The sequence below is a fragment of the Oncorhynchus kisutch genome, linkage group LG5 (assembly GCF_002021735.2).
Source record: "Oncorhynchus kisutch isolate 150728-3 linkage group LG5, Okis_V2, whole genome shotgun sequence".
Lineage (NCBI taxonomy): Eukaryota > Metazoa > Chordata > Actinopteri > Salmoniformes > Salmonidae > Oncorhynchus > Oncorhynchus kisutch.
The window spans coordinates 28907118-29012636 of record NC_034178.2 but is presented as its reverse complement, the minus strand read 5'-3'; the positions used below and the strand labels follow the sequence as shown (position 1 = coordinate 29012636).

The 105519-nt window shown below is 43.3% G+C and overlaps 2 protein-coding genes across 3 annotated transcripts; both read left to right on the top strand.

Annotated features, from left to right (window-relative positions):
- The first annotated feature begins 47497 nt into the window (after window positions 1–47497).
- On the top strand, window positions 47498–71319 carry LOC109890154 (CTTNBP2 N-terminal-like protein). The gene is made up of 5 exons (XM_020482118.2): window positions 47498–47736; window positions 63034–63141; window positions 69434–69667; window positions 69859–69966; window positions 70053–71319. The coding sequence occupies exons 1-5, from the start codon at window positions 47698–47700 to the stop codon at window positions 71304–71306; spliced, it is 1743 nt and encodes a 580-aa protein (XP_020337707.1). The 5' UTR covers window positions 47498–47697; the 3' UTR covers window positions 71307–71319.
- An 8220-nt stretch (window positions 71320–79539) lies between these two features.
- wnt2ba (wingless-type MMTV integration site family, member 2Ba) lies at window positions 79540–95433 on the top strand. Of its 2 annotated transcripts, none has more exons than XM_020482924.2 (5): window positions 79540–80662; window positions 84115–84335; window positions 91127–91404; window positions 91666–91930; window positions 92746–95433. In XM_020482924.2, the coding sequence occupies exons 1-5, from the start codon at window positions 80505–80507 to the stop codon at window positions 92973–92975; spliced, it is 1152 nt and encodes a 383-aa protein (XP_020338513.1). In that variant the 5' UTR covers window positions 79540–80504; the 3' UTR covers window positions 92976–95433. The 2 variants fall into 2 exon arrangements, with proteins under 2 accessions (XP_020338513.1, XP_020338514.1); XM_020482925.2 differs by having other exon boundaries at window positions 79622–80662; window positions 84115–84317.
- Window positions 95434–105519: the final 10086 nt, after the last annotated feature.

The following is a 105519-nucleotide window of genomic DNA, read 5'->3' as shown; positions in this document are numbered from 1 at the left end:
GATGGTTTGAGATGAGTTGGACCGCAGAGTGAAGGAAAAGCAGCCAACAAGTGCTCAGCATATGTGGGAACTCCTTCAAGACTGTTGGAAAAGCATTCCAGGTGAAGCTGGTTGAGAGAATGCCAAGAGTGTGCAAAGCTGTCATCGAGGAAAAGGTGCTACTTTGAAGAATCTAAAATCTAAAATATATTTTTTGGGTTACAAAAAAACATGACTCCATATGTGTTATTTCATAGTTTTGATGTCTTCACTATTATTCTACAATGTAGAAAACAGTAAAAATAAAGAAAAACCCTTGAATGAGTGGGTGTGTCCAAACATTTGACTGTTACTGTATATTGGGACTAGATGTGAAGCTTTGCACTGTCAATCTTGATCTTTGTCTCACAATCATTATAACAACCACTCACGTTCAGTGATTAGTCATATGCTCAGAATGTTATTACACATTAGGTGCAATTATTCATGATGACCATATCGTAATGGGAAGAAATGTTTCTTCAAGGTAGAGAAGATGTTTTGGAGCGAAATTGGAATCTGAAAGAAACAGAATGTCTAAACTGTCGGGTCTTTGACACATTCCCCTTTTCTCCCGCTGAAAGATCAGCCACAAGATTGTCATGGGAACAGAAGAGGACTACCTGGTGCGGTGGTCTCAGGTACTGTTTGGACTACCACAAATCATCTCGGCTCCTTCACACACACACACACGCATGCTTTGCAGTTCCATCAACCCATCTATATACTGCAGGTAGCCTAGTGGTTAGAGCGTTGGGCTAGTAACCAAAAGGTTGTAAATAAGAATTTGTTCTTAACTGACCTGCCTTGTTAAATAAAGGTAACATTTTTTAAATATACCTCTCACACCCTACAGTAACCTGTGGATCATGAGAGAACCTTCATAAATTGGCAGAACGTTTACAACCTATTTGTTGACACTTTATGTCGTGTCCCGTAATACTTTATTTGAAATGAGACACCTTTGTTTATTCATAAGACATCCGTAAAGACTTTATATCATTTGATGCTGTACTTACTAAAAAGTCAGACACCCTTGACCATTCACAACACAGAGAGATTCACTTTCTATGATCTCTCTCCCTCTCTCTGCTCTGATAGACATGGGCCTGCAACTCTCATCTCTCCAGCGTTGCACTACATCATTTATTTCCTTACAGAATCATAGTTGCGCGAAGAGTTCTGGAGGAGCTGCAGCACCCCTGATAAATTGAATTATATTTGCCAAAGTTATAGAATTACTGCTGGTTTTTCAGAAAGAAATTAAATAATTCAGAATAGCCTACTACACCATGAGAATGCCTATAATGTAGCCACAGAGGATAAATAGCTTATTTAAAAAATTGCCGAGTTGTAGATTGTGTGTAATCCAATAACAACGCAGAGCCTACTACAATTGCCATCGATAAAATGCAATTGTCTTCATTGTCCGTAGCTTATGCCTGCCCATACCACAACCCCACCGCCACCAACAGGGACTCTGTCACAACGTTGACATTAGAAAACCGCTCACCCACACAATGCAATACACGTGGTCTGCGGCTTTGAGGCCAGTTGAACTTACTGCCAAATTCTTGAAAACAACTTTGGAGGCGGCTTACGGTAGATAAATTAACATTCAATTCTCTGGTAACAGCAGGTGGACATTCCTGCAGTTAACATGCCAATTGCACGCTCCATCAAACTTGAGACATCTGTGGCATTGTGGCAGTTTTACAAAACTGCACATTTTAGAGTGGCCTTATTGTCCCCAGCGCAAGGTGCGCCTGTGTAATTATCATGCTCTTTTGATATGCCACACCTGTTAGGTGGATAGATTATCTTGGCAAAGGAGAAATGCTCACTAACAGGGATGTAAACAAATTTATAAAGAACAGGTTTATGTCACATTTGACATTGGTGGTTGTGTCACACAGTTATACCACATTTATGAACTCTTTATAGAGCATGGCATATGGTCATAGATGTTTTGTAACACATTTATGTAGCGCTCATGGAGGCTTTATGAAGCCTTTATAAGCTGAAAGTCATTGAAAGCGGGACTGTATAGGTCATATTATACACATTTTCTAATCATATACTGTCCATATTGTCTGTACACACCATCATATACATATATATTTACATTCCAGACTCTGACATTGCTCGTTCTGATATTTCTTTTTTTCTTTTGGGGATTTATGTGTATTGTTTGGTATTATTGCACTACTGGAGCTAGAAACATTTGCATTTTTGCTACACCTGCAAAACATCTGCAAAATATGTGTATGCGACCAACTAAATAAAGTTTTATTTTATTTGGATTTGGTCTCGCCCTTCGATCATTGCCAGATTTCCTTTGACTGAGCATTGTCAGGTCAACTACAAGATGAATAGCTAGATCGCCTGGGGCTATTAATGTGGCTATCAATCTTCAGTGGTTTGAAATTCCTCACACAAGCCAAAATACATGATTTCAGTCTAAGTAACAGTGACAACATTGTGGTGATAGAGCTGTAATGTGTCATCATCCAAGCACCCTTGGTTGAATGAAATTAAAGATGCATTCACTGGGATCAAACTGAATTTTTCATGAATCAAAGCCCGCTTACCTGTTCTGGGCATTTGCAGCTGCTCCTGAGGTTATGAAAGCATGTTGGCTGGCACACAGCGAATGAAATGTTGACATCTGAATCTGGTCCTGTCACTGTTGAACGGACAAGGGTAGAAGATAAGGACATTATTAAAGTGTCAGGCTTTGTGTTGCATTTGTGCAGCTTGTATGAAATCATTTGTAGGCCTATTCAAACGTTACAATTTTCTCTAGATACAACCTTTTCTCCTCAGCCACTCTCAAAATCCTGCATAGAAATGTTTGCCATTCATCACCCTCAAAATAGTCTCACTGTAAAAGGAGGCTTATAGACAGTGAAACAGAATACTTATTCAGTAGGTTTGGAGTCTAGTTCCATGATTTGATTTGCATTCCTTGGAAGAATAATGGACTCTTTGAATTCTGAACAGTCGCTTTGATTTCTTAAGTGTACTTTTTGTCAGCTTTTTTAAATTTTTATGAGCACTGTATCTAACTATAATCCTCAAAACCGTTTGACTTTGAAAAGGAGATGCATACAGGCCAAGGGAAAAGTTACTTGTTTGTATCGGTTTAAGCTCAATATGGTGACGTCCATTAGAAGCGAAGCCCTTCTGTCAAAACTCTCAAATTGGTTTTCTATGAGAGGATAAAAGACTTCCAGAACAGAAAAAACAGTGGCACATATTGACACTTTATGCCGAGCCCCTGTACAAGGGTAAACAAAATAATTGAGATCACATCATGCAGTTCATGCACTTATAGTAGGCTTGGATTTTCACCGGGTAATGATAATAGCTATTACCATTTCAAAGTGAAGGACTCTTCTCTGGCATAGTCAGTGGGCACTGTCTATCATTGTGATTGTATAGGAGAGAAACTGAGTGATGTATGTAGAGTGTCAATCAAGGACCGAGAGCATGGCTGTGACAGAAAAAAAAGGGGTAACATTTTTCCCTCCTAACTGCAGCAACATGTGTGGATCTCGGAAAGAAAATGCGTTTTTACATTTTGCTAAAAGCAATTAGCACACGGTCAATGGGTTCAATAAACAAAGGCTTTTGGGGGGGAAGAACAGAGTAACATAATAAAGTGTGAATGTAAATCAACAATTCATACAATCCTTGGAAATATCTGTAATGTTGACGCATCTACAGTAGATGGATATACTCTGTGTATCCTAATAAATCTCAGGGATTTAAATCCAATAAGAAGAAGATTTGCAGAGGTTGGCACTTCCCACTGGGCACACCATGTCATTTCAACATGGATAATTGGCTAATATTTGGTTGAGACGTTGATCAATGAGATTACAACCTATACTCACCCACTCAAAAAGACAGCCAAAAGTTAGTTGAATTTCCAATGTCATCACTACGCTTTCAACCATCTTAAAAGCACAACCAAATTCCAATGGAAAAACAATGTCTGTTTTTTGGTATTGATGTCACCCAAATGTCTATCACTGTGCTTTCAACAGTGCCGTTCAATTTTTTTTATCTTCATCAGCATGGCCTTATTTCTGTTACACCATGCTGGATGACTGTCATTCATATTCTGTTCACCCAGTTCACCGTAACATCAATAGGTTTAGGCTACTACATGATACTAGAATGTTCCCTATACCCATCATGAGGTTGCTACAACCTAGCCTATGAATGAAAGTTTACAATGTGTCACGCCTGCTCCCGCTCTCCCTCTCTGGTGTTTGAGGGTGCCAGACTGCCTATCATTACGCACACCTGTCCCCTTCATTATGCGCACCTGCGCCTCATTGGACCCACCTGAACTCTATAATTATTTGATTGCCTCCCCTTTATCTGTCCGTTTCCTCTGTTCCATCCCTGTGTCCCTGTTGTCATTTTGTCCCCTGTCCAGACACTGTTCCTGTCCTGTTTCATGTCCGTTATTTATTAAATGTTCTCCCTGTACCTGCTTCCTCTCTCCAGCATCGATCCTCACACAATGTAGGTGCACACAAGTCAAGTGAAACATGTGAGGTGACATCCTGACTAGTCTCCTAGTCCCTGCAGCTGAAAAACATCCCCACAGCATGATGCTGGCACCAACATCCTTTAACGTAGGGATGGTGCCAGGTTTCCTTCAGACGTGACACTTAGCATTCAGGCCAAAGAGTTCAATCTTGGTTTCATCAGACCAGAGCATCTTGTTTCTCATGGTCCTTTAGATGCCTTTTGGCAAACTCCAAGCAAGCTGCCATGTGCCTTTTACTGAGGAGTGGCTTCGGTCTGGCCACTCTACCATAAAGGCCTGATTGGTGGAGTGCTGCAGAGATGGTTGTCCTTCTGAAAGGTTCTCCCATCTCCACAGAGGAACTCTGGAGCTCTGTCAGAGTGACCATCAGGTTCTTGGTCACCTCCCAGACCAAGGTCCTTCTCCCCCGATTGCTCAGTTTGGCCGGGTGACCAGCTCTAGGAAGAGTCTTTGTGGTTCCAAACTTCTTCCTTTTAAGAATGATGGAGGCCACTGTGTTCGTGGGGACCTTCAATGCTGCAGAAATGTTTTGGGTACCCTTCCCCAGATCAGTCCTGTCTCATGAGCTCTACGGACAATTCCTTCGACCTCATTGCTTGGTTTTTGCTCTGACATGCACAGGTCTGTGGGACCTTATATAGACAGGTGTGTGGATTTCCAAATCATGTCCAAATAATTGGATTTGCCACAGGTGGACTCCAATCAAGTTGTAGAAACATCTCAAGGGTGATCAGTGGAAAAAGGATGCACCTGAGCTCAATTTCGAATCTCATAGCAAAAGGTTTGAATACTTATGTAAATAAGTTATTTCTGTTTTTTTTTTTTTTTAATACATTTGCTACTTAAAAAAAAAACTGTTTTTGCTTTGTCGACATGGGGTATTGTGTGTAGATTGAGGAAAACAATTAATTGAATCAATTTTAGAATAAGGCTGTAACATAGCAAAACGTTGAAAAGGGGAAGGGGTCTGAATACTTTCCGAATGTACTGGAGATGTTTCATTATCTTGACTGGAAGTCAGCATCCATTTGTCTTGATGCCATAGATGTCATCTGGAGGACTTTGCTGTTTAAATGAGTCTATAGTCTGACGTCCATATCCATCTGGTGTGAATGTCGACATAGAATCCACCCTCACAGCCCTCAATCATGGCTAAGACCATGAGGTTTACCTGTGTCAGTGGCTCACGTGACTTCACCAACATAACTGAATGATAATCCAGGGTGGATTCTATGTCAACACGGCTCTCAAGTTCTAACTACAGGTGAGGAAGAGTAGGGATGTTTAGTGCCATTCACACCAGACGGATATGGACGTCAGACCCTAGACTTTATCAACTGTTTTTGTACAATTTTAGCAGTTTTGACTTTGCAGCTGGCCTATCTAAGGGGAAATTGTTCAGTTTGCCTCCAGAACAAGACTCAAGACAATAAACATACACCTGCACCAGGAAACCAACCTCTGGTGGACCAGAACAACAACATAAGGTTAGTGGTTTTATGGCTTACACATAAAAAAAACTTTGTTACAAATCTACCGTGTATACTGTATAGTGTTAAACGTAACCCTACCTTACATAAAACTTACAGAGCACTGTAATCAGATAAACAAATAGTAGGTTTTATGACATACAATTCAAATATTTTTCTACATTGAAACCTGTCCGTCTTTTTTATTAACAAGGTTTGTGGTGAATTGAAAGGGTTTGATCCACCTTAGACCAGGAGTGTTTCCAATTCACATGACCGGACAAGAAAACCCCCAGCCCTATAGTCATAGCACAGATGAAATGAGATGCTATCTATAACAAGGAAACAATAAACATGTCATCCCACACGAATTATGCCGCGTCCACCCTTAGGAACATTGAGATATTGCGTGTGACTAACACATTTCAGTCAATTACTATAGCTCCCGCCTTGGGCCAATCAGTGTAATTTTGTAAATGCCGGAACTCTGTGGCAAGGCGCATCATTCATCTTTCATTCATCTTTTGTCAAAGGCTACGATTCGGTCCCAGAGTTCTACCCGACCATGTCATGAGATCAGGAAAAACTCCAGGCCCCCCAAAAAGTTAAGAACGAATTTTGCCACTCTACTTTTGAACCTGTGGTGCCACCTCTGAGTAATTCACACAAGTATCTCTCCTAGACTCTCTCTCTCTCCCACTCTCAGAAGGTTCCCATATTAACATGACTTATGCATGTACATGTGTTGTTACTGCAGGAGAAATCGAAGGCAACTTCTTATTCTATTCAACTTCTTACTCTGCTCTTGATGCAATTCGCATCAAAGGAGAGCAGGCGACAGCAAGATAAAGAGGGATTCGAGTAACGTATGGTAAGCAGAGTGCAGGAGCAAAAGGATGAATAGACCCTTAAAGGAGAGAAAGGGAATTGTGGAGGACAGAGTTAAGTCCTCCAACAAAGTGAGTGCAAGAGCAAGAGGGACGAGTGGGATGGGAGTGAGGTCTTCAGTGAGACATTAACAAAGCATACAGAGAGAGGGGAAAGGTTGAGGCTGCTCAGGAGGAGGTTAGACATCTGAGAATCTAGGCTAACAAAACAAACAGCCATCATGGTTGCTTTTAACCAATCAGCATTCAGGATTAGACCCACTCCTTGTATAATTATATACAGTACCAGTCAAAAGTTTGGACACACCTACTCATTCAAGGGTTTTTCTTTATCTTTGACTATATTCTACATTGTAGTGAATACATCACAGGTATGAAATAACACATATGGAATTATGTAGTAACCAAAAAAAGTGTTAAACAAATCAAAATATATTTTATATTGTCACAGGGTTCTTCCTGGGAAGGAGAGGAGGACCAAAACGCTGCGTGGTTGAAATTCATGTTTGTTTTTAATAAGAAAACTATACATGAATAAACTACAAAACAACAAACGTGTAAACCCTGAAACAGTCCCGTGTGGTACAAATACTGACACAGGAGACAGTCACCCACAAAACCCAACACTAAACAGGCTACCTAAATATGGTTCCCAATCAGAGACAATGACTAACACCTGCCTCTGATTGAGAACCATATCAGGCCAAACACAGAAACAGACAAACTAGACACAGAATGCCCACTCAGATCACACCCTGACCAAACAAAACATAGAAACATACAAAGCAAACTATGGTCAGGGTGTGACATATATTTGAGATGCTTCAAAGTTGCAACCCTTTGCCTTGATGACAGCTTTGCACGCTATTGGCATGATCTCAATGTAGAAAATAGTAAAAATAAAGAAAAACCCTTGAATGAGTAGGCTGTCCAAACTTTTGACTGGTACTGTATATGTCCTCCCCTACCATATGCCATAGTCAAATATAGGTTAAGATGGCATATTGGCAACTGGAACTCCAACATTACTTTCTTGCTATTGCTCAAAGCTGTGTAAACGCTGCAGCTTGATTAGCTATCTGCCTGCCTCACATCACAGTTGAATGATTATGGCTTTAGGGCACCTCACACTGCGAGGGTGATTCAGAGTAGCTTGCAAACATCACAGTTGTACACTAGTTAATGACCGTGGAGAGGCAGCAGTGACGTTCTGTTAACTAAATACAGTATGTATTTTTTTCCATTATGGTGTGAATTTTATCTGAGGAAGTATACCATGTGGTAGGATTCATACCACATGACAAGAAGAGGTACAGTTTCTCCCTCCCTAGTATTGTCTTGTCACCTGAAAATGTGCTATATTATCTCAAAAAATGTTTTAATTCAAATTCAAATGAGCACACAAGGGTGGTCTACAGAATCAAGCTGATTTATGTTAGGGTAATGAATTTCATGCTATAAGGAATATCCTCAGGTATACAATTCTGCCCTGATCAATGCACCCAAAGCCTCAAAAGAGAAAAACGTTTCACTAATAGTGCTGATGAAAATCGAGCCGATATGTTTCTAGTTACACTTTGGTGTGTACCTTTCCCTCATACACTATTGGAGTCCAAATGTGTTTTATCAGTTTCTGCATGAACGTCCATGTCCGAGTTCGCACACACACACACACACACACACACACACACACACACACACACACACACACACACACACACACACACACACACACACACACACACACACACACGCACGCACAGAGCCGATGGGATTGTGACGAGCAGGCAACCAAACTCTGTCGCCTCTCGCGACCTAGTTTTACTGGTCCTCGTCATTATCCGCAACACTCCTCAGTTATGCAAAGCCATCAAAGTGTTCGAGGCACAAGACAGCCAGGAGAGTATCCTGAGGGGGGAATAAACTCAATGAAAATGGTCTAAATTCTCCTAAATGGATTTCCCACTTGTCTCGAGCTTGGCGACACATCAACAAAACAAGCAGCAAAATGACCAGATCTTGTCTATTTACAGAAAAGCTCACACGAGATTTTTTATAAAACAATTACTGCAGTGGGGTTTTACATTTTTACATTTTTCATCATTACCACAACATGCTCTGTCATCTCCTGATAAAAAAATGTACAGGTTCTAGAAAACATTCTTATCAATGAAGAAGAAATGTTGGGCAACTGAAATGTCCTTTACTTTGTTGTCTGGGCTGTAGAAGGCCTACGACCCTAAACAGTTTGCAAAAGCGAGACGAGTGCAAACTGTGTCCAATCAGTTGTAGGTCAATGGCTGTGCGTAGCCACGGGAAAGAAAAAGGTGTAAAATCATGATGACATTTAGATGGTATTTTCATGAACACTGAACGGGGAGGATCTTTCTTACATCTTTCTATCGCCCATGTTAGTTTTAGCTCCATAATAACATGGTCCTAAACTTATAGTTCACTATATATAGTACTCTACATCATTTTTTAAATTGGTCTGCCTGCTTGTATGTGTTACGTGCCTCCTAAGAGGAGGGAAGTGCAGTAGTCAGGAGCAGGAGAGCAAGGAAGTCCCAGTAGCACAATCGTTTATTAGCAGTTCCAACTCAACAAACAACAGTTGGGGGAACACGCCCAAACGAAGTCCCCCACACACAGGGATATAAACGCAACACACAGAGGAGAAACCTCCACTCCTAATTACAGTCCAAAACGGTACAACAACTGTGAGAAAAAAACTTGTGGGGCAAACTCGCACCCCTAACAGAGCAAACACGCACCCCTAACAGAGCAAACAGCAAACGATCCCGCACAAAGAATAACAGGCAGCGGAGGTTAATAAAAATGAACTAATAGGACACAGGTGTAAAGTAAAAACAGACAGACACAAACTAAAAGGAAAAATGGATCGGTGGCAGCTAGTAGGCCGGCAACGACGACTGTCGAGCACCGCCCGAACAGGGAGAGGAGCCACCTTCGGTTGAAGTCGTGACAGTATCAAATCAAATCAAATTTATTTACAGTGGGGCAAAAAAGTATTTAGTCAGCCACCAATTGTGCAAGTTCTCTCACTTAAAAAGATGAGAGAGGCCTGTAATTTTCATCATAGGTACACTTCAACTACGACAGACAAAATGAAAAATAAAATCCAGAAAATTACATTGTAGGATTTGTAATGAATTTATTTGCAAATTATGGTGGAAAATAAGTATTTGGTCACCTACAAACAAGCAAGATTTCTGGCTCTCACAGACCTGTAACTTCTTCTTTAAGAGGCTCCTCTGTCCTCCACTCGTTACCTGTATTAATGGCACCTGTTTGAACTTGTTATCAGTATAAAAGACACCTGTCCACAACCTCAAACAGTCACACTCCAAACTCCACTATGGCCAAGACCAAAGAGCTGTCAAAGGACCAGAAACAAAATTGTAGACCTGCACCAGGCTGGGAAGACTGAATCTGCAATAGGTAAGCAGCTTGGTTTGAAGAAATCAACTGTGGGAGCAATTATTAGGAAATGGAAGACATACAAGACCACTGATAATCTCCCTCGATCTGGGGCTCCACGCAAGATCTCACCCCGTGAGGTCAAAATGATCACAAGAACGGTGAGCAAAAATCCCAGAACCACACGGTGGGACCTAGTGAATGACCTGCAGAGAGCTTGAACCAAAGTAACAAAGCCTACCATCAGTAACACACTACGACGCCAGGGACTCAAATCCTGCAGTGCCAGACGTGTCCCCCTGCTTAAGCCAGTACATGTCCAGGCCCGTCTGAAGTTTGCTAGAGAGCAATATGTCATATGGTCAGATGAAACCAAAACAGAACTTTTTGTTTAAAAAATCAACTCGTCGTGTTTGGAGGACAAATAATGCTGAGTTGCATCCAAAGAACACCATACCTACTGTGAAGCATGGGGGTGGAAACATCATGCTTTGGGGCTGTTTTTCTGCAAAGGGACCAGGACGACTGATCCGTGTAAAGGAAAGAATGAATGGGGCCATGTATCGTGAGATTTTGAGTGAAAACCTCCTTCCATCAACAAGAGCATTGAAGATGAAACGTGGCTGGGTCTTTCAGCATGACAATGATCCCAAACACACCGCCCGGGCAACGAAGGAGTGGCTTCGTAAGAAGCATTTCAAGGTCCTGGAGTGGCCTAGCCAGTCTCCAGATCTCAACCCCATAGAAAATCTTGGGAGGGAGTTGAAAGTCCACGTTGCCCAGCAACAGCCCCAAAACATCACTGCTCCAGAGGAGATCTGCATGGAGGAATGGGCCAAAATATCAGCAACAGTGTGTGAAAACCTTGTGATGACTTACAGAAAACATTTGACCTCTGTCATTGCCAACAAAGGGTATATAACAAAGTATTGAGATAAACTTTTGTTATTGACTAAATACTTATTTTCCACCATAATTTGCCAACCCAGACAGGAAGATCACGTCAGTGACTCAACCCACTCAAGTGATGCACCCCTCCTAGGGACGGCATGAAAGAGCACCAGTAAGCCAGGCAGAGACAGCAAGGGTGGTTCGTTGCTCCAGAGCCTTTCCGTTCACCTTCTCACTCATGTGTCAGACTACACTCAGTCATATGACCTACTGAAGAGGCAGAAAAGACTTCAAGGTTGAGACCGAGTCTGCGTCTCTCACATGGGTAGGCAGACCATTCCATAACAATGGAGCTCTATAGGAGAAAGCCCTGCCTCCAGCTGTTTGCTTAGAAATTCTAGGGACAATTAGGAGGCCTGCGTCTTGTGACCGTAGCATACGTGTAGGTATGTACGGCAGGACCAAATCAGAGAGATAGGTAGGAGCAAGCCCATGTAATGCTTTGTAGGTTAGCAGTAAAACCTTGAAATCAGCCCTTGCCTTAACAGGAAGCCAGTGTAGGGAGGCTAGCACTGGAGTAATATGATAATTGTTTTTGGTTCTAGTCAGGATTCTAGCAGCCGTATTTAGCACTAACTGAAGTTTATTTAGTGCTTTATCCGGGTAGCCGGAAAGTAGAGCATTGCAGTAGTCTAACCTAGAAGTAACAAAATCATGGATGAATTTTTCGGCATGATTTTTGGACAGAAATGTTCAGATTTTTGCAATGTTTACGTAGATGGAAAAAAGCTGTCCTTGAAACAGTCTTGATATGTTCGTCAAAAGAGAGATCAGGGTCCAGAGTAACGCCGAGGTCCTTCACAGTTTTATTTGAGACGACTGTACAACCATCAAGATTAATTGTCAGATTCAACAGAAGATCTCTTTGTTTCTTGGGACCTAGAACAAGCATCTCTGTTTTGTCCGAGTTTAAAAGCAGAAAGTTTGCAGCCATCCACTTCCTTATGTCTGAAACACAGGCTTCTAGCGAGGGCAGTTTAGGGCTTCACTATGTTTCATTGAAATGTACAGCTGTGTGTCATCCGCATAGCAGTGAAAGTTAACATTATATTTTCGAATGACATCCCCAAGAGGTAAAATATACAGTATACATATACAACATGTACCCATCTCAGGATATGTGGTATTTCATGGAATAATAATGGACTTCGTAACTGTATAATTTGACGCAATATCATTACACCTGATTCTCCTGGGCTATTATTATACTAGATCATTTATAAACCTCTATCTGTTCCCTTGCCTTGTTCTGGATTGTAGAAATGTAATTTTGAATCTAATTAGACTAAATGAAACATGAGTACGTGCTTTCACATATTTGGATGAACGATACGAACTTCATCAAACCACTTTAAACAAGAACATCTTTATTTGAGAGTTGTGAACCACTCCACTTGGCATGTATATTTTCAAATGTTCATTTTTTTCTCGAAAACGGGGACTGAATGTGTCTACGCACTCTCTTGATTACGATGTATTCAACCCGATGTATTCAACATCCCTCTTCTCCAGTTAATACTGTTTGTCACCTGTCGAGCATGCTGTTCAGCCATCTTTTTTATTTGATTGTTTATTTTTACACACTTTCAACATTTTTCTCCCCAATTGGTAGCTACAGTCTTGTCCCAGCGCTGCAACTTCCATACGGACTCGGGAGAGGAAAAGGTCGAGAGCCATGCGTTCTCCGAAAAAACGACCCTGCCAAGCCACACTGCCTGCTTAACCCGGAAGCCAGTCGCACCAATGTGTCGGAGGAATGTGTCGGAGGAAACACCGTCCAACTGGCGACCGTGTTAGTGTGCATGCGCCTGGCCCGCCACAGGAGTCGCTAGATGGCAATGGGATAAGGAAATCCCGGGCAAACCCTCTTCCAACCAGGGCGATGCTGGGCCAATTGTGCGCCGCCTCATGGGTCTCCCAGTCGCGGCCGGCTGCGACACAGCCCGGGATTGATCCCGGACCTGTAGTGATGCCTCTAGCACAGCGATGCTGTGCCTTAGACCACTGTGTCACTCAGGAGGCTCACTGTTCAGCCGTTCTAACTATTGTGGGTAATTGTTGGTATCCATCCATTTGCAAGGAAAATGGCAATCCTCACAAAAGCTACAATCCGAGGCAGTAGTGAAACAAATAAATGAACAACAGGCAATCCACTTTAAATGGACCAAGTGGTTGTTTGGATCAACCTGTCTGGATGGGGATAATGAAAAAGTCAGCTGTAAATGCAGGTGGGCATTAATTGTCATGAATCTTGCCCCGGAGGCAGCTCTGCAGAGTCGTCACTAGCTGGCACAGCCACAATGTCATAAAATCGCATTTTAAACCTAACCCTAACCTTAACCACACTGCTAATCCAAATGCCAATTTTGACTTTGCAGCTGGCCCATCTAGTGGAAATTGCTCAGTTCTGCCTTCAGGGCAAGATTCACTACACTAAACTTCAACCTGCGCTGTAAACAGGGCATTTCATGAGCAGTCTTAGCCTGCTTCTCAGACAACACAGGAGGAATCACTGCCCTGGACATTGCTGATTGCTTAGTAAGTTAAATGCAGTTTACAAATCCCCTTTTTGTCGAGCCTTGACAGATCTTTTAGATCAATTGTATTGAATGTTTGTGTTCTTCAACACAAACAGCTCTTCAATGATTTTGTTTTGCATCTCAGGAATGAAATACTATGGGAATAATAGAATGTCTTGCCTCCCTCAATTCAATATCACTTACTTACTGTTAAAGTATCTCTCCTACTCATGCCGTGTGCATTGATCTGTCTGAATGGACTGTTTATGGAGCTTATAATAGTGGTTTTCTGACAAGAATACATCTGCTAATCCTTTCAAAGAAAGCCTTGATGTGTGGAAGGGGAGAGATGGTTTTAAAGGCCTCACCATTTGAGGCACTGGATCGATACTGCAGCCTTTTCAACTCAGAATATAGTGTGCAGGCTTTCACAAACACAGCAGCTGAGGAATATCCTGTCATGTATTGTCATGTATTCATCCTCAGAATATAGATTAGTTATGGCCTGAGATGGAGAATATCAGGGGAAAAGTCTGTACACCACTGACAGAACACTTAGCTATACACAGCATAAAATCCTGAAATGAGTTGAAACACAGTGTATTATGGCACTTATGACGACAAGTAACTAAGTGCTAGCCTGTTGTACTGTATTAGATTGCGGTATAACTCAAATGCAACATGTACTTTTGACGACACAAGCCTGCAGTATAGAATAATATTTTTTTCTGTGAAAACTCGGGTGAAGTGAAAACGCCCTTACTGATCTTATATGGTGGTGGTGGAATGGAAGTGGCCAACTCTATGTAAATTGACAACTCTTCACCTTGACAAGATGGAAACGATCAAAAGTTAAATTGGAAATTTTAAGGTGGGGGAGCCCTATTTGGAGAGGTTAGGCCAAGGGTTGAGCCTGGGATGAACATAAGGCTAAGGGTTAGGGTTGAAGCTAGGGTTAGGGCTACTGCTGTAAGTATGATGCATTACCATTCTACGTGTAGGGTTATAGGGTCAGGGTTAGTACTTTAATCCTACTTTCTATCCAACTCCTCTTTGGACCCGCTTGAATCCGCCTGGCTCTCTCTTTGAACCAAGGTGCAGTTGCCCGGTTCCGGATAGTTCCGGTTCAATTTAACCACTGGAAACAATCAAACACTTGGACATAGATATAAGCATAAGTAAGCATAGGTAACACCTAAGCAAAGATAACACAGATGACAGATTGTAGTTCTCTTTCAAATACCCGTTTCGGACTCTCAATATGGGGAACCCCCTTCAGGGGCGGACTCTACGGAAGCTCCAATCACACAATGTTTGTCAAAGACAGACAGGGAGCGTGGAGATTAGTGGGGAACCTCACTCTTTATAAGGCCCCATGGTCCCTCCCTCTAACTTCATTATAGTTTTGTTCCTTATGGAGAATCGCAAGCTCTACCTAAACTCTCCTTAGCACAACGTAAACCACTGATTTCCTGCTTAACTGTTCAAATTTGACCCGCTAGGACTCGCTGCTGAGTGTAGGATATCAGCCTCCTCGTCAAGAGATTTGAGTACTTTTACCTAGATGTCAGGGAGGGACACCCATTCCATTTGTGTTGAATGCTTGGGACTGGAGCATGCCCAGGCAGCACTTGCTAACTCCAAGTCCTGCAAGCACTGCAACGAGTTGCTGAATCCAAGTCTCAAGCGTAGGGTGCGCCAGGCAACCCACCCACAAGGCTCTTCTTCCTCTCAGCATTTGGGCGAAGAGGCAAGGTTATGTATGGTTTCTGCCCGAATTTGCTGTTTGTCGAACTAGCATTGGAGGGAGACATGGGGATGGACGAGGAAGAGGAGGACAGTATTCTGTGCATTTTCCACAATGAGGATGAGGAAGGGGAGGAAGAATATGGGCTACTCCATGTGTACAAACAGGCTGCAGCCAAGCTGAAGATTGAGTGGCCTGCCCCGCGGAGGACAAAAACACTAAAAGAAACTGCTTCAATAGGAAGAGACTTCCATCCTGTACCGACCATGGGAAACAGTGTGTCCCCTCGATACCAGCATGCTTGGCGGAGGCCAAACGCAACTGGGACAAGCCCTTGTCCGGCAAGGTCTCAGTCGAGGACTTTGCTGCCAAGGATATGCATGGTATGGAGGACCTGGAGTTCTGTGACCCAGCAGTGGAACCCTCTCTGGCTAACCACCTGCATCCCGAACGATGTGCCTCCTCCTACTCCGGTGCGTCTCTCTCTGGCAGGATGGAACTTTTCTCTTCCTTTATTTCCATAAGGTGTATGTGTCCGCAGCACGCTCTGCCAGAGCACTGAATGACACTGCTCTACTGCAGGCATATCAGGGAGAGCTGCTGGCTGAGATGGGAAGAGATCTGGGTCATCTTGGACCTCACCCTCTGCGCCTCCAGGGGCACTATCCAAGGCTATGGGTGTGCCATGAGCCTTGCAGTGGTAAGATAGAGGGCCCTGTGGCTGAACTTGTCCATAGGCAGAGGGTTGAATTCTGCAGGACAGAACGCAAGTCTTTCAATTTCTGCCTGACCCTGCAATGAGCCAGCATAGCTTCACTGCAGGAAGAGAGCAATACCCTAATGCCAGGGGCTCCAGGCCCCCGCCATCGCAGCAGACTGTGAACCCGCAGTTAAGGTCTCAATGCAGAGGCAGGGCCTGGGGCAAGCTGTCCTTCATCACAGGCATTTCAAAGCTCTGGTGATTCCCCTGGAGGGAAAAGGGGAGGCAGTCCTACGTGTCTGTACCCAGCGGCGGAGGGGAGCAGGGCACAGTTCCTACAGTGTCTACCCGCATCTGCTTTTCAAAAGCCCTATCCCCTTGCACCGACCCATCAGTTTGTGTCCGCGCACAGGGAAGATGGAGGGGGTCCACTCTCCTCCCTAGTGTCCTTCATACTGTAGCTCTCCCCTTGGCACCCTTTTTAGTTGTTTGTTGAGGCCGGAAGATAACGTACCAGCTGCCACAAAGCACTGCCCCGTTTTGTGTGCAATCAGTGCCTATTCAAATAAATATACCTCTGTTGCACCCAGGCATTTCACAAAGGTCACAGAACAAAGGCAGAGTATAACCAGAGTATAACCAAAGGCAGACGCCCTATAACACCACCAGAGGGCGCTACGGCATCACAGATAAGCGAGTCATCAGTCCTGTGGGTAACTTGCCACAAAAGCGGACAACTGGCATGCATACACAGTCCATCTCTGGATCCTGTCCACGGCTATAAGGGGTTACAGGCTTTAGTTCGTCATGAAACCACCTATATTCAACAGTTTCAGTAGTGAGCGGTCAAATACTAGAGCAGAAGATCTCCTCTGTGTTGAGCAAAGGGGCAATTAGAGCAGTACCAGCAGCAGAAAGCCAACTCGGCTTCTACTTTCTATACTTCCTGGTTCCCAAGAAGGGGTTGGGGGCAATGCCCCATCTTTGACCTACAGGTCCTTAACAGCTATCTGAAAAAAATTATATTTCCAGATGCTTACGCACAACGTGTTGTCTCGCTCCATTCGTCAACGCGATTGGTTCACTAACGTTGATCTGCAGGACGCTTATTTTCACATAAGCATTCTGCCAGCACACAAGAGATTTCAGGTTTGCCTATTAGGGCATGGCCTACAAGTGTCTAGCTGTCCCTTTCAGACCAGCACTAGCCCCTCTGACTTTTATCAAGTGTGTGGAGGCGGCATTAATGCAGGTGAGGTGCAGGGGACTCAGGATCTCTGACTACATAGACAAATATTTGCTCTGCTCCGACTTGCAGGAGCAGCCATTGAGAGACACAGCTATTACAAGAGTGAACTTGTTGTCCAGAGGGAAACCCCTATACAGGGATTGGAGACTCCATCCCCAAGTGGTGGCCCAAGTGTGGGAGAAATATGGACATCTCTTCGCATTGCGCAAAGACACACACTGTCCTCTGTTCTTTGCACTAGCAAGCAGGCGACGCGCCATTAGGGGTGGTACTGGCACACCCATGGCAAATGGTCCAGCTCTACGCATGTTCTCCTCCCAGTCTGATCCTTCGCACTATATCCAGAGTGAGGGACCAGGGCTTATCTCTCATTCGTATAACCCCTTGATGGCCAGGACAGCTATGGCTGGCAGAGATTATTTCACTCCTCTATGACCAGCCGTGGCAGCTGCTGGTTATGCAGGGACCTGTTGCTCCTCCGGACGAATCTTAATGCAACCGGCCTACTGCTCAGAGTTGTTAAGACTATTCAGAGTGTCAATAAGTGCCGTGTGTTCGAGTGAAGGTGCGACCAGAAAACAGATAATTCCCTTCGAAGGCTCAGTTTCATAGGTGCTATGCTTTTTTTGCATGGCTGCCACCTCTGCTTGTCATATCAGCTTTGACAATAATACAGTGGGAAAACACCCCTGATAGTGGAGGCTATTATACTGGCGTATAATAGCAAGGTTCTGCCCACTCCACCAGAGGGATGGCTACATCATGGGTATTGTTCAAGGGCAACTCAGTTCAAGAGATGTGTAATGCAGCATGTTGGGCTACCCCCCATACCTTCATGAGGTTTTACTGACTGGATGTCACTGTACCCTTGTTGGCTTATACAGTCCTCAGTGTTGGGGCCTCGGAGGGGGGATTCTGTGTAGACTACCTAACCGAGGTGGAAGAATAGGTCACAGGTGAGAGGATTGAGGACGACCAGTGAAAAAGGTGAGAATAATGGTGCGCAGATCTAGACAGACAGTGGCCAAGGCCCTCAGCAGCCAGCCAGACCAGTCAGACCATACATGGACCTCAACATGTAATAAATAAGAAAGGAGCCACTCAGGTTTTTGTGCCACCATGTTTAATGGGATTATTGCAAAGGTTATGGGGGCAATCACAGAGCACTGATTTAATCAGAGACAGGAGAGAGAGCCTACCGTCAGCCTGAAGCTATAGCCTTTACATACAGTGTGGTCACCCGGCAGTCCTGCAAAGAACAGGCTTCACACAGCCACAGACATACATGTCAACTTAAGTGAAAGTAGTTTGATAAAATGTCATGCTTGAACAAGATACCAGATAGTATACAGTAGCCTAAAGCCTGGCCAGCAACCCAACATGAAGCATCCCTGTGGTAAAGGAGCAGTTTGTAGATACAAATCAAATTTCTGCGAAAATAGGCAATAAACTTGATGCAATATGTCATCTCTAAAACAGGCTTGACACAGACAGCTAGCTAAAAATTCTAGCTAGTTTAAAAATACTAAAATTAGATGCCACAGGGAAAAACTAAACAAAAACAAATGTAGGCTACAACTAAAACAATGACACAATGAACGTGGACAACTTAAAGTGACATGCTTTTAGTAAATAGACCAAATGGCCATTCATTTTATACCGTAAAGTGATTTGATCCTACAATCTCATGTGTACAGTATATTATCATATGGTAATATTAATAAAAGCCTATTTTATCTTTACCTCAGCGACATCTGCATGTTCTTTCCTTTTTTTCAACTTTAGGATTAATGCAGTTGATATTCGCCAAATCTGGGCAAGGGAGATAAGATGGGAATCTCTGTATGATATTCCTGAAGCTGCCAGGGGTACTTATGAATGATTTATAGGAGTGAGAGGAGAGGCAAGGCCAGTAATGTTGAGGAAATGCATTCTATCTTATTAGCGGCCCATGTCATTTATAGACAGAATTACTTGAAAAGATATCGCCCCATGCTTTTGCGAAATGTTTACTTGAACTGTCTGACTACCTGAAATGATTGTTGAGATGTGGAGGCTGCTAGCATCCATATGTTTTTAGCATGAAATTAGATCGGGGGGGGGGGAGAGCCGGAAGCGAGTTGATTTGAAAAGACCATCTGCAGCTCAAGTTAGTGTGAAATATTATAATTACAATAGATAGCACTGTTATCTCGTTCCCATGTACATATCTATCTGGATCCACATTCTGTACTCTGGTAGAAAATCGAATGGTTTTCAAAATACGGAAAATATCGACTCGTGGAGAAAAGGAATTTCCATATGTCTGTACAACCTACTGAATATACGGACTGATTAAGAAAGGGGAATTGCATTTGTCTACACGTGACAACCCTATTATTTAGTACCGGTATGTTTGGATACAGAATTGTAATGTTAATCTATACTGTCCTACGTGTCCTATTAATAGGAACATACATTTTGACATACGTTAGTCTACTGTACGTTAGTCTACTGTACGTTAGTCTACTGTTTATATTAACCACCATTGTTGTCAGGGTAATATATGAATGCCAGAGCCTCAATTACCAAAGAGATGCAGTCATCATTTGGTTCAGTGAACTGTCACCCATTATGTGTGACGAGACTCATTCATTTTGGAAAGACTTCCATATTAAAGCAGCAGCGACAGCAGCAGCTTACAAACTGTTATCCCCAGCCTCTGCCTTGTGTATCGATCTTGCATATGACATGCAGGGGGAGAGCAAATGTTGGGACATTTTCTGTCTGAATAACGAAGCGTTCAGCATTTAACTCAAACAGCCTCTCTTTCCATTCCCTATGAGGAAAGTTTAAACAACTGTCTCCAACATCTCCTCTGATTACCATCATGACAAAGAACACTGCTGCTTCAAGGTCTAGTGACACGAATGAATCAACAATATAAAAAACAACTATTCTATTGACTGAATAGCACTAAAAGATAAAGGTATAAAATCGGCTTCTTAGAGAAAATAGTCTTGACTTACCGAGACACAGAATCGAAATGTGCTTTTAGTCACTAGGAAGAACGATCTTGAAGAACGATCTGGCCATTAACTCTTATAATGTCACGCCCTGACCTGGCTTTATAAAGCCTTCATAAACACTACATAAATGTGTTACAAATAGGGTTGCAAAGGGTCGGAAACTTTCCGGAATTTTTCCGAAAATTTTCCGTGGGAAGTTAAGTCCGGGAATTTGGGGAATTTTGCTTAAATTCATCAAAGAAATTTGCTTATAACAGTGAACCTTTTTTTGTGGGATACACTTAAGGAAATTCTAGGTCTTGGGGCATATTTTAGTTAAACTATCCCCAATTCAATGGAATTGCAACCCTCTGCATGCACAGTGCACTCTTCCACCACATCAAATCAAATCAAATTGTATTTGTCTCATGCGCCAAATACAACAGACCTTACAGTGAAATGCTTACTTACAAGCCCTTAACCAACCACGCAGTTTTAAGACAACACAAAAAAAGAGATAAGAAAAACAAATAATTAAAGAGCAGCAGTAAATAACAACAGCAGGGCTATTATATACAGGGATACCGGTACAGAGTCAATGTGCGGGGGCACCAGTGTCGAGGTAGTTGAGGTAATTATGTACATGCAGTTAGGTTTATTAAAGTGGCTATGCATAGATGATAACAGAGTACAGCAGCAGAGTGGGGGGGGGGGGGGGTGCAAATAGTCTGATATTAAAATAGCCATTTGATTAGCTGTTAATTAAGGAGTCTCATGGCTTGGGGTAGAAGTTGTTTAGAAGCCTCTTGGACCTAGACTTGGCACTCCGGTACCGCTTGCCATGCGACAATTTTTAGGGCCTTCCTCTGACACCGCCTGGTATAGAGGTCCTGGATAGCAGGAGGCTTGGCCCCGGTGATGTACTGGGCCGTATGCACTACCCTCTGTAGTGACTTGTGGTCAGAGGCCGAGCAGTTGCCATACCAGGCAGTGATGCAACCCGTCAGGATGCTCTCGATGGTGCAGCTGTAGAACCTTTTGAGGATCTGAGGACCCATACCAAATCTTTTCAGTCTCCTGAGGGGGAAAAGGTTTTGTCGTTCCCTCTTCACGACTGTCTTGGTGTGCTTGGACCATATTAGTTTGTTGGTGATGTGGACGCCAAGGAACTTGAAGTTCTCAACCTGCTCCACTACGGCCCCGTCGATTAGAATGTGGGCATGCTCGGTCCTCCTTTTCCTGTAGTCCACACTCATCTCCGTTGTCTTGATCACGTTGAGGGAGAGATTGCTCTCCTTGCACCACACGGTCAGGTCTTTGACCTCCTCCATATAGGCTGTCTCATCGTTGTCGGTGATCAGGCCTACCACTGTTGTGTCTTAATGATGGTGTTGGAGTTGTGCCTGGCTGTGCAGTCATGAGTGAACAGGGAGTACTGGAGAGGACTGGGCACACACCCCTGAGGGGCCCCCGTGTTGAGGATCAGCATGGCGGATGTGTTGTTACCTACCCTTACCACCTGCGTCCTAGACTTCCTGGCAGCTGCCAGGAAGTCTAGGACGCAGTTGCAGAGGGAGGTGTTTAGTCCCAGGGTCCTTAGCTTAGTGATGAGCTTTGAGAGCACTATGATGTTGAACACTGAGCTGTAGTCAATGAATAGCATTCTAACATAGGTGTTCCTTTTGTCCAGGTGGGAAAGGGCAGTGTGGAGTGCAATGGAGAATGCATCATCTGTGGATCTGTTGGTGCGGTATGCAAATTGGAGTGGATCTAGTGTTTCTGGGATAATGGTGTTGATGTGAGCCATGACCAGCCTTTCAGAGCATTTCATGGCTACAGACATAAGTGCTACTGGTCGGTAGTCATTTATGCAGGTTACTTTAGTGTTCTTGGGCACAGACTAGGGTGAAAATGTCAGTGAAGACACTTGCCAGTTGGTCAGCGCATGGTTGGAGTAAGAGTCCTGGTAATCCGTCTGACCCAGCGGCCTTGTGGATGTTAAATTGTTTAAAGGTCTTACTCACATCGGCTGCAGAGAGCGTGATCACACAGTCATCCGGAACAGCTGATGCTCTCATGCATGTTTCAGTGCCATTTGCCCTGAAGCGAGAATATAAGTTATTTAGCTTGTCTGGTAGGCTCGTGTCACTAGACAGCTCTCGGCTGTGCTTCCCTTTGTAGTATGTAATAGTTTGCGAGCACTGCCACATCTGATGAGCATCGGAGCCGGTGTAGTACGATTTGGTGTAGTACGATTCGATCTTCATGAACATGTGCAGTGCACTCTTCCATCACATGTACTGTACAGCTGATTCTCACGGTCTTGCACACTAACGAGATGCTATTGATCCCATACTACTACACTGTCTGAGCCAAGGACTGCATGCTTTCTGGTAAGTTTTGATTACAGTACTGGGTGGGGTGAATATATTTTATATGACATGATTTTAGTAAATAATAGCCTACAGCAAAGTGTCTTTACTTAATTTCTAACTTGTTAACTTCTCTAGGTTATTAAACAGCTTTCTACACTTTCTACTAAACAAGTTAAACAGCTTTCTACTCAGGCCAAGAAGATAATAATAATAATTAGTAGATTTGGATAGAAAACACTCTAAAGTTTCCAAAACTGTTACAATAATGTCTTTGAGTATAACCGAACTGATTTGGCAGGCGAATACCTGAGAAAAATCTAGGAAGTAGGATTTCTTTGTTGTAGTTTTCTATTCAATGCCATTACAGTATCTATTGACTTAGGACTCAAATTGCAGTTCCTATGCCTTCCACTAGATGTCAACAGTCTTTAGAAATGGTTTCAGGCTTGTATTCTTAACAACGGAGGGAGTAAGAGCAGTCTGAATGAGTGGCTTTCTTGTTTACCTGTTTCAGTGACAACGTTATTGTCCGGTTGAAATATTATAGATTAATTAGGTTAAAAACAACCTGAGGATTAAATATAAACATTGTTTGACATGTTTCTATGAACTGTACGGATACAATTTGGATTTTTTTGTCTGCCTGTTGTGACTGCGTTTGTGCCTGTGGATTACTGAAGAAAACGCGAGAACAAAACAGAGGTTTTTGGATATAAAGAGAGACTTTATCGAACAAAAGGAACATTTATTGAATAAATTAATGTCTTCTGAGTGCAACCATATGAAGATCATCAAAGGTAAGGGATTCATTTTATCTCCATTTCTGAGTTGTGTAACTCTTCTACTTGGCTGGTTACTGTTTGTAATGATTTTGCTGAAAAGGCAGTGCGCAAAATTCAAAAATATTTTTAGAAATATGTAACTTTCACACATTAACAAGTCCAATACAGCAAATGAAAGATAAACATCTTGTTAATCTACCCATTGTGTTGTCCGATTTCAAAAATGCTTTACAGCGAAAGCACAACATATGATTATGTTAGGTCATAGCCAAGTCAAAAAACACACAGCCATTTATCCAGCCAAAGATAGGAGTCACAAAAAGCAGAAATATAGATACAATTAATCACTAACCTTTGATGATCTTCATCAGATGACACTCATAGGACATCATGTTACACAATACATGTATGTGTTGTTCGATAATATGCATATTTATATCCAAAAGTAATGTTTTGATTCCAAAACATCTGGTGATTTTGCAAAAATACTCATAATAAACATTGATAAAAGATACAACTGTTATTCACAGAATTAAAGATAGACATCTCCTTAATGCAACCTCTGTCAGATAAAAAAATAAAAAAAAGCATAATCTGAGAAGGATGCTTTGGTGTCAACAAAATTAGAAATAACACCATAAGTATTCACTTACCTTTGATGATCTTCATCAGAAGGCACTCCCAGGAATCCCAGTTCGACAATAAATGACTGATTTGTTCCATAAAGTCCATAATTTACGCCGAAATAGCCACTTATTGTTAGCGTGTTCAGCCCAGTAATCCATCTTCATGATGCGCAGGCACTTCGTCCAGACAAAAGCTCAAAAAGTTCCATTACAGTTCTTTAGAAACATGTCAAACGATTTATGGAATCAATCTTTAGGATGTTTTTAACATAAAACATCAATAATGTTCCAACCAGAGAATTCCTTTGTCTGAAGAAAAGCACTGGAATGAGAGGTAACTCTTTTTCTATTTTTTAAAATGTTAACATTTTTTATTAAAACATTTTTTTACCCCATTTTCGCGGTATCCAATTGTTTAGTAGCTACTATCTTGTCTCATCGCTACAACTCCCATACGGGCTCGGGAGAGACAAATGTTGAAAGTCATGCGTCCTCCGATACACAACCCAACCATGCTGCACTACTTTTAACACAGTGTGCATCCAACCCGGAAGCCAGCCGCACCAATGTGTCGAAGGAAACACCGTGCACCTGGCAACCTTGGTTAGCGCGCACTGCGCCCAGCCCGCCACAGGAGTCGCTGGTGCGCGATGAGACAAGAATATCCCTACCGGCCAACCCCTCCCTAACCTGGACGACGCTGGGCCAATTGTGAGTCGCCCTACGGACCTCCCGGTCGCGACCGGTTACGACAGAGCCTGGGCGCAAACCCAGAGTCTCTGGTGGCACAGCTGGCACTGCAGTATAGCACCCTTAACCACTGCGCCACCCAGGAGGCCCTACGAGAGGTAACTCTGTCGGGAGCATGCGTCATGAGACCAAGGCACTCTGCCAGACCACTGACTCAAAGAGGTCTCATGAGCCCCTCCTTTATAGTAGAATCCTCATTCAAGTTTCTAAAGAAAGTTGACATCTAGTGCAAGCAGTAGGAAGTGCAACTTTATCCATATCTCAATGTGTTTTCGGTAGGCCAAGCTTTGAAAAACTACAAATGTCAGATTTCCCACCCCTGGTTGGATTTTTCTCAGGTTGTCACCTGCCATATGAGTTATATTGTACTCAGAGACATCATTCAAACAGTTTTAGAAACTTCAGAATGTTTTCTATCCAATACTAATAATAATATGCATATATTAGCATCTGGGACAGAGTAGGAGGCAGTTCACTCTGGGCACGCTATTCATCCAAAAGTGAAAATGCTGCCCCCTATCCCAAAAAGGTTAAAGAGGAGTCCGTAATTTGCTTTCTAATAATCATAATCTTTTCCTCAAAGAAGTTCATGAATTTATCACTGCTAAAGTGAAAGTCATCCTCTCTTGGGGAATGCTGCTTTTTAGTTAGCTTTGCGACAGTATCAAAAAGGAATTTCGGATTGTTCTTATTTTCCTCAATTAAGTTAGAAAAATAGGATGATCGAGCAGCAGTAAGGGCTCTTCGGTACTGCACGGTACCGTCCTTCCAAGCTAGTCGGAAGACTTCCAGTTTGGTGTGGCGCCATTTCCGTTCCAATTTTCTGGAAGCTTGCTTCAGAGCTCGGGTATTTTCTGTGTACCAGGGAGCTAGTTTCTTATGAGATTTTTGTTTTGTTTTTAGGGGTGCAACTGCATCTAGGGTATTGCGCAAGGTTAAATTGAGATCCTCAGTTAGGTGGTTAACTGATTTTTGTCCTCTGGCGTCCTTGGGTAGGCAGAGGGAGTCTGGAAGGGCATCAAGGAATCTTTGTGTTGTCTGTGAATTTATAGCACGACTTTTGATGTTCCTTGGTTGGGGTCTGAGTTTGAGTTTGAGTTTGAGTTTATTTTTATTTTTACAGGGACAGTGCACATTAATCAACATTTCAGTAAAAGTGCCGGTTTTAGCCAACCGGCTAATTTTCAACCGCAGTCCCTGGGCAGGTTATTAAAAACCTGTTAAGGCTAGGGCAGAATACTGCCCCCGTTGGTGAAATGCGTGCCCATAGTAAACTGAAAAATTGCTAATATATGCATATAATAAATATTATTGAATAGAAAACACTCTAAAGCTTCTAAAACCGTTTAAATTATGTCTCTATGTAAAGCAGAACTCACAGGGCATTCATTCTTCCAAACTCTTTCTGTCATCAGAAAAGTTGGCCCAACTTTGACGTCATCGCCCCCACCCTTCCCAACCAGCTACAGATCTGGAAACAGTTTCTATCTCTTCAGCGCGATGTCCTCTTTCAATGGGGCGCGTCCTTGTGAAGATTGCGCGCTCCCTCACCCTTTGGCGGGGCGAAACCCTCCGGTCACGCAATAATACGTATGTGCGTCAGCAATTTCTCTCTCTTTGTTCCAAGATCCACCAAACGACGTAGGCTTCTCCTTTCGAGCTTAGATCTTTTATATATGATTAAAACATGTTTTAGCTCGAATTTGAACTTAGTTTGACCAGTTTAGTCGACATATAATATGTAATTTTGAAGTTTCGATGCGCAACCCATAGATTTTTGAGTGCTTTTCAGCCGAAATTAGTCTCGTTTGACAACACAAAGACACACATTTGAAAGGGAAACGCTGGTTTTGGTAAGTATGACTTCTTCCACGACTTCTGATCGAACAACGGCTAAGGTAAGGGAAGATTTATGTGGTTATTATGTGTTTCTGTGGACTCCGAAATAGCGAAGCCAAATTGCTAATCTATGAGCGCCGTCTCATATTATTGACAAGTGAACGAATTCTGTAACGTTAAAAATAAATGTAACACAGCTGTTTTATTAAGAAGAAGTGTATCTTTCTAAGTATATGTAGAACATGTATATTTAGTCAACGTTTATGATGTGTATTTCTGTTATCTGGCAGAGTTACCATAATTTCTCCGGGCATTGTTGTAGCATTTTTTTGCCATGACCTTCTATGTAAACTGTGATTTATGGATATAATTAGCATATTATTGAAAAAAACATAAATGTACTGTATAACATGTCCTATTCCTGTCATCTGATGAAGATTTTCAAAAGGTTAGTGAATTATTTTACTTTCAATCCTGCTTTTGTGATTGCATCTATTGTTCTACAAAATGGCTATGTAAATTAGCCTATCTTTGGTGGTGGTTTGACATAAATATGTGCTATGTTTTCGCCGTAAAACATTTTAGAAATCTGACTTGGTGGCTAGATGAACAGGGTGTTTATCTTTCATTTGAGCTATTGGACTTGTTAATGTGTGGAGGTTAAATATTTCTAAGAATATTTTTTGCGTTCTGTGTGCTACTGTGTCAGTTGAGCAGTGGGGGAAGGTTCCCTAGCGGGACGTGTGGTGCCAACTGGTTCCTGCGTATTCCTCCAAACCTCTGTTGTCCTGAGTCTGCACAACTCTGCCAGGACCTAGGATCAAGAGAGATGCTCAAGTGTTGTAGTACTATATCTCTTGACACAATGATGAAAATAATCATGGCCTCTAAACCTTCAAGCTGCATACTGGACCCTATTCCAACTAAACTACTGAAAGAGCTGCTTCCTGTGCTTGGCCCTCCTATGTTGAACATAATAAACGGCTCTCTATCCACTGGATGTGTACCAAACTCACTAAAAGTGGCAGTAATAAAGCCTCTCTTGAAAAAGCCAAACCTTGACCCAGAAAATATAAAAAACTAATCGGCCTATATCGAATCTTCCATTCCTCTCAATTTTAGAGAAGGCTGTTGCGCAGCAACTCACTGCCTTCCTGAAGACAAACAATGTATACGAAATGCTTCAGTCTGGTTTTAGACCCCATCATAGCACTGAGACGGCACTTGTGAAGGTGGTAAATGACATTTTAATGGCATCGGACCGAGGCTCTGCATCTGTCCTCGTGCTCCTAGACCTTAGTGCTGCTTTTGATACCATCGATCACCACATTCTTTTGGAGAGATGGCCTGGTTTATATCTTATCTGTCGGAAAGATATCAGTTTGTCTCTGTGAATGGTTTGTCCTCTGACAAATCAACTGTAAATTTCGGTGTTCCTCAAGGTTCCGTTTTAGGACCACTATTGTTTTCACTATATATTTTACCTCTTGGGGATGTTATTCGAAAACATAATGTTAACTTTCACTGCTATGCGGATGACACACAGCTGTACATTTCAATGAAACATGGTGAAGCCCCAAAATTGCCCTCGCTGGAAGCATGTGTTTCAGACATAAGGAAGTGGATGGCTGCAAACTTTCTACTATTAAACTCGGACAAAACAGAGATGCTTGTTCTAGGTCCCAAGAAACAAAGAGATCTTCTGTTGAATCTGACAATTAATCTTAATGGTTGTACAGTCGTCTCAAATAAAACTGTGAAGGACCTCGGCGTTACTCTGGACCCTGATCTCTCTTTTGAAGAACATATCAAGACCATTTCGAGAACAGCTTTTTTCCATCTACGTAACAGAAACTTTCTGTCCAAAAATGATGCAGGAAAATTAATCCATGCTTTTGTCACTTCTAGGTTAGACTACTGCAATGCTCTACTTTCCGGCTACCCGGATAAAGCACTAAATAAACTTCAGTTAGTGCTAAATACGGCTGCTAGAATCCTGACTAGAACCAAAAAATTTGATCATATTACTCCAGTGCTAGCCTCTCTACACTGGCTTCCTGTCAAAGCAAGGGCTGATTTCAAGGTTTTACTGCTAACCTACAAAGCATAGGTAGGAGCATGGGCTTGCTCCTACCTATCTCTCTGATTTGGTCCTGCCGTACATACCTACACGTACGCTATGGTCACAAGACGCAGGCCTCCTAATTGTCCCTAGAATTTCTAAGCAAACAGCTGGAGGCAGGGCTTTCTCCTATAGAGCTCCATTTTTATGGAACGGTCTGCCTACCTATGTCAGAGACGCAAACTCGGTCTCAACCTTTAAGTCTTTACTGAAGACTCATCTCTTCAGTGGGTCATATGATTGAGTGTAGTCTGGCCCAGGAGTGGGAGGGTGAACGGAAAGGCTCTGGAGCAACGAACCGCCCTTGCTGTCTCTGCCTGGCCGGTTCCCCTCTTTCCACTGTGATTCTCTGCCTCTAACCCTATTACAGGGGCTGAGTCACTGGCTTGCTGGGGCTCTCTCATGCCGTCCCTGGAGGGGGTGCGTCACCTGAGTGGGTTGATTCACTGTTTGGGTTGGCGTCATCCTGTCTGGGTTGGCGCCCCCCCCCCTTGGGTTGTGCCGTGGCGGAGATCTTTGTGGGCTATACTCAGCCTTGTCTCAGGATGGTAAGTTGGTGGTTGAAGATATCCCTCTAGTGGTGTGGGGGCTGTGCTTTGGCAAAGTGGGTGGGGTTATATCCTTCCTGTTTGGCCCTGTCCGGGGGTGTCCTCTGATGGGGCCACAGTGTCTCCTGACCCCTCCTGTCTCAGCCTCCAGTATTTATGCTGCAGTAGTTTATGTGTCGGGGGGCTGGGGTCAGTTTGTTATATCTGGAGTACTTCTCCTGTCCTATTCGGTGTCCTGTGTGAATCTAAGTGTGCGTTCTCTAATTCTCTCCTTCTCTCTTTCTTTCTCTCTCTCGGAGGACCTGAGCCCTAGGACCATGCCCCAGGACTACGTGACATGATGACTCCTTGCTGTCCCCAGTCCACCTGGCCATGCTGCTGTTCCAGTTTCAACTGACCTGAGCCCTAGGACCATGCCCCAGGACTACCTGACATGATGACTCCTTGCTGTCCCCAGTCCACCTGGCCATGCTGCTGTTCCAGTTTCAACTGACCTGAGCCTTAGGACCATGCCCCAGGACTACCTGACATGATGACTCCTTGCTGTCCCCAGTCCACCTGGCCATGCTGCTGATCCAGTTTCAACTTCCAGCTGACTGTGCTGCTGCTCCAGTTTCAACTGTTCTGCCTTATTATTATTTGACCATGCTGGTCATTTATGAACATTTGAACATCTTGGCCATGTTCTGTTATAATCTCCACCCGGCACAGCCAGAAGAGGACTGGCCACCCCACATAGCCTGGTTCCTCTCTAGGTTTCTTCCTAGTTTTTGGCCTTTCTAGGGAGTTTTTCCTAGCCACCGTGCTTCTACACCTGCATTACTTGCTGTTTGGTGTTTTAGGCTGGGTTTCTGTACAGCACTTTGAGATATCAGCTGATGTACGAAGGGCTATATAAATACATTTGATTTGATTTGATGAAACAAACACGCTCAAAAAACGGAACATAAAAGGTAGAGCGCGTAAGCTAACACTACCTAACATGAAAACAACTACACACAAAACATGATGGGAAACAGAGGGTTAAATACAAGTAGCTTAATTGGGGAAATGTAAACCAGGTGTGTATGGAAACAAGACAAATGGATATATTAAAAATGGAGTGGTGATGGCTAGAAATCCGGTGATGTCGATCTCCGAACTTCGCGGAACAAGGAACAAGGAGAGGGGCTGACTTCGGCAGAAGTCGTCAACCATATGATACAAGGCAGTTGAGTGTTATAAATATCCAAAGGGGTCTGACTTTAAATTAAGTACATTGCCATGCGATATAGAGTCTTTATGGATGTGTTGTGAATAACCGATGGTATCTCACTTCAAACTAAGTATAACAGGATACTACATGAAGTGTCAATAAATAGATTATTAACGTTCTGCTGATTTAATGAAGGTTCTCTCATGATCCACAGGTTACTGTAGAGTGTGAGAGCTATTTAAAGGGGTTGATGGACCTGGAAAGCTTGTGTGTGTGTGTGTCAGAGCCAAGATGATTTGGAGTAGTCCTAGCTGAGACCACTGCACCAGGTATTCCTCTTCTTTTCCCATGCTGGAGACCAGGGCTTGATTACTACCTGTAACAATGGTGCCAGCATTTTGTGGATGATCTTTCAGCGGTGGAGTAGGTGAATGTGTCAAAGACCTGATGGGCCTGAAAGCGACTTACAGTCTTGCGTGAATAGATTTTGACATGGGTTCTGGGATCCGAACCCACTATCCTGGCGTTGCAATGCTCTACCAAGATTCATGACAGGGTTAAAAATGCTTTGTGAAGACTCAATTTAATATGATTTATAAAGCCTTTATTAAGCGGTGCTTATGCCACCCTTTATAAAGAACAGGTTTATGTCCTATTTGACATAGTGGGTTATGTCACATTTGACATTGGTGGTTGTCACACAGTTATGCCACATTTATGAACCCTTAAGCATGACATACGGATATAGATGATTTGTAACTAGGGTTGCACATTTGGAGGAATATTCAGAGGTGGAAACTTTCCGTGGGAATTCATGGAAATATATGGGAATTAACGGGAATATATGGGAATTACCGGAAATATATGCAAATTAATATTAATACAATTTAAGTGTAGATGTTTTGGATATATTTACCATATATGGAGACAGAAACATAAACCTTTTACCTTATCATAAGTAGACATAATTGCAAATTATTAAATCCTTCCAATATTTTTTAAAATGATTGTTACGAATTGAACTTTAATTAAATCAGTTGACTCTTCGCATGGGATGATTTCACTGAACAACAAAAGAAAGGGAATATTGAATGATCCTCAATGTTCCATCACATCTCCCAAAAACGTTTTCAACATATAGTATCTGTAAAATGATATTCTAGAAACTAAGCTTTGGTTGTCTTCCTCTCAGGCTTCCATGTCTTCTCCCTGGACCTCCTCAATGTCCACCTCTTAAATGTCAGACTCTGAGGCCTCATCTTCACTGTCACTTTCTAACCTTGTTGAGGATAGCTTGTTGTCAGGATAAAAAAAAATCTAATTTACCATGATAGCCAACTCTTATGTTGGTCAGCCTGATGCGTGCTTTGGTTTGTGTGTTCCCAAACAAGGACCAGTTGCGCTCTGGCCCGGCTGATGTTAGTGGGATTTGGAGAATGATGGAGGCAACAGGGGATAGAGCCTCAGATCCACAAAGTCCTTTCCACCAGGTGGCTGTTGAGATATGTTTTCACGTCTACCATATTGCATCTCCATCCCAAAGCCCTTGCTTGGAAGTATACTTCTCCAAACTGCCAAGAACCTTGCCCTCATCCAGGCCCAGGTGACGAGACACGGTAGTGATGACACCATAGGCCTTGTTGATCTCTGCACCAGACAGGATGCTCTTGCCAGCATACTTGGGGTCCAACATGTACGCTGCGGGGTGTATGGCTTTCAGGCAGAAGTCTTCAAACTTTTTGATGTATTTCAGAACTGCTTGGAGCAACACTGAAGTGGGCAGGTTAATACGGATTTCTTCTCTTACATCTGTAAGCAGAGGCTGAACATCAGACAGGATGGCATTGTCCCCCTCAATCCGTGCAATGGCTACTGCTATAGGATTCAGGAGTTTCAGGCTGCTTACCACTCTCTCCCAAAATACGTCACCCAAGAGGATCCTCTTGACGGGGCTGTCCATATCGGAAGACTGTGATATAGCCATTTCTTGGAGACTTCTTCCCCTCCAGGAGACTGTCAAACATGTTGACAACACCACCCCAAGGGGTGTTGCTGGGCAGCTTCAATGTGGTGATCTTATTCTTCTCACTTTGCTTGGTGAGGTAGATTGCTGCTATAACTTGATGATCCTTCACATACCTAACCATTTCCTTGGCTCTCTTGTAGTGTATCCATTGTTTTCAGTGCCATGATGTCCTTGAGGAGCAGATTTAATGCATGAGCAGCAGAGCCAATGGGTGTGATGTGAGGGTAGGATTCCTCCACTTTAGACCAAGCAGCCTCATGTTTGCAGCATTGTCTGTCACCAATGCAAATACCTTCTGTGGTCCAAGGTCATTGATGACTGCCTTCAGCTCCTCTGCAATGCAGAGACCTGTATGTCTGTTGTCCCTTGTGTCAGTGCTCTTGTAGAATACTGATTGAGGGATGGAGATGATGTAGTTAACCTCTCTGGCATCATTGGTACGCTAGCATCCCACCTTGACAACAGCCAGTGAAATTGCAGGGTGCCAAATTCAATCAGAAATCCCTAAATTAAAATTCCTCAAACATACAAGTATTATACACCATTTTAAAGATAAACTTCTTGTTAATCCAACCCCAGTGTCCGATTTCAAAAAGGCTTTATGGCGAAAGCACACCATGCAATTATGTTAGGACAGCGCCTAGCCACAAAAAACCATACAGACATTTTACAGCCAAGGAGAGGACTCACAAAAGTAGTGAACTCACAGAAATAGTGATTAAATGAATCACTAACCTTTGATGATCCTCATCTGGTGGCACTCCCAGGACTCCATGTTACACAATAAATGTTCGTTTTGTTCAATAAAGTCAATTTTTATGTCCAAAAACCTGTTTTATTTGGTGCATTTAGTTCAGTAACGAAAAGTTTTTAAAAAGTACAATAAAAGTTCGTAGAAACATGTCAAACGATGTTTAAAAACAATTACAATATAGACAATAGCAACATAGAACAAGCAAGACGTAGCATACAGACAGAGCAACATAGGACAAGCAAGACGTAGCATACAGACAGAGCAACATAGGACAAGCAAGACGTAGCATACAGACAGAGCAGCATAAAACAAAAAGCAGCAAGACAAAATTCATAAAAGCAACAAAGTGTTTCCACACCTCACAAGCTACAGACAACAGTCTGAGCAGATTATTTGATGCAATTGCAAACGTAATAAAATGGTGGTCCGATAGACCAGGATTATGAGGAAAAACATTAAGATCCACCACATTTATTCCATGGGACAAAACTAGGTCCAGCGTATGACTGTGACAGTGAGTGGGTCCAGAGACATGTTGGACAAAACCCACTGAGTCGATGATGGCTCTGAAAGCCTTTTGGAGTGGGTCTGTGGACTTTTCCATGTGAATATTAAAGTCACCAAAGATTAGAATATTATCTGCTATGACTACAAGGTCCGATAGGAATTCAGGGAACTCAGTGAGAAACGCTGTATATGGCCCAGGAGGCCTGTAAACAGTAGCTGTAAAAAGTGATTGAGTAGGCTGCATAGATTTCATGACTAGAAGCTCAAAAGACGAAAACGTCTTTTTTTTTTGTAAATTTAAATTTGCTATCGTAAATGTTAGCAACACCTCCGCCTTTGCGGGATGCACAGGGGATATGGTCACTAGTGTAGCCAGGAGGTGAGGCCTCATTTAAAACAGTAAATTCATCAGGCTTAAGCCATGTTTCAGTCAGGCCAATCACATCAAGATTATGATCAGTGATTAGTTAATTGACTATAATTGCCTTTGAAGTAAGGGATCTAACATTAAGTAGCCCTATTTTGAGATGTGAGGTATCATGATCTCTTTCAGTAATGGCAGGAATGGAGGTGGTCTTTATCCTAGTGAGATTGCTAAGGCGAACACCGCCATGTTTAGTTTTGCCCAACCTAGGTCGAGGCACAGACACGGTCTCAATGGTGATATCTGAGCTGACTACACTGACTGTGCTAGTGGCAGACTCCACTATGCTGGCAGGCTGGCTAACAGCCTGCTGCCTGGCCTGCACCCTATTTCATTGTGGAGCTAGAGGAGTTAGAGCCCTGTCTATGTTGGTAGATAAGATGAGAGCACCCCTCCAGCTAGGATGGAGTCCGTCACTCCTCAGCAAGTCAGGCTTGGTCCTGTTTGTGGGTGAGTCCCAGAAAGAGGGCCAATTATCTACAAATTCTAACTTTTGGGAGGGGCAGAAAACAGTTTTCAACCAGCGATTGAGTTGTGAGACTCTGCTGTAGAGCTCATCACTCCCCCTAACTGGGAGGGGGCCAGAGTCAATTACTCGATGCCGACACATCTTTCTAGCTGATATGCACGCAGAAGCTATGTTGGTGATCTCTGTCTGTTTCATCCTAACATCGTTGGTGCCGATGTGCCGATGTGGATAACAATATCTCTATACTCTCTACACTCGCCAGTTTTAGCTTTAGCCAGCACCATCTTCATATTAGCCTTAACGTCGGTAGCCCTGCCCCCGGGTAAACAGTGTATGATCGCTGGATGATTCGCTTTAAGTCTAATACCACACTCAAATGCTTACACACCCAGACACACATGTCCAATCCTCTCACATCACAATTTTCCCTCAATCGCAACAGGCCGGGTGGGGGGGGGCGGGGTTGTTTGATGTTAGCCACATCCGTTGTGACCTCTGAACCAGACACCCGTTTATCATGGGTAATGGAGTCGCCAATGACTAGAGTTTTCAATTTGTCAGAGCTAATGGTGGGAAGCTTCGGCGTCTCAGACCCCGTAATGGGAGGAGTAGAGACCAGAGAAGAATCGGCCTCTGACTCCGACCCGCTGCTTAATGGGGAAAACCGGTTGAAAGTTTCTGTCGGCTGAATGAGCGACACCGGTTGAGCGTTCCTACAGCATTTCCTTCCAGAAACCGTGAGAAAGTTGTCCGGCTGCGGGGACTGTGCCAGGGGATTTATACTACTATCTGTACTTACTGGTGGCACAGACGCTGTTTCATCCTTTCCTACACTGAAATTACCCTTGCCTAACCATTGCGTCTGAAGCCGTAAGGCGAGTACAGCGGCTGCAATTAAAATGCATCATGTTAATGTTACTACTTAGCTTCGGCTGTTGGAGGTCCTGACGAATCGTGTCCAGATAAAGCGTCCGGAGTGAAAAAGTTGAGGAAAAATATGAACGGTAATTAAAAAGTGAAAACCGTAAAGTTGTCAGGTAGCAAAACAGGTTGGCAACAAAACGCACAGCAACTCGAAAACAAGCCTTTCATGTTTCAACTTTCAACAAGTTTCATGTAGTGCTCTCATTTTTGGGACTACAATAAAAGTGTCCTGTTCATTGTATCTGCTCTCCTGCACTTGACTTCGCCTCCAATACCCCACCCTGACAGAATTACATACCTTCAAAGGAGTCAGCAGGAGCAGGTCCCCTGGTTAGAGGAGTCGAGGAGCGCATCCAGGAAAATTTGGCCATGTTAAAACATCTTGGTGCCATGATGGATCGTGTTGTCCAGACCATGGATCGCTGGGAGAGACCGGAAGTCTATCCAGTGCCTCGAACAGTACAACCGGGGTTATCTCCATCCTTCCAACCGGAGAGAGTTCCAGTGGGATGCATCTCTCCCTTCCTAGGGAGTATGATGGAACAGCAGCACAGTGCCAGGGATTCTTGTTACAAGTGGACCTCTACCTGACCACTGTGCACCCAGCTCCCTCAGGAGGGGAGAGACTGGCCGCCTGTCTCACAGGAATAGCGTTGGAGTGGGCAAACGCCGTGTGGAGAGAAGGAGACCACTTCGAGGAGTTCACCCGTCGCTTCAGGGCCATCTTCGACCATCCACCTGAGGGCAGAGCGGCGGGGGAGAGGCTCTTCCATCTGAGACAGGGGACGAGGAGCGCCCAGGACTTCGCCCTGGAATTCCGGACGTTGGATGCAGGAGCAGGCTGGAACGACAGGGTCGATGACATTATACCATTTCCTTCAACCAACTGTTGGATTTGTCCATCCGGTTGGATAACCTGCTGGTTACCCACGGATGTCCAGAGGGGGCTTTGTCAGATCCATCATCCAGCACTCCTGCTCCGGTGCCCATGGAGTTAGGAGGGGCTGCTCATAGTGAGACTGGAGGAGGAGCCATCACGTGCGCCATCTGTGGCCGCTGAGGACACAATGCCGGTCGGTGCCGTGTTGGTTCCTCTGGGAGTCGAGGCAACAGGCAGGGCACTCTGGCGTTACCTCAGGTGAGTTTGCACCACACTCTTCCAGAGTCCTCTGTTGATCAACTGTTTGTGCCTGTTTGATTACCTGAGTTTTCCCCACATTCCCAGCATAATGCGCTCGTAAATTCAGGCGCAGCTGTGAATTTTATCGACAGAGCATTAGCCATTAGGTTAGGGATCCCGACTCTTCCCAGTACACGCTCTAGATAGTCGACCATTAGGGTCCGGGCTAATCAAGGAGCCCACTATCTCCTTGGCCATGGTTATGAAGGGGAATCATGAGGAGAGAATCAGTCGCTTTCTCATTAACTCTCCTGCGTTTCCTGTGGTACTGGGCCTTCCTTGGTTGGCTCTACATAACCCCACTATTTCCTGGCAACAGAGGGCTCTCACGGGGTGGTCGCGAGAGTGCTTAGGGAGGTGTGTAGGCGTTTACGTTGGTGCTACCACGGTGGAAAGTCCAGACCAGGTCTTCACCGTGCACAACCCCCCAGAATATGCCGATTTGGATCACACCTTCTGTAAGAATTAGGCGACTAAATTACCACCTCATAGACGGGGGGATTGTGCAATAAATCTCCTGGTAGACGCTGCGCTTCCCAGGAGTCACGTGTATCCCCTGTCGCAAGCAGAGACAGTGGCTATGAATACATATGTCTCTGAATTCCTGCGTCAGGGGTACATTCGGCCCTCTACTTCACCCGCCTCCTCGAGTTTCTTTTTTGTGAGGAAGGATAGAGGTTTACGCCCGTGCATTGACTATAGAGGTCTCAATCAAATCACAGTGAAGTATAGTTACCTGCTACCTCTTATCGCCACGGCGATTGAGTCAATGCATTGGGTGCGCTTCACGAAACTGGATCTCAGGAGTGTGTATCACCTGGTGCGTATCCAGGAGGGAGATGAGTGGAAGACAGTGTTCAGTACCACCACAGGACATTATGAATACCTAGTCATGCCGTGATGAATGCTCCATCAGTTTTCCAATCCTTTGTAGACGAGATTTTCAGGGACCTGCACGGGCAGGGTGTAGTGGTGTATATTGATGACATTCTGAGGACACACACCGAGCATGTGTCCTTGGTGCGCAAGGTACTTGGACGACTGTTGGAGCATGACCTGTACGTCAAGGATGAAAAATGCCTATTCTTTCAGCAGGTTGTCTCCTTCCGAGGGTATCGCATTTCCACATCAGGGGTGGAGATGGAGAGTGACCGAATTGCAGCCGTGCGTAATTGGCCGACTCCCACCACGGTAAAGGAAGTGCAGCGATTTTTAGGGTTCGCCCATTACTACCGGAGATTTATCCGGGGTTTTGGCCAGGTTGCTGCGCCCATTACCTCATTGCTGAATGGGGGTCCTGTAACGGTTGCGTTGGTCGGCTGAGGCGGACAGGGCTTTTGGGCAACTAAGAGAGGAGCGGCGCATGGATCAAACTCCCATACTCCCTGCCTCCTGCCTGGTAGCGGCGGTCGTGTGGGATCTGGATGCGGGCATTGAGCAAACGTTACATACAGAGCCCGCTCCCCTCCAGTGTCCCGTTGGGCCCTCCTCTGGTCATCCGGGGATCGGTCGGACGGTATGCTGTCTGACTGGGAAGTAATGGTGGCTCACTTTGGCTAAGGACGTGGGGGTTTATGTCTCCTCCTGCTCGGTGTTCGCCCAGTGTAAGGCTCCGAGACACCTGCCCAGAGATAAGTTACATCCCTTACCCGTTCCACAACGACCTTGGTCACATCTGTCAGTGGATTTCCTAACGGATCTTCCCCCCCCTCACAGGGAAATACCATGATCCTGGTTGTTGTGGATCATTTTTCTAAGTCCTGTCATCTCCTCCCTCTGCCTGGTCTCCCTACGGCCCTACAGACTGCGGAGGCCTTGTTTACACATGTCTTCCGGCACTACGGAGTGCCTGAGGATATAGTGTCTGATTGGGGTCCCCAGTTCACATCGAGAGTTTGGAAGGCATTCATGGAACATCTGGGGGTCTCGATTAGCCTTACCTCAGGTTTTCACCCTGAGAGTAACGGGCAGGTAGAGAGAGTCAACCAGGATGTTGCCAGGACCTCCCGGGGGAGTGGGCAGCTTTTGTGCCCTGGGCCGAGATGGCACAAAACTCGCTTCGCCACTCCTCCACTAACCTCTCCCCCTTTCAGTGCGTATTGGGGTACCAGCCGGTTCTGGCACCGTGGCATCAGGGTCAGACCGAGACTCCTGCGGTGGACGACTGGTTTAGGCGCGCGAAGGAGACATCTCCAGCGAGCCGCACGTTGCCAGAAAGCCAGCGCGGACCGTCACCGCAGTGAGACCCTGGTGTTCGCACCGGGGGATCTGGTCTGGCTCTCAACCTGTAACCTGCCACTCCGCCTGCCCTACCAGAAGCTGGGTCCGTGATTTGTGGGGCCATTTAAAGTCCTGAGGAAGGTGAACGAGGTATGTTATAGATTACAGCTTCCCTCTGATTATCTTATTAACCCCTCGTTCCATGTGTATCTCCTCAGGCCGGTGGTGGCTGGTCCGCTCCAGGAATCTGAGGTGTGGGAGGTCCCTCCGCCCCGTTTGGACATCAAGTGGGCCCCGGCGTACATCGTTCGTTCCATCCTGGATTTGAGGAGTCGGGTGGGGGGGCCTTCAGTACCTCGTGGAGTGGGAGGGGTACGGGCCGGAGGAGAGGAGCTGGGTTCCGGTTGCAGATGTTTTGGATCCTGAACTGCTGCATGAGTTTCACCGTCACCGGCCGGATCGCCCTGCGCCTCATTCTCCGGGTCGTCCTCGAGGCCGCTGTAGCCGCACATCAAGGGGGGGTACTGTCACGACTTCTACTGAAGTCAGCCGTCTCCTTGTTCGGGCAACGTTCAGCGATCGACGTCACCGGCTTTCTAGCCATCGCCGCTCCATTTTTCGTATATCCATTTGTCTTGTCTTGTTTCCATACACACCTGGTTTACATTTCCCAAATGAAGCTACTTGTAATTAACCCTCTGTTTCCCATCATGTTTTCGTGTGTAATTGTTTTGTGTTATGTGGTGTTAGTTTACGCGCTCTACTTTTATGTTCCGTTTTTTGAGTGTGTTTGTTTCATGTAGTGCTCTCGTCTTTGGAACTATAATAAAAGTGTGCCTGTTCAATGTATCTGCTCTCCTGCACTTGACTTCGCCTCCAATACACCACCCTGACAATATGACGCTGTACTTACTATAAAGTCAGACACCTTCGGCCATTCATAACACATAAATAAAGGCTTAATGATGCAAACAAATGTATTAACACTTAGGTAATTATCAGGATAAGGTAAGACCCAGATGCAGATCATTTCGAAGTAAAAATGTTTCTTACAGCAACAGAGGCAAAGGTAAAGGATGGCAGGCAGGCTCAGGGTCAGGTCAGGCAGTGGTTGGAAATCCAGATAGGGACAACGGTACAGGACGGCAAGCAGGCTCAGGGTCAGGGGCAGGCGGGCGGGTGGGTTCAGGGTCAGGACAGGCAAGGGTCAAAAATCAGGAGGGCGAGATAAAGAGAGGCTGGGAAAAGACAGGAGCTGACAGGACAATCGCTGGTAAGCTTGACAAACAAGACAAACTGGCAACAGACAATCAGAAAACACAGGTATAAGTACACAGGGGATAATGGGGAAGATGGGGGTAGAGACAAGCACAAGGACAGGTGAAAAAGATTAGGGCGTGACAGGTAATTATCAATAGCTATACTATAATTATAAGCTGCACTTCATTTAAAGCGAGATCGAATTGTCCAACCCCCGGGTATCTCGTTACACCCCATTGTGCCTTGTCTTGAAAAATGCAGACAGACGGAATCAAAGTAAGTTTACATTGTAATACTTTTGACAGCCAACTTTCTACCTTAAGCCTGTGTTTTCATTACACTAACTGACTGTACATATCAACCCCTCTGTGTCCAGGATTGATTTTATCAGGCAAAGTTGAGCTGTATGAATAAAATGGAACAAAATATTTTCCTTCCCTGACATGTGCATCATCAGAAATTTGGAAGGAGTCAGAGCCATTATGTGATAAAATTCCCATTCATAATTTTACGTTATGATACTTAGCAGAACCATTTGCCTGGTTGTCTCTCAATGTTGGTCTGTGTGGACATGGCTTCCTCGCATTGTTTTCCCAAATATGACTGAATAGGTACTTTGTGTTTTACTGGGGAAGACCTGAGCCTCAAGCTCTTTTTCTCCATGGTCAAATACAATCATCAGACGGTTTTGGGTAGTCTAAAAACCCACTACTAGATACTGGCCTATAGATTCCCCTCACAGGTAACTGCTTTCTGATTTTAGAATAAGAAGTGTGTTTGAATGGGCATGAGTCTGTAAACAGAAACATTGATCAAACAGTGCTATGGTGGATTTGGTTGAATGCAGCCTCAATTTCAGGATTCTCTGTGTCCATTTGTATGTGCATTTGTTCACCAGCTTGCAATGGTGACATTTTTTTTACGACTGTAAGGTGTTGCTGTAGTGGTTCACAATGTCCCTAGACTACAGTTATTATCTCGGCTATGATAAACATTGCACCCAAAGAGGTCTTTATCTGGCCAACACTGCCTGTGTAACTTTTGTCCATCATCCTCTACTTGGCTGTCTGCCCTAAACCTTGACATGAGCTATGATCCACATATACTCAGAGTATATCTGTAACGGAATTCCTCTTCTTCAGAGGAGGAGTAGCAAGGATCAGACCAATGTGCAGCGTGTTAAGTGTCCATAATGATATATTTAATAAATCAACAGAACACTGAACAAAATAACAAAAGTACAAACAACCGAAACAATCCCGTATGGTGAAAACACTAACACGGGATACAACCACCCACAAAACACAATAGAAAACAGGCTACCTAAATATGGCTCCCAATCAGAGACGATGACTGACACCTGCCTCTGATTGAGAACCATACTAGGCCAAACACATAGAAATATAACAACAGAACAAAACATAGAAAAACAACATAGAATGCCCACCCCAACTCACGCCCTGACAAACTAAAGTAAAGACATAAAAAAGGAACTAAGGTCAGAACATGACAATATCACACCAGCCGCTCTGCTGTAGTCTACTCCATTACTGGAAGCTGACCAAAAATCCCTGACTTAATTTAGTGCCTTGAAGCACATGGCAAAGCTGGATACGCAAAAAAAAAGCAATAGTAATATAATACAAATCCAACTCATTTAAATCTCCCTGCCCTCTATTTTACTGGCTCCACATTGGCATATTTGTTCCTTGCCCACCATTATAACAGGTAGCAGACAACATCCAATTGATAGGGCAGGTTTATTTGAGTAGGCCCGGGAAAACAACTTTTTCAAATGGTTGAACAGGGCCATATATGCCAACCCAAATGTCACCCAGGGTGTTTACAAATCTAATCAAAGGCTCCATTTGTCATAGCCTTCTTACTAGTTCATGATTTGTTGTTTGTTTCTATGTGTTGGAAATGTCAGCTATGCTGCTATGGATTTGGTTTTGATATGCGTTTTGGAATTGTACAGTAGTTTCAGCACCAACTTTTCTTTATCAGACTACTGTACTTTACAACAGTATTGAGGACACTTGTGTTTTGTTGCTTTGTTTTGTGACATTTTGTAATAGACAAAAAATATATATTGACATTACAGCCATATAATAACTTCTACAATGCTTTACAGTATATTTCAATGATAAGTCAGAAAGGGGGAAAAAAGGTATTGGCAGCATTTGTACTTTGTTTACAGTGACAAATAAGCTCTCAAGAGGTATGCAAATATATTCATCAGTGCACTTTCACTCTCAAAGGTCAACCTGCGAGGCAATTAGCACACCACGTGACTGTACAGCTAAAACATATGAATTAGGGCGGCAGGTAGCCAGTAACCCTAAAGTTTGATGGTTAAAATTCCTGAGCCGACTAGGTGAAAAATCTGTTGATGTGCCCTTGAGCAAGGCACTCTTAACCCTAATTGCTCCAGTGTCGCTGTCAATAATGGCTGATCCCTGGCTCTGACCCCACTCTCTGAAGGTGTCTCAGGGGGAGTGGGATATGCAAAAAAACAAATGTCCAATTCACACATGTGAAATAGGACAAATGTAAGCACCCACCTAAATATCTTATTATAATTACCCAGCATCCCTTTCTTCCAGCATGCAGGTGTGTGTGGCTGTCTAATTGTGACTCAGGAGGAGTTGCTGAGGGTAAAATGTTCCTATGCCATTGTGTCCTCTCTACGGCGAGTCAGAAAGACACCGTGACATATATAGACTGTTGATGAATAACTAAAACCCCTACAGATCTGGGTGTCGGGCAACAGATGCCGATAACAGCCACAGATTAGGTCTTAGATTGGTGACGGATCCCACCAAGATGGCTATATTTACCCCCTTCGCCTCCCCTCATATATCATCGCTGCCTGTGCTGTGTGTGAGGGGGTCATTGGGTTTTGCCACATTGCATGGAGCACCGAGTGTAAGGTGTTGAAATATTAATTTAAGAGGTAGAAAGAATGCAGGCTTTTGATAAGTAGGGCAAGGCAGAGGTGGAAAATAGAGGGAGCTCATTCCTGTGTGGAATGCAGGTTTTCAACTTAGAGTCACATGACATAGTGTGATATTAGAATGCCTTTATAGAGTTAACAAGGGGTTATGTGTATTTTATCCTTATTCTGATTTAAGGTGGTATCATAATGATGGTAATGTAAGGATCAGAACCATTCACTAATTTGTTTAGTCTAGCCGATTGTACATCCATTACATTTTGCTCATGCACCCCAAATACATTTGTCCATCCACGCTTGAGGATCCAAGGATCCTCAAACATTGTTGGAATCAAAATGTATTTTTCAGCCAAATATGACGACTGAAATCGACAGTGAATTTTCTATGTAAAATTTGCTTCGAGGCATGACTGAAAGCAGCCAGCACACCTTGAGGAGAATGTTTATTGAACATAAAAACATTCCTCTCAGCAATTATGCCAGTGGCAATAAGTAGAGAGGAGGACAAGTTTCAGAATTTCAAATGAAAGAAGAAAAATACAAAAATAAAAAGCAATCCCAGCCAGCACATTTGGTTCCTTAGAAGTTGTGGGACTTCACCTGGACATGACTGACCAGGTGAATTCAGGTGAAAGCTGTGTCCCCTTATTGATGTCACATGTTAAATCCACTTGAATCAGTGTAGATGAAGGGGAGGAAACAGGATAACGAAATAGTTTTAAGCGTTGAGACAATTAGTTACGTTACAGCCTTAAAAAAATAGTTTTTTCCCCTAATCAATCAACACACAATACCCCACAATGACAAAGCAAAAACATGTTTTCGAAATGTTTGTAAATGTATGAGATATCACAAAATAAGTATTCAGACCATTTACTCAGTACTTTGTTGACACACTTTTGGCAACAATTACAGACCCAAGTCTTCTTGGGTATGATGTTACAAGCTTGACACACCTGTATTTGAGGAGTTTCTCCCATTCTTCTCTGAAGATCCTCTCAAACTCTGTCAGGTTGGATGGGGAGTGTCCCTGCACAGCTATTTTCAGGTCAATCCAGAGATGTTTTATTGGGTTCCAGTCCGGGCTCTGGCTGGGCCACTCAAGGACATTCAGAGACTTTTCCCGAAGTCACTGCTGCGTTGTCTTGGCTGTGTGCTTAGGGTCATTGTCCTGTTGGAAGGAGAACCCATCTGAGGTCATGAGCGCTCTGGAGCAGGTTTCCACGAAGGATCTCTCTGTACTTTGCACCGTTCATCTTTCCCTCGATCCTGACTAGTCTCCCAGTCCCTGCCGCTGAAAAACATACCCACAGCATGATGCTGCCACCATCATGCTTCACCATAAGAATGGTGCCAGGTTTCCTCCAGATGTGACACTTGGCATTCAGGCCAAAGAGTTCAATCTTGGTTTCATCAGATCAGAGACAACTTTGGGAAGAATTGGAGTCAACATAGGCCAGCATCCCTGTGGAAGGCTTTCGACACCTTCTAGAGTCCATGCCCCGACGAATTGAGGCTGTTCTGGGGGCAAAAGCATGTGAAACTCAATATTAGGAAGGTGTTCTTAATGTTTTGTACACTCGGTGTATATGTTTTTAATTAAATAACATTTTTAGAGCGTTACTAAAGTTTTCCTATGGTGTTTATTGAAAGTGTTCTTAATGTTCTGAGAATGGAATTTAGGGCTTATTCATGTTGTGTACAATTAAAGGTTTTGAAACATTCCCAGAATATTCTGAGAACTACTTTCCCGGACTTGTGTGAAATGTTCTGTGGAAGCACTGAAATTCCCACAGAAGAAGGTTGTTTCTTAAAGTTCTCTGAACAATTTGAGAAATTGACTTTAAATAGAACTCTGAGGAAACCTATAGGAAACGTTATGCTGAAGTACTGAAATTCCCACAGAAGAACATTGTTTCTTAACATCCGCTGAACTATTAGAGAAAATTGCCAATGCCAAACCAGTTGGAGAACGTTCCTAGAACAACACCAACATTTTAATTAAATGTAACCATTTTAGGAAACGTTCTGTTAAACATTTTTGTCAAGTTCCTTAAATGTGTAGAGAATGTTGACAGAGAAAAGCTACATGATAGAACATCTTTTTCAACTCTATACAATTTGTTCTTACCATGATCTTCTATCACGTAATATAGACCATTCTGTGGATGCTTTACCTGATTGTAAATGTTTATACAATTCTAGAGACAATCAAAACAATCAGAACACAGTTTAATCACACAGCACTTGATCCCCAGAGCTATCCATCAAAATGCAAACACCAAATCTGTTCAAGGTGAGTCCATGAAAACAACATTCCATTTGAAAAAACACAATCTACTCTCATCCTTGTTTTTACACTCTGACTTTATCTGCCTCTCGTCCCACAGAACCCTGCAGATAAAGACCATCCATTAAAATGCTGCACCAACGTGACTAACCGGGAGTTTAACCTATTCATGGAAATGTATTCATCATCATGTAGGTGTTGTTCACTGAACCACCACCGCTACACAAAAACATGTATTATCGCAGACTAATGACTAACTTCATTCATTGCTCTCTTACACTTCCCTTATATTATGAATTATATGTTTGAAAATAGGCTACCAATCACTATCAGTGTTACTTCCCTGTGATTATCAAATTTTGTGGAGTATTGTAAATTGTGTTTCTACTGGTGATGGGTAGAAGAGTCTACTGAGTTCTATGGAAGAGCCCCATTGGCATTAAGGCCATCCATTAGCTTGGCTTGAATAACCTAGCACTGCTCTCTACTGGCAAATATGGTGTATTGCATTTGCAATAGGCAACAGGGGTTCATGAGGCAAACAAATCAAGGATTAAAGTTTTTGTTAAATATAATTCATTTTGTTGTGCGGTATAAACTCCCTGCTGTTCATATATTACACCACTGTATTGTTTTCCTAAAGTTAAGAAGCATTCCTAATCCCTACTCAAAAGCTTTCTGAGGAAACGGTATTCTAATAAACAGAGAATGCAATGGTACTAGCCAGGTGGTGATGAGTAAAACATCACACATGGGATGATGTGAGACAATCCTGTCTGAAGTCACAGAGAAGAATGCATCTCTAGCCACGGGCAAGTCAACACCTGCATTTGGGTGACTGCTATGTTGACTGTGCTTTGTTCTACTGGGATATGGACCATTTGAGAGAAACCACAACACAAGACAGGATGGCAGATTTTGACTGGAGTCTGAACCACAGCCAGGCATTTTAGGTTCAGTAAAGATACTTACATGAAAGCACAAGGAGAGAGACTGTTTCACCTTCTCAGTGTCTTACAAACAATATTTGTGTTGTCTCTACCCACCTTGCGGTGTGTAGTAATAACAGATTGGATTATTTTAGAGAAGAGAACTGCAATCCCCCTAATCCTGCTAACAATCCCAGGGATTTTTATGTTAAATGTGTCTGGGAAACAAATGAATGTGTGGGGGTATAGCCCTAATGATCAACTGGTTTATAAAGTCAGGTAGTCTTGAGATTTAAACTCACGTGATTCGTCCACCTTTAATTGAATTGATTTGATCACTTTATAAAATGTATGATGATGATTTCTGTTGTTTACATTTTCATATGTCTGTGATTATTAAAGTAGCCTATCCAAAGTGCATAATTTGGAACAGTGAAAAATAAAGTGTTATGACGTTATCATTATTAGAGTAGCCTATTTGAAGTGAGTAAAAGTTACAGATACATTAGCGTGGCTACTCAGGAAACGTGAATGTTCCATGATCCCGGCAGATTGGATAGAAATCACAACATACCGTAAAGATCTTTTTCGTGTGCTCCTCATATTTTATGAGCTGGCAATGCGACCTGAAAACGTCTCCTTTAAAACTAAACCACCTTGAGCATAGAACACAAAATGTACATGGACATTTCAAGTAAGCACCGTTTGTAAGAGATAAGGCAAAATAACGTAACGTATAAGAATACAGATCTTTGAAAGAGGCAAAGATTTAGGGGGAAATTTCTAAACAAAGAAATCCATCCTAACCCATGCAACAGCCTCCTTTCACTGCCTCCTGCGTCTGAGGTAGACTAATCTTATAGGTCAAAACTTTGAATTCGGACTTGCCTATAGGCTGATGGACTTGTCACATTTGAACTAATTTCTTCCGTATCGGAAAAACTGAAGACGCAAGACAAGACAATCTTTAACAATTGGCAAAGTTGATGTTGGAGTTTACAAAGGCATTGAAAAGACATATGAAGGTATGTTAATTGTCGAGGATTAACTTTTATACAATTATGAATAGCCAGACACTCGAATCACACACAGCTGTCGTAATACAATTGTTTATTCTTAAATTATTGGATTATCAGCAGTAGCCTATTCAAGAAAATTTAGAGAAGTGAAACATACATGAAACATTGTTGCTCATTAACTCAAGTAAATTTAGAGGGGTTTTGTAGGATCTTCAATGTCCAGATAGAGATACTATAGAAATATATATTATTTATGTGTTGTGCTTGTTTCTCTGTTTTACTTATCCTGATTTGGTAGACATGCTTATAATCAAAGTTTGTCCTTAATTTAGTGATGTGAAACCGGACTATATCATGTGACTGACAAACGTTATAAATTGTCTATTTATTGTCTAGTGTTGTATTTTCTACCTCTGTCATAAAAATATAACCTCACACAATAGCATTTTACATTGTAACATTGTTGCAACAAATAGACAAGACTACATGAGTAGTTTATCCACTAGTTTTGATGTATCATTGAGACGTTTAGCTAGTATTTCCTAAAGCTGTTAATGTGAGGTCCGACCATTGAGGTCAGGTCATTGAAATTAAGCAGGAGGACGTCAATTAATTATAATGGCTTTACAAAAGGGATTTTTTTTTTTTGTAATAGCACTGACATGATACTGAAATTCGAATTATTGCACACAGACATGCATGAGAACACATATTTAGGTAGCTACAGTATGCTACTGACTTTGAAAAGGAATGTCAGTTATTACTTTGATCTGATCCCGTCTCTTGACACAAAGAGTTGTCTGTTGTGACCTGTTTAGCCCAAAGGCTGGCAGGTGGCGATATTGAGTTCATTTTACCGTCCAAACGAATTGTCATGCAGCCGGTAATACACTCATATCCCTCGTGGACCGTTTGTATCTAAACCCTTATCAATTCAAGATGCAAAGGCTTCGATTTCCTCCTTAACTTGATTTAATGGTGATAAGGTTGGAAAAAAACGGGCAGAGGCTTCGATTTCCTCCTTAACTTGATTTAATGGTGATAAGGTTGGAAAAAAACGGGCAGAATACGCGTACTTTCTTTATGAAACACAATTTTCCACCAACACGATAGAATGGCTAATGCCTAGGAATGCTACTTCCTGATGTTGTGCCCCGCGTTCAGGCAGGGGTAAACAACAGACAGCTGCAACCTGATTGGCCGAACACGATACGCAACTCTGGGAATAGTATTTAGCCGCTCTAGCATTGTGGTGGAAGATTGTGTTTCATAAGGAAGAATGTATATTTTCCTCGTTTTTTCCCCCACCTTCTTAAAGTTAAGTAGAAAATCGAAGCCTTTGCAGTCTGTATAGAGGAGAATGTTTTAGATATGAACCGGTCCATGGGAGATATGAGTGTATTGCCGGCTGCATACAACATGTTTGGAGGTCAAATGCATTAATATCGCCATCTGCCGGCCTTTGGGCTATGACCTGCAGAGACTGAGCCAGTTAGTCAGTCAGTCAGTCATCCTGCAGCAGGCCAAAGGCATCTGCTACTTCTGTGCTGTGACTCATGGACAGTACTGATTGGCTTAGCCAGAGCTGAAAAGTATGTTGGTCAAATCAAATTTTGTTAGTCACAAGCGCCAAATACAACACCTTACAGTGAAATGCTTACTTACGAGCCCCTAACCAACAATGTAATAAAAAAATAAAAAATAAATAAAAATAAAAATATATATGTATATATATATGGATAAGAATAAGAAGTATAAGAAACAAGTAATTAAAGAGCAGCAGTAAAATAACAATAGCAAGACTATATACAGGGGGGTACTGGTACAGAGTCAATGTGCATGGGCACCAGTTAGTTGAAGTAATATGTACAATGGGGCAAAATGGTATTTAGTCAGCCACCAATTGTGCAAGTCCTCCCACTTAAAAAGATGAGAGAGGCCTGTAATTTCCATCATAGGTACACTTCAAATATGACAGAGAAAATTAGAAGAAGAAAATCACATTGTAGGATTTTTAATGAATTTATTTGCAAATTATGGTGGAAAATAAGTATTTGGTCAATAACAAAAGTTTATCTCAAAACTTTGTTATATACCCTTTGTTGGCAATGACAGAGGTCAAATGTTTTCTGTAAGTCTTCACAAGGTTTTCACACACTGTTGCTGGTATTTTGGCCCTTTCCTCCATGCAGATCTCCTCTAGAGCAGTGATGTTTTGGTGCTGTTGCTGGGCAACACGGACTTTCAACTCCCTCCAAAGATTTTCTATGGGGTTGAGATCTGGAGACTGGCTAGGCCACTCCAGGACCTTGAAATGCTTCTTACGAAGCCACTCCTTCGTTGCCCGGGCAGTGTGTTTGGGATCATTGTCATGCTGAAAGACCCAGCCACGTTTCATCTTCAATGCCCTTGCTGATGGAAGGAGGTTTTCACACAACATCTCACGATACATGGCCCCATTCATTCTTTCCTTATCACGGATCAGTCGTCCTGGTCCCTTTGCAGAAAAACAGCCCCAAAGCATGATGTTTCCACCCCCATGCTTCACAGTAGGTATGGTGTTCTTTGGATGCAACTCAGCATTCTTTGTCCTCCAAACACGACGAGTTGAGTTTTTACCAAAAAGTTCTATTTTGGTTTCATCTGACCATATGACATTCTCCCAATCTTCAATCTGGATCATCCAAGTGCTCTCTAGCAAACTTCAGACGGGCCTGGACATGTACTGGCTTAAGCAGGGGGGACACGTCTGTCACTGCAGGATTTGAGTCCCTGGCGGCGTAGTGTGTTACTGATGGTAGGCTTTGTTACTTTGGTCCCAGCTCTCTGCAGGTCATTCACTAGGTCCCCCCGTGTGGTTCTGGGATTTTTGCTCGCTGTTCTCACTGATCATTTTGACCCCACGGGGTGAGATCTTGCGTGCAGCCCCAGATCGAGGGAGATTATCAGTGGTCTTGTATGTCTTCCATTTCCTAATAATTGCTCCCACAGTTGATTTCTTCAAACCAAGCTGCTTACCTATTGCAGATTCAGTCTTCCCAGCCTGGTGCAGGTCTACAATTTTGTTTCTGGTGTCCTTTGACAGCTCTTTGGTCTTGGCCATAGTGGAGTTTGGAGTGTGACTGTTTGAGGTTGTGGACAGGTGTCCTTTATACTGATAACAAGTTCAAACAGGTGCCATTAATACAGGTAATGAGTGAAGGACAGAGGAGCCTCTTAAAGAAGAAGTTAAAGGTCTGTGAGAGCCAGAAATCTTGCTTGTTTGTAGGTGACCAAATACTTATTTTCCACCATAATTTGCAAATAAATTCCTAAAAAATCCTCAAATTTTGTCTGTCATAGTAGAAGTGTACCTATGATGACAATTACAGGCCTCTCTCATCTTTTTAAATGGGAGAACTTGCACAGTCGGTGGCTGACTAAATACAGTGCCTTGCGAAAGTATTCGGCCCCCTTGAACTTTGCTACCTTTTGCCACATTTCAGGCTTCAAACATAAAGATATAAAACTGTATTTTTTTGTGAAGAATCAACAACAAGTGGGACACAATCATGAAGTGGAATGACATTTATTGGATATTTCAAACTTTTTTAACAAATCAAAAACTGAAAAATTGAGTGTGCAAAATTATTCAGCCCCTTTACTTTCAGTGCAGCAAACTCTCTCCAGAAGTTCAGTGAGGATCTCTGAATGATCCAATGTTGACCTAAATGACTAATGATGATAAATACAATCCACCTGTGTGTAATCAAGTCTCCGTATAAATGCACCTGCACTGTGATAGTCTCAGAGGTCCGTTAAAAGCGCAGAGAGCATCATGAAGAACAAGGAACACACCAGGCAGGTCCGAGATACTGTTGTGAAGAAGTTTAAAGCCAGATTTGGATACAAAAAGATTTCCCAAGCTTTAAACATCCCAAGGAGCACTGTGCAAGCGATAATATTGAAATGGAAGGAGTATCAGACCACTGCAAATCTACCAAGACCTGGCCGTCCCTCTAAACTTTCAGCTCATACAAGGAGAAGACTGATCAGAGATGCAGCCAAGAGGCCCATGATCACTCTGGATGAACGGCAGAGATCTACAGCTGAAGTGGGAGACTGTCCATAGGACAACAATCAGTCGTATATTGCACAAATCTGTCCTTTATGGAAGAGTGGCAAGAAGAAAGCCATTTCTTAAAGATATCCATAAAAAGTGTCATTTAAAGTTTGCCACAAGCCACCTGGGAGGCACACCAAACATGTGGAAGAAGGTGCTCTGGTCAGATGAAACCAAAATTGAACTTTTTGGCAACAATGCAAAACGTTATGTTTGGTGTAAAAGCAACACAGCTCATCACCCTGAACAAACCATCCCCACTGTCAAACATGGTGGTGGCAGCATCATGGTTTGGGCCTGCTTTTCTTCAGCAGGGACAGGGAAGATGGTTAAAATTGATGGGAAGATGGATGGAGCCAAATACAGGGCCATTCTGGAAGAAAACCTGATGGAGTCTGCAAAAGACCTGAGACTGTGACGGAGATTTGTCTTCCAACAAGACAATGATCCAAAACATAAAGCAAAATCTACAATGGAATGGTTCAAAAATAAACATATACAGGTGTTAGAATGGCCAAGTCAAAGTCCAGACCTGAATCCAATCGAGAATCTGTGGAAAGAACTGAAAACTGCTGTTCACAAATGCTCTCCATCCAACCTCACTGAGCTCGAGCTGTTTTGCAAGGAGGAATGGGAAAAAATGTCAGTCTCTCGATGTGCAAAACTGATAGGGACATACCCCAAGCGACTTACAGCTGTAATCGCTACAAAGTATTAACTTAAGGGGGCTGAATAATTTTGCACGCCCAATTTTTCAGTTTTTGATTTGTTAAAAAAGTTTGAAATATCCAATAAATGTCATTCCACTTCATGATTGTGTCCCACTTGTTGTTGATTCTTCACAAAAAAATACAGTTTTATATCTTTATGTTTGAAGCCTGAAATGTGGCAAAAGGTCGCAAAGTTCAAGGGGGCCGAATACTTTCGCAAGGCACTGTACTTTTTTGCCCCACTGTACATGTGAATAGAGTTATTAAAGTGACTATGCATAGATGATAACAACAGAGAGTAGCAGGCCTACCACTGTTGTGTCATCGGCAAACTTAATGATGGTGTTGGAGTCGTGTGTGGCGGATGTGTTGTTACCTACCCTTACCACCTGGGGGCAGCCGTCAGGATTTCCAGGATCCAGTTGCAGAGGGAGGTGTTTAGTCCCAGGGTCCTTAGCTTATTGAGGAGCTTTGAGGGCACTATGGTGTTGAACACTGAGCTGTAGACAATAGCATTCTCACATAGGTGTTCCTTTTGTCCAGGTGGGAAAGAGCAGTGTGGAGTGCAATAGAGATTGCATCATCTGTGGATCTGTTGATGTCAGTGAAGACACTTGCCAGTTGGTCAACGCATGCTCGCAGTACATGTCCTGGTAATCCGTTTGGCCCTGCGGCCTTGGGATTGTTGACCTGTTTAAAGGTCTTACTCACATCGGCTGCGGAGAGCGTGAACTCAAAGTCTTCCTGGAACAGCTGACGCTCTCATGCATGTTTCAGTGCCATTTGCCCTGAAGCGATCATAGAAGTAGTTTAGCTCGTCTGGTAGGCTTGTGTCACTGGGCAACTTTAGGCTGTGCTTCCCTTTGTAGTCTGCAATGGTTTGCAAGCCTTGCCACATCTGACGAGCATCAGAAACGGTGTTGTACGATTCAATCTTAGTCCTATATTGACACGGATTTAAGTTTCCCTGCATTAAATCCCCAGCTACTAGGAACGCAGCCTCTGGGAGAGCGTTTTCTTGTTTGCTTACGGCAGAATACAGCTCATTCAAGGCTGTCTTAGTGCCAGCCTCTGACTGTGGTGGTATGTAAAACAGCTACAAAAAATACAGATGAAAACTCTCTAGGTACGGTTGAAGTCAGAAGTTTACATACACCTTAGCCAAATACATTTCAACTCAGTTTTTCACAATTCCTGACATTTCATCCAAGTAAAAATTATCTGTCTTAGTTCAGTTAGGATCACCACTTTATTTGAAGAATGTAAAATGTCAGAATAATGGATTGAGAGAATTATTTATTTCAGCTTTTATTTATTTCATCACATTCCCAGTGGGTCAGAGGTTTACATACACTCAATTAGTATTTGGTAGCGTTGCCTCTAAATTGTTTAACTTGGTGTCAAACATTTTGGGTAGCCTTCCACAAGCTTCCCACAATAAGTTGGGTGAATTTTGGCCCATTCCTCCTGACAGAGCTGGTGTAACTGAGTCAGCTTTGTAGGCCTCCTTGCTCGCACATGCTTTTTCAGTTCTGCCCATAAATGGGATTGAGGTCAGGGCTTTGTGATGGCCACTCCAATACCTTGACTTTGTTGTCCTGAAGACATTTTGCCACAACTTTGGAAGTATGGTTGTGGTCATTGTCCGTTTGGAAAACCCTTTTGTGACTAAGTTTTAACTTGACTGATGTCTTGAGATGTTTCTTCAATATATCCACAACATGATATATTGCACCCCCACAACATGATGCTGCCACCACCGTGCTTCATGGTTGGGATGGTGTCCCCCTTTGTCCTTCAAAAACATTGATTGTCATTATGGCCAAACAGTTATATTTTTGTTTCATCAGACTAGAGGACATTTCTCCAAAAAGTACGATCTTTGTCCCGATATGCAGTTGCATACCGTAGTCTGGCTTTTTTATGGCGGTTTTGGAGCAGTGTCTTCTTCCTTGCTGAGCGGCCTTTCAGGTTTTGTCGATATTGGACTCGTTTTACTGTGGATATAGATACTTTTGTGTCTGTTTCCTCCAGCATCTTCACAAGGTCCTTTGTTGTTGTTCTGGGATTGATTTGCACTTTTCACACTAAAGTACATTCATCTCTAGGAGACAAAACGCGTCTCCTTCCTGAGCGGTATGATGGCTGTGTGGTCCCATGGTGTTTATACTTGCGTACTATTGTTTGTACAGATGAACGTGGTACCTTCAGGTGTTTGGAAATTGCTCCCAAGGATGAACCAGACTTGTGGAGTTCTACAATTGTTTTCTGAGGTCTTGGCTGATTTCTTTAGATTTTCCCATGATGTCAAGCAAAGGGGCACTGAGTTTGAAGGTAGGCCTTGAAATACATCCACAGGTACACCTCCAATTGACTCAAATTATGTCAATTAGCCTATCAGAAGCTTCTAAAGCCATGACATCATTTTCTGGAATTTTCCAAACTGTTTAAAGGCTCAGTCAACTTAGTGTATGTAAACTTCTGACCCACTGGAATTGTGATACAGTGAATTATAAGTGAAATAATCTGTCTGTAAACAATTGTTGGAAAAATTACTTGTGTCATGCACAAAGCAGATGTCCTAACCAACTTGCCAAAACGATAGTTTGTTAACAAGACATTTGTGGAGTGGTTGAAAAACGAGTTTTAATGACTCCAACCTAACTGTATGTAAACTTTCGACTTCAACTGTAGATAGTATGGTCTACAGTTTATCATGAGACACTCTACCTCAGGCGAGCAATAGCTTGATACTTCCTTAGATATCGTGCACCAGTTGTTATTTACAAAAATACATAGCCCACTGCCCCTTGTCTTACCAGACGCTGCTGTTCTATCCTGCCGGTACACAGTATAATCAGCTGTAGCGGAATCATGGCTGAACGACGACACTTTCAATTGCACTTATGTTGAAAGTGTCGTCGTTCAGCCATCATTCCGTGAAGAATAAGATATTACAGTTTTGAATGTCACGTTGGTAGTTTAATCTTGCGCGTAGGTCATCTATATTATTCTCCAAAGAGAACGTTTGCTAGCAGAATGGAAGGAAGTGTGGGATTATTCAATCTACTACAAGTTCTCACAAGGCATCCCGCACTTTGGGCCCTTTTTCTCCACCTCCTCTTCACGCAAATCACAGATATCTGGGCCTGTTCCCGAGAAAGCAGTATATCGTTTGCGTCGGGCTCGTCAGACTTGTTAAAAGAAAAAAGGATTCTGCCGTCCTGATGTCCAGAAGTTATTTTTGGTCACAAGAGATGGTAGCGGCAAAATTATGTACAAAATAAGTTACAAAAAACGCTAATAAGTAAACAAAAAAACACAATCGGTTGGGGACACGTAATTACGTCTGCCTCTCTTCTCCGGGCGCCATCTTCCCCAGCTATCACATTTCGTTCCTTGGAAGTTGTCAGAACGTATGTTTTTGGTTTCAAATTGTTTGTAGGAAAGAAGCCATACTTTTCCTGACTTGTAAAACTGAATGTTTTTTAAATGTTCTGAGAACAAAAGTGAAAATTTTTCCTGTTCTGGGAACGTTTATTTGTAGGTTGCAGTGAGGTTCTGAGAATGTTTTACTCTGGATCCTTGAAAGTGTTCCTGGGAGGTTTTATTAAGATCAGTTGTGGCCAATAGGTCATTTTCAATAAAATGTCACAATACGTTTGATTTGATTGCTGGGGAGGCACTATATCAATTTCGGGGCAGGTCAAAACACATATGAAACATTTGTGGACATTTAGCTAATTAACTGTTGCTAGCTAGTAGTGCTGAGCGATTAACCAACATTTTGTTTATTTTTCATTTTTTAAACAACTAAATTACATATGTTGGTTGAATTATTTTAATTCCATTTCATATTTAAAAAAAAATGTGAGGTCAATGCGCACATTTCACAGTTTCTCTAAAGATACATCAGATCAAGCCTGAACTGTGCAATGTTGTAGGGAGTTGTAGTTTCCAACAGGCCAATATTCCACATAATTTAGCGCATAAAATGTGGTAATTAACTACAATGACAATAATCAGCTCCCTTTCGTGTATAAATATCAGCAGCTCAAGCAGGGTCATGGTCTTCGATGGCAAGTCAGGCAAGTTCTTCAGTTCCTGTGCAAGCTCTCTGCCATCCAAGTATGAGTGTTCTTTATAGTGCAGTGTCATATTAAGGGCCTCACACTGTTCTGTCAGCTCCTTGTTTGAGAGACTTTCGATGTTTGACAGCACTCCAAACTTCTCTCCCACATTTTCCAATGTGTAAAGTCTTTCCTAAAGGGCTGAGGTTGCAGAATCAACAATGATATTGAAAAATGTCACCTCCAGCTTTTTCAGGGCATCACTGAAAGGATCATCAAATTATTAGTATGAAAAGTGCTGCTTTGTGGACCTCAGCCATTTTTGTTTTTGTAGAACGGCCTCTACATTCATACCCTCGCAAATGTCCTTGGTTGGCGTTTGTGCAGTCATAAGGTATGATGCCCTATAGTTGCTGAGTCTTCTCTGTCTTTCTGAGAGGACTGACTGCAACATCCACATGCATACTGGGAGACTGCATCAGATTGCTCACATGTTGTATCTGGCTCCAGATGTCATACCACACCAGATGCTGAAGCGGTATGATCCCACCACCTCTGACCAGGACTGGGCCTCAATCTTTATCACAGAGTCTTTGGTTTGATCCCTCACCTCAATCAGTGCCTCTCTCACCGCTGCTGCCTGATACCTCAGTGGCTCGACACCCTTAACTCTACTCTCACCTTGTCTCTTCTTCAAAGTGATGTCCACCAGTTTTTTCAGGATAGCCCATCGCTGTGTGGAGGCTGAGAACAAGGTGTACAGTTTGTGTAAGATGCCAAAGTGACCTGTGGCATCAACATAACTTTTAGCTGCATTAGCCACAACCAGGTTCAATGTGTGAGCCCCACATGGCGCAAATAGAGCTTTTGGATTCATTTCCAGGAGTCTGACTTGGACACCTCTGTTTTTGCCTCTCATGTTGGCCCCATTATCAAAAGACTGTTCTCTGCAGTCCTCAAAAGGAATTTGTAGCCCCTCTAATCTTTTGAGAATCAGGGATGCCAAATGTTGGCCCGTGGACTCCTCTGCCTCCAAAACCCCCATAAAATGTTCCTTTATGTGGAACTCCTCCAGTGACACAATTCTAGTCACAACTGACAACTGTTCAATGTGGCTGACATCTGAGGTGCAATCTAGAATGATAGAGAGGAATTTTTCCAGCTTGACGTCACTCACCATTATTGAAATGACCTTGCTGCTCAACAAATCAATGTGTTCAAATCAATGAGTTCAAAAAGGGACTTGAGGTCCCTTTATGAACACGGTTAAGGTGCTCTTTCATGACTGGATCAAATTGTGCCATCAGTTCAACCTCTTTGAGAAAATGTCCATTTGATGGAGAGTACAGTGTTTCTGTGTGTCCCCTTAGTGCCAGATTTCTAATTGCCAGAGACTGCACAATAGCAGTCAGACGTGTCAACACCTCTCTCCATCTTATCCTCTCAGCCTCCATAAGTGCCATCTCATGCTTATCAATTGTTTCCCCTTTTTTTAAAGGGGTGTGAAGTCAGCAAATAACTTGCATGTTTCCAGTCTGTCAGTCCTAAATTTTCTTATTAGAAAAGAGTTTGCAGCAGAAGCAGAAGAGGCTGTTTCTTTCAGAATACACCACCAACCAACCAACCAATCACCAAGGTCTTCCTGAAATACTGGTGGTGGCAACTTCTTCCATCACTCTCATTCCTTGGGAAAATTGAAAAACAGTATATTCCTTGGGAGCATTGAAAAACAGTATATGAGTCTGACACCCTAAATACATTTGTTGCCCAATTAAATGTCATTATGCACAATTGATCAAACTGTCATGACTTCCACCGAAGTCGGTTCCTCTCCTTGTTTGGGCGGCGTTCGTCACCGGTCTTCTAGCCATCGTCGATCCACTTTTCATTTTCGATTTGTTTTGTCTTGATTGATTTCCAACACACCTGGTTTTCATTTCCCTCATGTATTGTTGTATATTTAACCCTCTGTTCCCCCCATGTCTTTGTGTGGAATTGTTTGTTGTAAGTGCTTGTGCACATGTTTACTGGTGTGCGTCGGGTTTTGTACCCATGTTGTTGGTTATTTCTTTATGCCGTTGGTTTTGCAACTAAACTGCTCCGGAGATTACCTAGTTCTGCTCTGACTTCCCTGCCACCAGTTATGCACCCCTTACACAAACTTTCAGAAAAGGAACCAAATGAACCATACAACCTCCTTGGCTAATTCTAGTCATAAGACACCCCAAAAGACTCAATATATCACAAAAGATACAAAATATCAGCATAATATATATGTATTTTAAGTTAGCTAACAGCATTGGAAATTCCCCTTACTGAGCTCAGGACCTAGTCAATACAATCACAGAACACCTTTATGATGTCACCTCAATGAAGGTTAACCAAATCAGTAATGTGCTAGTATAAGGGCACAGGGCGAGACCCACATGCCGACACAGGAGGCAGATGGTTCGAGTCTCTGATATTTATTTGTATCCAAGGGGCAGGCAAGAGAGTGGTCGTGGACAGGCACAAGATCATAACAAGGTCAGAGTCCAGGAGGTACAGAGTGGCAGGCAGGCTCGAGGTCAGGGCAAGCAGTATGGACAGGTGAAGCTAGTTTAGGCTACACACATTATCATGAAGAAACTGTGAAATTATATCCAATGTTATGTAAGCTAGTTGGACAGAAAACTGAATATTGTCGCCCTATGTGCATAGCAAGCGACATAGCAACATAGGCTAACAAACATAAGTGTTATACTAGCCTATTTCATTACATGCATAATATTATACTCATAAAGAGATGACATAGCTACAGACCTTTATCTTTTGTGCGTTTCTCCTCTTCTTCTTTCCTCTTTTTCCTAAACTTTAAACCTGATGGCTTAGACCTTTTCTTATCCATTTGTGTTGATTTGGCACTCGAGCATCAATACATTACCCATCCCCCAACACTGTCAATCAAGAGTCAAGACTAAACCAATTCACCTTGGTGGTGTGCAGACTGTTTTTATATTATTCTTAACGATTTCACACAAACTAGAAAAAAATGCAACAATATGTCTGTGAAACTGTATATATTCACAGTATTATGAAAGAATTGTGCTTTATTTGGTAGCATTTCATAGAGTGACTGATTTTACTAATTGCATTAGTACTGTACAAAGTTAGAGGTGCGCTATTTGATAGATTCCCCCATTCCCCCTACCTCGGGCTTCCAGTGGAAAGACCTGAGGTCAACCTACCCGTCCCCCTCCCCATCTCATACTTCTGAGTGGGAGACCTTCCCAGGCAGTAGCCTGCCTAGCTCACAAACTAGAATCAGGGCGCCCACTCCGACAAGGTTAATTGACCCACAGTCCCACACGGTGACATGATATCATTGACGTGACATGCAAATGAGTGATAGAAAACCAATCGCCTCAAATGTCACCATTCCAAATGTTTTTGTGCGGTCTCCCTGGGCGGCTGCCCATGTCGCCCATACCTAAATCCACCACTGATAAGCAGTAATGGACAGTCAATACCATCATGGGACGTTTCCCTTGAACCTTTTATACTTGTGCCTAAATTGAAATGTTTCTTAAAGAAGAAAATGAAAAGCATATGTTTAACCATGGTAGCAATTGAAAGGGAACAGTTTGGAGATCATGGGGAAATTATTAGACCAAAGGTGAGTACACAACAGTTCACCTGACACAAGACAGAATCCAAACATTATGCTGTTGATTTTCTGGACTTGAGAACATGACTTTAAATAGAACTACGAGGAAACCTGTAGGAGTTGTTACGCTGAAGAACTGAATTTCCCACAGATGAACGTTGTTTCTTAACCTTCTCTGAACTATTTGAGAACATTCCCAATGTCAAACCAGTTGGAGAATGTTCACAGAACATTTCCAAAATTGAAATGAAATGTAACCATGTTTGAACTTTTAGGAAACGCTCTGTTAAAGTAATGAAAAAAATATTTCCAGAAAGTTGTGAGAAGGTTGTATGCAAAATAACCATAGGACAACCACGCACTCACCAAGCACAAATAAACATATGGTTCTCAGAACAATATGTGCTAGCTGGGTTCAAGTTAAGAAAGCTGACAAATGCATGACAAATCTGGCAACCTGCATAAGCTTGAACACACAGAGAGTGAGAGAGACAGAGAACGAGAGATACACAGAGAGACGGAGATATAGACAGAGAAAGAGACACACACAGAGAGAGCGAGAGAGAGCCTCAGGTTTAGTTAGAAGTTTGTTATGAGGCAATATTTGCTTAACGTACCATTACAAGGGGCACATGGCTGACTAGGCTTCAAACAAACAAGGATAAAAGGATTATAGACGCAGGCATTTATTTAGGAAGCGGAAATGAATGAGTGTGGGAATATTTTGGATTTTCCCATGCATGCCATCTCTTTTAATAACATTACCCATGCTTTCTATTTGAATAACACATTACTACTGAGCGTATATTCCGTCATACAAGCAGCTGTGAAATTAGCGAGACTGTAAAAGCAGACTGAAGGAAGTGGGAAGTTTAATTAGCATGCTAGCAATGTGGTCAGCCAACAAACCAAACCATGAGGGTCTGGAGAGGGAAGAAAACACATCTAAAGATCATAGATCTGCTACACACTACAGTGTGTTCTCGGATCTGGGATGAAACTGCCAGAAAGAACCATAATGTATTAGTGGAATAACTTTAGTGGAATAATAGATTTAGACGAGAGGAAGCACATATTTTGCTTCCTAATATTATTCTGTTCTATTTCTGCTGCTGTATCTTTTACTATTGTCCCAGAGCTCAGAAAAATGAATTGAATTGATTCATATATCCCATCGTCTAGACATCCGTTCAGATGTTTTAAGTGTCTTGTTATTTGTATGACAGATGCAGGGAGAGCTTAGCCCCCCATGATGCTGTACAGTAGCAGCTTTAATAAAAGCTCTCATCTCATTATGAAACGCTCAGAGCTCCTGCGGCCCCTCCTGATGACTTCATGATGTGGCTGTACAGTGGGCGACCACAGAGCTCGTATTGGGGAAGGCCTGCTGAATGCTTAGCGGTTGGAGCAGCATGGCTAACAGACTGTACTGGGTGGATGGGGAACTAACCAGAGCTTTCGAGCTCTGACGAAGGCCTTAAGGCCGATACGTAAAGCTTAATAAAGAGCAGTGAAAATAGTAAAAGCAGTGTGCGGGTTTCTTATTGTTTTTCTCAGGTTTTCTGTAATAGTCATGAATAATCCGATATGGGGATGCTGATTGGGGGAGGTACAAGGACGTCACAATAGAGTGTAATGCTCACAGGTTTATTATGATTTTTTTTCTGGTCAGGTCACCTGGTCAGGAAGCCCTCCTGGCCCTGTTGGTTCATCCGAGTTCAACAGAGCACCCTCTTGATTATTTTGTCAAACTGTATTATTTTGTCTCATATGACAGTCTCTTTCCAACCTACTAATAATATCCCAAAGAGCACACCGTGAGTTTTCTACTCTTGTAAGTATCCCATCACTTAGTGGGATACTGTATGAACTACACTGATTCCAAAGCCTGGCCGGCATGTGTTGGCTGGTCAGAATGTGGTTGTATGTTTGAGGTGTGGATACCACCGAGTTATCAACAGATCCAGGGCAGCTGCACTAAGTAATGAGTGCATGGCGCCTACAAAGACACCACAGCAGATCTTAAACATTCTCTACCCTGCCTTTTAACAGAACCACAAACTCTCAAGAGGCCCAACCAAATGTTGGAGGGAGAGAGGATCGCAAAGCACAACTTGTTGAGTCTTGATATGAACAAAGGGGAATAAATGAGGGCAAACAGCTCATTGTCACTTACTTAATATCTTGTCGACAACTTTGTGACAATGTGGATGCAGATTGGTACAGTTTTTGAAAAATCTGCTCCCCATATGTTGGCCTGTGTGTGTGTGTGAGGCATTTGTCTTCACGTGTACGATGTTCACAGGCTCCTCACAAAGACAAATGACCCACGAGATTGAGTGGAAAATCCAGGGATTTTCGCTGTTTACAAAAGCTTTAAGCTTTTATTAATGATCGTCCAGGCTCAGTAGGGCCTGGTAAATGCATCTAGTGTTTTATTAGTGGAGCTATTGGATTAAAATGTTGCCTGATATCCAAGTCTTTGCCAGATTTGTACTACATTTTGCACTGTAAAATCTATCTTAAAAATCATAGGTCCACAATGAACCACAGGACTCAAGGATGCTTTAAACTAAGTGCAGTATAGGCCAATCATATCCAAATATCATGTATAAATACACAAAGCAAAAAACGTGTTCACATAACTTCTATTTTGGTATATTATAACAATGAGTAAAGGAAACAACTTCCTGCACATTGTATTTACAGTGAACATTAAAATAGAGAATGAATTGTGCCTCTTGTAATGATCCAGCTCCTGTCCCCTGCCCACAGGAGCCCCAGATGAACATGGAGAGCCTGAGCAAGCCAGATCTGCTGATGCTCTTCAGTGTCCTGGAGGGAGAGCTGGAGGCTCGTGACCTGGTCATCGAGGCCCTCAGGGTAAGAGCTATCCATCGTCTTTCCCCTTGTGTAATTTACAGCCAGGACCCAAAAGCCCATCAATGATGCCACCATTACCCATAATATGAGGTCTGAAGCATAAAGATAAAACTATGATTTATAATTATGTCTGAGGAGTTGTTACCAGGGTTGGGGTCTATTTGGAATTTCAGGATTTAATTCAATTTAAACAATGAATTTGAATTGAATTTGAACTGGCAACACCCCACAGGAAGCAGCATTTTAATTAAAGGAAGTGAAATTGAATTTAAAGTAATTCAAACTCGTTCAACTAAGACATGAAACATGAAAGTCTTATTCATTTGACAAATACTTTATCAAGGATACACCACTTATTAATGCAAAGAATACACATACCATTTCAAATATTTGTTTGATTAAAACTCAGATTTCCTTTGTGTTAGATTGTTCCCTTCAATACTGCAGTGTTTGATGTAATGCATTCTGGGAAATGTATTCTGATATTTAAAAACAAGGAAATTATGAATTATCATAGACAACCATAGACAACCATAGACAACCCACAACATGATTTTATAATATTTCCAGACCTCTGTAATAATTTTGAATTATTATTAGGAGAATAAGTTTAAAAATGTTTCAACCTTATGCTACATGGTATTGGTACATGATACATGATGTCAAAATAAACATTTATATGGAGATAAATAAGCCATTAGAATTTGATTGAATTAAATTATACTTCCTTTAATTCTAATTCTAATTCTGCTTCCTGTGGTATGTGGCCAATTCAAATTCATTTCTAATGTTAGAATTGACCCCAACCCAGTCAAGTTGTTTGTTGTGCAATGCCATTAATCAAACAATGTAACTCGGTAACCGTATTTCTATCCTGTATAAAGCTGCCCATTGAAGTACATAATTTAGCACTGTGAAATATATTATTTGAATAATGATTGAGGATTGATGGGTTATTGTCAAATTTAACCTACCTTGTGTTTGTTTGAAGCACATGCTATTTCCCTGTTGACCAGCCCTACTGTATATAGGATGCCCCGCATCCACACATGGTGTCCTACAGTGCTACAATCCAGAGGCCGGAAAATATTTGGCAAAAATGTTTAGGGGGTTAGTTGTTTCCCGAAAATCCTGTTACTGAATGCATATCTATAATCCGTAACTCCTTGTCCGTCCATCCAGATTGTATATATGTGGATATCTGTATAGAAACTGTCTGAACTAAACTTTTCTCCAAATCGGCACTGTATAATTCGCTTGTGGTAGACAGTGGTAGGCTATGCGTTATAAAATCCAGACGGATTGACAAGAAGTTACGGATTATAGATATGCATTCAGTGACAGTATTTTCAGAAACAAGAACCCCCTTAAAATGTTTGATAAATATTTTCAGGGCTCTGCATTGTACCCACCTAGGACACCATGACACAAGCTAATGGGTGGGTCTTCATGTAAAACGGTTGTTAATGAGATGATGATGATATGTCTATGGTGGTAAATAATGCATGTATTGTAGAAATGTATTTTGAGCTATCATGTTGTAACATTCCTAGTGAAGGAAGTTTCCTGGAAAGAGTAGGCCTACATGCTCAGATTGGCCTTTGCCGGTGAGATAGCAGGTTGGGCAGGTAACAGGTGTCTAGAGTGGAGCTATACCTGTGTTCAGTGATAGGCATTATACACGACGTGGCCAAAAGTTTGTGGACACCCCTGTATTCTGCAATTTCAGCCACACCCGTTGCTGACTGCCATGCAATCTCCATAGACAAACATTTGCAGTAGAATGGCCCGTACTGAAGAGCTCAACGTGGCACCATCATAGGATGCTGCAAGAGCTGCCCCGGTAAACTGCAAGTGCTGTTATTGTGAAGTGGAAACATCTAGGAGCATCAACAACTCAGCCGGGAAGTGGTAGACCGCACAAGCTCACAGAATGGGACCGCCAAGTGCTGAAGCGCGTAACGCATAAAACTCGTCTCTTCTCAGTTGCAACACTCACTACCGAGTTCCAAACGGCCTCTGGAAGCAACGTCAGCATGAGAACTGTTCGTCAGGAGCTTCATGAAATGGGTTTCCATGGCCGAGCAGCCGCACACAAGCCTAAGATCATGCGCAATGCCAAGCATCGGTTGGGTTTGGCGGATGCCAGGAGAACGCTACCTGCCTGAATGCATACTGTCATCTGTAAAGTTTGTTGGAGGAGGAATAATGCTCTGGGCTGTTTTTCATGGTTCGGGCTAGGCCTCTTAGTACCAATGAAGGGAAATCTTAGCGCTACAGCATACAAGAACATTCTAGACAATTTTGTGCTTCCAACTTTGTGGCAACAGTTTGGGGAAGGCCCTTTCCTGTTTCAGCATGACAATGCCCTCATGCACAAAGCGAGGTCCATACAGAAGTGGTTTGTTGAGATTGGTGTGGCAGAACTTGACTGGCCTGCACAAAGTCCTTACCTCAACCCCATCAAAGACCTTTGGGATGAATTGAAACGCCGACTGCGAGCCAGGCCTAATCGCCCAACATCAGTGCTCTGCAGCAAAGTTCCAATATCTAGTGGAAAGCCTTCCCAGAAGAATGGATGCTGTTATGGCAGCAAAGTGGGGGTACCAACTCCATATTAATGCCCATGATTTTGGAATGAGCAGGTGTTCACATACTTTTGACCATGTGGTGTAGTTGAATGCCTGAACAGTTTTTATTTATTGCTGAGAATATCTTTGATTCATCCAAGTGTTTATGTCATCTTCAAGTTTGTACTTTTTTTACTGGCCAAGTCATACTGCACCTGTAAATATTGTAAATAAAATCCTCTCACTGAGGTGAACCGTCAGCATCCTGCCGGACTCCTAACTCTCCACTCCACCGCCTTCGGCTCATGCTTCACAGGAGTCGCGGATGTAAGATAGCCAGGTTAGTGGTCCACAAACTGGGACAGGGGTTTGAGAGCAGAGTTAGCCATTACCCTTATCATGATTCTAGTGGTACTGTACTGTACACACGGGACGGCTAGAGACGAGACAGACTACCCATTACCTGACCTCTCATGATTTAACCTGACTTTAATTGATAGGATGTCCTTTAGCCAACCAGGGAAAAGCTCTACTTTAGTAGCCACAGTGTACAGCCACGGTGGTAGCCACTTATGCCAATTCATACTGTCCATGCACCTGGGATGTCAGACTGTCTGGCTGTGGGAAGATTACCCTCCTATCTGTCTGCAGTCTGAGGATTGTCTCTGCCTGATAACCCACATATTCCATTCATCCTTTTTAAGGTAGACTCGGGAAGATCACATTCATATACACAATGTGGTTTACAGACAACGACAAAGAACAGAACAACAGCAGCATAATTCAAATCTGCCAAAAATGCTGCAGGCTTATCCTAACATGTTATGATTTAGTTGCATGTTCGACAAAGTCATGTTGAGTTTAAATTGATCACCGTGACTGCTGATTAGTACCAAGTAAAACACAAAGTGACCTGAGTGGCACAACAAACTGTATCCAGGTGAACAAACCACAGAAATCAAGGCCCCCTAGATCATTCATGTGTTGTGTCTAGACCACAATCTACACATCTCCTGGGCGCTGGCCATCTAAGGCAAGGCAGTTTAATGCACCGTGCTGAGTGGGTGGAAGATTACTATGTGAGCAGGGAGACTTGGAGTGAACAAATAAACAAAGGCCTTAACTGGAGCGGTCAGGATGTGTGGCTGACTGTGTGTCTTCACTGACACTAAATCCCCCTGATCTGTTAACTCGCTCCTTGGTTGCCTAAGCAGTAGTCTTTCGTGGCCAGCAATGGTTCAGAGATGACCTCAAACCAGTATACACTGGAATATGGAATCTATTCTAGCACTCACGTGAAAGAAGAGTGCACAGCATTACAACTATGGATGTCATAGTTACTCAAATTGAGAAAGGCTTAGAGGACTTTAACAACTTTTCCTCTTTTGGTTTTCAATAGGTGTATGTTTTCATTTCTCGCTACAAAACAAAGAACCGTGTGGCAGCTAGCATATGATGTGAACAATTCTTATTGCTCAAGGCGCTCAGAGTCTCTTACTAATTCTGAATCACCCCAGTATGTCATGAGAACTATTGAGTATGTGGCTGAACAGAGCAGCCACAAGCTGCCATTGACGTGGTGCTGTATGTGTGTCACTGTCAGTCACTGGGTGATTTCCTTTTTCCAATGAGTCTAAAGGGTTAAGTTTGTTATTTTCCCTTTAAAAAAAAACACATTTCTTATAATAGCATGGTTTGCTGGGAATTCAAGTTGGGTTAATATGACAGATATTCCTGTGTTCTGTTTATACAATGTTTGATGATAATGCCTGAAGCTATTCTCACTGTTAACCAGTATCCATCCATGGCTCATCTTACCAGCTACTCCTTAAGCTGTGGCATGCTGCAGAAAGTTGGAGCCCAGCGATGCCCATATTTGGCACACACTAGTGTGGGAAAATAGGAAGTACACCATTTTAGAATTGGGACCGTTTCGTGCCTGTTATCAGCACCACATTAGCACAGGAATGAGGGAATAAGCTTTGGTTGACCTGGTTGTTAAACATTAACTACATCAGGAATGTGTTTAATGTCAGTCCTCCTCCTCCTCACACTCCCCCCTTCTCGAAAACACCACTGGAACACAAAACAGCCTCCCTTTGTGCTGCAGTGTGTGTGTGTGTGTGTGTGTGTGTGTGTGTGTGTGTGTGTGTGTGTGTGTGTGTGTGTGTGTGTGTGTGTGTGTGCGTGTGTGCGCGCGCGTGTGCGTGTGTGTGCGCGCGCATGTACGCGTGTGTGAGCTGGAAACGTTCGAGGCCTGGATGGATGACAACGATTGTCAGAGGAGTTGGCTGTAGCACAAACAGATCTGGGACCAGGCTTGGTGCTTGGTGTGGGGACCATTGCACTAGACGGTTGTGTTATGATGTGTGAGGCTAAGGAATGTTCCCTCTCTCTCCTGGGTCATACAGGTCAGATACAGGACCGGGGTATTGTGTAATGGCTAATGACTAGCTGTCATGCACCAGACTGTGCCCACTGTGTGTTTCAGAGAAATGTTTCAGGTCTTGCAGGACTCCTGTGCTTTCCTGCCTCTCCGTATTTTCCATCCTTTTTGATCTGCTCTCTCATATCCCAACGGACCGGCTCAAATAACAGCATGATCGAGACTTCACAGCCTCTGTATCCCGATATCTTTACCGATGGATAGATATTATATATGACATTGGCATTTGTTTTGTTCCTGCCCAGCAGAGACACACCGGACTCTACTTGCTTAGCCGACTGCTCAGCCGAACGCACTGTTGGGCGCACAATGCCTGCCTTCCAGGACAACCAGGTGTTGCAGGAAGGCCAAGAAGGTCATCAGGGGCCACCTGAGCCACGGTCTGTTTCCCCCGCTTCCGTCACTCAGACGCGGGCAGTATAGGAGCATCATGGCAAAAACTGATAGATAGTCTGGCCAATAGTCTCTACCCCCAGACCATCAGGCTACTGAATAGTCCCCACTAGGCAGCTCAGAGGCAAGTTGCTGAAGTCACCATTGTTCCCCCTGCACTGGCAGAGTAAAGGTCTAGTTAGACCTGGCCCAGACACCAGCCCAGACACCCTACAAACGCTCTGACTGAAGACAGACAAACATCTGTTGCTTCTTCCTCTTTCTCTCTACCGCTCTTTCCTCTTCTGCCTGCTCCCTCGCTCTCTTCCCCCCCCCTCTCTCTCTCTATTTCTTCCTCCTCTGCCTGCTCTACCTCTTTCCCTCTCACCCTCTCTTTCTCTCTCCTATCTCAATCTTCCTGGTAGGGATGGGAATCCCCACTCCCATAGAACATATGGTTGATGTTTCTCTTGGCATGTTATGTTTGCCGCTGTGGCTGACTTCCTGTTTAGCAGGCAGTGGAAGGAAGATTATTGCAGCAGGCCTGAAGGAAGGGAAAGGGCAGCATGCAGAAACTGAAAAAGAAACAGATTATGGCTTTTTCTTTTTTACGTTGCTGGGAAACCAGGTTACACTTGTGCATAGTACATGGATTGTTTATAGTATATGTAGCTGCATAGTACCAGTGACTGTCTGACGATGATATTTGACTTTCTTATATACTTACAAAACAGTCAAATATCTCAGGGACAGAGTCTGTTTATTCAGCTGGAAACCTAAGTGACTGTTAGTAAAAGCAGATTGAACAATAACAATAACCATTCTACACAATATAGCCCGTTTTGACACACATACAGTTCTCTACCCCAGTGTTTCTCAACCCTCGCCTCCTCTCCTCCCTCAGGCCCAGTGCAGAGATACATATGTGGAGAAGCGCTATGGGAAGTACAACCTGAGCGACCCGTTCCTGGCTCTGCAGAGGGACAGTGAGGCGTTGGGGGGGCAGAGCCCTGGGGTCCACCAGGCTTCAGCCTGCTCTAGCCCCCTGGTTGTGCTCAAGCAGGTGGTCACCCACTGCAGGAGGATGCAGGAGAAGATGCTCGCCCAGCTAGCTGCAGCCGAGAGCAGTCACAAGAGGGTAGGGCTGAGGGTTGTAGCTGGGCCTTAGATGCCAACCCCTCCACTTTTGATTAGATTAAAGATGAACTAAACTAGCTTGCTCCCGAAGGGGTTCTTTTCCACCCGGGAAGTTGTATTTAGTTAGCAGATTATCCTGACCTGGGATTTTATCATTTCTGTGTCTCTATCTCCCTCCTGTGGTGGTGTCAGGTCATTGCAGATCTGGAGGAGGAGAGGAGAAGGCATGCAGAGGACACCGCTGAGGGCGATGATGTCACTTGCATCCTGGAAAAGGAGAGGGAACGCCTCTTGCAACAGGTAGAGTTAACATCAATATCTGAGTGATAACTGCTATAGGATTTCGTTTTTACAATTGAACCTATTGTACTCTATTCTGCCTGTAGCTGGAGTTTGAGCGGGGCCAGGTGCGTCGTCTGGAGAAGGAACAGAAGAGGGTCCTGGAGCAGCTGGAGGAGGAGCGGGTGCAGCACAAGCAGCTCTCCTCTGCCCTGGCCAAGGAGTGCAAGTGGGCCAGCCAGCGGGCCCTGGAGGTGGACCACCGCCTGGCTGAGGCAAACCGTAGGCTGGAGAAGGAGCAGGGGGAGATCTTGGCCCTGAGGGCTGACCTACAGAAGGAGAGGAGGAGGGCCCTGCAGATGGAGGCCAGGGTGGAGGAGCGGCTGGCTGAGTTTGACATGGAGAAGGAGCAGCTCCGCTCTCGGCTCAAGAGGGAGGAGGCCCAGTGCTGCCTGCTGCAGGAGCAGGTGGAGGCGCTGAGGAGAGAGCTTCAGGAAGAGAGGGGAGCTGAGGAGGTGGATGAGAGGAGAGGGTCACCACTACTACGACCACCACCACACTCCAGCCAGGAAGAGGGGGGTGAAGAGCCTAAAGTCAACGGTCACGACTGCCTCAGGGAGGACGCCCTTCCACACAGACTGGGCCTGGACAACCGGAGTGAGAACAGCAGCCCTGTCCTGCTGTCCCCTGCCCTCCTGAACCAAAGCCTGTCCCCCTGCAGCACGGGGTCCTCCTCCCTCACCTCCTCCCCGTGCTCCTCTCCTCAGCTGGCCAAACGGCTGGCCCTGGCCACCAGTCCCAGCTACCAGTCCTCCTACCAGGCAGGCATCAACCAGCGCTTCCACGCTGCTCGCCACAAGTTCCAGGGCCACACTGATCCAGAGCCACAGCAGGATGGAAGAGGAGGTGGCAGCCTACCCCACTCCCCTAGAGACCTGTCCCCGTCCCCTGAGTGCATCCCCGTCCCTGTCCCCAGCCCGGCCAAACATCTGGCCCGCAGCACCGTCACCCACGTCCTGTCCCGCTTCACAGTCCAGCAGGGGGCCAAACCTCCGCCACCCAACAGCTCTCCCTTCGGCACTGACTACCGTAACCTGGCCCTGACCCCCTCCTCCCCGGTCATCCCCAGGGCCTCTGGTGCTGCTCTGCCTCTGGGGATCTGCTCCCCAACCATCCCCCGAGCAGACAGGGGCAACCCGCCCCCCATCCCCTCTAAGAAGCCTGGCCTGGCCCAGTCTCCAGCGCCATCCATCCCTGGTACCAGAGCCAGCCACTTTCCTGAGCTGTCAGGAAGTTGTGGTCTCACCAGCGGCCAGGAGAATGTTAAAGAGCTGGACATGGTGGTTTCCTCCGTCAGTTAGCCTAGCCTCCTACTGAGTGCTACTAGCGCTGTGTTCTTTTATACCGCTCACACGTTCGTGTGCTGAGGCACGCTGCAAAACACTGTCAAGTTAACTGTATTTATTTTATTTTTGACATGCACTCTGCTTCATTCTTCTTGTAGCACAATATATGTATTTGTATTTATGCATTTTGGGTTTGTTGATAATATAATATAAGGAAAATAAGCAGTAATGAGGAGTAATGGGCCAACATGCATGTTAGTTGCTGGGTACTTTTCAAAAGTTTGCTAAGAAAAGCATGTAATGTCATGGGACAATCAAATGTCGCTACTTATAATGCGGCTTTTGAATTTGAGCTTGGAAATAAGCATTTCTCTAAATCAAGATTGGGATTTAGCCTAATACTGAACAAAATAAGAGAGCTTATCTTAAACTGCAGAGTTGAATACTGAACCAAGGCCGCTTACAAACACATTATTATAATGTTATATTTCCTAAAATGGCACATGATTATAACATTCCATATCTTCAAGGCTTAATAAGTTGGCAGTATTCTGTGTATATGCAGTATTCTGTGTATATGCAGTATTATTAATACTACTATGGATTATGTGTAGTGTAACTACTATGAAAATATATTATATTTGCTCTCATACCAATCGTCTGGTCAAACATTTAGAATGTATATTTTTACATGAGCACAATATATCTCTTTTACACCCGCATATTGGTTTGTCATATACAGTTGAGGTCGGAAGTTTACATACACTTAGGTTGGAGTCATTCAAACTTGTTTTTCAACCACTCCACAAATTTCTTGTTAACAAACTATAGTCTTGGCAAGTCAGTTAGGACATCTACTTTGTGCATGACACAAGTAATTTTTCCAACAATTGTTTACAGACAGATTATTTCACTTATAATTCACTGTATCACAATTCCAGTGGGTCAGAGGTTTACATAAACTAAGTTGACTGTGCCTTTAAACAGCTTGGAAAATTCCAGAAAATGATGTCATGGCTTTAGAAGCTTCAGAAAGGCATATTGACATAATTTGAGTCAATTGGAGGTGTATCTGTGGATGTATTTCAAGGCCTACCTTCAAACTCAGTGCCTCTTTGCTTGACATCATGGGAAAATCTAAAGACATCAGCAAAGACCTCAGAAAACAATTGTAGACCTCCACAAGTCTGGTTCATCCTTGGGATCAATTTCCAAATGCTTGAAGGTACCACCATCTGTACAAACAATAGTACGCAGGTATAAACACCATGGGACCACGCAGCCGTCATACCGCTCAGGAAGGAGACGCCTTCTGTCTCCTAGAGAGGAACGTACTTTGGAATGAAAAGTGCAAATCAATCCCAGAACAACAGCCAAAGACCTAGTGAAGATGCTGGAGGAAACAGGTACAAAAGTATCTATATCTACAGAAAACAAATCCTATATCGACATAACCTGAAAGGCCACTCAGCAATGAAGAAGTCACTGCTCCAAAACCGCCCATGGGAGAAATGTTCTCTGGTCTGATTAAACAAAAATAGAACTGTTTGGCCATAATGACCATCGTTATGTTTGGAGGACAAAGGGGGAGGCTTGCAAGCCGAAGAACACCATCCCAACCGTGAAGCACGAGGGTGGCAGCATCATGTTGTGGGGGTGCTTTTCTGCAAGAGGGACTGGTGCACTTCACAAAATAGATGGCTTCATGAGGGAGGAAAATTATGTGGATATATTGACGCAACATCTCAAGACATCAGTCAGGAAGTTAAAGCTTGGTCGCAAATGGGTCTTCCAAATGGACAATGACCCCAAGCATTCTTACAAAGTTGTGGCAAAATGGCTTAAGGACAACAAAGTCAAGGTATTGGAGGGGCCATCACAAAGTCCTGACCTCAATCTCATAGAACATTTGTGGGCAGAACTAAAAAAGCATGTGAGAGCAAGGAGACCTACAAACCTGACTCAGTTACACCATCTCTGTCAGGAGGAATGGGCCAAAATTCACCCAACTTATTGTGGGAAGCTTGTGGAAGAGTACCTGAAAAGTTTGACCCAAGTTAAACAATTTAAAGGCAATGCTACCAAATACTAATTGAGTGTATGTAAACTTCTGACCCACTTTGAATGTGATGAAAGAAGTAAAAGCTGAAATAAATCATTCTCTCTACTATTATTCTGACATTTCACATTCTTCAAATAAAGTGGTGATCCTACCTGACCTTAGACTGGGAATTTTTACTCTGATTAAATGTCAGAAATGGTGAAAAAACTGAGTTTAAATGTATTTGGCTAAGGTGTATGTAAACTTCCAACTTCAACTGTATCTACTATACTTCACATATAAATATTTAATTATGTTTTTATATGGTACATTAAATATTGCCTTATTATATCACTTGGCTATCAGAACTAGTAATCAGCACTGCTGAACGGGGAGAATCTCAATTGCATACTCCTCGCATCCTCTCTCCTCGCCTCCTTCTCAAAACCCATTGGAGGCGGTCAGAGAGGAGGGAACTCTGGGGATGGGGGGGGGGGGGGGGGGGTATATCAAAGTATTATATATTAGAAAACTGTATGCTAATATATTTATTATTATCACTTAGTGAAATCTGCTTGCGTTTGTTGTTCATTTGATTGAATGTGAGAAAAGTGAGAAAAATGTGAGAAAAATAAATCAGTAGTGTGCCAAAGACAGTGAAAAGAGAAAAGGCTCTGCATGCTGTTTTTGGTGCTCCCAAAATCATATTTTACAGATTAGTATGTGCTGTATTGCATTGCAAAACCTTTTAGACTTCCATGCATATGATTGAATGTTGATTTGTTTTATACCTTGCTTATCATGTGATTTGTTACTGCATTATCCATGACGGATATAAAAGGAGAACACTCACTTCCTCAACCTCGCTGCCATCTATTCATACATGTATATCTATTGATCAATTACTCTGACCCGGTAGTTTTAAATATACATTTACAAATCAACCATGCTTTTCTGTTTTTACTGTCTGTCTATTGCTCTCTTCTGGTTTTTATGTCTTGAATCCCGCTGCTTGTGGTTCTGTCCACCAGGGGCCACTGTCTCATTACCTGGCAGTCGAAGGTACTCTCACTGTCTCTCATGTCCGCTGTAGAGCGCACCCCCCCCCCCCCCCCCCCCCCCCCAGCCAGCAGGTAACACTGTAAAGTCACTGTGTACACACACACCTACTACATACACAATGAATGGAGCTCGCTCTAACCACAGACAACAGAAAAGGATTGGAGGACTGGATGAAGTGGTAAAGTTGCAATTACCACACCACACACACTTCTGACTTTCCCATGAATAAGGTTCTCCTGCTCAGTATGAATCAATAGGATCAAACACATCACTCTTCCACTTTGATACAGGCTTTAATAAAAATAAATAGCTACATATTTTCCCTTTGAAAGAGTGGTGCTTTTCATTCATATTTCAAGCTAATTGCAACTTACATTCTTTCATTAGTTCCATATAATAACATGAAACAGTAACATGCACATGAAGAAGTCGGGTTTAATGTTGTGGTATTCAAGGTCACACTTGAACCACTGAGGAACTGATCCAAATTCCATTCTCTATGCGTTGGTCATGACCTGCTGTGTGTGTCTGTGTGCGGCCTGGGATACGTGGGCCGCTGGGGCTTGGAGAGGGGAGAGGAGACCTCAACTCCTACCCAGTCACTTCAGCACAGCACAGCACAGCAAGTAGTGGCTGATTAGGAATGTGGAGTTAGGAAATTGTTGCACAAATGGCATGTGAAATCATGTGCGTTACTCTGCACCTCATTACCAGTGGTGCTGTTGTTATAACCCAAAACACGCATGTGGTATTCTTGTGGTGTGTGTACATCTGTTGGGTGTTGATTCAGTCTAGAGAAGCGCAAAGGCAGCCACTACATGTTATAAAATTGAGATACAAATAGTGGGCCATTTAAAAAAAAAAAAAAACATGTTCAACTTGTTTCATGTGGTCTGTGGTACGGAATGTAACAGTACAGTACATCTATGCAATTGCTGTCTGGTCCAAAGTCAGTCCATTAAGCTCAGCGCTCTGTTGCTCATATTTAACATGTCTCTCCTACATGACCCAACATGTTACTTACTTTGGCCCGGTATCTAAAGCCAAAGCCAGATCATTTCAGAGGAACCGTACATTATGTAGTGTAGAGCAAATCAGCACACGCTGACCGTCCGTTCCGGCCGGCCCAGCAGACAGGCGGTTGCTCGTCTCCTCTCCTGCCTGCCTGCATATGAACAGAGCGAGTCACCTCCCCTGCTCAACTCACCTCATTAACATTCCTTCATGGGACAGCAGGGACGCGTTGTGAGGCCAACACAGACATGTCTGGCCTCCAGCAAAGCTCTCTCAGTAAACACAGTCCCTGGATGATGAGCTGTGAGTGGCCAGGTTCGAGCTGCTGTGACGGGCTAGGTCTTGGCCCTCGCAGGGTTCAGGCAGGCCCTATTCGCCGGCCCTGGCCGAAGGCAGCTCGGGGGAGGCAGACTAAGCTCCCATATCTGATGGCAGCCTGTCATTTAACCTAGAGACATATTTCTGTCCTCTAAGACTTGTTTGCCAATGCAGCACTTTTTCTTAGAAAAGAAAGTGGTTCTTTGAGTAAAAAAAGGTGCTACAGATGTGGTTAAATATATTGGCACCCATGCACTTTTCTTAAATAATTCCGTATTTCTTCTCAAATAAGTTGACATTTAAAAAAAAATTGCTTATTGGATTTTCAACATTGCAGAACCAATTTTATTTTTGCAAACTTAAGTTTACTATTTTCATTAAGAAAATGAAGACAAATGACATGGACAAAATTATTGGCACCCCAGAGCTTAGTAGTTGCTCGCACAGCCTTTGGCCAAGATAACTTCAGACAAATGTTTCTTGTAGCCATCAACGAGCTTGCTGCACCTTTCTACTGACAATTTGGCCCCATCTAATTCTTAAATTTTTCAGGGGTGCCCTTCACCAACTGCTGTTTTCAGATCTCGCCATAGGTTATGGATGTGATTCAGATATGGACTCCTCGCTGACAACTACAGAACAGTCCAGCATCTTTTGATGTGTGTCCTGGGTGCTTTTTGATATGCATTCAGGGTTGTTGTCCTGCTGGAAGACCCACAACCTTCATGGAGACCCCATTTTTGGAAACTGGGTTGAATATTGCACTCCTCCAAAACACATTGATAATCTGCTGATTTCATTTTGCTTGCACACGTTCAAGGCCATCAGTGCCAGAGGCAGAAAAGCAACCCCACAGCATTATCAATCCCCTATCTCTGATTGTAGGGACATGCTTCATTTATACTGGTAAGTATGTCGGTCAAGGTATGACAGAAATTGGTGCCTGAGAAGTCAAGGTGAACACATTAACTTTCTCGAATTACAAAGAGAATTTACAACCCCTTCGCGGATCTCCAACCACAGACCAAAAATATGCAGAGTGACTGTTCGCACTGTAAGAGGAGATATATTAACTGGCCAAAGGAAGTGACATGCGGTGGTGGCTGGCTCAACCATGTCGTCATCTAGGCCAGGGCAGACATCTGATGTAGCCGGCGGGCACAGGCACAGTCTCTCCCCTTCCCCTGTCCCCATCCCCCTGTCCAAAATTAGCCTGGACCATGAGCCTGGCCCAGAATAGGAGGCGGGTGGCATGGTGGCACGGCGCTAAGCCCTCCGGGTCCACAGCTGGAGCGCTCTAGACAAGGGGCCCGTGGGGGCCTGCTGGCCCATCACCTGCTTCCTGTAAAGCAATTTGTTATAGAGTTGTCACTGTAAAATCTACAGCCTGTCCTGGAGGTAAAGAAAGACAGGGTCACATGTAATGAGGATACCGCTGCCTCAGTCTGGCTGTGATGTAACCGAAGGGAAGGACACACACTTTGGGCTTTGCATGTAGCTGTGGGTAGACTATGTGTGTCTTTGTATGTACAGTAAGGCACATGTGCGCTGTGTTTAAGAATAAAAAAGATTTGCGGTGTACAACCAAGATCTATCATGTCATATAATTAGGCAAACAATAATTTCATGAGGTTTCTGAATCACCCCCCCCCTCGCTCCCAGGAGAGACACACACATACCAGCACCACCCCCCCTGCCCCCCTCGCTCCCAGGAGAGACACACACATACCAGCACCACCTCCACTGTCTGTGTGCTGGTATTTTTAGGCAGCTGCTGTATTGTTTTTGACCTTTACTTAGGTGTGTGACTAATGCTTCTGGATTTGTGCTGATTAATATGACCCCACACACTCACACATGCTCCCATTGTCCAGCGGCCTCTTCCCTAGCTGCGCAAAGCCCAAGCACACAGCACCTAGCAACTACAACTGAACCGTGGTAAGTACAAGGCCAGGAGTGTCCTTGAACATAGCTTTGTTTCCACATTAACCAGATGAGCTGCTGAACACTATCTGCCCAGAGTCTTGTCTGTAATGAGGGCAGGATGCCAATACACTTCCATTGAATAAAAATGATACTGTGAACTTGAACTGTGATGTTGAGTATTAAGTCGCCCACTGGGTGTTTGTTTGACAGGTAAGTGGCCATAAGTCAGGAGAAGTGGATGGATCTAACCTCAAGGTCAGGGTGAGTTATGCATGACCAGACCTCTCAAAGTGGAGCAGGCAGGCCAGCAGCAGCACAGCTTCTGCTCTTCTTCTATATGCAGACCCAGGACATAACTTTACCTGGCCTTAAGGTCAACTTCTCTTGTTCTTCCCCCTAAACTATAGCATCTCCTACCGTCAAACAATAATAGCTCTTCAAATATAGACACGACTACATGAACGTTTGGACCAAGGTCCGTTGTCAAGGGGATTCAAGATTGTCATGCTTCAAAGGAAAACATTTACTACGGCATCACAATTGATATGCTAGTCCATAAGATGTTTGTTCTAAAGTATAAAGGTTATAGGTGAGGTTCATTTAAGGTTTAGGGTAAGCGATAGAGCGTTTAAAATCATATATTTGAAAGACCTTGTACTTCCGTCCTTTGCAGTGTGGCCAGATAGTGGCAACCATTTGTTCTCAAAGGCATCCAGCTGAGATCCAATGGCAGGCCAGGCCAGACATGTGCTGAAACAGCCAACCAACCTCTGGGACAGATTATGAGGTCTTTCAGTCTATCACTATGGAGATACCAAGTTCCTGGTTAATGATGTGTCAAAGCATGAAAGCTTGACCTCTCATAGTTGAAGGTGCCCCAAGCGAAACTTTCTCCAGCGCTTGCTGGGCTGACACAATGAAACTCCAGTCACATACCTGTTTAACTCCCACATCATAGCTTACAACACTATGTACGAAACATAACATCTAGTTAAGGAAAGTTGACGTCATCTCAAGAACATCAGTAGATGTGATTTATGGGAGTTGTCCACCTCATTGGAAAGCTCACAACCACCCTTTTCGCTATGTCTGTGCTCTTGCATGTGCACTCACTGTTGTACAATACGGTTTCAATAACGTTCTGTTTGTTCTCTCGTTTCTGTTTGATTGGTCATTTCACAGATACATCTGATAGGCCTAAGCAGTGTGCCAATGTGCAAACTTATCTCCTAAAATAAACTACAGATTGTGTGGTCCCAGCTGTGTGGTCCTCATAGTACTTTTTTTTTTATGGGCTTAACAGCAGTGAAAGCAGTGAAATATATAAAACCTTTGGGCTGTTTCTTACATTGACATGTATTTAGATAATACACATTGATGTATTAGGCTGTGTTTCATGAGGGAAATGGTGGACAAAGGAAATGAAGGGCAATTGGATGAAAAGGACACCAACACCAAGCAACATGTAACGATTTTCTTCTTCCTCTGACGAGGAGAGATCGGACCAATGAGCAGCGTGGTAAGTGTCCATAATATATTTATTAAACTGAACACAGAATACAAAAGAACAAGAGAAATAAATGAAGAAAAAAAACGAAACAGTTCTGTATGGTAAACACAGACACAGAAAACAACTACCCACAAATCATAGTGGGTAAACAGGCTGCCTAAGAATGGTTCTCAATCAGAGACAACGATAAACAGCTGCCTCTGATTGGGAACCATACCAGTCCAAACACAGAAATACAAAAACATAGAACAACACATAGAATGCCCACCCCAACTCATGCCCTGACCAAACTAAAATAGAGGCATAAAAAGGGAACTAAGGTCAGGATGTGACACAACATGAAACTAGAATATCACCACTGTCATCCATAATTTCCTGAACTAATTTCTGCAGTTTTCATTTGGTTGGAGCCACATCATACATGCTCTGTTACTATTTCTTAATTGTTATAGTGCGTGTAAAGGAACAATACGGGAAATTATTGCCTATTCGCATAAGAAATAGTTCGATTCCTTAATTATTTTAGTTCCATATGACTCGGTATTTTTTTTTAAAGTAATTGAGATGAAAAACCTATTTGGGTAATTTTCCTCATAGTGCGCATCGAAACGGTTTGTCATCAGTCAATGAGGGTGTCAAAATCTTTCCAATATGGGGATCACCAATATTTAAACGGCTATGTAGGCTAGATAACTTTTACATGCCGATATCTAAATATACCGAAGTCCCTCACCTCACCGTGCACATACCAGTGTTTGTAATTGTCTAACAAAGGGAGGGGGGGCATGGACAGCTGACATGCTGGTGCAGTGTTTTTTTCCTGCGGCGCATCTTCAGTCCCGACTGAGAAGAGGAGCGCGGAGTAGCTATCTGTCTCATCCTCGGACAGATGAGTGACTGACTTTTTTCAGTGTCATCATTTTTCAGCGTCTGGTATACCTGTATTTGGGTTGGCAACTTTTTCAGCTTCACCTGCTATTCACGTCGAATGTCTAACAAATAGCCTAGGCTACAAAAGAACACGCAACAGCAGAGGAAATAGTTATCGTTGGCAACAGAACATCTGTTTGGACATTTGGGACAGTTTCTCAGAAGATGTGTCTTCATTCGATTTACTTTTCCTAGACCGACTTTTGATAAGCACTGACTCGATAAATAAGAGATGCACACGTAGAAAACACATTTTCAAGGCGTCAATGAACTGACACATCAAATTAGCCTTTTGAAACTGGATGGATAGAATGTTTCAACTTCTTTAGATAGACAGGTTTCCCTCAATGATGATCAGCAAACCATCGCCAAGGACTTTTATCATTTATTATATGTTGTATGCCGTCTGTTCATGAAATTAGAAATGTTTTGTTTCTTCAAAACCCGAGGATATTCCAGGAACAGGACGGGGTCTCGAAATGGGATACTATCCCGACACCCCTCAAGGATATACTTCACCTTTATTCTGCTGCTTCTCATCTTCACACCTAGAGCAGATTCTTCTTGGTGGTGAGTGGTGTCTTTCATATACACTTGATGCTGCAGAAATAATCCTATCATTTCTATCCAAGATTACATCTATAATTGAAGTCATTGACATCCAAGATTAGATATGAGTTTCCAGTAGTTTGGGATGACCAGTTCTCTTAATGAGCTAATTATAAGACGTTCCAAGACCTTACAAAAGTTAGGCCTATTAATGTTGGCTATTTAGGAGTACAAAATATAAATTAGGAGAAATCATATGGCCTAATGCATATATGCTATAAAGTATGGATTAAATCGACAATTATAAACTGGGTGGTTTGAGCCCTGAATGCTGATTGGCTGAAAGACCTGATATATCAGACCATATACCACGGGTATGACAAAACATTTATTTTTACTCTCCTAATTATGTTGGTAAACAGTTTCTAATAGCAATAAGGCACTGGGGGTTTGTGGTGTATGGCCGATATACCACGGCTAAGGACTGTATCCAGCCACTCCACATTGTGTATTGCATAAGAACAGCCCTTAGTCGTGGTATAATGACCATGTACCACACCCCCAAGATTCGAGATTCAAATTATCCTAGGAATGCAGGAGATTGGGAAATAACTTAAAGTTATATATCAGTTATGTGGCAAACAAATTCAAGAATAGTTTAACACAATAAATCCTTTGTAGTCAATACCTCCATCACACCTTAGAGTCAGACCTATACCCTGCTGGTACTTGTGAAGAAATTGCTGCCAGGCTCCAATTCCAACAGCCACAGGGGGGAATGTGTCTGGAAAGGAGTTTTATAACATCAATAGTCTATCAAGTGAGATCAACCAACAGCAGCACACTGTCTGGTGTTCATGAAGATTCATGGACTCAGGGACTTTCCACTATCAATCTTGCACATTAGAAGTGAGGTGCAGGCAGTGGTGCAAGAAAAAGTGTTCCTTGATGATTTCTCTTGAGGGTAAGAACCAAGGGTGAATAAAGGAAGTGATAAAGGCAGTGAAACACTGCTCTTATGCCACAATACTCCAATCTTACTGCACAGAACATGGTAAACCAGCTTTCAGCTAGTGGCAAAATAAAAATAAATAGTTGTGTTCTTATAGTTGATCATCCAAACCACGATAATACCACATACATTAAAACATTTAAAAAACGTCTTTTTTTTTTTTACATTTTATGTGAGACATTTTAGAAATTGATATTTTCATAAAAATATCCCTGTGGTATTGTTGAAAAAGCTTCTCTGTCTCACAAAATATTATTATAAAAAGAAGTGCAATTAGACAGTGAAGTGAGGCGGAGCGGGGAGACGTGGTAGATCTCTCCAAGGATCTACATATTTATCTAATCATGATTTATATAGTCCGGGGGTTATTTCCAACATGGTTGTGATTATTCAGATAAGAAGTAGTGTGTTTTCTGGTGTGCTGGATTGATTGTCCTCTCTCCAAACTAAGTATGAGGCGTAGAGACAGTCAGGGTCTTTTGGCTCAGTTCTCTACTCTCTCTATGGAGAGAGTAAACACTGTGTGCCTCTGCTCTGCTTTATTGCTTAGACTCAGGCAGCAGGGAAGGGAGGCAGATTTTTTATGGGGGGGGGGGGGCGACAACCATAACAGGAGTGGAAACACTTTTCTGTTTCTGTATCGGTGGCACGACAAATAATGTAGCTGTGATTAAGCCTGGCAGTAATGATGTCCGGTCGTCGCAGGGAGAGGGAGAGTTAGTTTACAGGAGACAATGTCACACTGTATGGCTGCTGCACTGCACTCTGTGTTTCTGTTCTAGTCTCAGGAGTCTCTCCTAGTTAACTGTGTGGATTCTTTCCTATCTGTGAAAGAGCATCTGACGGTCTCACATTTCATAAACAACACTGTCCTCTGATGTACCATTTATGGCATCTGTAACCGCGTGGGATTGACAATGAAGTGGGACAGAATTGTTAAATGCATACTTTGTATAGAATTCCTGCGGTTCAATCGCCAATTCAATTAATGATGAATACCCATTGATTCTTGAAGAATATAACTTGTCACACATCTTTCTCGACCTAACTTCAAATCTGTACGCCTATGTAGATATTCCATAAAAAATCAGCCGTCTCCAGCTACAAAAGTCATTAACAATGTCTACATTGTATTTCTGATCAATTTGATGTTATTTTAATGGACAAAAAATAGCTTTTCTTTCAAAACAAGGACATTTGTAACTGACCCCAAACTTTTGAACGGTAGTGTTTATACAAAAGTATGTGGATACACCTTGAAATTAGAGGATTCGGCTATTTCAGCCACACCAGTTGCTGACAGGTATATAAAATTGAGCGCAATGCCATGCAATCTCCATAGACAATGACTTTTAAAGTGGAACCATCATAGGATGCCACCTTTCCAAGTTTGTAAAATGTATGCCCTGCTAGAGCTGCCCCGGTCAGCTGTAAGTGTTGTTATTGTGAAGTGGAAACGTCTAGGAGCAACAACGGCTCAGCCACGAAGTGATAGGCCACATAAGCTCACAGAACTGGACCACCGAGTGCTGAAGCGCGTAGCACTCACTACCGAGTTCCAAACTGCCTCTGGAATCAACGTCAGCGCAAGAACTGTTCGTCTAGAGCTTCATGAAATGGGTTTCCATGGCCGAGCAGCCATGCCAAGCGTCGGCTAGAGTGGTGTAAAGCTTGCTGCCATTGGACTCTGGAGCAGTGGAAACATGTTCTCTGGAGTGATGAATCACACTTCACCATCTTGCAGTTTGACGGACAAATCTGGGTTTGGCGGATGCCAGGAGAACGCTACCTGCCCCAATGATTAGTGCAAACTGTAAAGTTTGGTGGAGTATGAATAATAGTCTGTGGCTTTTTTTCATGGTTCAGGGCTATGCCCCTTAGTTCCAGTGAAGGGAAATCTTAACGCTACAGCATACAATGACATTCTAGATGATTCTGTGCTTCCAACTTTGTGGCAACTGTTTCAGGAAGGCCCTTTCCTGTTTAAGCATGACAATGCACTCATGCACAAAGCAAGGTAAATACCGAAATGGTTTATCAAGATCGGTGTGGAAGAACTTGCCCGGTCTGCACATAGCCCTGACCTCAACCCCATCGAACACCTTTGGGATGAATTGGAATGCCGACTGTGAGCCAGGCCTAATCCCCCAACCTCAGTGCCCGACCTCACTAATGCTCTTGTGGCTGAATGGATGCAAGTCCCCGCATTTTTCCAACATCTAGTGGTAAGCCTTCTCAGAAGAGTGGAGGCTGTTATAGCAGCAAAGGGGGGACCAACTCCACATTAATGCCCATGATTTTGGAATGAGATGTTCGACGACCAGGTTTCCACATACACTTGGTCATGTAGTGTATCTTGTTCTTTAACATGTTTTTTTTTTTATGGACTGCTTTTGCACAACAATAGGCCCTGGCAGTTTTACTGGCCTACTGACAATGCACCTGTCTATCTGATCTGCAGGTACATTGGAGCCCTGGGTGCACGGGTGATCTGTGACAACATTCCAGGCCTGGTGAACAAGCAGCGCCAGCTGTGCCAGCGCCACCCGGATCTCATGCAGTCTATTGGGGAGGGTGCCAAGGAGTGGATCCGTGAGTGCCAGCACCAGTTCCGTCACCATCGCTGGAACTGCAGCACGCTGGACCGAGACCACACTGTCTTTGGTAGGGTCATGCTGCACAGTAAGTCTGTTTCAGTGTGTTCATCTCTCTCTCTGTGTGTTCAGTATTCAATCACTTGCATCTTGGATGTAAGATTCACCACATTAATCTGATTCAACACATACAAGTTTTCACATTGGTGGTTGTAGGCAATAGCAGAACATTGTGAGGGACCGCTTCCTTGCCTTTTAGACTTACTCATATTCAAGCCTTAAGGGTATAGCTATGTATATCTCAGCTCAACACATAATACAACAGTTCCCTTCCATATATGTCTTCTTTGTTTTCCCCTCTCCAATAAGGTAACAGGAGAACGTACTAGTTGTCATTTCCAGTTGTACAATACCCAGAGAGACTGTGTGCAAGTAAATGTATCTAGTTTCACCTTCTCCAGGAATGAGAAGGGTTGGAGAAAGTGGATATTCTCCGAAAACTAGTAGCAGATAGAGTGATCCACAAGGGTGATGTCTAAACAGTAATAGGAGATGTAAATATTTGGGTAGATGTTTCTGGCAGGCAGACAAAGCCGTACTCCCTGACATATTGCCTGTGTTCTGGTTCATTGCGTGAGGAGGAATGAAAACTAGAGGTGGGTGGGAAAAGCAGACCAAATAACCCTGAATCTGCTCTCCTCTCAAATGAAAACATACCTAGTGACTGAGAAAGCTGCCATCTGTGCAAATTAAAGAGTGACAGATGTTTATTAAGCCTTCGCAGAAGGCAGGAATCGTGGTCACAGGAAGGCAATAGTCAAACACACGTAGGCAGTCAAAAACGAACAATACCTAACAACCATACAAACATAAAGAACTGAACTAAATAGGGAGCTGATGAGACCAGGTGAAATTAATGAACAAAAATTAAAGACAGGGCTACGTTCCAGAACAAATAGAAAAAAAACACAAGATTGACTAAGTAAACAAAAGCAGAACCTTACAGTACCCCCCCCCCCCCCCCCCCCTAAGGGAGGCTCCTGACAACCTAGGAGGGTGGAGCGGGCGGGCAGGGGAGCAGAGGCGGACGCCTACCTCGGGGGCGAGGTCCGGCAGGCTGGTTCGACAAGGTCGTGGACTGACCCAGTGTCAAGGCTGATGTCCAGTGGGTCTGTTCGGGGGTCAGCCCCAAGTTCAGGGAGCGGGACGATCCGGACGGTTATGGTGAAATGCCTGAATCATCTCTGGGTCAAGGATGTCTTGGTCGGGGACCCAGGACCAGTATTCAGCTCCATAACCTTCCCAGTCCACTAGGTAGTGGATGCGACATCTCAGGCGTTTGGAATGAAGGATGGCCCCCACGTAATAGCCGGCATCCTGTAGAGGACTGTAGGTGACTGGTTTAACAGAGACACATGGAAGGACGAGGAGATTTTATACTGATGGGGTAACTGGAGGCTGTACATGACAGGGTTGATGTGATGGTTTATCTTTGTCCAAAAAAAGTATGGAAAAAACTTTTTGCAGGGGAGGCGGAGCCGGATGTCTCTGGTAGAGAGCCACACACGCTGTCCGGGTGAAAGAGTAGTGTAGGTCGGCAGTGTCTGTCGGAAAAGCGTTTCTAGGTATTAGAGGCTTCCTGCAGATGCCAGTGAGCGGTCTCCAATACCCGCTCACAATGCGGAAACCAGTCGTTGACAGCTGGGCCAGTACCAGTCTCCGCCTCCCAGGGAAACATGGAGGGTTGGTAACCAAGGACACACTGAAATGGAGTAAGGCGGAGGGATGAGTGCATGAGTGAATTCTGAGCATATTCAACCAAGGCTACATACCGACCCCAGTCGTGTGGAGAGCCAGAACATTGATGGCAGAGGTACTTCCCTATTTCTTGGTTCAGGTGTTCTGTCTGCCCCTGGGTCTGGGGTGGTACTCGGAGGAGAGGCTGAGGGCGACCCCCAGTCGGTCACAGAAGGCTCAACACACCCGGGAGACAAACTGGGGCCCACGGTCAAAGACGATGTCCTCTGGAATCCCACACAGATGGAACACCTGCTGGAACATGCACTCCGCCAATTCCATGGCCTTAGGTAGATGAGGAAGAGGAACCAGACGACACATTTTTGAAAAACGGCCGACTATGACAAGGTTGGTGGTGTTACCAGAGAATTCAGGAAGGTCTGTGATGAAGTCAACATCTATGTGGGACCAGGGTCTGTGAGGGATTGGCAAAGGTTGAAGCTTGATGGCGAGGAGTTATGTTCCCCACATCGAAATTCATCTCAGCAGGGGATAACTTCCAAGAGAAGAAGGCACAGGGATGTGATTTGGGAGGTGTTCCCACCGATTGAGAGAGTATGGCTCCTACTTCAGAGGCATCCACCTCCAGGGTGAAAAGAAGGGTCGGATCAGGTTGGCGAAGGACAGGAGCTGAGGTGAAGAGGCGTTTCAAGTTGTTGAACGCAGTCAGGGCGGTATCAGTCCATTGAAGGGTCTTGGTCTTTTGGCTGGTAAGGGCAGTGAGGGGAGTGGCAGTCGAACTGAAGTTCCGAATGAACCGGCGATAGAAGTTGGAGAACCCAATGAAACATTGGAGTTCCTTAACGGTGGTGGATTTGGGCCAGTTACTGACGGCGGTGACTTTGTTCTCATCCATGCAGACCCCTCCAGGTGTCAGTACGAAGATGAGGAAGGTTACATGGAAGGTGCTCTTTTCAGTCTTCACATAAAGGTTATGGTCAAGGAGCCGTTGAAGAACCTTTTGCACATGCTGTATGTGTTCCTTCAGGGAGTAGGAGTAAATCAGGACGTCATCAACGTAGACGATGAGAACGCTTGATCATATCCTGGAAAGTTGGAAAGTTGATCATATCCTGGAAAACTTTGTTCATATAGGATTGGAAGACGGTGGGGGCGTTCGTAAGGCCGTATGGCATGACCAGGTATGTATAGTGCCCTTGAGTGGTGATAAAGGCCGTATTCCAGTCGTCATCTTCACGTATACGGACAAGGTTATATAAACTTCGCAGGTCGAGTTTAGTATGGATGTTGTCGCGGCCCACTTGTTCAAGGGTCGCTGGGATCAGAGGAAGAGGGAAATGGTTCTTGACCGTGACGTCATTCATTGAATGATAATCAATACATGGACGGAGACCACCGTCTTTTTTTCCAATGAAGAAGAAGCTGGACGCAGCCGGGGAAGAAGAAGGACGAATTCAACCGTTTGAGTGATTCATCAATGTAGTTCTCCATTGCCTCATTTTCCGGGATAGATAGGGGGTAATCATGGCACTTCGGTAGGGACACTCCAGGGAGTAAGTCAATAGCACAGTCTCCTGGACGATGTGGTGACAGAGTGGAGACCTTGGTTTTGCTGAAGACATTGCTGTACTGGGCATATTCAGATGGTATGGTGGGTGGCACTCCCGAGGCAGAGTCATCAATGGTGGTGGCTCTGCAGGGTAAGCTGAGACAACTGGAGAAGCAGGTAGAAGACCAGGACAATAGTTCACCTTGTTGCTACGAGATGGCAGGGTCTTGACGACAAAGCCAGGGGTGTCCGAGGATGAGTGGCTGTTTGGGGATGAGAGTTCCATGAGATTAATGGTTTCGGTGTGGAAACTCCAATCTGGAGGGTGACGCTCTGTGTCAAGTGCGTGATGAAGCCCGTGCCCAATGGCTGCCCGTCCAGGGTGTTAATTCTTAAGGGAGGGTTGACAGGTGTTAGATCAATGTCAAGCTCTTGTACTAGCTGGTGATCAATAAAATTACCTGCTTCTCCCGAATCTATCAAGCCTTCTAAGTACTTGGTAACCCCCTTCCCGGTTATTAATACTGGGACTCAGAATTGCTTCTAGGAGATATTTAGAAATAAGGACACACATACCTGCATGGCAGCGAGGGGACCCTTCTCATCTCTCCGTGGGGGGCGAACAGGGCAATGGCTGAGTAGATGATCTTTCCCTTCACAGTATAGGCAGAGCCCTTCTTGGATCCACTTTTGACATTTGATTTACGGGAGAGGAACATGGCCCAACTGCATGGGCTCTGGAAGACTCGGACAGAATCATGGAAAGAGAAGGTTTCGGGTTCCTGGGTGGCAGAGTTCTTCAGCGGTCGGCGATGAGGTGGCCGATGTAGATGAACATACGAATGTATTGATTTAAATCCTAAAGGTCTACTCTACAGGCCAGCTCCGCCTGAAGTTCCCTGTTAACCTCTCTAGGATAGGGGACACTAGCGTCCCACTTGGCCAAAAGCCAGGGAAAATGCAGCACGGTAAATTCAAATAAAATTATATAAAAATCTAACTTTCATTAAATCACACATGTAAGATACTAAATTAAAGCTACACTCGTTGTGAATCCAGCCAACAGTCAGATTTTAAAAAGGCTTTTCGGCGAAAGCATAAGAAGCTATTATCTGATGATAGCACAACAGTAAACAAAGAGAGTAGCATATTTCAACCCTGCAGGCGCTACACAAAACGCAGAAATAAAATATAAATCATGCCTTACCTTTGGCGAGCTTCTTTTGTTAGCACTCCAATATTTCTAATAAACATCACAATTGGTTCTTTTGTTCGATTAATTCCGTCCATATATATCCAAAATGTTCATTTATTTGGCGCGTTTGATCCAGAAAAAAACAGCTTCCAAATTGCACAACGTCACTACAAAGTATCTCAAACGTTACCTGTAAACTTTGCCAAAACATTTCAAACTACTTTTGTAATACAACTTTAGGTATTTTTAAACTGATCAAATTGAAGACGGGTCTATCTGTGTTCAATACAGGAAGAAAACAAACCAACGCTACTTTTCAAGTCTTACGCAACTCTCAACAGTGTTACCCAGTTCCTAGATGGCCATACTTCTTCATTGCACAAAGGAATAACCTCAACCAAATTCCAAAGACTGGTGACATCCAGTGGAAGCGGTAGGAACTGCAAACAAGTGCCTAAGAAATATCGTTTCCCAATGAGAACTCACTGAACAGACAGAGACCTAAAAAAGAAAAAAATCTGAATGGTCAGTCCTCTGGGTTTTGCCTGCTACATAAGTTCTGTTATACTCACAAACATGATTCAAACAGTTTTAGAAACGGTTGTGTTTTCTATCCAAATCTACTAATAATATGCATATCTTATATTCTTGGCATGAGTAGCAGGAAGTTGAAATTGGGCACGCTATTTATCCAAAAGTGAAAATGCTGTCCCCTATACCTTAAGAAGTTAAGCCCTCTTCGGTAGACGGTAAGAAAAAGCAGCCTCATTCCATCCACTCCCTGCAGCCATGGTGCAGAACTCGAGGGCATACTCGGCAGCTGAATTGTGTTCTTGTTGACGACCGGAGGGAGAGTGATCGAATACCTCTTTGAAGAGGTTGTAGAAATGGCTCTCGGATCCGAGTTCTGTGCTGTCGGCAGTCCATATGGAGGTGGCCCAATCCAGGGCTTTGCCTGTGAGTAAAGACAACAAAATCCACCCTGCTCTTGTTGGTGGCGAAGTTAGTGGGGTTGTGCTTAATGTATTTGCTGCATTGAATCAGAAATCTCTTGACATTTCCCAGGTGAATCGTCATATTTTCTGGGCATGGGTATGAACGAAGGAGGGCTATGGGTTACGATACCTGGCATCGGAGGAGTAGGGATAGGTTGGCGGAGAAGATGGCAGATTTCCTCCATACGCTCCTCTTGCTGGGTTAGGCACTGCTCTAGCTCCGCTGAATCCATTCCGTTTTTAGGTGAGGTATTCTGTAATGAATACTCAGGGAGAAAAATGTGTAGGTTCACAGGCAGGGCGCGGCAAATGTTTATTAAGCCTTCGCAGAAGGCAGGAATCGTGGTCACAGGCAGGCAATGGTCAACCACAGGTAGGCAGTCAAAAACAAACAATACCTCACAACCATACAAGCAGAAAGAACTGAACTAAATAGGGAGCTGATGAGACCAGGTGAGACACGAACGCAGGTGAAATCAATGAACAAAAATTAAAGACAGGGTTTACGTTCCAGAACACAAAAAAACAAAAATACAAGGGTTGACTAAGAAAAGAAAGCAGAACCTGCCGTACATGGACTGATTGTACACGAACATTGTACAGAGACAACCAAACCTATTTGACACAAATTTGTTTGTGCTCTATATTTCATTCTATATACATTTTTAACAGTGTCTGTGTTCCAAGTTTCAAGAAGAGTAGACACTGTTTACATTCAGATAGCATGGGACACAGCACACACAAACAAGATTTGAATCAAATATAGGCATGTTTGTTTCTGTGCAATGTCTTTGGACTATGCAAGTCCAAAGCTTTCAGTTGGGCGTATGTTAGTGTTCATAGCATGAAATCTGCTCTAGATGATGTACCGCAACTGCTGTGTAACGACATGGTTACTACAACAAAACAAACTTTGCCTGTATAAGACTGACTTCGCTTATATATATAAAACCAACCTGAGGCCAAGTGTTTGAAGAGTATATGGTTACAAGCAATATGTTAAAAAAATAAGCAAAATCAAAAAGGGTAGTTTTGAGACAATAATATTCATATTTTTAATGTTGAACAAATTAATGTGAAAATGTGCCGTTTTGCTCCATATTTGAGGGAATACTATAAGGGGGATAATGACTCCAAGATGTTGTCTGTATCATGTATGGTTCACAGATCATAGGGTCTTACAGGAGGCATGTATAGGTTTAAAAAGGGTCTAAAATGGCAATTTTCATCGTTATTTTCTCCCCATTTTTTTTTATACAAAGGTAAAAAGGATGTTAAACACCCTTCCTCCCAATGAAGTTCCTATGTGAGAACTTCATTGGGCGTGGAATCGCCCAATGACATCTTCTTACACAAAATCTCCTACCATCATATCACCCCAGGTAGCCGGGAGGCAGCGTTTGTGTACGCCATCTCCTCGGCGGGTGTGGTCTATGCAATTACCAGGGCCTGCAGCCAGGGGGAGCTCAAGATCTGCAGCTGCGACGCCCACAAGCGAGGCCGAGCTAGAGACGACAGGGGCGACTTTGACTGGGGCGGCTGCAGCGACAACATCAACTACGGCATCAAGTTCGCCAAGGCCTTCGTCGATGCCAGAGAGAGGATGGTGAAAGACGCTCGGGCGATGATGAATCTACACAACAACCGCTGTGGGCGAATGGTGAGCAATGGCTTCGGGGTTAAGGTGCCGTTTAGCTTTTTTGATACAGGCAGTCCCTTTAAACTTGCACTAGCATATGCTTTAACTACAGTGTAACAACATTGTTACTACAGTAGAACATACATTGCTAGTACAATTTAAGCCACTGTTGAACTGAATTTTTATAAATACTCTAGACATGAATAGTGAGTGTACTAGGTTGGCCACAGGTGAGGCTTTGTCTCAACCTCTAACGAAATTCTCCAACCTTCTTGATTTCAGGCAGTGAAGCGCTTTATGAAACTGGAGTGCAAGTGTCATGGTGTCAGCGGCTCCTGCGCCCTCAGAACCTGCTGGTTGGCCATGTCGGACTTCCGGAGGACCGGGGACTACCTCCGAAAGAAGTACAACACGGCCATTGAGGTGACCATGAACCAGGATGGCACAGGATTCATGGTGGCTGACAAGGACTTCAAGGGAACCACCAAGAATGAGCTGGTGTATGTAGAAAACTCCCCTGACTACTGCCTCATGGACAGAGCAGCAGGTGGGTCAACTCATGCAGTTATAGATGTTAGGTAGGGCCAGGATTTTTTCCTCACCACATGACCTGGCAGAGAACAACCCAGAAGTTTTAGCAATGTCTAAGTGGAAATTAATTTGAAGAGAAATTACATTTCAGTATATGATTCAACATAATATTACATTTAGTCATTATTAAAATGTATGGAGCCTTATTTAAGTACTTATCACCAAACTTGGGGAAAATATTGTCATCAGAAACTTAGCTGCTCTAAGTAAAAAGTATTACCCAGACGCTAGATAATACAGAAGTCTACGCATCAAATACAGCTACGAGAATCCTAGACTCATCTGCCGAAGGCCTGCATACCTTCATGGCTCAGAGTTCAATTATTTGACCTTTAACTTCTCTCTAATTCCAACTGTGTTTTCTCTGCCTTGGTAATCTCTGTCTCTCACGCCCCTCATGTCCTATCACTTCAGCAGAGCGTCCAAAGTGCTCTAGAACAGCTAACGGGCTCTGGTTATGATACTTTGGATGTATTGTGTGTTACTGGTATTATCCTCATCTCTGTTAGGCCTATACGTATAGGTTGACACCTAGTAAATTGCTGTTAAGAAGAGGAGCTATGCTACGCCCCTAGCCTACTACAAGGTGAAGCAATAATCTATTGTATAGGAATTCACACCCTAAGGATACACAGGGTCATTTTTTAAAATCCTTCTGTGGTCACTATTAAGCTCCACTCCCAAATGCTCAAGGGGAATACCTCCACTCACACCTATTCTCACACCCCTTCACTCAAGGGCCGGCTGGTCTGTCTTGTGCTCTCTCCACAGGCTCCCTGGGCACGGCAGGGAGAGTCTGCAACAAGTCTTCCAGAGGCACGGACGGCTGCGAGGTCATGTGTTGCGGACGGGGCTACGACACAATGCGCGTCAAACGAGTCACCAAGTGCGAGTGCAAGTTCAAGTGGTGCTGCGCCGTGGAGTGCAAGGACTGCGAAGACACAGTGGACGTTCACACCTGCAAGCCACACAAGAGACCCGATTGGTTGGACCTAACTTGACCCTGAGGCCCGGCCTTTCAAAGGATCTAGCAGTGGCCAACTGCATTATGGGATATGTAGTCCCTACTCCCGACTCATTTCTGACCTCCATTACCTCTGGCATGGTTCTCATTTGACAACCCCTTCTAAAGTGACATCCTAAATAACTTTTTGCCAAGGGGCCATATCCCAATTTGGATTGGATGGTGCAGTACTGTATGGTTCTGTTCTATAGGAAGGCAGTCTAAGAGAGTGGTTGGGCCAGGAGAGGGGATAGTTCCTATTTATGTTTTTGTTTGATCGTGTTGATCTGGGGAAATACTATTGTGCTGCTTCCAAAGTGCTGAGGACAGTTTTTCCTACAGAAAATAATTTACACATGATCTGTTGTGGAAATGCAGCACAGGACATTATACTGTGAGCACACCAGAGATGGAGTTAGGATTGTTGGGTGGTGTATGTGTTGTTGGTTTTTGCTTGGTTTAAAACTATGTTCTCTTCTAAACTGGTGACCACTTTGCTCAGTGTTTCATCGGTGTTACAATGAAAAGTGGTAAAGAACTGAAATTGTACTCTGCTTGAGACACTGGACATGGAAAGACTGACTTGTATTCAGTAGTTTAGGAGTGTGAACTTTCAGAAAAAAAGGACATCATGTGGCAAAACGGCATCGGAATGGACGTACAACAGAAAGTGAATTCAACTCTAACATCCAACTGTTACCACGGGCCAGAGAGCTGCACTATGGACACTAATATAGCCCAATATTGAGCAAAGAAATTCATTTAAAACAAATGCTTCTGCTAAGCGAGTCAAGTGAAACCAACACTGTCGTCGGCCCGAGGTGGACCGTAATGTCTTCTCTCCCGTTGGTGTGACAGTTACCCTGTCAACCTATTATTGTACGTGTTCCTAAAAGAATACGGTGTGATGGACGGTAGCTGTCGTCTCTTGCTTTATTATTTATCACTGGTTACTGAAGCTGCTAGCTGCTCTCCCAAGTTAGCACTCTTCACTATGGGGCACTTTCATTATGCATCCGTACGCAACACCATAGTCATTTCACTCTCGGGGTTGTTTTGTAGGCTACGTGGGGCTCTGACTGATCTGTGAGAGATGAATCACTTTGTGAAACCCAGGCCACGACGTTGCGTGACGTAGAGGAGCTGAGAACCCGGATTGATTTTTCAAATCAACATTCACAAGTGCACATGGGCCTTTGGGGCCAGCGGGATATGACCAATCGAGACCGAACAAATGGTACAAACGATTGACCGAAGGCAGTGAGGTCCATGTGGCGATCACAACTACTTATTAAAGACGTCCGTAAGATGAATGAGATTTCGGTTTGTGTTAAAAAGAGGCAACATTTTCAAATGCAAATGGGCATTGATGTGATTTTAATATAATGTTCTCAGAACGGTAGGGAGTCGCGGGCCAAGTTGTGCTGTGGTGTTAGTTGGAGTGTTGTTGTCACCTTGGGAGGACCCTAAAATACCACACTTGTTCTATATTAAACCTTGTTGATCCTTCTGTCATTCACATCAGATCTCATCCATCCTCATATCTCTGAACATGTGACACTGTCATTGTCACTGACACACAAGGTGATATTCACTGAATCTACTACTCGTTGTTCTTGAGTAATTCATTAAATTATGATAGATTCCACCCCCCACCCCCCTCCCCCCTCTCATGTCAGCGCTGGGCTCGGCACTCAACGAATCCGTGGTGTAGGTCCTCTAATTACAGCATTACTCTCCCCCGAGCCAAACATGGGAATTATTTATCTATTTCATAGTCTGTGTAAACCAGGGGATATTATGCAGACTGTTTTCTTTCTCACAGAGCATTATTGTAAAACGATTAGTCACATTAATCACTTTCGAAAAAGCTTTTATTGGTCTCTAAATCTTTTTAAAGGGCAAGTGCAACTGTGTCCTTGTGGAAATGTCCTGCCAAATCTCATATAGTATACAGTGGACAGGGAACGGGAAGCGCTTTGCTTACATCTTACATCAGTCTTCTAAAATAACCAGCTTGTCACCATCTGCATTCTCCTCCCATCATTGTGATATCTAATGGGCATCTATTTAGTGACAACATGATCACTCTAAAATTGTCTCGGGGGGGGGGGGGAGTTGAGGATGGAAGACCTAAATGTTTGGCACTAAGTGACACAATGTCTTTATGTTGCCCTTCAATAAGAATAAATGAGTCTATCATAGACAGGGGCGTAGGAGTGACTCTGACAACCTGAAAAACAGGTTTTAAATGCTAATTTCTAGTGACTTTTGAGAAAAGGTTACAGACAAACTTTTCTTATAAACGGGCAAATTTACAAGGCTAAGGGGGCCCTTGCAGAGGGGCACATACTCTGGTACAGTCCAATCAGTCTTAGGGCCATTGCCATTCATACTGTACTGAATACCAGTCTGTTCATGTGGATATATTCAATTAAACAACCATTTTGTACTCATTCGCTGCTACTGTATGATTTATTTCCTATTATTTTCTCACTTCCCCTGTGTCAGGTTGTTACTACTGCTGCTCCACATACTGTATGGTTGGTTGGAAACTTAACATAATATTTTCCACTTATAATACAGTTATTATACTGTATTATAAACTGGGTGGTTCAAACCCTGAATGCTGATTGGCTGACAACTGTGGTATATCAGACCGCATGTATTTTTACTGCTCTAATTGCGTCGGTAACCAGTTTATAATAGCAATAAGGCACCTCGGGTTGCGTCGTGCCTAAGAACAGCCCTTAGCTGGTCATATACCACACGCTCTCGTGGCTTATTGCTTAAATAATAACCAGCAACATACACAGTTAAAACCGTTTTTACACAGAACAAAAAATATAAAGGCAACATGTAAAGTCCCATGTTTCATGAGCTGAAATAAAAGATCCTCAATATTTTCCATGTGCACAAAAAGCTTATTTCTGTCATATTCTGTGCACAAATTTGTTTACATCCCTGTTAGTGAGTATTTCTCCATTGCCAAGATAACCCATCCACCTGACAGGTGTGGCATATCAAGAAGCTGATTAAACAGCATGATCATTTTACAGGTGCACCTTGTGCAGGGGACAATAAAAGGCCACTCTAAAATGTGCAATTTTGTCACACAACACAATGCCACATGCCTGAAGTTTTGAGGGAGAGTGTAATTGGCATGTGACCTGAGATACTGCCAGATAATTGAATGTTCAATTCTCTACCATAAGCCGTCTCCAACATCGTTTTAGAGAATTTGGCAGTACATCCAACCGGCTTCACAACCGCACAGACCACGTGTAACCACGCCAGCCCAGGACCACATCCGGCTTCTTCACCTGCAGGATCGTGTGAAACCAGCCACCCGAACAGCTGATGAAACTGAGGCATATTTCTGTCTGTAATAAAGCCCTTTTGTGGGGAAAAATTCCTTCTGATTGGTTGGGCCTGGCTCCCCAGTGGGTGGGCCTATAACCTCCCAGGCCCACCCATGGCTGCGTCCCTGCCCAGTCATGTGATATCCATAGATTAGGGCCTAATTAATGTATTTAAATTGACTGATTTCCTTATATGAACTGTAACTCAGTAAAATCTGTAAGGAGTGACGCTGGAGAGAAGCAGGTATGGGGAGTTAAACATTTAATGGGGAACAGACATAGAACAAGACAGGAACAGTGTCAGAACACGGGTAACATGGACATATGACAATCAATCCCGAAGCAGGGAACAGAGCTTGGGAACAGGCAGATATAAGGAGGGTAATGACACAAGTAATTGAGTCCACATGAGTCCAATGATCGCTAATGCGCGTGACGGGGGGAAGGCAGGTGTGCGTACTGATGGTGGCTTGAGTGCGTAATGCTGGGGATCCTGGCGCCCTCGAGCGCCAGGGGGAGGAAGAGCGGGAGCAGGTGTGACAAAAATCGTTAGAATTAGTGTTTATTTTTCTGTTCATTTTAATAAATAAATAAATTATGCATGAAAGGTCAAACTGAAATGAATCAATCTCCAGAAATATCAAAAATGAAATATCATCATGGCTGCCTCTCTCCTGCATGAACTTAACACATGCAGTACACCCTCTAGACATAAGATGCTATCATTTCATCAGAGATAAATCATATCATTCAGATTGATTCACACTATGACAGAGCATCAGTCTGTGAACTCTATGGGCTCGGAGAGGCACTTCTCACTATCTTACCTGTTGCTTTGTGGCCTCTCTGCATGTCTGTCTATTCATGGCTGTCACTCTCCTGCCATGATCATAATGGCACCAAACAAAGTCTTAACACATGGAACACACCTTCATGACCCATAATCACTGTGATGAAGTTCAAGACATCTAAGCTGAAAGCACTCAAATCTGCCATCTAGTTGCAAGGGTGGTTTCTCTTTTTTTGACTGGTGGCACATCCATTGCTACCTTGCTGACCCTATGCTGAAGACTAAGACAGTGATTGAGCAAGTAATTCTGTAGCTAGCAAGTATTCTTTGCTTCAAAACATGCACTATTAGTTTTACAAACAGACAGCATTAGCTAGTTAGATAAAACCTGACAACTAAATAGGAATAAATGTTAGTTGTAAAGCTAACTAGCTACAAGCCAGGGGAAAGTTTATAGTTGCTCACGTTCATTCTAACGTATCAAAGTCTATTCACATTCATACATGTTTTAGTTAAACTTTCTTTGTTGTTGCCAACAACAATTACTCTCCCTGTTGCGGTTAGTGATGATGTTGGTGCTGCAAAATGCTTTTTCTCTCACTCTCACACTGCTTGTAACAACCAAGAGTGCAACCTGGTCTCAGAGCATTTTGTATTATTATGTACAAAAATATGAAATACTACATTTAGTATGATATGTTACCTTTGGTATGGTTACATAAGACAGATGTTTACTTAAGGCAAAAATGGAAGTAGGGTGGTTGGTTGGGATGGATGGATGGGTAGGTATATATTGCAAATGTCTAGCAACCCAAAGGTTACGAGTTGGAATCTCCTCAAGGGCAACTTAAGCATTTTAGAAACGTTTCAACTACTTACAACTTTTTATCTACTTTGAAACTCCTTAGCATGTTAGCTAACCTTTCCCCTAACCCAAACCTTAGCTATTTTATCTAACCCTTCCCCTAACCCTTTAACCTAACTATTGACATTTTTGTCCGATACCGATATCTTCCTTGCAAAAAAAAAAACGATACCGATAACCGATATTAAAAATTTTAGCGGCCTTTCAAGCACTCTAGTACAGTTAAATAGTTAACACACACACATGGACGCAGCGGTCTAAGGCACTGCATCTCAGTGCAAGAGGCGTCACTACAGTCCCTGGTTCTAATCCAGGCTGTATCACATCTGGCCGTGATTGGGAGTCCCATAGGGCAGCACACAATTGGCCCAGCGTCGTCCGGGGTAGGCTGTCATTGTGAATAAGAATTTGTTCTTAACTGACTTGCCTGGTTAAATAAAGGTTACACACACACACACACATACACACACACACCACTGACCACTGACCAAAAAGTTATTTTGTTGGCATTTACATATATCCTCATTACCAGTAAAACATCATCAAAACCTATTTCTTTCACTTACTTGCTGTGCTGTTTCGTTGTTCATTTGTTCAGTCGTTTCATTCTCAACTAGGATTTCTATGGAACGCCTTTGGGTCTTTGCGTGTCAAGAAATATACTATTTAACACTGTTTGAAGTGTCAAATGACACTATTTGAAGTGCCAAATAAGCTTGTTGACCAACCAGGACCTAAATATGACTGCACGTCACATAACAATTTAACACGTTCGTACATTTTTTAAAGTAGTTATTACACATTGATTACACTATCACTTGTATTTCATATGTCACAACGATTCATCGATACGTATGCTATGATGCTGGTAAAGTTGTCTCGCGCACCTACAGTACTGGTCATAAAAAAATCTAGCTAGCTCATGGATGCAAACAATGTTCTTCCCCAAAAACATAGCAAAAGGGCATAATCTCTTTCATTAGCTATAGTTCGCTAGCTAACTATGTAGCTAGGTGTCATTATCTAAAATAACCCTAATTTATAAGACAGTTCTTATTTGATTAATGGTGGTCGGACCCATCTATGTGAAGCTAGCCACAATAAGGATTAGCTACAATAGTGGACTTTGCGGTTCGCCTTCAAAATAAAAGTATGGCATAATTCTACTAATTTGTATTCAATTGCATCACTGTCAATTACATACTTTTTGAAGGCAAACCGCAAATTCCACTATTGTGTCTAATCCTTATTGTGGCTAGCTTCACAACAAAAAAATAGGTCTGGTCGAGCCTCACTAGCCAGATGAAGCTAGCTGGCTGCTAACAATGTCAGCTTTGGGCAACAGGGTTAAGTATCTGGCTAGCTATTATTTTCATGAACTGAACTTCAATTTCCATAGGCGAACATCAAGTGGAAACCTTGCTAATACTTACTCACAAGGATTCCTAAATCATTGCTAAAAATAATGTAAATGACTGTAGTTTCTACTGGTCATTGGTTTCAGGCTGGTTGTATTGGTGCTAGCTAGGTACCAAGCTAAAGCTAGCTACCCCAGAAGTTGCGGTCGAACAAATTATGCTTTATTACCAACGCGGTATTGAAACACATCATTCGTGGCCGGTGTTTGCTTTTTTGCTGACTTTTTTGAACAGCTTTGACAGTCTTTTTTGACACACAAACACAAACACCCAAACATAGTATGTATGTTGTGAAGCTAATAGCAGTGAGTCTATTACTGTGTAACATCTGAAAAATAGCACACTTGGTAGTGTGTACTGGTGCGCAACCAGTCGGCAAAAGCCAACATCACCCACGACAGAGAATGGTTGATTGTCAAGGGCAATGAATTCCATTATCTTGGCATTAATGGATTTAGCCTTTGAGTGGTCTCGCTGAAATTTTCTTACTCATTCAAATAACTGCTCGACTTGTTGATTGCTCGATCACTGCAGACATTGTGGGTTAGGTTAAGAATGCTCTGTTGCACATGTAGCGTACATTTTGCAAATTCGTACATATAATACAAATTGTAATTTGTAACATGGGTGTTCTGATTTACTTACAGAATAATACAAAATGCTGTGAGACCAGGTTGGAAAGTGAGAACAAAGCAGTCAGTGGGGGCAGGGGAAGTGACTCACTTTCCAGCAGTGAAGGCCTTTAAAAAAACATATTTTACCCACTTCGTACATTTGGGGAGACATGTCCCCCACATCCTCCTGGCTCCTACGCCCATTATCATAGAGTATTAACTTCTTATATCATCCACCAATTTTGATTGCATTAAAAAATTGTTTTATCAGTATGATGAATGATTAGGCTATAATTACCCTTTATTTATTACAAAAAGTTAATGCGGGCCTACGGCCTTATCTGTCCTTTTTAACAAATTCTGCAGTTCACTCTGCATTCCTTGCCAAATCTGTTTTGTTGAGTAATAGAGGGAAATATGTATGTTTACTTTAAGAAGTTGTCAAATGGCTCCCGGGACTGCATGCGGAAACGTGTTGAAAGTTACCTATGTCTTTGAGAAAACAGCCTGCCAGTTTCATTAGTTTAGTTTGGCCCTGAGCAGAGCCCCATCAACTGTAATCAAGATTTGTAGGTGCACACACTGGTCTTCACTGTGCTCTACAGAACAGCAGCTCCAGCCAAGTGACATCAGCACTAGCTGCTGAAAGAGAGTCAGAGTCCAAGTCCTTTTCTTTCGCATCCTAAATTAAAGCTTCATGACAACACAGGCCCACATATCACACATAACCCAAATTCGTAGCCCGCCCTAACGCATGTAATCTACGATGAACTGCTTAATGGTTACGTTGGCTCATCCCTGATCTGATTTATTTCATAAATTCAACACCATATGAATCATACCACACTGATGTAATCCCATAATCACTACATATCCCGGTTCTGGTCACACTGTGCTGCGGCCTAGGAGGCTGCTTTAGAGTTGGGTGGTGGGTTTGTCTTTGGTTGGGCCATGTGCTTATTACTTACCTGCCTGTCCGTTCCAACCATAGCCCACCGCAGTGCTGCATAGCAGCAAGCTCAGCGTCCATGCCAGTGAGAGGTCCCTGGGGCAGATTTATAGGGGAATTTAGTGTATTATATACGTGACCTTCCGGGGCGTGCATGGCAAGGCTCCCAGGCTAGGTTCATGGTCTATTAACACACTCCCTGTCCGGGTGAGATTACCGGGCTGGCGGCAGAGGATTAACACATAAAAACCCTTATCTAGTGAGTCAACTGTCAAGAATGCGTCCCTCGCCGAGTTTTTGTCAGACGCAGGAGGCGGAGGTTCTGTCGGTCTGTTGCTGGAGAGAGGATGAACCGAAGATGGATACGAAGATAGTGTCTGCTCAGTTATAGGCAACCATTTTCACACTCTCATGTTCACACAAACCGTATCATGCTGGCTCAGATTTTTTTGACTTTTCTAGTATGGTTCCAGCAACTGTGGTGAATGTGAAACCAGGCCAGGGACACAGTACATCTAAGTTTGGCTCAGTAGTGTAATAAGGGATCATTCTCCCAGCTATTCAGAGACTTATTAGCCTGGCCCCAGATCCAGATTAAACCAACATGTCTCACTATTGTTGTATTGCGTACATATTCAGAGGAATTGGCTAAAGCACTTAGATCGTGGACCAGACTTGTGGCTAAGCCTATATGCCCTAGTTTGTCTACCCCGAGGCAGACAGCTTACCCTCTCCTCTCCAGCTTCTGACCTCTGACCACCAGTGTTGACCATCTAGACCAGGCAGCTCCAGCGCTGTTTGGTTTAGTTGAGGTGACACCAAGTATATACAATACATCGAAAGGATGTATCAAAGGGACTTGGTTCCTACATCATTCTATTCAGTCTTCAAGTGCAGGAACACACCAAACGATCATCTCTATATATGTTATCAGAAGAATGAGGGCCAACCAGAGAGAATAAACTCCAAACCAGGGGTTGAAACCGGTTCAGGGAACAGAACAGAAAGATAACCATTTTTGATGAACAGAATCAGAACCGAGAACGAAAGTGATCTATACTGTTCCGGAACAGAACCTTTATTTTAAAAGAACAGAAACTGGTTAATGTTATTTTATATTCTAGGCATTTTTTTCCAGTCCCACAAAAAAACGCCTATGCAAAGCCCTCACTCTGAAACGTATTCCTGTCTGCCTGCCAGCCAGCTGAAAATCTTATCCAGTGTGTGTGTAGGCTACCTGCCCTTTCCCCCTCCGAAGCAAAGTCTAGTAGCCTACTGACGTCACAAACGTGATTCAGAAATTAGGGAGAGAGATTTGTAATTAGAGAAGAATGGATTAACCTTTTCACTGCTAGTTAAGGATACTATAGGTAGCATGTTTCACATTGGATTTATAAACTTCAAAAAGGTAAGACGTGTTTTTATTTTAATTCTGGTGCCGCTTTGCACACACAAGCTTGTTAGCTAGCTAGTTGGCCCAACGTTAAGCCAACTCTGAAGTTCAAAGACATTCAAAGTTCCTTCACAGAAGTCGCTCCTCTATAGGTATAATTCTGTGGGCCTGATTCAGATAACGAATGTCATAACAACAAGATGCCCAGTGCTTCAAGCCAAGCCTCCTCCTCCACCCTCTGTTGCTCTCTGCCCCACTCACAAAATTTCAGTCGCACCTTGCGCCTTACACTCATTTGTCTAATGCGTGTAAATAGCTTGCCCACTCCATAGCAAGCTACTTCATCCATATTTTTTTTATTTTTTATTTCACCTTTATTTAACCAGGTAGGCAAGTTGAGAACAAGTTCTCATTTACAATATTGATTGGTGAAGCAATTTAATGTTGAGCTAAACGTTTAAAAAAATATATATTTAAGAGGTTTCAAATGGAACACAAAGGAACGTTATAAACCATTACATTTTTTGGGTTCAAACCTGTTCAGAACTTTATTAATCTGTTAATAAAGTTCTGAATCTTAATCTGTTCCAACCCCTGGTCTAAAAAGGAAGTTCTCTCAGTGTAGCTTTGAGAGTATACTGTAGCTACTGCCATCTGCGGGTATGTAGTGTGAAGTTGGATTTTGCCCGTAATGCTTATCCAATCCTTTCAGAACTACACAAGTACCTAGGGGATAAGGGTTGTTTCAAACCCCATCACTTTTGTGTTGCAAGTAATAACCCTAACCCAAGTATCATGCTCCAGCCCAATAAGTTATGGGAATCACTCTCTATAAGTCTCTGTGTATCTCTCCTGACAAAGACAAAGTGGCTGTTTGTGTATCTTCATAGTGGGACCGATGAGAGTGTTTTGTCCCTGCTGTTGTTGTCATTGCCCCTGAGTCTGAGGAACATTCACCAGCAGTTTGTTGGGTTCAAGCACAAACATCATCATTAGTAACTTTCACAAACCCCTGGAGCTAATACAACTTCAATAAGTGGCCAACTTTCTCAGCCTCAAATTGCACGTATAAATGTAAATATTACAGTTGAACAACCCCTAGTCTAGTGTTAGGACATGGACTCTCTCTTTCACAGTGTTGGGGAAAGGGAACATTGAGTGGGCCATAATGTCAAAGCTGGTTCGCATCCTACCACCAAATAGAGCGAAACAGTTAGGGCATATAATATAGGTGGGTCTTTCTATAAACTAGGGTACGTACCAGTGAGCATTTCTGGAGCTGTTACAAAGGCATTCATAATTATTAGATTTTTTTCTTCATATGAATACATTACGATATAAAAGGGGAACATACAGGACCAGTCAAAAGTTTGGACACACCTACTCATTCAAGGGTTTTTCTTTATTTGTACTCTTTTCTTCATTGTAGAAAAACAGTGAACACATCAAAACTATGAAATAACACATATGGAATCATGTAGTAACCAAAATGGTGTGAAACAAATCAAAATACATTTTATATTTAAGATTTTTCAAGGAAGCCACCCTTTGCCTTGTTGACAGCTTTTGCACACTCTTGGTATTCTCTCAACCAGCTTCATGAGGTAATAACCTGGAATGCATTTCAATTAACAGGTGTGCCTTGTTAAAAGTTAATTTGTGGCATTTCTTTCCTTAATGCGTTTGAGCTAATCCGTTGTGTTGTAACAAGGTAGGGGTGGTATACAGAAGATTTGGTAAAATACCAAGTCCATATTCTGACAAGAACAGCTCAAATAAATAAAGAGAAACAACAGCCCATCATTACTTTAAGACATGGTCAGTCAATCTGGAAAACTTCAAGAACTTTGAAAGTTTCTTCAAGTGCAGTCGCAAAAAACATCAAGCGCTGTGATGAAACTGGCTCTCATGAGGACCGCCACAGGAAAGGGAGTTCCTGAACATGACCCAGAGTTACCTCTGCTGCAGAGGATATGTTCATTAGAGTTACCAGCCTCAGAAATTGCAGCCCAATTCAAGTATTAGACACATCTCAACATTAACTGTTCAGAGGAGACTGTGTGAATCAGGCCTTCGTGGACAAATTGCTGCAAAGAAAACACTACTAAAGGGCACCAATAATAAGAAGAGAATTGCTTGGGCCAAGAAACACGAGCAATGGTGGAAATCTGTCATCCATTCACGCAGAGTAGGTGAACAGATGATCTCCGCATGTGTGGTTCCCAGCGTGAAGCATGGAGGAGGAGGTGTGATGGTGCTTTGCTGGTGACACTGTCAGTGATTTATTTAGAATTCAAGGCACACTTAACCAGCATGGCTACCAAAGCATTCTGCAGTGATATGCCATCCCATCTGGTTTGCGCTTAGTGGGACTATCATTTGTTTTTCAACAGGACAATGACCCAACACACCTCCAGGCTGTGTAAGGGCTATTTAAGCAAGGAGAAGAGTGATGGAGTGCTGCATCAGATGACCTAGCCTTCACAATCACCCAACCTCAACCAAACTGAGATGGTTTGGGATGAGTTGGACAGCAGAGTGAAGGAAAAGCAGCAAACAAGTGCTCAGCATATGTGGGAACTCCTTCAAAACTGTTCCAGGTGAAGCTGGTTGAGACAATGCCAAGAGTGTGCAAAGCTGTCACCAAGACAAAGGGTGGCTAGTTTGAAGAATATCAAATCTCAAATATATTTTTATTTGTTGAACACTTTTTTGGTTACTACATGACTCCATATGTTATTTCATAGTTTTGATAGCATCACTATTATTCTACAATGTAGAAAATAGTAAAAATAAAGAGAAACACTTGAATACGTAGGTGTGTCCAAAAGTGTGACTGGTACTGTTGATGCATTCAATATAATTAATGAGTTGAATCAGAACCTAGTTGTTAAATCCCTTTCTCATGCTTGGAGTCTTCACAGATTTGGCAAAACTCATGTGATAAAAAAAACACTACCTTTCTCTCCTTAGATTTATGATACTGTTGTTTGTTTTTATATCATATACTAAGCATTTAACAATTTAATTACACATTGACTTTGGCCCTGTGAAATTCCTGGATATTGCTGTCAGGATCTTTTTTTTTAGTGTGGAGATCTCAGAAGTGTACTGTAACCTCCTAACATTTGTGTTACCGTGTGAAAACAGC

Coding starts and splice junctions, on each gene's coding strand:
- LOC109890154 (XM_020482118.2), top strand. CDS start 47,698: ATGTTGGAGTTTACAAAGGCATTGAAAAGACATATGAAG. Junction 47,737..63,033: donor CATTGAAAAGACATATGAAG/GTATGTTAATTG, acceptor CCCTGCCCACAG/GAGCCCCAGATGAACATGGA. Junction 69,668..69,858: donor CCGAGAGCAGTCACAAGAGG/GTAGGGCTGAGG, acceptor TGGTGGTGTCAG/GTCATTGCAGATCTGGAGGA.
- wnt2ba (XM_020482924.2), top strand. CDS start 80,505: ATGAAATTAGAAATGTTTTGTTTCTTCAAAACCCGAGGATATTCCAGG. Junction 80,663..84,114: donor AGAGCAGATTCTTCTTGGTG/GTGAGTGGTGTC, acceptor TCTGATCTGCAG/GTACATTGGAGCCCTGGGTG. Junction 91,405..91,665: donor ACAACCGCTGTGGGCGAATG/GTGAGCAATGGC, acceptor TCTTGATTTCAG/GCAGTGAAGCGCTTTATGAA.